General features: G+C 34.7%; 8 protein-coding genes across 18 annotated transcripts; 4 read left to right on the top strand and 4 right to left on the bottom strand.

Annotated features, from left to right (window-relative positions):
• Positions 1-12,158: 12,158 nt before the first annotated feature.
• LOC114927721 (2-oxoglutarate-dependent dioxygenase 19-like) lies at positions 12,159-17,888 on the top strand. The gene is made up of 4 exons (XM_029298643.2): positions 12,159-12,398; positions 14,450-14,673; positions 15,998-16,328; positions 17,443-17,888. The coding sequence occupies exons 1-4, from the start codon at positions 12,237-12,239 to the stop codon at positions 17,695-17,697; spliced, it is 972 nt and encodes a 323-aa protein (XP_029154476.1). The 5' UTR covers positions 12,159-12,236; the 3' UTR covers positions 17,698-17,888.
• Positions 17,889-51,181: 33,293 nt separating this feature from the next.
• On the top strand, positions 51,182-61,147 carry LOC112801090 (WAT1-related protein At3g28100). 6 transcript variants are annotated; one of them, XR_011881970.1, is made up of 9 exons: positions 51,182-51,604; positions 51,901-51,963; positions 52,125-52,238; positions 54,972-55,206; positions 57,867-58,025; positions 58,326-58,477; positions 59,501-59,597; positions 59,987-60,500; positions 60,634-61,147. XR_011881970.1 is itself a non-coding variant. In XM_072237024.1 (7 exons), exons 1-7 carry the CDS (start codon positions 51,426-51,428, stop codon positions 59,508-59,510), a joined length of 912 nt encoding a protein of 303 aa, XP_072093125.1. In that variant the 5' UTR covers positions 51,182-51,425; the 3' UTR covers positions 59,511-59,970. The 6 variants fall into 6 exon arrangements, 3 of the variants coding, with proteins under 3 accessions (XP_072093125.1, XP_025699414.1, XP_025699415.1); XR_011881971.1 differs by having other exon boundaries at positions 59,970-60,500; XR_011881969.1 differs by having other exon boundaries at positions 59,987-61,147.
• A 19,928-nt stretch (positions 61,148-81,075) lies between these two features.
• LOC112803377 (protein FAR1-RELATED SEQUENCE 5-like) lies at positions 81,076-85,244 on the bottom strand. The gene is made up of 2 exons (XM_025846878.1): positions 85,091-85,244; positions 81,076-82,241 (listed from the first exon to the last, which is right to left on the bottom strand). Exons 1-2 carry the CDS (start codon positions 85,242-85,244, stop codon positions 81,076-81,078), a joined length of 1,320 nt encoding a protein of 439 aa, XP_025702663.1.
• Positions 85,245-86,868: 1,624 nt separating this feature from the next.
• Positions 86,869-94,388, bottom strand: LOC112801088 (uncharacterized). 2 transcript variants are annotated; one of them, XM_025843626.3, is made up of 9 exons: positions 94,166-94,388; positions 93,773-93,830; positions 93,585-93,629; positions 92,516-92,682; positions 91,593-91,661; positions 91,457-91,508; positions 88,677-88,961; positions 88,484-88,591; positions 86,869-87,575 (listed from the first exon to the last, which is right to left on the bottom strand). In XM_025843626.3, the coding sequence occupies exons 4-9, from the start codon at positions 92,662-92,664 to the stop codon at positions 87,000-87,002; spliced, it is 1,239 nt and encodes a 412-aa protein (XP_025699411.1). In that variant the 5' UTR covers positions 92,665-92,682; positions 93,585-93,629; positions 93,773-93,830; positions 94,166-94,388; the 3' UTR covers positions 86,869-86,999. The 2 variants fall into 2 exon arrangements, with proteins under 2 accessions (XP_025699411.1, XP_025699412.1); XM_025843627.3 differs by having other exon boundaries at positions 92,516-92,640.
• LOC112801089 (putative serine carboxypeptidase-like 52) lies at positions 87,651-88,119 on the top strand. The gene is made up of 3 exons (XM_025843628.3): positions 87,651-87,765; positions 87,857-87,970; positions 88,056-88,119. Exons 1-3 carry the CDS (start codon positions 87,656-87,658, stop codon positions 88,117-88,119), a joined length of 288 nt encoding a protein of 95 aa, XP_025699413.1. The 5' UTR covers positions 87,651-87,655.
• A 1,665-nt stretch (positions 94,389-96,053) lies between the features above and the next one.
• On the bottom strand, positions 96,054-98,789 carry LOC112801087 (MLP-like protein 423). Its single transcript, XM_025843625.2, has 2 exons — positions 97,728-98,789; positions 96,054-96,599 (listed from the first exon to the last, which is right to left on the bottom strand). Exons 1-2 carry the CDS (start codon positions 97,912-97,914, stop codon positions 96,319-96,321), a joined length of 468 nt encoding a protein of 155 aa, XP_025699410.1. The 5' UTR covers positions 97,915-98,789; the 3' UTR covers positions 96,054-96,318.
• Positions 98,790-99,527: 738 nt separating this feature from the next.
• Positions 99,528-103,042, top strand: LOC112801084 (probable serine/threonine-protein kinase PBL28). 2 transcript variants are annotated; one of them, XM_025843621.3, is made up of 7 exons: positions 99,528-100,032; positions 100,137-100,324; positions 100,499-100,697; positions 100,777-100,940; positions 101,036-101,140; positions 102,081-102,203; positions 102,390-103,042. In XM_025843621.3, the coding sequence occupies exons 1-7, from the start codon at positions 99,963-99,965 to the stop codon at positions 102,624-102,626; spliced, it is 1,086 nt and encodes a 361-aa protein (XP_025699406.1). In that variant the 5' UTR covers positions 99,528-99,962; the 3' UTR covers positions 102,627-103,042. The 2 variants fall into 2 exon arrangements, with proteins under 2 accessions (XP_025699406.1, XP_025699407.1); XM_025843622.3 differs by having other exon boundaries at positions 99,815-100,077.
• Positions 100,346-106,558, bottom strand: LOC112801086 (GCN5-related N-acetyltransferase 5, chloroplastic). 4 transcript variants are annotated; one of them, XR_011881968.1, is made up of 5 exons: positions 105,289-106,558; positions 103,669-103,970; positions 103,419-103,531; positions 102,095-102,164; positions 100,346-100,678 (listed from the first exon to the last, which is right to left on the bottom strand). XR_011881968.1 is itself a non-coding variant. In XM_025843623.3 (3 exons), the coding sequence occupies exons 1-2, from the start codon at positions 105,963-105,965 to the stop codon at positions 103,712-103,714; spliced, it is 936 nt and encodes a 311-aa protein (XP_025699408.1). In that variant the 5' UTR covers positions 105,966-106,558; the 3' UTR covers positions 100,346-100,678; positions 103,669-103,711. The 4 variants fall into 4 exon arrangements, 1 of the variants encoding a protein (XP_025699408.1); XR_003201734.3 differs by lacking the exon at positions 102,095-102,164; XR_003201735.3 differs by lacking the exon at positions 102,095-102,164 and having other exon boundaries at positions 103,419-103,441.
• Positions 106,559-144,179: the final 37,621 nt, after the last annotated feature.

Here is a 144,179-nt window from a genome sequence, read left to right as displayed (position 1 = left end):
AACCTTGGCATCAGAGTATCCTTACAGGTGACTCCACTGACTAACCCACCGACAACTCTTGGCTCCGCAACTCATCTCAGCTCCCGTGCTCAGGTTCCGACCCTCACCTTCAATGACCCACACTCCACCGGTCCAACAAACAACCGAACAATGGTGCCGTCTGTGGGAACCTGACGTGAGTTGATGATGGAGGCTTTCCACCTAGAGGACAAGCCAGAAGAAGGGGGCGACTGCCAAAGGAGTCGCCTCATGAGTATGGTGAGTAGGGGAACCTCTTGGAGCCGCCAACAACCCCTTCTGACAATGGTAGCGCCCACGAGCAATCCCCCAAAAAGCATCCATTTAGGAGTACAGGCAATGACAACTCCCAGATCATGCAACAACTTAGGCACAAGGTTCAAAATCTCGAAAGAGCCACACGCAAAGCCACGGCCCAACCATTCTCGTACATGGTCCTTTGTAAGGAGATCCGGAGAAAGGCAGCAAGAAGAGGAGGACGACAAGCACGACCAAACAGATGGTCGAACTTAGCCCTTATACTCTCGAGAAAAGTCGAAAAGCCGAGAACGCAAGGAGGATAGAAGTGGAAATGCCAGGATCCTATGTTGATTAATACCACTCTGTTTCACTCTTCCATCCTCAAGGTCCGCCTACCCAAAAACTTTGATAAACCGACGGACATGTGGTACGATGGCACCAAAGACCCACAAGAGCACATCACAACTTGCAAGACTAGGATGAACATGGAAGGCATAGGAGATATGGTGAGATGCTGGGCATTCCCCGTAACCCTGGCTGGGCCAGCAATTCGTTGGTTCAATTTCCTCCCACAAGGCTCCATAACCACCTTATCGGATTTTCTCTAAAGTTTCTAGCCCATTTCACTACTCGCATCGCCAAGGCAAAGCACCCGATTAACTTTTTGGCGATAACATAATGGGTTGGTGAACCCACTAGAAAATACCTAGATTGTTTCAATGATGAATGCTTAGAGATTGACGGTTTCACAGACTTTGTGGCCAGCTTATGCCTTACTAACGGCCGAGTGAATGACGACTTCTAGAAACACTTGACCACCAAGCTTGTTTGGATAATGCAGAAAATACGGGATGTGGCAAGGAAGTACATAAACCATTAAGAGGTTATCCAGGTGGTAGCTGCCAACAAACGGCAACTAGCCATTCCACCTACCCGTCATGCCATTAACACAAAGAAGGAAAGAGAGAGAGCATTTTGAAGAGGATCGAAGTTGGACGATCAAGCTGAGGCAAGACCCTCCCGAGAATCCGGACACAACCCCAAAGTCAAGATCTGCAACAAAGAAAGATACCAAGGTACTTGCCGTGATGTCAGGAGACAACAAACTATATCCCAAGGAGGTTCTCGAAATATCGTTTGGCTTTGGAGACCATTGGTGTGACGACCTCCCGAAAGACCCACCTTTGGTGATTACAGGGAGAATCAGGATCGGTCTGGTCAAACGAATCTTTGTTGACACAGGGGCCGACTCAAACATCATGTTTTGAAAATTGTTTGATGCCCTAGGTTTCAAAGAAAGAAATCTCAAGGACCACCGTCATGGAGTCATACAACTATATCAAGCCCGAAAGTTCCATCGTCCTACTGATCTGTGTGGGTTCTGGGACGAGCAAGAAATCCGCAATGGCTGAGTTTGTGGTTTTGAGAGACTCAATGGTGTACAACGTCATCCTTGGAAGGATAATTATCAATGAACTGTTGGTGTTCATTTACACGAAGTTCCTAATAATGAAGTTCGTAGCGGATGACAGGTTGGTAGGGACGATCTGGGGTGACTTAGAAATGGCTGTCGCTTATGATAATGCTAGTTTGTTCCTCTAAAAAAGGTCCAAGGAGGCAGCCGGGGTGTTCTTAGCAAATTTGGACACCAAGATTAACGAGCACCCTAGTCCAAAAACCCAGGGGGACCTGGAAAAGTTCTAGGTTAGAGAAATGAACGACAAGTTCACATTCGTGAATCACAACTTCCCATGAGTTGAAAGGACCTCTGATTGAAGCCATCCGAGCTAATGGAGACTTCTTTTCCTGGATCCCAGTTGACATTCTAGGGATATATCCAGACTTTATGTCTCACCGGCTAACTGTGAGACCGGATGCGCATCCTGTCGCACAGAGGAGGAGGAAGATGTTGTCAGAAAGGACAAACGAAGTGGCCAAGCAAATGACTAGCCTGTTGGAAGCCAATTTTATCAGAGAACTTGACTTTTCCACATGGTTATCAAATGTGGTTCTTGTGAAGAAGGCAAATGGAAAACGAAAAATGTGCGTGGATTACTCGGATCTTAATAAGGCATGCCCAAAAAATGCATTCTCCCTTCTTAACATTGATGCCTTAGTGTAGGAATGGCAAAAATCCCTGGCGGGGCAGGTACCCACGGGGATTTACTCGCCGGAGGGCAGGTATGGGGGGTAATTTCTACCCGCGGGGATGGGGGACGGGGCCCCGTATAATAAACGGGGCGGGACCGGGGTAGAGGTCCCCGCCCCGTGGAGACCCGTTAAATGACCGTGTATATAAACAGATAAAAATGACCTTGGTATATATATAATATGTGATTCATTGTTGGAGAAACCTTAGCCGTCACATTATACTCACACATGCTTTACTGCTTCAGAGACATACTCCTTTCCTCTTCACTCCTTACTGTGAAACCATCAGTCTCATCTCCTCCCCTCTCCTTCTCGAACATCGCCGACCGCCGACCGCTGACCGCCGCGTCTCCTCTCCTCTCCTTCTCGAACATCGCCGACCACCGACCGCTGACCGTCTCTTCTCCTCTCCTTTTTGTCTCCTCTCCTCAGTGCTACCTCCCAACCCCTGAGTGGCTCGGTCATTCACTGCAAGTCTTGATCTCACTATCATGGCCACGTCGTCCTCTCCTCATCGCTGGTCTTCGGCTCTTCACTGGTTTGCCCCCTTTTCTCCGTCAAGTAAGTCAGTCTTGTGGCTTTGGAATTTATGTTTCTGAGTTCTGAATTTTCTGATTCTGATTTCTATTTAGGGTTGATTTGATTCTGAATTTCTGATTTAGGGTAATCAGGTTTAGAATTCTGAATTTTCTGATTATGATTTCTATTTAGGGTTGATTTGATTCTGAATTTTTGATTTAAGGTAATTAGGTTTAGAGTTCTAAATTTTCTGATTCTGATTTCTATTTAGGGTTGATTTGATTCTGAATTTTTGAATTAGGGTAATTTGGTTCTGAGTTTTGAATTTTCTGATTCTAATTTTTAATTAGGGTTGATTTGATTATGAATTTCTTATTTAGGTTAATTAGGTTCTGAGTTCTAAATTTTCTTATTCTGATTTCTATTTAGGGTTATTTGATTCTGAATTTCTGAATTTGGGTAATTTGGTTCTGAGTTCTGAATTTTTTTATTCTGATTTTTATTCGGGGTTATTTGATTCTGAATTTCTAAATTTGGGTAATTAGATTTTGAGTTCTGAATTTCTGATTCTAATTTCTATTTTGGTATTTTGACTTTTTTATAATTTTCTGGTGATCATTACCGGGTCAATGTGATTTTTGAATCTAAAAAGTTTGTAACATTCATCTTGGGTTTGATATCGACATGCAATATTTCTTGTTTAAAAAATATTTAGAAAATTTATGAATTCCAAAAATGTTGTTTACCACTGAAATGATCACAGACAAGATTTTATTAAGATAAAAAAAATTTGTTGTACATTATCTGACAACTTCAATTTTTCAATTAGCCATAAAATTGGTCCCTAATTATTACTTAATAATAACATATACATTTATTAATTTTCTAATTCCATTGATTTTCTTTGAGGCATGCTTAAAGAATATTCATCCATCTCTTCAGTTACATGAATAGCAATCATGTATCAATTTTGAATTTTAGCATTAGGCTTTTAATCTATGTGTCTTCAAAAACATTTATAATATAGGTAACGTAATTGACAATTTTAACTCACGATTTTATTTTATTTGATTTTGGATTAAAGTGATTTTGATTCATGATTTATAGAATATCTTCTTTGAATGCATTGAGTAATACTCTTGAGAAGAGTACTCCATTGGAAGAATTTATAGGCATTAGTATTCAAACTATACAAGAGGCTCCTCAATCTCAACCTCAAGAACCCCAATGGATACCGCAACTACTAATGAAGGAACGACAAACTCTACAAGTGGTGTTCGAAAGAGGACGTTAACCTCCGAAGTGTGGAATCACTTCAAGATTGTGGAAATCAAGGGAAAATTAAAGGCTGAATGCAATTATTCCAAATCGAAGCTACTTGGTGACCCAAAACAAGGCACTTCGCACTTACGTGATCACTTCAAAAGCTGCAAGCTCCGCACCACTAGAAATATAAGACAATGTATGATGAAGACAACTCCAACAACTAGTGGGGAAACAGTTGTGGTTGGTGCATATAACTTTGACCAAGAAAATGCAAGAAAAGAGTTATCAGTTATGGTTTGTCTTCATGAGTATCCGCTATCTATTGTGGATCACATTGAGTTTCGACGATTTTGCAATGCTTTGCAACCTCTCTTCAAGGTGATTACTCGCAACACTTTAAAGAGTGACATCTTGAAGTTCTAGAATGATGAGAGATCGAAAACAATGAATGTCCTTGAGCGTAATAAAAGTCGAGTTACAATTACGACTGATATGTGGATAGCAAGCAACCAAAACAAAGGTTATATGACTATCATGGCTCATTACATTGATGATTCTTGGAAATTGCAAAGCCGTTTTGTGAGGTAATAATATTATTATTATAGGTTCTTCCGAATGTTTATAAGATTGCAAAGCTGTCTTATTTATAATTGCAAAGCTGTATTGTTTATAATTGTACTAAATTATCATTACAGGTTTATATATGTGTCGGCTCCCAACACGGCTAAGATACTTTCAGAGGTTCTTGTGGATTATTTGATAGATTGGAATCTTGATAGGAAGGCATCCACTTTGACTGTAGATAATTGCAGTACTAATGACGTTATGATTGAGAATATTTTGACTAAAATGTCAAATAGAAACTTTATCTTGGGTGGTAAATTATTTCAGATGCGATGTTGTGCGCATATATTAAATTTGATTGTCAAAGATGGGTTACAACTTATTTCACATGCTATTGAAAGGGTGAGGGATAGTGTTCATTATTGGACTGCAACACCTAAAAGAGAAGAAAAATTTAAGGAAACATGTGCGCAACTTAAAATACCCTACACAAAAAATCTGTCTTGATTGTAAAACTAGGTAAAATTCAATATTTTTTATGCTTGTAGTTTCAATTATGTATAGAGATGTGTTTGAAAGATTGTCATTGCATGAGAGCCAATATAAATGTTTGTCTAGTGAGAAGGATTGGGATATGGCGGATGAGATTTTTCAAAGATTGAGGGTATTTTTTGATGTGACTGAATTATTTTCTGGAACAACTTATCCTACATCAAATCTTTATTTTCCTAAGGTTTGTGTGATTAAGTTGCTTTTGATGGAGTGGAAAAATTGTAGAAATGAGATAATTGAAATGATGGCTACTAGTATGATAACTAAGTTTGAAAAGTATTGGGGTGTGATTAATACAGTTATGGCTATTGGGACTCTTTTGGATCCTAGGTACAAGATGTATTTATTGAATTTCTTTTTTCATAAAATATATGGTGAGACGAAGGCATGTGTTGTAATTGGTCAAGTGAAAAGGGTAGTGCAGGATTTAGTTTTAGAATATGCAACAAAGGAAAGAGAGAGAGACCAAGCTGCTTAATTAGATATGCCGTCACCACCATCAATTCCTTCAAGTTCAAAGGGGAGGAAGTTCAGTCATGAAGATTGGCAAGCTGATTTTGCTGCACATGTAAGTTGAGGAATCCGCATTTATTAATACAAAGAGTAAGTTGGATTATTATCTTGAAGAGAGATCGGTACTATAAACTGAACATGATTTTGATATCTTAAATTGGTGGAAGTCAAATGGAGCGAAGTTTCCTACTTTGCAAGCTATTGCTAGGGATTTTTTGGCGATTCTTATCTCTATCATTGCCTCTAAATCTTCATTTAGTACGGGTGGTCGATTTGTTACGCCACATTGTAGTAGGTTGCGTCCGGACACATTAGAGGCTCTAATGTGTAATCAAGATTGGCTTTGGAATGAATTTGGCACCACAACTAACATAGGATTTGAGTGCCACACAATTCATAAAATTGAAGGAGATGTTGACGTAAGTAAACTATTAAATTACATATAACACACTATGTTTTTATATTATTGACTTATTGAGTTATTATATAATTTTAACTTTAAATTATTTTCTTGTCGATGTAGGATTCAAGTAAGTCGGAATCTACCATCACTACCATTACGGGATGAAAGGAAGATTGAGATGGTGGAATTATGTTTTTATGATGTCATGAACTTTATTTGGTTATTTATGAATATGGTTAGTTGTTTATGTAATATTTGGTTGTTTATGGATATGTTTGGATGTTTATGTTTGTTGTTATTGCTATTTAAGTCTTTAAATACTATGGATATTATGTTTGTAATGGCAATTGAGGATTATTTTTTATTTTCTCTAATTTTTTTCATTTTTTTTAATTTTTATTAATTTTTACAAAAATTCGTGGATATCCGCGGAGACCCAGGTCCCTGGCGGATACGGGCTTCCCGTTACCTGTCATGGGGACAGGGACAGTTATTGGGGGCGGGGGACGGGGGGCATATCCCCGCCCCATGGGGACCCGTTGCCATCCCTACCTTGGTGGATGCAGTGGCGAGATACAAGTTTTTATGTTTCATGGACGTTTACTCAAGATACAACCAGATCCCGATGCATCGACTTGATGAGGAAAAGATGGCGTTCATAACGCAGGAGAGATATATTGTTACAAAGTAATACCGTTCGATCTGAAGAATGCGAGAGAAATCTACCAAATGTTATTGAATATGGTCTTCAAGGACCACATAAGCAGGTCGGTAGAAGTCTACAGTGACGATATGCTAGTTAAAAAGGCTAAGCCGAGCAGCTTGGTAGTCGACTTGCAAGTGATGTTTGACTCTCTTTGGAAACACACATGAGACTGAATCCTTTGAAATGTGCTTTCGCTGTGGAAGCAGGAAAGTTCCTGGGATTCATGATCACCCAAAAGGGGGTAGAGGCAAACCTGGACAAATGTGAAGCCATGCTTCGCATGGCATGTCCCGAATACGTGAAGGATGTGCAAAGACTAGCAGGAAGATTGAAAAAGGGAATGGCTTTTGAGTGGACTCTGTCTTGCGACGAGGTTTTTAACCATTTCAAGAAGATTTTTTCAGAGCCACCCGTTCTCGGAAAGTCGAAAGAGAGAAAACCTTTGTACTTATACCTAGCAGTGACGGATAAGGCCTTGGCAGCCACTTTAGTTCAAGAGAAAGACAAGCAACAACAATCCATGTACTTCATAAGTAAGGTGCTCCAAGAGGCGAAGCTGAGATATACGAGGCTGGAAAAATGGCTTTTGCTTTGTTGGCCTCCTCCTAAAGGCTGAGGCAGTATTTCTAAGGGCACCCGATCTTGGTGAGAACCGACCAAGCGATCAAGCAGATCTTGTAGAAGCTTGACCTATCCGAGCAGATGATGGCCTGGGCAATAGACGTGTCTCAGTACGACATTCAATATAAACCCTGCCAATCCATTAAAGCCCTGGCAATGGTCAATTTCTTGGTCGAAGTGGCTAGCAAAACTTTCGAGTCCCCAAGCACACGGTAGAAGTTCCATGTTGACAGAGCATCCAACCAAGCATTCTATCGGGACAAAGATCATATTAGAAAGCTCAGAGGGAGTGACGTATGAGCAATCCATCAAGTTCCAGTTCTCGATCTCTAATAATCAGGCAGAGTATGAAGCCATGATTAAAGGTTTGATACTAGCAAAAGAGGTTGGTGTAACAAAGCTCGAAGTCAACAGTGATTCCCAGGTCATGACGGCCCAAGTAAAAGGGACGTACCAAGCTCGGGACCCACAACTACAAAAATACTTGGAAAAAATCAAACAATTATGCAATGGCTATGAGGAGGTGATCTTGAGAAAAATCAAACAATTATGTCGATGATCTTGCCATCTTGGATCATCTTAAAAGCACCAATAGCTGATGTGTCAAATCCAGGGACAAACAGCGAGGCTTGGGCTTTGATCGCCTCCTCAGTAGCAGCTATTGTGTCGCGAGCATCTTTGATAATATCTTTGTTCTTTTTCTTCATATTTGTGGCCTCGAGGTGAGCTGCATCTGCCAATCTCATAGCCTCCACCAGTTCCTTTTCCAGTTCCTTCACCTTACTCTCAGCTGCCTCAGCCCGACCTTGAGTGATGTTGAGCTGTTTTGAAATGGAAAGGTCCCGATCAACAAGGCGCGGGATCTCGTCGCCTGCCTCCTTTATTTTCTTCTTGACTTTGCTCAGTTTGGCCTCTGATGTCTCTCCTTTAGCTTTTAACTTTGCAATTTCATGCTGAGCGGCTCTACCTTCCTCTCAATGGCAGCATCTCAAAGAAGGCTCTGGTACGTCCACCTCGCATGGGTGGCCAGGTCCTCATCTAGGAAGAAATTCTCAGTGCCTGGAAACAGCTGAAAATCAATAAAGAAGCCCGCGTTGAAGTTTTTCTCCAACAATGAGAGCACCTGACCCGGGCTAGAGTTGGATTTCCTTTTCTTGGGGTTGGGGGATCACGATTACCTCGGGTTCTTTAACCTGAGCACCCAAAGACTGAGCAATCCACGCCGTTTGGCCATGATCGACCTCGCCACCAGCACTGAGCCCAGAAGGTGGCCCATGTGGAGGCTGAGATTGAACATTTGGCTCGTCGGTTTGAGGGACCTCGACTTGGGGAGTGTAAGGATCAAAGTTGTTATCATCCTTAGGGAAGAAGTTGGTCATCAAACAGCTAATCGAAGTATTCCCATCAATCATTTCAACTACAAAAGAAAAAAAACCAAGTTACAAAATCGGCAATAAAGCAGCAGTCTACGAATCGGAAAAACGGAGGAATAACAGTAGTAAGCATGAATTTACCTAACACATTCCTGATTGGCTTCCCGGTCACCCATTAGAAGGTGGGGTTAATGTTGCTAGAACCAAAGATTGCCAATAAGACGTCGGCAATTCGTTGGTTCTGCCGACCTATAACATCATAAGTGACCTTAATCATATAATTAGAGCCATCATCAAAGCTCCAGTAGGTTGGGATACACCTTTTTCCTTCAAGGGTGAGTCAGAATTGGTGACGATCTCAAGCCAGTCTCACCTTAAAGAAAGTTTCCTTAAAGTCATGGAAAGAGTCTTCGAAGAGACTGAAAATCCTCTAATTCTGCACGGCTCAGAAAGAGAGATATCCCTTCTTGTGTTTACTCTCCCGAGAAGGATTTGTAAGGAGGAAGAAATAGAGAAAAACCTCCAAAGTGGCCTAGAAGTCCAAGTAGTCACAAAATATCTCGAAAATAGTGGATGGCGGCCCAACTATTTGGGTGGAGCTGCGAAGGAGCGACCTCGCATATGTTCAAGAGCGCCATGATAAAGGGGAGAAGGGAAGCTAAACACCCAATGAAGTGAACATGGGTTTATACCCCCACATCCAGTCCAGGACATCAGGAGCCTCCAGGTTAAGCTGGCAAACGTGTTCCCAGTGGCTCGGTACTAAGACCTCGTAATTCGCCTCCTCGGCGCCACCGCCGCACAATGCTTCTGAATCACGAAGCTCTTATAACTCCTCCGCGGTCACTTTGGAGAACGTGCTTGTGACATCGGTAGTACACCAGGCATAACGATTCATGGAGGGTCGCTGCAGCATACCTACAGTGAGGGTACCACTTAAACCGTGAAGTTGGGAGAAGATCCTAAGCCAAAAACTAAGTTATCCTACACTTAAACTAATATCATTTTGCACTAAACCTTTCTAATCTAAACCGCAAGAAAAGAAACTTACGGCACCCCCTTAGAAACTATCTAACAAAGCCAGTTTTCAAACTCAAAAGCCAAAAGCAATTGATAAATCATGATTGCAATGGCAAAAAATGAAGTAAAATAACGTAAACAAGGTTACTTACCAGAAAAAATGAGTGGAAAAAGTTGCGGGAGAACATGTGATGGTACTACCGTGGCAGAGTGAATCCGGCAACAAAGAAGAAGGCAAGGAAGGAATGATAAAGTTAGTGAGCGAAATGAGGGAAGCTAAGGTGGTGGCAGTTACAAAGGAGAAAAGGGAATGGAGAAAATGAAAAGGTAACCGTAACTGAGGAAGAAGAAGTGCAAAAAGCCTAGGGGCAAAATGGACTTTTCTATGCCTTTCAAATCACCCATAAAGAGCATTGAATGCTCTTGGCACGAAAACCGAAGCGACTTCTCCAAATAACAGCTGGGGGCAACTCACGTGCACGGAGAAAGCGCGAGAAGCGTGAGTCCTGCCGACGAGGTTGCAATTAGAAGAAGACAACTACACACAAAGACACGAGTCAGGTTAATGCGCCAACCGCAATTCTTATGACTTGTCACACTGGGGGCACTGTTCCGACCCAGCCTAATAAGAGTCAGAGGTTCATCCAACGGCCTCACAGCCCGATGAATCCCCGATTTGCTTAAGTCAAGGTGTCTCTCGCATAACACAATTCCCTAGCAGAGGTTTGAACAATTGGCGGAAGTTTTCAAACAAATAGGCCTAAACAGACAATCCAAAAACCAAGAATAAAGAGAAGAATCCTACCATTTTCCAGATATATTATTTTTACCTTAATTAGCTATCTCTTCATACAGACAGTTACTTTGGCATCAAAATTTCCTTACAAATGACTCTATCTGCAGACCCACCAACAGTTCTTGGCTCCTCTCAACTCCCACGCTTAGGTTTCGCTACTCACCTTCAATGATTCACACTCCACCGATCCCACGAACAACCAAATATAATTCAATAATTGACATTAATTAGCTTACATTTTCAAAATTATATTTTACGTCAATATAAAATAGCGCGATGAATAGCAAATTGCTTCTAAGTTTTATGAAAGTTAACAATCTAATTAAAATATATTAGTTGAATGTCCTAATTCAACGGTTCGAAAGTTAAAAATCTATAACAAGTTATTATTATTATTATTATTATTATTATTATTATTAGTACGAACGGATATTTTTAGTGTTAATTGTATCGACGGAAGGTACACATAAAAAATATTTATTATTTAATATTTCTCATTTTACCATTTATACTAAAAAGACTTCAAATTGATAGACATTTTTTCTGGGTAATTTCATTCGAGTAGTTTCGGCTACCAAACTTGGTTTTGTCTTTTCTTATTTTTTATTGGTGTTTGTTATGATATCTAAAAAAGGTTGTTTAATTATTAAAATAGATTAAATAATTAATTTAAAATTTAAAATATAAAAATTAAAATATTTTAAATATTTTAAAATTATTATAAAAAATAATTTAAATAAAAATTAGATATCAAACAAAAATATTATAAAATTGGCTTTTTTTTTATTTCATGTTTTTTCGTTAGGTACTACTCTTCTCGTACGAACTTTTTTTAACTCGACGAAATGCAGCGTACATATGCATGTGCATATATATAACATCACATGCACGTGTGTTATTAAAGAGTTATATTATTTATGGTGAATGTTATGGTGCCTAAAATGTGGTGCCTTATTATTAAGAGGTTAACAGTTATTATTTAATTTAAAAGATATAAAAATAAATAATTTTAAAAAAATTAAAACTTACTACAAAAAGTAAGTTAGGCAAAATTTAGACAAAAATTTATAGACACCATAGAATTGGCCAATATACTAAAATTAGTCATAAATGTTAACTATCAGTATAAAATATATGCTAAAATATAAATACTTATTAAAAATAAATTAAACTACACATATATTTATATACAAATATATTAGTTGCTGATTTTAATAATTAATTTTAGTCTACAAATAACATTTTTTATTATGAAAATCCCAAAACGGTCCTAACAACCTGAATTTGAATTAAGCCACACCAAATAAATTTATTCCTTGAGAAGAAAAGAATATAAAATGCCAACTTGGCGTGTTGACCAGAAAATGAAGTAAAGCCACCATGCTTATAAATAGTTGGAAGGAGAATCACTCATTCATGCATCTCAAAATATAACTAATTAGTTCATAGTCATTGCTTTCTCTCATTTTCTTTTATCTCCATTAGGGCTAAAAAATGGCACCCTGTACTGAAACCCAGATATGGAACTCTTATTCAGCTTTTGATGATGAAATACCCACTGTTGATTACTCTCTCCTGTTTTCTCATGACCCTGCTCAACGATTCATGGCCCTCGAATTCCTTCGCCATGCCTGCGAAGAATTTGGCTTCTTTTATGTAAAATACTTTCTCTTGAAGTCTTCTTTTGTATCTACAAGCATTACACCATTTCTCATGCATTCTCTTTTTATCTTTTTCTAAATTTATTCTGATAACCGTTAACGCGTGCGGGTATATATATATATATTGACTTTAGTTTTGGTGACTAAGGCTAAATAATGAAACATAGTAAGAAAATTAAATCTAACACTAAAATAATTCTCTCTTTTTTTTATAATTTTTTATAATTATTTTTATCAAAATAATTTAAAAAAATAACACCAAAATAATTTTTTAATTATATTGATAATTATTATTTTTTTAAAAAAAAAATTCTCATAATTATTTTTATGATTATTTTTATTAAAATATTTTTTTATAATTATTTTTATTTTTTAATTATTTTTTATCATTATTATTTTTAATAATTTTTATAATTATTTTATAATTATTTTTACCAAAATGATTTTTTATAATTATTTTGTTTGCAATTTAAAAAAACTAACACCAAAATGATTCTCTCTTGTAATTTCTTATGATTTTTATCAAAATAATTTTTTATAATTATTTTTATAAAATAATTTAAAAAAACTAACACCAAGATGATCCTCTCTTTTATTATTTTTTATAATTATTTTAATCTAAATAATTTATTATGCTTTTTACTTGTCTAATATTAATGAAGGTTGTGATTTCATAAATTTGTCTAAATATTTTTAATTTTATATTCAAAATGACAAATTATGGAGATAAAATTGTGAAATCACAACTTTCATCAAGATTGGACAAGTGGGAAGTATAAAAAATTATTTTGATAAAAATAATTATAAAAAATTATGAGAGAGAGAATTATTTTGGTGTTAGTTTTTTGAAATTATTTTATAAAAATAATTATAAAAAAATTATTTTGATAAAAATAATCATAAGAAATTATAAGAGTGAAAAAATTTCATTTTAATGTTAGTTTTTCGAAATTATAAAAATATAAAAAATAATTTTGGTAAAAATAATTATAAGAAATTATTTTTTTAAAATAAAAATAATTAAAAAAATGTTGATTTTATTTTTTGAAATTATTAAAAATAATAATAATAAAAAATAAAATAATTATAAAAAATCATTTTAATAAAAATAATTACAAAAAAATTATTTTAAAAAAATAATAATTATAAATATAATTAAAAAATTATTTTGGTGTTATTTTTTAAAAATTATTTTGATAAAAATAGTTATAAAAAATTATAAGAAAAAAAGAGAATCATTTTAGTGTTAGATTTGATTTTCTTGCTATGTGTCAATATTTTACTTGTAAATTAAATCTAGCCAATTAATTGAAAAATAGATCTATTACAAAAAAAAAAACTTTTCACTATCCTAAGTTTTTGAATTTCATCAAAATCAAAATTAAAAAAGAATTAACTTAGTTGGTTTATAGTGTAGTTGGTTTTCTAAATTTTTTCATAATCGCTACAGAAAATTATATTTTAAAGTATAATATATTAGAAATATAATCATTCATATACTTATTTAAAATTTTTATAATCTAAAAATTTAGATTTTCATCCTTATTAATACAAAAAATAGTATAAGATAAATAAAAAAATAAAAAAATTTGCGCAATTTTACGTAAATTCAAAAAAAATCTATGTAAAAAAATATACCAGAAATATAATTACTAATATATCTTTACTCTTTCGTTTAAACTTAAAAAAAAAAGTAATTTCATATTTTATAAACTGTAGAATTAATTTTACACAACTAATTGGTGAGTTGAAATTAACGTGGGTGGACAATACTTTCTTTGTTATCAAATAATTGCCTATTTTTAAATTTTTTATTTTTTATTTTTTAACAAATTATTAATCGTTCATTTAAGAGTCTGAGTAACATCAATATTTTTCTATCGCCGTTATTTATTGTGCTTTTATTCTATTTTAAACAATTATATTATTGTAAATTACTTTTATAGATGTTTTACTATTTTAATATCTCAATCATTTTCCTTAATGTGGGAGGGAGTACTAATTAATGTAATTTCCTTTATATAAAAAATGACCATATGCATGCAGCTAGTAAATCATACAATCCCAGACGCGGTTTTCGACGGCATTTTGAAGGGAATATCTAATTACTTTGATCCAACAACTTTAAATGAAAGAAATATCTACAGAAAAAAGGGGCCATTAGATACAATCCGATGGGACCAAAACTCCTCTTCCGGTGAAAACAGGGAATATCTCAAGTTGTTTGCGCACCCCAAATTCCATGCTCCGGCCAAGGCATCAGGTTTTAGGTGTGTACATGAATCAAGTTAAACACATTTACTTACGATAAATATAGTTTCCATTTTGTTAAAACAGTTTTGATATGTTTACACTACAATATTTTTTAATTAGCCTTTTAAACACTGTGACTATAGATATAAAAAACTGTAACCTTTGATTTATAGTAATTTTTTTAGTAAAATCGATCACAGTTTTCCCTGTGATTAATACCTCTGGCTATAACTCAATGGTAACGGAATTTTAAAAAAAAGTCATGATCATTTCTTTAAAAACTAAAAAACATGATTATAGATCAAATATCACGTTTTACAACCGTAATTTTAGTATTTTTATAGCCACTATTTTAACTATTCTTTTAATTCTTCTATAATCTTCTATAATCATGTTCTTATATAGGGATATTCATGGATCGGATCTAATTCGCACATCTGCAATGTTTATCCGAATATATATGATTCGAAAATTGCGTATATAGATCCGATCCGTAATATTATCGGATCAGATCCGATCCGCACACTAATAATTATTATATATATTATATTATTTTATTTATTATTTAAAAAATATTTAATATTATTTTAAGAGTAATATATTTAAAAGAATAAAAAAATAAATTTTATTGAGATATTTTTTAATAATTTTTTTTAAAAGAAAAAAGTTCAACAGGTTGTAAAACATAAGAAGACAACAAATAGAATAACCTAAAATAAATAAAGAAAAACAATCAACGCAAAGAACAATAATAGATATTCCCTTATCATCTTAGACATTGTTATAAACAACAAAAATATCTACACTTAACCACTCCTTATAGTTCATAAAGGACAAATGGATAATCTCGTCAACCCCTTTTCCTCTATTTTGAAAAACTTTTCTATTCCTTTTTCTAACCAAATGTTCTAAATAATCGTACAAAAACATACTATTCATCTCTTGCGCTTCTCTTTACTAATTGATAAAATTGTTGTGGGTTAGTAATTTTTAGTATTTTATATTTTATAAACTGTAAATAAAAAAAAGTAATTTCATATTTTAAAAAAACAAATGTGCAAATCAGATCGAATCAGATCCAAGTTTAAAAACTGTGGATATTGGATCCAATCCAATCCGATGATTTTAGTACAGATCGGATCAAAATTTTGGTCATATCCAATCTAATTTGATCCGCGTTTACCCTTATTCGTATATGGATATCATCATGTTATTTGTATAGGACTAAATAAATCACAAGGTAAAAGTATTAACAATAAAATTAATCTACTCTTTCATTTTTTGATAAGTAATATTATACTTCATGTATATTTAATTTAATTTTTCTATTTTGTTTATCAGCAAAATTATAGAAGAATACTCCAAAGAAATGAGAAAATTAGTGGATGGATTAGCAAAGGCTATTTCTAAAACCTTAGGGTTTGAAGAACACTACATAGAAAAGGCATTCAACTTGAAATCAGGGTTTGATGTGATGGCCATGAATCTTTATCCACCAAATTCAACATCAAAGGGGCCTGTTGGTCTTCCTGAACACACTGACCCTGGATTTATGATCACACTCATCCAAGATGTAAATGGTGGTCTCCAAATCCTGTCACATAAAGGAAAATGGATTAACGCTTATATTCCACATCATGGTATCCTCATTCAGCTTGGTGATCATCTTGAGGTACGCTTTTAATCAATTCCATTTAATTTCTATCTAGATTATATGAGTGAGATCGATCTATCGAGTGTATAAATTTACACTGTCAAATAACCTTTTATACAGATCCAAATTAGTTTTTAAAAAATTCTAGATTGGATATTTTGGTTCGTAACAAATTTTTATTTTTTAAAAGAAATCAAAAATTAATTTTATTAATCATATTATTGATCTCTTCGAGGTTTTGATTGAGGAGTAATTTGTCTTAGAGTAATATGTTTTAGAATCTAATTATTTTATATATAATAAAATTTGTTTAGAATTTATTTGCTCAACACCCATATTAAAATTTCGATTAAAAAACGACTAAGGAATCAATTTATTGTTCGATGAAAATAATGTTTAAATTTTTTTTAAAAATAAAAATTTATTAAAAACCAAAATGTCCAACCTAAAATTTTTTAATTTAAAGATCAATTTGGACATTTACTAATTTATATATTGATAATTTCATCGATTGAATTGTTGAATCATGCATATTATAAGATCTTGATAATTATGTTCATCAAATTTTAAAAAATTTAAAAATAGATATATTATCCAATTTTAAATACATAATATATGTCATCAGTATAAAGTGGTGGCATTATAAAATATCAAATTGATTTCAAATTTTATGAAATTTTGGTTAATTATCAACGTTACTTTTCTTGAACTTCTTTATATTTTTCAAAAATTTTAAATGTGACTCAGTATTTTCTTCACAGTTAACAACGTCAATAATTAAGCAGAAGTGATGAGATATACAATAAATATTGTATTTAATAAACTCTTATAATATACACGTTGTGAAAAATTTTAAAAATTTTTAGTATCTTTTATTATTGTATAATCAACATAAATACTAAATTATTAACAAATAAATTTTATTAATTTATGTATATAAAATTTTTGTAAATATGAATATAAATTATTGTTAGTAATACTAACAAAAAATAATAATATTTACCAATCATATAACATTATTTAAATTTTATTATATATAAAATATCATTCAAATTTTACTCTCTAGTTATTTCAACAATTGTTTTCTACCTTATATTTAACTTTTTTTTTTCTTTTCAACCATAAATTGTAGATATTGACGAATGGGAAGTACAAGAGTCATATCCATCGAGTGATTGTTGACAACAACAAGGTTAAGAGGATCTCCGTGGTGAGCCTTCATGGACCATCCTTGGACAAAGTCATCAGCCCAGGGAGAGAGTTTGTTGATGATGAACACCCAAAGGAATACCATGGGACCACCTACAAGGCTTCATTGGAAGCCAATGGATGTGATCTCATAGATGTGCAATCATCACTTCAAGATCTGAGAATACTGAAACCCTAGACTATGTTATTTGCCATATTTGATATCAAATAAGCGAATGAAAAAAGATCATTCAAGTCTACGACTTTTGTAAAAAGCAAAAAGTCTCAAATTAGTGCATGAGTGAAAAGTACTTCTATTATCAACACTTCTTGCCAAGTATCTTATAATTCTCTTCATACAATTCCAAGAGTGTTAGAGAGTTTAACAAACCATGGTCTAGGAGATTGTCTAATCCCATACAATGATTGCAAATTTGTTTAGTGTCACCTTGATGAAATCCAGGAGCTTGCTTCATAAACACAGTTTCAGTTAAATCTCTATTTACAAGGGTGTTATTAAAATCAAATTGTCGAATCTGCCAACTAAAAGAAAGAGCAACAGTTAGCACAACTCTAATAGTTGTAGGATTAATGACTAGAACAAAGACTTGGTCAAAGTCCATGCATTTAACAACTAATCTTGTCTTATATTTGAGAATTTCACCATTGGGATGTCTTTTAATGGCAAAAACCCAATGATAGCCGATAATCTTAAGAGTTTGGTAGAGGAGTTATAATGGACCATGTGTTAGTTTTATGAAGAGCTTGAATCTCCTCAAGCATTTCCTTGTACCAATGAGGAGAGGCAATAGGTAAACTATGAGATGGTGTGGCTCTATGAGGTGAAATTAGGCCAGCAGTTGGGTTAGGAGATGCAGGCTCGTTATCTAGTCTGTACAGGCAAAGAAACTGAACTTTGATGTTTTGTAATCGTGTCAGTAGTAGAATAGGTGAACTAGAAGAGATATGTGAAGAATTATTATTGGGATTTATAGAATCACCTCAATGGATATGTAATAATAACAATGTGTGGAAATTGTGGTTACACATAAGCAGGAGTAGAAGAATCAAATAAATCATGATATAAAAAATTTGTCTCATTAAATAATACATGCTTAGTAATCAAAATTTTACCATCCTTATTTAAACATTTATATCCCTTATGATTGAGAACATAACCAAGAAAAACTGAAATTTGAGATTTATATGCAAATTTTTGTGAATTATAAAATGATTACAAGAAAAATATTGAGTACCGTTAGATTTATTATTGGATTTAGTGTTGCAGAATAGTGATAGATTTATGAGTGGTAACCACATCAAATTTGTAAGGTTAAGTAATTACTAGTGGATTCTGTTTTTCAACAGTATATCCACTGGTAATATTTGGAGGAAAAATAAATTAAATTGACACATCCTTTACCGTCGAAAAAATCCAACGGTAACTCAATTTAGTGAAACGATGCGTTTTGGTGATTCGCAATGATTTAGCGTAAAAATTTTTCGATGATGAATCCTCTTCCCCCTCATTCGAACCCTCACCACCATCTCTCTTTCTCGCGTTTTGGTTCATTCGTCACCGTCATTTGCTGCCGCCGCCGAAACCGATACCGTTGCCACTCCCTCTCCATTGCTGTCAACCCCCACCACCAACGCCTCTCTCTCTCTCTCTCTCTCTCTCTCTCTCTCTCTCTCTCTCTCTCTCTCTCTCTCTCTCTCTCTCTCTCTCTCAACTGCGGCCACCGCAACTTTGGTGACCAAGGATGCAATATCTATCTCTTCCCTTATTTCCTATTCTGTTCTTCATTATAGGTTCTTGAGCAATTCTTCTCCAATTTCTTTAGTTTTAATTTCATTTAGTTTAGGTTTGAGTAGAATTTCAATTTTAATTTTGAATCAGTTTTACATTTATCTTAGTTTAGTTTTCTAATCTTAGTGGATTTAGGTTGATTAATTTAGGTTAGATTTAATACATTAGGTTTTAGATGTTTTAGTGTTTGGAATTCTCTAATTTGTTATTTCCTGCATTGATGACTGTTTTGCTTAGAAATTATTATTGAGATTGTTTGATAATTGTTTAATTTTAGTTTAATTTACTTTAAGTTTGATTAGAAGTTCAATTTTAATTCGGAATCAGTTTCAAAGTTAGTTCAGTTTAGTTTTTCTAATCTCAGTGGATTTATATTGATTAAGTTAGGTTAGATTCAATACATTAGGTTTCGAATTGTTGAAGTGTTTGAAATTGTCTAACTGTATTTATTGTTGCATTGATGACTATTTTGCTAAAAAAATTATTGCTGAGATTGTTTGATATTATTTATTTTAGTTTAATTTAGTTTAACTTTGATTAGAATTTCAATTTTAATTTTAAATCAGTTCCAAAATTAGTTCAGTTTAGTTTTATAATCTTAGTGGATTTATGTTGATTAAGTTAGATTAGATTGAAATTATCTGATTGTGTTAATTGCTACGTTGATGACTGTTTAGTAGAGAAATTATTATTGAGATTGTTTGATAATTTTATATTTGTAGACATGTCGACAGGAAAAGGTATTGCGGATCAGGCTGCTTGTCATGGTCGTAGCCGTGGTCGAGGTAGAAGGAGAGTTTCTTCCAGTACCCCTGGGACTTCTGGATCCTCTCCCTCTACTCCGACCACTCTGGTGACTCCATAGGTTGTAGGTTTAGTGAACCAGCCGTTCATCATGGCCCTTAACCCAAACTACGTGCCTCTGTCTACGGTGACGATGACGTCTCCTACCGCTCAGCAACCCGCATCTATGTCGACGTCGCCTCCAAGGATGGATGCCGGGCCCCAAAGTCTAACCATGGAAGTGAGGCGCAGCTGATGCCCTTCCACCACCTCTCATCATACGGTTGAAGATTTGGCCTGATGGCGACACAGGGTAAGTTTCACATTGTGTTTTTAAGTTCCAACGGGTATGATTAATTTTATTATTGAAAGTTCTGATAATTAATTCCTATCTAATGGATTTAGGTTGATTTGGTTGTCTGTTTAGTGTTTCGTGTTTCAATGACTATGGTTGTTGTTGAAAGTTCCTAAAAATTGATTTCTGTTTAGTGAATTTAGGTTAATTTGGTTGGCTGACTTGTGTTTTTAAGTTTCAATGATTATGATTAACTTTATTACTGAAAGTTCTTGAAAATTGATTTCCATTTAGTGGATTTAGGTTGATCTGGTTGTCTAGTTAGTGCTTTTAAATTTCAATGATTATGGTTATTGCTGAAAGTTTTTGAAATTGATGTCTGTTTAGTAGATTTAGGTTGATTTGGTTTGGCTGACTTGTGTTTTTAAGTTTCAACGTTTATGATTAACTTTATTGCTGAAAGTTCTTGAAAATTGATTCCTATTCAATGGATTTAGGTTGATTTGGTTGCTTGGTTAGTGTTTCTAAGTTTCAATAATTATGATTAACTTTTTTGCTGAAAATTCTTGAAATTAATTCCTGTTTAGTGGATTTAGATTGATTCTTGTTTGTGGGTTGTTAGGTTTGTATCGAATAACAACACGTGTACTCAGGAAATAATCAATGTTATCAAGCTGATGTACGACCATCCCTAGTGTCACAGCCCAAAATGAGCCATGACTGGTGCTAGACGAAGAAAAAATGTCGGTAATAAAGATTTTTCACAAAAATTTTGCGTTGCAAGTATAGTTCTAAACTGACAATTAGACTTCAATAAATATTTAAATTGTTTGTCACAAATGCAAACCCAATAAAATTAACCGAAATATTTAAATCTCGAGTCGTCTCTCAAGGGATTGCAAGGAAGTGTTTATTATTGGTTATGATAAAGTATATTTTTGGGGTTTTGTGATAAAAGACAAGTAATGTAAATAACAAGGAAATAAAATAACAACTAAGAAAGGTCCTAGCAAGGATTGAGAATTGGAATTCCTATCCTTATTATCATCAACAATTGTGATGGTAATTACCGTTTGCTTTCACTTAGTTAACCTCTAACAATGAAGGAAAGTCAAGTGAGCAAAATCAACTTAAGTTCACAAGTCCTAATCAAATACTAGATTTAGTGAAGCCTAAGCCAACTAGCAATTTTCAATCACCAATCAACAAAAGAATTTTGGTAACTCAAGAGTCTCTAATTGATCAATCCAAGTTAAGAACATAAAAATCTAATTTAAAATCTAACCAAGCATTTTATCAAACACTTGGAAGGCATAACATAAAAACATAGAAAACTAACGAGACATGGCAAAATCTAAAACTAACCAAAGCAAAGAAATAACAATAACAAAGCAATTGAATAATAAGAAACGTGAAACATAAATTGTACTAATGAAAATTGAGAGTAACACGTGAACTCATAAACTAAATTAGCAAAATAAAGGAATCAACGAGAGAAGTAAATAACTAAAGTATTGGAAAAAAAAAGTAAGAGAAAACTAAATTAAAGGAAGATTGAACCTGAACCTAAGGAGAAACTGAAAGAAGAAACCCTAAACCTAGAGAGAGGCTCCTCTCTCTAGAAAACTACATCTAAACCTAAAATTGTGTGAATAAAAATTTGAATGAATGATTCCCTTTCCAGCTTCACTCTGCAGCCTCTAATCAGTATTTTTGGGTCTGAAACTGGGTTAAAAATAGCCCAGAAATTGCCCCTAGCGTTTTTTGTAAATTGCAGCACGTGATGCTCTGTCACGCATACGCGTGGTAGTTGAACAAATTCCTGGTCATGCGTACGCGTTGCCCACGCGTACGCGTCACTTACCTACTGCACTGGTCACGCGTACGCGTCGCCAAGCGTACGCGTTGCTGCCAGCTTCTCAAAACTTTAATTTCTTGTGTTCCTTCCACTTTTGCATGCTTCCTTTCCATCCTCTAAGCCATTCCTGCCCTAGAAACCCTGAAAATACTTAACAAACATATCACAGCATCGAATGATAATAAAGGAGGATTAAAATTAGTAAATTTAAGGCCAAAGAAGCATGTTTTCAATCATAACACAAAATTAGGAAGGAAAGTGTAAAACATGCGAATTATATGCATAAGTGTGAGAATAATGGATAAAATCCACTCAATTCAATAAAAAATAAACCATAAATAGTAGGTTATCAGTGCGCAGGGAAAATAATCCCCTAGCAAGCCTAACAAACTCATATATAAGCTGAATAAGAAGATTTCAAATATTTTACAAGTTCCAAAATAAATAGTTATAGTTTTAACAAAAATTAAAATAATTAAGAATGGTTAGATCCTGCCTGTGACAGATGGAGCAGATGACGTCTAAGAACTAAACAAAGAATAGGTACACATTGCAGATCATTACTCTTGAACAAAAAGGCTCACATGACCAAATATTTATTCCTGAAAAATATTTTTAGAAAAATTGGGTGAGTTTTGTAACTCAATGACTAGACAATACATCTATAATCGACATGAGACCATATAAACATCATTATTAAAGTAATTTTTAATTAGAAAATAATAGTTGATAATAATAAGTGAATCAATAAGGGACTTCTCATACAGAAATCAAATCAAAAGTCCACACTTGAGCGGCTCTACCCCAATGGGTAACCCTTTCCTCTCATGTGTCCTAACAAAATAATAGATCTAACGTGTGGCCTGCACGTTAGGCTAGTAACACCCCTGCTAGCTGGGGTCTGAGTTAAATGCATCTAAGTTAACGTTATAACCGCTGTTAACTACGGTTTTCTAATACGAGCCTCCCAAACCAATTCAAAACATATAATTTCAAATACAACAAATCTTTGATCGTTTAAATATATATGGTATTGAATCAAATTAAATCATATTATACTTTCTCATCAGAATCTTTTCCAATCATACTTTTTCAATCATAAGACATTTCAAACATATTTCACAATCTTTAAACTAAGTGAATGCCAACAAATACTTTAATGCTTCAAAAACAGATATTCAAGTAAAATCAAACATTTTAGAATAATACAAAATTCAATCAAAAATATATATGGTCTCAAAAACAGATTTTCAAGTAAGATAAAAAAATTTAAAATAATGCAAAACTTTATAAAAAATATATATGGTCTCATGTGTAGTTCCGAAAGTATAAACTTCATAAAAATAAATTATTCAATTTTAATAAATTAATTATTCTAGTCAATTTAAAACCGTTCAAGACAAATATATAGTGAGTATAATTCAAAAATCATAATAGATATATGTCAAAATAGTTATAGATGCACAATCAAACAATTATAAATGTAAAGCCTACTCACAACTTGGTCATAAAGGACCGAAGATACCAAACCCGAAGTGCCAGAATCCAAGGTGAGGAGGATTGAAGTAGAATGAAACGAATGAGCGCAGAATTTGGATTGGGGCAGCGACATGGTGGAGTTGGCGATAGTTTGGGTTAGTGACAGGAATGGTTCAGCTCCACCAGCGGCACCAACAGCTCCAGTAGCAACCAAGGTTCACCCGAACAGCGACGCAATAGCGGTGACGGAACAGCTCTCTATTCACGGCGGCTCCTCTCGCACATCCTATTTCTCTCTCTTCAAGCTCTCTCTTCTCTCTCAATAATGGCGACAACGACTTGGCATGGCGGTGGTTGAAGCACAATGGCGATGGAGACAAGGCGCAACGACACCAAGTGGCTCTTCCTTCCTCCACGCAACCCAGACGATGACAATCCAGGCTTCGGCGGCGGCACAAATGGTGAGAAATGGTGAAGTCGGTGGCTGGCTCCTACGACGGTGACAAGTCACGATGAGGACAATGGTGGCAACCCTTCAGCACACATGAACAGCTTCCCTCTCTCTCCTCGCGTTCACCTCTCTCTCTCTTGTCTATCGTTGGCGACGACGACGACAACACGACGCGACAGTGAGCTGAATGCGGCTGGGTGAGACGGGTGCGGTGGCGGCGCCACGGCAAGTTGGACGACGATGAGGCATAGCGCTGGTGCGGTAGCCCTCTCCATCCTCTTTTTCCTTCTCTCCTCCTCTCCCTCACTCTCGATCTCCATCTTTCTTTTCTTTCTTTCCTCAGCTCGTGGATGTGTGCTGTGAGGAAGAGGGTGTGAGGGGAGTGACGGTGTGTGCGGCAGTGAGAGGTGAGTGAGTGTGTTAGAAGAGGGTTAGAGTTTGGTTTGGAAAAAAGGAGAATAAGGGTATTGTAGGGATTTTACACCTGGCCCAGCTACTCGAAGATCCTCGCTGAGACTAGGAAGTGATGGTTTCATAAATGAGCGGTAATTAATATTTCTTTTTAATATTTTCTATCTTACGTAACTAGTTTTAAAGTTTCTTTGTTGCAGCTGCACTTTAGGTGCAATGCTGAGAACGACCTTACCATGAGGAAGATATTCAACCAAAGAATTGGTCGGCAGCTCCAGCAGATGCTGGATGATGTTCGTCAGGGGCCGGACTACTAGATGTAGTGGCTCCGACCGGACATAAAAAAGGCTCTGATTTTTCATTGGGAGTCTGATGAGGGGTTCCGGCATCGGCGTCTCACTAACAGGACTAACAAGGACTCGGCCATGTCATCTAAGTATACAGGAGGTTCACCGACCTTCATGAAGACTAAGGCCAGGCTGGTATGTGGTGGACGAAATTGTGATCCTTAAAGTTGTACTCCTTATACTTGTATGGAATTTAAAATTGGCACGTGTGATCACAACTCTGTTCAACTTAACCAGCAAGTGTACTGGGTCATCCAAGTAATACCTTACGTGAGTAAGGGTCGATCCCACAGAGATTGTTGGTATGAAGCAAGCTATGGTCACCTTGCAAATCTCAGTTAGGCAGATTAAATTGGTTTATGATGAGTTCGAAAACTAATAATAAAAAGAAAATAAAAGGGATAGAAATACTTATGTAAATTAATAGTGGGGATTTCAGATAAGTGTATGGAGATGCTGTGCTCCTCTCGTATCTCTATTTTCTTATTACATTCATCCAATCCTTCCTATTGCTTTCCATGGCAAGCTGTATGTAGGGCATCACCATTGTCAATGGCTACATCCCATCCTCTCAGTGAAAACGTTCCTATGCTCTGTCACAGCACGGCTAATCATCTGTCGGTTCTCAATCAAGTTGGAATAGAATCCCTTGATTCTTTTGCGCTTGTCATCACGCCCAGCCTTCAGGAGTTTGAAGCTCGTCACAGTCATTCAATCACAGAATCCTACTCGGAATACCATAGACAAGGTTTAGACTTTCCGGACCCTCATGAATGCCGCCATCTATCTAGCTTATACCACGAAGATTCTGTTGGGGAATCTAAGAGATATGCGCCCGGCCTAGAGTAGAACGGAAGTGGTTGTCAGTCACGCGCGTTCATAGGTGAGAATGATGATGAGTGTCACGGATCATCACATTCATCAAAGTTAAGTATAACGTATATCTTGGAATAAGGATAGAAGAGAATTGAATAGAAAGTAATAATAATTGTATTGAAATTTGAGGTACAGCAGAGCTCCACACCCTTAATCTATGGTGTGCAAAAACTCCACTGTTGAAAACACATAAGTAAAAAGTTCAGGCATGGCCGAATGGCCAGCCCTCTCCATGATCAAGAGATCGAATGATCAAAGACTACAAAGTCAAAAGATTAAACTGTCAAAAGATGTCTAATACAATAGTAACTTATCCTATTTATACTAGACTAGCTACTAGGGTTTACATGAGTAAGTAATTGATGCATAAATCCACTTCCAGGGCCCACTTGGTGTATGCTTGGGCTGAGCTTGATCTATCCACGAGCTGAGGCTTTTCTTGGAGTTGAACTCCAAGTTATAACGTGTTTTTGGCGTTCAACTCCGGATCATGACGTTTTTTTGGCGTTTAACTCCAGACAGCAACATGTACTTGGCGTTCAACGCCAAGTTACGTCATCAATTTCCGAATAAAGTATGGACTATTATATATTGCTGGAAATCTCTGGATGTCTAATTTCCAACGCCGTTGAGAACGCGCCATTTAGAGTTCTGTAGCTCCAGAAAATCCATTTCGAGTGCAGGGAGGTCAGATTCCAACAGCATCAGCAGTCCTTTTGTCAGCCTTTTTCAGAGTTTTGCTCAAGTCCCTCAATTTCAGCCAGAAATTACCTGAAATCACAGAAAAACACACAAACTCATAGTAAAGTCCAGAAATGTGAATTTAACATAAAAACTAATGAAAACATCCCTAAAAGTAGCTTGAACTTACTAAAAACTACCTAAAAACAATGCCAAAAAGCGTATAAATTATCCGCTCATCAGTATGTAAAGTGACTTTAATTTTGTTAATAACTTAGTTATATTCTTCTATATATCATTACTAGGCATCTTAATCATATTGTTTCAATGCAACATATATAGTCGAAGTCGTTGGATCGCAAGGCGACGTTGGCGGAGACGTTCAAGTACACCTACACGCTGAAGGAGAACAAAGAGACATTTGCTGATCAACGGTCTTCGGACCATTATCTGACTAAACATACATCTAATTATCTTCTACTATGAAATTATTAAATATTAACTATATATTTGTCATACTAATCACAGTAACTTGTGTTAATTACATAGGAGTCCTACACACAAAGACTAGAGGCCGTGACTCAGCAGTCTCAGCAAAGTGGAAAAGATGCCACTGATGGCTTTGCAGCTTCAGTCGTTGATCCCGATGCGGTTTGGCACGAGATTGCCACATCGACGTACAAGAACCGCGTATACGGGATGGGTCGTTCTTCACTAGCAGCCTCCTCACCTCCACATCGAGGCCATCATGAGGCTCCGCCACCAGTCGAGATCGAGGAAGGCATGAATTTGAGGTTGCAGGTGCAGGAGCTCCAACGCAGCCTTCAGCAGTAGGATCAAGAGCTTAACGATTATCAGGAGAAGTATCAGGAGATCCTCACCCGCGTGACATCTACAGATGAGCTTAGACTGGAGTGTAAGGAGTCGTTGGAGCGCATGCAGCTTATGGAGGCTCAGATGGAGGTGTACTAAGCCCAGATGCGTGTCGCTGGATCAACCTTGCTGGTGGCAGCACCGTTGCTGGTGCCAGCAGTCCTACTTCAGGTGGTAGCGGTTCTGCTGGTGGCATACGGATATTACCACCTTTTGCGCCGCCGACTCAAGGCCACGGGACCGATGACAACAACGACAATGAAGACTACTTGGATCTATAGTTATTAATTTTTGTTTTATTGTTTGATTCTATTTATTTGATGTACTTAACTTTTAATTTATTTGAATATTATATTATTTATTTTAAATAAATATTTTTTGTTATTTACGAATAGACCACTAATTCTGTAAAAAAAATAAATTTAAAATTAAAATTGACCATTTATTTTAAATTTTAAAAAATTGACATTACCGTTGGAGTAGTCCGACGATAATAGTGCGTGAAAAAATATTCTTTGGCACCAACAATACCGTCGGAAGAATTTGATTGTAACTAATTGGTTTCCTGAGTTGATAATCCGTCGTAAAATCTAATGGTAAGTAACGTTAGATGAAAAAATTCCGACAGTAAACATTTACCGATGAGGTTTATGCCATCTGATTGTTTCTGACGATAATTAAATTACCATCGGATTTTCTTCATTTTTTTAACGATGAATTCAACAATACTCGGTGTTTTTCTTGTAGTGAATGTTAAACAAGGATAACATGTACACCTAAAGATTTTCAAGAAAGAATAATCTGGTTTATGATTGTTAAAAAATTCATAGGGTGATAAATTGTGAGTGTTAGGAAAGGGTAATTTGTTTATCACATAAGTGGTTGAGAGGAATGCTTTATCCCAGTGAAGGAGAGGAAGTGAGACAGTGGCCAACATGGCTAAACCCATTTCAGCTATATGTCTATGCTTCCTTTCAGCCCTTCCATTTTGTTGATGGTATAGTTGCAAGAAAAATGGTGAATAATGCCATTAATAACCAAGAATTCAATGAATTTAGATGACAAATATTCATTTCATGATATGTTTGGAGAGCTTTTTTTAAACCTGTATGAGTTTCAATTGTAGCTTCAAATTGTACATGCAACAATGAATGAAATGTAATAACCAAAGTCACGGTAAGATGTAATACATGTAGGGCCTCAAATGTCTAAGTATATCATGTCTAAGGGGGCAGCAAAGTTATAGTCATTATGTTTGAAAAGTAAATTATGTATTTTAGCCTCACAATAGAATTGACAAAGAGATTTATTTATTACATTTTCTGAAAAAAAATTACATTGATTCATCACTGCATACACAATTTTAGGTGCAAAGTGACCTAATCTCCTATGCCATAGAGAGTAAGAATCTGAAATAGCATTACAAAGAAGAGGTGTAGTAATATGTGTAGAATCAGTAGGTATCAAAATAGAATTGAAAGTATTAACATTCTTAGGAACACTTTTAATAACAGTAACATTTTTAAATTGATACACCCCATTTTTAAGAATTCCTTGATTTCCTGATATTTGACACAACAAAAATTAGCATGAAATTCAAAGAAACATTGGTTATCTTTAGCAGATTTGTCCACACTAATAAGGTTGCGAGAAATATCAGGTGAGCGCATCAATTGATCTAACAAAAAATGCTTATGAGAGTGAAGATTAACAAGAAAGGATTTACCAAGATGAGAAATACAACTACGTAAGTCATCACCTAACATAATTTGATCTGGACCATGTATTCTGATGCTGAGTACGAGTATGATAAATTTGGTGTGACATAGTGACTAGCACCCATGTCTGATAACTACGAAGAACCAGATAATGTAAAAGGAGTAGCAAGATATGTACGAGGGGTATCAAATGTTGCTGGTGGTGACGGGACTGAGCTTGAAGATTGACTTGTTTGGGAAGAAAGGATGGAGGACTGAAAATTATTATCAATCGGTGGAAGCATGAAATAGCAATATGTCCCATTTTAGCAACACTTGACATTAAGGGCAAGAATCTCAATCGAGAAGCGGCCTCCTCTGCCAGTGCATGTACCACGTCCTTTCTTCCTCCAAAAATTTGATTTGAAGTTACCACAACCAAATTGAAAAGAGGTCTGAACATAATTTGCTTGAATTGCAGCTAATTTCGTCTTCTTGAATCTTTCAATCATTTCTTCATGTGCAAGTAAAAGAGCTTCAACCTCAATCAAGGATAAGGATTCAATTTTGCCCATGATAGTTGACATAATTCATTGATTACATGGAGAGTTAATTGCTGCCATGTCTTGAATGTATCCTCTATGAGTTTATCTAAGACTGGAGCATGAAACGTGGAATGAGATGATGATTGAAATAGAACTATGGATGCCATGGATACTCAATTAGTGGCTCGAGATACCATGAAGGAATGAGTATTGAGATGTTGAAAGAATGTAGGGAGAATAAAATATGAGAAGAGATTCTATTATTAAATGATCTTATGTATTACAACATGCATATGAAAGCTTATATAGAGAGCTAATACAATTTAGTCATAACAGATTTATAATAAAAATTAATTATTTGACAGTTAAGTCACATAATAACTGCACAATACATATAATACTAACTAATCTCTTCTTTCTTATTGATTATCACAAATTTTGAGCTACTGTCATTTTTTATTTATTGTTGGAAAGTCTTTGTATATGTTACATTGAATAATGCTAGAAATGATGAATATTCACTCTTAATTTTAAAGGTTTAAATTGAATTATTTTAAATCGACACATTAATTTATTTATATACGAATACAAGATTCAAAAGGTACATATATAAAAGGGTATATGGTTAAGGATTTAGATTTAGAATCTACAATTTAAGATAAATATAATTTTTAAAAATTGAATTAATATTAACTAAAAAGAATTAATTACCTAATATTATTCATTTAATAAAAAAAACTTTTGTACTCATTTAAACACATTCTTATGTTTTTCAAAGACGTCCTTATGTGATTCTTGAAATATTTATCTAAATTTATCTTTGCAGTCTAAAATTCATAGTAGTCCTTAAAACATTTTTCATCCATCGTTTGCTATCGAAAAAATGAATTGGACTGATCTTTGTTATGCTGTCACTATAACAGTTAGCTAATGTGATGAAGAAAATTTTACTTTTACAATTTACTTTCCTTTCTAAAATTATAATCCCCAACTTATCTTCGCTATCTCCAGACCTTCTCTAAATTCGGTCTCATGTACCATCACTAGACGGATTGGTAGTAGAGGTTGAGATTAGAAGCTAGACAAGAAGTGTCATGGTGTCAGTTGGTTGAAGAATGATGATGAAAAAAAAATTTATATAAATAAATCAAATATTTTATTTGCTAATATATATAATTTAGGAGGTATTACCAATTTTAAGTAACATTATCTATCTCGTTTACCATGTAAACGAGATAATTATAAGTGTATCTCGTTTACTGTGTAAACAAGATAAGTGACACTTTTATTTGGCTTTATCTCGTTTGTAAATGAGATATGTGAATTTTAGAAAATACACATATCTCGATCGTTTACAATGTAAATGAGATACATTCATAATTATCTCGTTTATATTGTAAACGAAATATGTATGTCATTATTGTTACAAAAATGAATAGCCAGTGATAGAACTTTATAGTAGTTGAGAATCTCAGTAAAAACACTAAGCAATTAGTTTTTGGTTAAAAACGCAATATGAGGAAGAGAGAGAATTATCTCGCAAAACAGAATTGATCACTTTATATAATTTTTCATACATTGAAGAGATATATATGTATACACACTCACTAGAGCAGAGGAACTAGTAAAGCTACTGAGGTGGACAAAACAAAATAATAGAATACCCATCTTTAGTGACTACTAACTAACGCTAGCTACAATTGGCTAACAAACTATATTCTATTTGTTTGGTTATCCTCAATACCCCCCCTCAAAATTAGTGAGGGATGAATTCCTATCCTAAGTTTGCTCTTAAATCTAGTGAAGAAGGTGATTGAGAGGGGTTTTGTTAACAAGTCTGCCACTTGGTTAAGAACAAGGATATGAACCACAAAGAATTGTTTACAATTAACCAGGTTTTTGATAAAATGTAAATCCATCTCCAAATGCTTGCATCTGCTGTGTAGTATAGGATTGGCAGCAAGTAAACATGTTCTATGATTGTCGCAATAAATTGTTGGAGATATTGGTTGTGGAACTCCCAATTCTTCCAATAGCTGTTGGATGCTCATGATCTCAATCCGAGATGAGGCTATTATTCTATATTCTGCTTTAGTTGTAGACCTGCTAATCTTGGACTGTTTGCCACTCTTCCAAGCTATTTAATTTGTATTAAGCTAGATACAATAGCTAGTATGTAGTTGACCTCCGATCATCTAAGTCCGAAGCCCAATCCGAATCTGCAAAAGATAGAATACGATATTCAGTGCATTTGAAAAAAATTAAACTTTCATGAAGTGTATCTTGTAGATATCTATGTATTCTCTTGACTGCCTTCTAATGTTGAATGGTTGGTGAGTGCATAAATTGATAAACTTTGTTCACAGGGAATGCTAAATCTGGTCTTGTAATTGTGAGATACTATAAGGCTCCTACAATGGATCTGTATTGCTTAGGTTCTTCATAAGGATCTCAGTCGCTTTTGCTCATCTTTAAAGATGTCATCATAGGTATAAGCATAGAATTTGAATTATGCATTCCTGCGCGATTTAGCAAGTCTTTTGCATATTTTGTTTGAGTGAGCAACAATTTCTGGTCAGATAAATAATAAGCTTCAAGGCCTAAAAAAAGTGAAATAAACCAAGATTCTTCAAAGGAAAAATACAGTTCAATTGCTTGATTAAGTTGTCTATTGCAATAGAGTTTGACCCTGTGAAAATGTTATCATCCACATATATCAGCATGTAAGTGACATCAAAATTTGTTTTTCTTATAAACAATGCCACATCAGATGTTTTATTTCGAAAGCCAAGATTTTTTAAGGTAGAAGCAAGAGTATTATACCAAGCCTTGGAGTTTGCTTGAGACCATAGATGGCCTTGTGCAGTTTGCAAACTTTCATTGGCTGCCCCTAATTGTATCCAACTGGCTATTGCATATAGACATTTTCTGATAATGCCTCATTTAAAAATGTATTATCAAAATCAAACTGTCTTAAACACCAATTATGGGTGAGTGCAATAGTGATTATGATTCGCACTAACATTGGCCTCACCACAGGGCTAAAAATTTTTTCAAAATCAATTTTCTCCACTTGGTGAAAATCTTTAGTAATTAATCGTGCTTTATACCTGAGGATTTTACCTTCTGCACTCTTTTTAATGGCATATACCCATTTGCAACCAACAATGGTTGTATTGGGTGGAGGATCAACTAGGGACCATGTCCCATATTTAGTTAGAGCCTCAACTTTATTTTTCATAGCCTACTTCCAATAAGGACAGGTGAGGGCCTGTTTAACATTTTTTGGTACTTGATTGACTAAATCAGGGGAGTTAGCAATAGCCACCAGGTTTTTTGGCTTTATAACACCAAATTTTAGTCTAGTAGTCATTGGATGAATATTGGAAAGAGATGGAGTTGTGGTAGCAGTAGCTATACTAAGAGTGAATTGAATATCTATCCTAGAGATTAGGATAGTATTGGTTGCTATAGTTAGATCAATGGTAAATGAACTACAAATATCATCATTCACTGATGTAATGTTGGTGGTGGTTGTGGGAGTGGGAGTTGAGATATTAGTGTGAGTTTAGAGGACTGACAGTAGGAGATAAGTGTGGATTAGATAAATGGAAGGGTTGTATGTTAGAAATAAAAGTAGAATCGGATTGAATAGATTGACTACACAAGGGGATGACTCCAGCAGCTGCATTATTAGGAGAGGGAGGTGAGTATAGTGCAGCAGAATGTGAAGGTTTCCATCTCTGAAAAGGAAAAATAAGTTCATCAAATAGTACATTTCTAGAGATAAAAATTGTGCCTTCCTGATTAATACATTTATAACCTTTATGGTTCGAATCGTAACCCAAAAACACACACATCTCAGATTTAAAATTGAACTTTCTTTTATTGTATGGTTGTAGCAAGGGACATCAAGCACATCTAAATATCCTTAGAGACATATAATCTGGTGGTTTGTGAAAAAGAGCTTTATAAGACTTTGAAAATTTAGTTTTGCTATAGGTAATCTGTTTATAAGAAAGCATGCAGTAGTAAAGGAAGCATCCCAATATTCTAAGGGCATGGATGCAGTAGCCAAAAGAGATAAATCAGTCTCAGTGATATGTCTATACTTTCTCTCTACACTCCCTTGTTGTTGGTGAGTGTAAGGACATGATAGACGATGAGAAATACCATGCTCTTGTAAGAATGATATGAAAGATTTTGATATAAACTCCATGCCATGATCACTTTTAATACTTTTTAGTTTCATGTTGGTTTGGTTTTCCATAAGTGTATTATAATTTTGAAGAGCAACAAGAGCCTGTGATTTGTTGACAAGAAGAAAAATACATGAAAATTTTGTACATACATCAAGAAAACACATATAGTATTTAAAACCAAATTTTGAAATAAAAGGAGCTGGCCCCCAAATGTCAATATAGACCAGTTCTAGAGGATTATTATAAATAGAATTAGAATATTTAAAAGGTAACTGATGCATTTTGGCCATAGTGCAAAATTCACAAACTTGGTATGATAAATCAGACTTGGAAAAAGGAATATTGCATTGGGACATGATTTTTTGGATAGTTCTTAGATTGCTATGGCCAAGTCTCTTGTGCCATAGTTCAGTAGGCAGGATAGGCCTATGTTGAGTATTTAAAGCAATAGAAATGTAGTTATAATGCAGATTTCTAGGGCCTTTTTTGTTTTGGTAGAACTATCATTAATATGATGAATTTTATCAGCAGAAACAACAGCACTATTCTTAACAGAAGATGCAGATATATGCAAATTGTCACACAATATAGGTATATGTAAACTCTCACACAATGCAGCATCAGAAGCAATAGTATTATAAAAAGTAAAAAAGGAATTATACTTGTCACACAAGCGATCAGAGTTAAGACTAGGAGATTGTATAAGATTGATAGAAGAATTAGTGTCATTTTTTATCTTAGTATCTTTATTGATAGCACTACAAATGTGATTATTATAAGTAATAGACTTTTTTAATTGAAAGAAGTAATAGATTTTTTTTAATTGTCTGAATTAGCTAAGCATTTGGAATTAACAGCAGTAGATGTAATCATTCCATTTTACAAATGTGATTATTACATGCAGCAACATAATTGAAAGAAGTAATATATTTTTTTGATTGTCTGAATTAGCTAAGCATTTAGAATTAACAGCAGTAGATATAATCATCTCATTTCTTGGAATAACTAATTTATCAAAACAATAGATTCCTCCTTTAGCTATTTCTTGAAGAAGATGATCCCGAGTAACTTGATAATGAATCACACAAACGTCAGGCCAGAATTCAAAAAAGACATTATTGTCTTTTGCAAATTGAAAAACACTTAATAAATTTTGAGAAGTATTAAGAACATGTAAAAGAGTATTTAATTTAAAACATATATTGTGATATTTACCATATAAAAGAGATGAGCTATGGTGCAAATTAGGAATCCCATGGCCATTACCAACAAAGACTTACTCTGGGCATGTTGAAGTGTCTGATGTATTGAGAAGATTAGCATGGTCAGCAGTAAGATGATGGCTAGTACCTGAATCAGGGTTGAAAGATAGGTTCTTGGTTGGTGAAATGATGAGGAGGATGGTGGTGGAAAAGAATTGCCATAAGGAACTTGTGTAGGAGGTTGTGTATTGGACAAGATAGAATTATTCAAATTCTGGTATTAAGGATTGGATGGTACAGAGTTATTTGAGTTCTGATATTGAGGATCATATCTGAAGAAGCAATTCTGCAGCATATGGCCAAGTTTGCCACATAATTGGCATTGTGGCCGCTAAGTACCAAACCTTCCACCACGTCCAAGCTTACCTCCACATCCTCTTCTTCCACCAGCCCTCTATTAAAATTGTACTAAGGAGTTGAAGAAGTTTGTGCTAAATTGACCAAAGCAATTTCCTGGTCAGGCCTTTTATATCTTTCAAGTAAATCTTCATAAGCAAGTAAAAATGACTCAGCTTCTTGAACCGTAAAATTTGACATGTGCGACACTATCTATGTAACATATCCATGATATTCTTCTGTGAGACCATCTAAAATAGCTTGAATATGATCATCCTCAGTGAGAGGATATTCAATGGCTAAAAGAGAATCCACAAGCTTTTGAATTATAGCCAAATATTCAGTTACACTTGAAGTTTTTTTTGACATATCAGAGTTGTGTCTTTAGACTTTGAATTCAGGTTTGTGAGGTTGTAATGAAATAAGAATGAATTCTATTCCATATCTCATAAAATTTTTTATAGTTTACCACTTTATGCTTGAATGTTACACTCATAGAAGCCAGAATCCATGTCATAAGAGCTTTATCATTCTGCCTCTATTCTTTAAATTTGCTTGATTCTTTCTTGATTGAAGGAGTAGTTGATGGTATTGTAGGGGTGGCTTATTTTGTTGAATCTGAATCTGAATCTGCCTTTTCTCGAGTAGGTTTTTGTGAATCAAATTGAGAAGGAATTTTTGAAGGATCCAAATGATCTTCAACTTTGAGGGTTTCAAGAGTAAGGAAAACAACTTGCTGCCATGTTAAAAAATTATTTTCTTCAAGATTATATTGAATTGGAACCAAGACATTGTTGATAGTAGGGGTTGAATTCGCAAAAAGAAGTGCCATGGATCTTTACAATTGAGATCTAGATACCATGTTACAAGAATGAATACCCGACGATAGAACTTCACAGTAGTTGAAAATCTCAGTGAAAACACTAAGTAATTAGTTTTTTTGTTACAAACGCAATATGAGGAAGAGAGAGTTATCTCACAGAACATAATTGATCACTTCATATTATTTTTCATACATTGAAGAAGTATATATATACACACTCACTAGAGAAGAAGAGCTAATAAAGTTGTTGAAATGAACAAAACAGAATAACAAAATACCCACCTTTAGTGACTACTAACTAACACTAGCTACAATTAACTAACAAACTATTTTCTATTTGTATGCCTACCTTAACAAATTATTTTCTATTTGTATGCTTATCCTTAACAATTATAAAAAAAATTACGATTTAAATGATATTAATTTAACTTTTATTTTTAAATTAATTTAATTTTTTAGCAATTACTAATAGCTTGAAATGGTTACACAATGTATTTAATACAATTTAATTTATACTTAAAAGAGTTCTACTCTTTGAATTAATATCTCAATTAATTTTATATAGAAAAAATATAAAATTTAACTTGGGAGGGATAGAAATTACTTGTGATTGGTATATAGAAAGAGTAGTTATTGATAACTTATTGGTAAGATAGAAACTATATTTGCAGTTATTTTTTCATGAATTACGTGACTTTTATCAAAACAACTACAATAATATCATTACCCATTAATTTTTTTAAATTAAATTATATATTTATTTTTAAATTTTAAATTTTATATCAATATATTTAAATTAAAAATAAAATTTTAAAATAAATATATTTGTTTTTTATATCAAATTTAAAATTTAAAAATAAATATATCATTTAGATTAAAAAAATTAATCGACAATGATATTGTTGTAGTTCATAATTTACGATAAAAGTCACGTAATTTCTGAAAAAATAACTACAAGTATAATTTTTATCTTATCAAGAAGTCATCAGTAACTACTTCTCCTATATACCATTCACAAGTGGTTCTATTCTTTTCAAGTTATACTATATTTTTCATATTTAAATAGTTAATTTTTTTAACAAAATTAAATAAACGATTATTTTTTCAAATTTTTTTTGTTTTTTATGACGTTCCAATGTAATAAATCGTCATATAACAAAGAAAATTTGAAGATATATAACAAAATTTTTAAATTTTAAATTTGTATATGTACTCTCTTGAAAATTAATTGAGATATTAATTCAAAAAACACGTAGTTTTAGATTATGTACTTTTTTTAGTATAAAATTAAATTGTATTAAATATGTAGTGTAACCGTTTCAATATATTAGATAATCGTATCAAAATACTAGTAATTGCTAAAAGATTAAATTATTTAAAAATAAAAATTAAATTAATATCATTTAAATCATAATTATTTTATAATGATACACATATCTTGTTTGCAGTGTAAACGAGATAATTATGAACTTCATTTACTGATATGTGTATTTTCTAAAACTCCATATATCTCGTTTGCAAAAAAGATAAAGCCAACAAAAACGTCACTTGTCTCATTTAACATCACTTAGCTTGTTTACTGTGTAAACGAGATACCTTCATAATCATCTCGTTCACGTTATAAACGAGATAAATAATGTTACGTAAATTAGTAAATACTTCTTAAATTACATATATTGGTAAATAAAATATTTATTTATATAAAAAAATCCTGATGATGATGTTGTTGTACTGATTATTGGATTTGGAAGAGTGAGAATAGAGAATGGAAAAGAAGAAAAAGAGAATTTGATGTACGAAAACTTGTCTCTCAATAAATTTTTTTCGGCAAGTATACCAAATTGTCGTCAAGTAAAAACTCACAATAGAGTGAGGTCGAATCCCACAGGGATTGATTGGTCAAGAAACTTTAGTTGGAAGAATGTGCTAGTTGAGCTGAACAGAAATTGAGTTGAGAATTGCAGAAAATTAAATGGCGGGAAAGTAAATTGCAGAATTTTAAATGGGGATTTGGAGAGATGAACATAAAAATAAATGGCAGAAAGTAAAGAGAATGGGTGAGATCAGAAATGGGGGATTCATTGGGTTTAGGAGATGTTGCATTCTTCGAATCAAATTCATTCTCATCTCTTTCTCAATCAATGCATTCATTGATCTCCTTGGAAATCTTAGGTGATTGGATCCCAATTCCTTGGCAACCCAATCTCTCTAAACTTGAACATTTGCCCAATTCCTTGATTTAATTGCTCATGGGAAGAGATGAAGTATGGTAACTGATTATACCATATGTATTTCCAAATCAAAGTATTGGGAGGATTACATGTCACTATATCTGTCCAAACCCCAATTTGGTCCAACATGAGAAAGCATTTCTAGCATAATCTCCTCATCCCTTTTCCAAGGCTCAGAGGAGATCCAATTATGGAGAGTTTATTTTTCAAGACAACAAACCAATTGATTTAAGATCGAAAGCTTTCTAGTAAATCAAGAGAAAAGAAAGAAGAAGAAGAAGAATGAAAACTATAATTGATCCATCAAATTACAACAGAGCTCCCTAACCAATGAAAGGAGTTTAGTTGTTCATAGCTTTGGAAATGAAAAATTATAGAGAAGAGTACATTCTAAAGCAAACTAGAAATTGCAGAAAAGTAAATATACAAAGTGTAGTTCTCCAAAATGCCAAGCTCCCTTCTAGTTCAAAACTACTCCTATATATACTACTCTTCTTGATCTTCTAGTTAGTTCTTCAAGTCTTGGATATGGGCCTTTTATCTTGAGTTGAAGCAGTTACAATCTTCAGTGGACTCAGCTTTGCTTGCAGAAAAAGTGTGAGTTACACATGGGTGGACGTTAGTTAGGACGTTAGTGGTGTTAAAGTTAAGTGAAAATGTGGGTTCGAGGGCGTTAGTGACGATCACCTTTTCACTAACGTTCCAAACCAAAATGATCTACGTTAACTTCAACGTTAGTGGCACTAACATGACCACTAACGTTGCCTCTTGGTCATTCGCAAACGTTATTGGCATTCACCTTTTCTAATAATGTTGCCTCTTGGTCCTTCGCAAACGTTATTGGCATTCACCTTTTCCAATAACGTTGCTCTTTGCCTCTTTTCTCCACGTTAGTGATCCATGTTAGTGTAACTAACATGGCCCTTAACGTGGGCATGTCTAAGCTTCGAGAGCGTTAGTGACACTTACCTTTGTCACTAACGCTCTAAACGCCCCTCCTTCCCACATTAGTGCCTCACGTTAATTGCATTAACGTGACCACTAACGTGGTGGTGATTGCCATCTCCAACGTTAGTGACAAAGGTGAGTGTCACTAATGTTGGTCTATCATGCTTAGCTCCACGTTACTCTTCATGTTAGTGGTCTTAACGTGACCACTAATGTGGGCACTATTGTCTTAGTCCAACGTTAGTGACAATGGCGAGTGTCACTAACTTTGGCGATTGCTTTCTCCTCCCACGTTAGAGTTCACGTTGATTGGATTAACGTGACTCTTAACGTGGCTAAATGTGCCTTTTTGGAACGTTAGTTGTATTCAATTTTACCACTAACGTTGGAGCTCTCCTTCTCCTCTACGTTAGCTACCATGTTAATGTAATTAACGTGGCAACTAACGTAGGCTATGATGGCTTCAAAGGCGTTATTGGCGATCACTTTTTCCATTAACATTACAAGCCTATTCCCATTCCACGTTAGTGGTCACATTAAGTAGACTAACGTGACTGCTAACGTGGCTCTTCCTTGCTTCCTTTGTCCTGAAATCAAGCAAATAAAGTACATCAAAACTCTGTTCCACGTCATGAGATCATGCATTATCCATTTTATCATTAAATTTTTGCATAATTCTCATGAAACCATGTAAAGTTCACAATGTTTGCTTGAATCAAGTTGTAAGTGTATTTTCATCTAAAACTTGCTTATTTACTAAGGAAATGCATGAAACTACCCTAAAACAATAAAGAAAAGGTCAGTGAAACTGGCCAAGATGCCCTGGCATCACAACACCAAACTTAAAGTTTGCTTGTCCCTAAGCAAGTACTGAAACATAGGAAAGATGAATGAAAGAACAAGATAAACAATTCATTATTATAGAAGTCAAATTCCTGGTTTATGGGGTTTCATGCATAGCAACTTAGGTTCATTCCTTTACTGGTTGTCAGGCCCTTATCATGCTCTTGAACACTCACTTGATTGCATCCTTTGAGACTTCTTATTTATTGATCCTCCCTTCTTTTCTAGGGTTTATTGCATTCTTTTTAGGCTAAGTGCTCTGTGAGAGGGCGACTCTTTAGGATAAGCTTTCAGCCAACACTCCCGAACCAGTTGGTTCAAGGTGCTAGGTGTTAAGACACCCCTAAGGGCTTACTCCCTCAAGTCTCTTTCCCCCATACATGCACACCACATGCACATGGTTTGTTATTTTCTTTCTTGAGACCTTGGTGTCCAGCACCTCTTTGGGTTACTAAGTGCTCTGTGACAAAGGTTGCTCTTGATAATGGACTTTCAGCTGATAATCCCGGGTTAGTTAACCCAAGTTACCAAGTGATAAGGCATCCCTGAGAGCTTATTCATCCAAGCATATCCCTTGCACAGAAACACCACAGACACATGCCTTAATATTCAAACCTTTGGTGCCCAGCCTTATTTCTTATTGTTTTTCTTTCCTTTTCAAACTCTTATTGTTCTTTCTCTTTTCTTATTAGGATCTTGTTGTTTGGTTAGTCTCATTCGGATGTGTTTCAAGCATGTGATTTAGAGCATATAGTTACCTATATACCTTGTTGGTGAACTAACTTAGCTAATCAATCACCATGCCACAAACATTCAGAATTTACTTCACAAGATACACCCCCACTCTTGTTTTTCATAACATTTTCTTTTATATTGGCTTGAAGGACAAGCATACATGTAAGCAGGATGAAAATGAAAGCTAGGGACTTAGACCAACACACTTAGACCTAAACAATGATATTTTAAAGGCAGAATTGAAAGTTTCTAAACTACTATGGAGGCATGTTCTATTTCATACATGATTTTTCTTATTTAAAACATGAAAAAGATAGAACAAAGAGGAAACTCCATCACCTTTTACTTATTGGAATGCTCATGCTCTCTCTCTTGTTTGTCTTCTTTGTGTCTACTTGCACTTCCCTGCATCCGTGCCATTCTGGCTCTCTTCTAATCTTCCAGTGCTTTCTTTACTAATTCATTACTCCTTTCAGCTCTCTCTCGCTCCTCTCGTGCTAATTCATCCTTTACGTCCTCATATCTTGTGATCCCAGGGTACAATACAGGCAGTTGTCCAACTAAGTATCCGAGCCTAGCTTGAATGTTTACATGATATCCGGTCTCACTCATATAGACTCCTTCCGAGAACGCACTGTATTCATCGAAAAGATCTACCTGTTCTATTTGTTTTCGATGCATCTCATGAATGTGTGCACCTTGATGTGCTTGGATGTTGATTAGCTTTTGGATGGCTTCTTGTTGTTGATCTTGCTTTTGGTTCAGCATGTGGAAGGATTCACTCCACTGTCTCCCTTGTTCCAGTTGCTGCTCCATCAATTGCTTTTTCCACTCTCCTTGTTGATTCATCTATCCAGAGAGTGATTATTCTTGGCGGTCCATCATTTGCAGTTGAAGCTCCTTCTGAGTCCCTTAATTCTCCATGTATTGCCTAGATAAGCCATCAATAGCTTCTTGTAATTGATGCATGTCTAAAGTGGCTGGGGCTTGCTCCTCCGGGTTTTGTCCTTCTTCAACTTGATGGGTTCGCGTGACAGAAGGGTTATAATTCAAATCCACATGATCGCGTGGAGCACGCGGTCGCGTGGTTGGGGTGAAATGGGGTTGACACGATCGCTTGGATCGCGCGATCACGTGGAACGGATAGAAGAGAGGGTGACGCGATCACATGAGGCATGCGATCGCGTCGCGTGAAATTGTGCTAAATGCACGATTCCAGCATCGTGTCAGCGCAACTCTCTGTCTCCTTTGGGGTGGTGTGTAATCCGCGCGACGCGATCGCGGCGCTCACGCTGTCGCGTGGGTTAGTGTATGTGCATGTGATGCGATCGCGTCCCGTGGGTCTTTTGTGCGAAAAGCACAATGGCCACACGATTCCAGCCCAACTTTCTGGGCGTTGGATCTTTACGCCGATTTTCAGGTCACGCGACCGCGTGATTGACGCAGACGCGTGGGGGGTGTTTCATCGCAACTGACGCGATCGCATGAGTGATGCGGTCGCGTCCCACGCCCTTTTTTTTTGGAATGCAAGATGCAACGCTAATATGAATGCAGATGCAATGAATGTTATGCAAAATTCCAGGTTCAATTGAAATTCAAAAACAAATAAAACAGATAAAAATGAAAACTGAAAACGGGACGATCATACCATGGTGGGTTGTCTCCCACCTAGCACTTTTGGTTAAAGTCCTTAAGTTGGACATTGGATGAGCTTCCTGTTATGGTGGCTTGTGCTTGAATTCGTCCAGGAATCTCCACCAGTGTTTGGAATGCCAGCATCCTTTGGGGTCCCAAACTAGGCATGTGAAGCTTTTGAGCAGCTTCAAACAGATTCTCAGACTCCTAGGGTGATGGATATCAGAGTACTTTCCAGGATCCCAAACTTTGGTTCCAAATTCGCCTTTGTTTGCATCTATACTTTTCCATCCGGGCGGTTTGGAAATTAGACTCTCACCAAGATGACCAAACGTTTTCTGAGATGCTATCAAGTGAACTTGACACCAACTTCTGCGCCTCAAATTGAAGTGCGAAACCTCATTGGATCTTGCATACCAGCGCTGAGTGCGAGTCATTTCCCTTTTTCTCTTAAAGCCACAAAGAGCTCTAAGCTGACCATCTGTTTCAAGCAAACCATATTCAAGTGGAAAAATAAAGATAAGAGTCAAGGATTTTACCCACTTGAAGTCTGTATTGTGTGGTAATGGCCTTGGGATCAGTGTTTCCAGGGGTTCTGTAAGATCTACTCCCTTGTGGTCTTCAATGGATTCCTCTACTTCCTTGCAAACCTTTTTCATTCCAGCCATATCCTGGTCAAAGTCTTCCATATCTTCCTCATCACTTGAGTCATAAACAGGAGATTGAGAAAAGTCGACCTCTGCATCATCTTCATATTCACTTGGGGAAGATTCTTCTATCTCAAAGGATTCACTTGCGGATGCAAGTTCATCACGGGGAGGACTTGACTAGTGACTATCATCATCAAGGAAACATGCGTCTTGAGTTACTCCGTCCAGTTCTTCATAAGATATCCGCATTGGAGGTTGTGCAACATCCTCTTTAGCATCAGTTGTAACATCCTTGACAGGTCTTCCATGACTCTGTATTCCCGTGGAGGTTCAGCATCTCCTAAATCTTCAACCAACTCTTCTTCTTCTATAATGACAGCGTCTTCTACTTATTCTAGTACGAAGTTGTGCTCTATGCTGTCCATTGGAGTTCCTTGTGTCTTCTTCACAATACATTCTTCATTAGATTCTCCACATGAAGCCATAGGAGTCTGTTGAGTGGATGAATGTCTGGAAGATAGTTGATTTATTGCTTGCTCCAGTTGCTGAAGGGTTGTATTGAATTGGTTTACTGATTCTTCGAAGTAAACCTGTGATTCTTGGCTTGATGGATATGAACATGGTTTGTAGGAGAGTGGTGGTTCTTGGGAGTGATTGAATTGGCGTTGGGGTGGATAGGGATCATGTGGTAGTGAATGGTAAAAAGAAGCTTGTGAGTATGGTGGATTGGGGCTGTGTTGGAAGGATGGTCTCTGAGCACAGGGTGGGGCTTGTTGGTAGCTACAAGGTGGTCCACCGAATCTATCAGTTGGACATGCATTGTAAAATGGTCTTTGTCCATGGTATCTAGGATGGTGTTGTTGCCTAAAGGGTTGATTGGATCCTTGTGGCTCCATCCATCTTTGATTGCTTAGACCTTGATGCATAGTCCTGTTATAACTTCCATTCATTGCAACAAAATTAGAACCAAACTCAAAGCGAGAGGGGTGAGAATTCATAATAGTTATCAGAAATAAGAGGGAAGAGAGAAAACAAATAAACAAGCAAAAGAAAATTTATTATATTTTTTTTTGAAAAATATTTACAATAACCAATAATAAGGCACACGTTTGCAATTCCCCGGCAACGGTGCCATTTTGATGAGAGAACTTTTGCGTGGTCTAGAATTCAGAATAAATTCCTGTTGCAAGTATAGCTTCTAAACCAACAAAAGTCCTTTCATACAAACGTTTTGGTTGTCACAAGTAACAAACCCCTTTGAAATTGATAACCGAGTATTCAAACCTCGGGTCATCTTCTCAAGGAATTGCAGCGAGGTATGTTCTTATTATTGGCTATGAAAAAGGTAAAATTGGGGGTTTTTGAATTAAGGAAGAAGTATGACAAGTAATTTAAATGACAATTAAAATAAATAAATACTGTAAAGCAAACTTTTGGCAAGGTATAAGAAATTGGAAGTCCAGACTTAGTTATCCTTATCAATAATAATGAAAGTTGAATCTTAATTCCACTTAGTTGACCTTTACTAAAGCAAAGGAAAGTCAAGCGACTAATTAGTTTGATCTTCGAATCCTATTTATTTCCTAAGAAAAGGTTGGGATTATTGAAGTTCAATTCAATTAGCATAGATAACAATTATCAATTATATTGAGTTGAGGTAACTCCTGAGTTACTGATTTCTTAACCAAAACCAAAAATGTAGAAAGCTAAATTAAAATCATCAATATCTGGAATACCTCAAATAACAATACATTCAAAGCAATAAAATCTAACATGGAAAAGTTCATAAGACAATTGGGCAACATAAATCAAATACAAATGAAAGCATTTAAGTATCTTAAAGTAGAAGGGAAGTCAAAATAAAGAAATATTGAACCTGATGTGAATATGAGATAAATTTCTAATTTCTAAAAATCCTAATCCTAAATTCTAAGAGAATTATTAGAGCATCCTTATGAATGGATGTATTCCCCCACTTTATAGCCTCTAATCTGTGTGTTCTGGGCCGAAAACTGGGTCAGAGACAGCCCAGAAGTCACTTCCAGCGCTTTCTGGTCCGTACAGGTCGCGGCCAAGTGACGCGGAGGCGTCGCCCACGCGGCCGCGCGGATTGAAGTTTGCAGATGCGACGCGTCCGGGTAGATCACGCGTTCGCGTCGCCTAGCGTCAGAGCAACTATGGCATATTACATATCAAATCGAAGCCCCGAACGTTAGCTTTTCAGCACAACTGGAATCGTGTCGTTTGGATCTTTGTAGCTAAAGTTATAGCCGTTTGAGTGCAAAGAGGTCAGGCTGGACAGCTTAACAACTTCTTCAACTTCTTGTATTCCTTCCACTTTTGCATGCTTCCTTTCCATCCTCCAAGTCATTCCTGCCCTATAATATCTGAAAACACTTAACACACATATCAAGGCATCTAATGGTAATAGAAATGATTAATAATAAGCAAATATAAGATCAAAGAAGCATGTTTTCAATCATAGCACAAAATCAGGAAGGAAAATGTAAAACATGCGAATTGTATGAATAAGTGAGTAAAGAGTTGATAAAAACCACTCAATTGAGCATAAGATAAACCATAAAATAGTGGTTTATCACCATATTAGTTTAAATTTTTCCAATTTTTTTTATCTTATTCTAAAATCAAATCCATCATGGTACACATGCCAAATGGATCCACCGCTATTGCTTCTTATGTTGGTGTAGTTAAATTTTTAAATTCTTTAACTCTCTCCAACGTTCTTTATTTGCCTCAATTTCATTTTAATCTAATTTCTGTATCTAAAATTACTTTTATGCTTCCCTATCAAAACACTTTTTCAAGATTTTCTTGTCTCTTTCAGGAATTGAATAGCTTGAAGATGATTAATTTTGGTAGCTTACGAGAAGGATTGTATGTTCTTACACAAACATCTTTTGTCAATAATTCGTTATAATCACATTCCATTGTCTCCACTCATACCACTTATCTCACGTCTTTCAAATTATGGTATTTTCGCTTAAGACATATTTATGGACACAAACTTGACATATTACATAGATAATTTTCCTTTATTCCATCACACAATGATGAAATTTGTGATGTATGTCATTTTTCCAAACAAAGAAAACTTTCTTTTCATATTAGTATAAATAAAACAACTGCTAATTTTAAATTATTGCATTTAGATATTTGGGAGCCCTTTCACCAAAACTCTATTCATAATCATAAATATTTTTTAACTATTGTGGACGATTTTAGTCGATTTACTTGGGCTATTTTACTAAAATCAAAGAGTGAGGTGTCACAACACATTAAGAATTTTATAGCTTTAGTAAAAACCCAATTTAATTCAATGTTTAAAATTATTCGTTCTGACAATGGGCCTGAATTTCTTTTACATGATTTTTATTCATCTCAAGGCATCATTCATCAACGAAGTTGCATTGAAACTCTCCAACAAAACAAAAGGGTTGAACGTAAATATCAACACATTTTGAATGTTGCACGCGCTCTTACGTTTCAATCAAATTTACCTCTTCATTTTTGGTGCTATGCCGTTTATCATGCTGTTTATTTGATTAATGGAGTTCCATCCTCTATTCTCAAGTTTAAAACTCCTTTTGAGGTTTTATTTGATAAACAACCAAACTTTAATGATTTAAGAATTTTTGGATGTTTATGTTTTGTTTTCACTAACACTAATCAACGTTCTAAATTTGATCCTGGAGCACCCAAGGCTATATTTATAGGCTTTCAAAATGATTTCAATGGTCATATTGTCTACATTTTGGATCATAAGAAAATGGTCGTGTCCAGAAATATTGTTTTTCATGAGTACATTTTTGCTTTGATAAAAAATCTTTCCCAACCCACTACCCATGGTCCAAACACTCCCTCACTTCCAAGTAGAACTAATACACTATTTCATGACCCAACACATATTCCCTCTCCCTTATCTAACACATCCTCACCTTCATCTTATCCAGACAGTATCCTTCCCCCTATCACTTTTCCATCGCCACTATCTCTCCCATCACCACCCTCATCTCATGTCTTTTTCTCTTTCTCGTTTTCTGACCAAACCACCTCCCCAGCTACTTGTGCCTCCCCACCAACTCTAATTCCTCATCTTCACTGGAGCCAACGCTAGTCCTAACCACCTTCTCATCTCTCTAATTTTATTTGCAATTCTTCTTTTAATGCTCAAACTCTTCGCTCCTTAAGTTCTAGGTATTCGATTTCATCGGTTTTCTCTCTTGATTCCCTTTCTCTTTTACGTAATAAATATGTTTCATCTTTGCATTTTGAGTATGAGTCTAGGAGTTTTCAAAAAGCACAAAAGGTCCCTCACTGGTAAAATGTCATGAATGAGAAAATTGCTGCCTTGGTATTGAACAAGACTTGGAAATTAGTGGACTGCCCTCCAAAAGTGTGACTCATTGGCTACAAATGGGTTTACAATATTAAATACCGACTGGATGGTTCTATTGAGAAATACAAGACACGACTCGTAGCAAAGAGTTTTACACAAACAGAGGGGGTTGATTTTCTCAAGACTTTCTCACTAGTGGTGAAACCTGCAATGATCAGAATTATTCTTGCCTTAGCATCAATGAGGAGATAGTCTATTCAGCAATTAGATGTCAATAATTCATTTTTACACGGCGATTTGAAACAAACAGTTTATATGGCACTTCCTCCTGGCATTACTCCATCCGGTCCCAATCAATATTGCAAGCTCCTTAAGTCTCTCTATGGGTTACGATAGTCAAGCAGAATGTGATATAAGAAACTTTCTTCTCTTCTCTTTTCTTGTCGTTGTCAACAGACAACTTTTGATTATAGTTTGTTTGTCAAAATTTTAGGCAATGATATATGCATTCTATTAGTTTATGTCGATGACATCATCGTTGCTGGGAATTCTGCTGCTGAAATTGCTTCTATTAAGAAGATTTTAGACTGCAATTTTAAGATTAAGGATATTGGTACACTAAAGTATTTTCTAAGCATTAAGGTTGCTCACTCTTCAAAGGGTATTTCTCTTTCTCAGCATAAATACTGCCTTGATTTATTAGATGATTTTGGATTAATTAGTGCTAAACCTGTTGCTATCCCTATGGATAGTACTGTTAAACTTTACTAAGATGATGGTCCTCTTCTTTTAGATCCCTCTGTTTATCGCCATCTTATTGGCCGGTTAATTTATTTGATCACTACTTGACCGGATATTATGTATGCCACCTAGCAGCTTAGCCAGTTCATAGCCTCTCCTTCTCAGGCTCATTATAAAGCTGCAATGCGGGTTCTTTGCTATCTCAAGAATAGTCCAGGCAAAGGGTTTATTTTTCTAGAGACTCTACTCTTCAGATTTGTGGATTTAGTGATTCCGATTGGGCCGGATGCTCCGATACCTGCGGTTTCTCAACTGGCTACGGCTTCTTTTTGGAGATTGTTTAGTGTCTGAAAAAATTAAGAAGCAGACCACTGTTGCTCATTCCTCTACAGAAATTGAGTATCGTGCTTTGTCTAATACAACTTGTGAGCTTTTATGGATATTAAACCTGTTGTAATTCCTTCGCATTATTTGTGAAAGACCTCCGGTTCTGTTTTGCAATAACCAGAGTGCATTACATATCGCTGTCAACCCGATTTTCTATGAGAAGACTAAACATATAGAGATTGATTACACTTTTGAGTTGGGATCATGAAATTACTTTCCGTTCCTTCCTCACGGCGGCAGGTATTTTTATCAAACCTTTGGCTACTCAATCGTTTCATGCTAATTTTTTTTAAGATGGGTATACCATCCTCCAACTTGTGCATATTGAATCAACCGCTTTCAGAAGTCTACGAAGAAGTTTAAAATTCAAAACTCTATTAGTTTGTTAGTATAGTTTAAAATTTAAAATTCTGTTAGTTTATTTTGCATTTGTGTATATATATAATTAATTATTCTTTTCTGTTTTCAATTAAATGAAAAATACACAAGTTCTCTTCATGTACTTTATCAATTTTATTATTTATTCTCTCAATTTTATTATTTATGCATAAATGATAATTTTAAACCACAAATTTATACAGAAAAACAAACACGCATATATTCATTTTTATTTTATAGTAATCTCGTAATATTGTATTTAGTTTATTTTATTTGTGTAAAATATTCTTAGAAATAATGTTCTGTAAAATATCTTCTTTAATTATCCTATTGCCTTGTTCCTTTCAATTCATGAACCACCATGATGCACTCCCCGTATTGGTTCTAGCGGTCAGGGGACCACACAAGTGGTTAATATTTCTAGTCAATGAAATATCTCCCCTGCTCATTAAAATATACCACTTTTCGGCATTATTACGGTGAATTCTATACGTCTATAATTTGCTATTTATTTTTTATTTAATTTATTTTTTATAATAAATTTTAAATATTTAAAAATTATTTATTTTTATATTTTTTAAATTAAATAATTTTTAATTTTTTAATAAATTAAATAGCATTTTTTAGATATCATAAAAAGTATTTATTATTAATAAATTAAAAAAATATTTTATATCAATGTTGATAGTTAAATTTTATTTTATTGCAATTTATTTATTTTAATTAGTCAATGTTAATTAAATTTTTTATTTTATTGTTTTCTTATTTTTCTTTTTGCTCTTACGATACTTTTTTAAATACAAATATAATTATTTATATATTGTTAAATTAGTTTAACTTCTTATAATTTAAAAATCTAAATTTTAATATATTTTTTGTTGATTTCAAAAGAAAAAAAAATTAATATAAGATAAATAAAAAAAAATCACGTAATTGCGCCTTCTCGTCATCATCATGCATCACCCCTCCACTATAAGTCTATAACTATTGCTGCCATTCCCACACAAACCGCAACAATCTCCAGAAAGCTTATGCAAATGAAGATTTGTTTTATATAATATGTTATTCCAATTTAAACTAGATTCTGCATTTTAACGAAGAATAACATTTAGACTAATTACATAATCATTTTGTATTACAAATTATTACAATTTTGGCTAATGAATTTTAAAAGATATAAATGACAACATAAGGATCAGTTTGAATTGACTTTTAAAAAAAATATTTATTTTTTAATTTTTTAAAAAGATCTTTTTAATAGATAAAAATTATTTTATATTTGAATAACTTTTTAAAAAAAGTTTTCAAGTATTAAAAGCGCCTTTTATTTTTGTTTTTTTTTTAAAATATTGTTAGCTTTTAGAAAAAATAAATAATTTATTTTTTAATAAAAGTACTTTTTTTTTAAGATTTATCCAAATAGATTTTAAATTGAATAAAAGTATTTTATTCTAAAAAGTATTTTTTTTACTCAAAAAAACCAATCCAAACTAACACTAAATTGTGTTTGATAAAATAAATCAAACATATATAAGTATACAAGTAACTTAGTTAAATATTTGATTCAAATTTTCGAATAGAATATATCTTTAAAGGTCATTTTGTAATTTATATTTTCAGGATTATTTTGTCAATCATAATTTTCCAGGGATTAAAATGATTATTGACTTCATTGTTATAACTTACATAATTAACTAAACTTCAATTTTATTATTAAAAAATACAAATTCTGTCTTATTTTATTAGTATATATATGTATGACTAATAAGATAATTTTATTATTATTAATACAACTAGTCATTAGGGACGACAATGATTCTTAAACTCTATAAGTATAAACACCAAAATTTTAATAATAATCACTTATCTTGTAGATGATGAATTATATTAATAATAACCACTCTTTTTTAGTGTTTCAATTTTAAGTGAAAAAAATATTAGTCCCCGTCCTAATATTTGTGTTTAAAAAAAATTATGGTAGAAAAAAAAAAAGTAAAAAGTAAAAAGTTTGTCATAGTCTTTATAATTGTATCACGAGAAAAAGGTAGTATAACAAATGAATACTAAATAAATTGAAATTTTCTGAGATATGTGACTCTTGATTTAATAAAACGGCTAATTAATCATACTAAAATAGATAAGACTTTGTTGTTGCCTATATGGGCACGTGCTTCATAGCTAAGAACCTTGCCATGTTGTTATTATTATGTGACTCTAGAAAAATAAAAAAGAAACCAAAAAAAGCAACATAGTTTGAGACTTGTGAGAGTGGGATAGAAGCAGAAAGTAAGGTATGGGGAATAAGATAATAGCGCCATTTGTGGGAATGGTAATGGCTATGGTGTTGCAAAGTGGTAGCATGGTTGTTATCAAAGCAGCCATGAATGATGACTTCAACAAATATGTCTTGATTGTCTATTCTTTGGCACTCTCCACCCTACTTCTTCTCCCCTTTCTCTTCCTTCTACCCAGGTAAGTTTCTCTTCTTTCGATTTTGCTTTTCAAACAAAAATATATAATAACAAATTAAAGAAAAAGATGATGATTATATTTTCTGTTCACAAGAGTAAGAATTTTAAGAATATTTTTCAAAAATATAATGCTCTACAATTGGTCGTTAGATCTATGTAGCTGATTTTGCACAAAACAAGTAAGTTTTCTGTTGATATTGTTGCTACTACAATTCAGCGAAGAAAACATAACAACTAACACAATTTTTTGCCTCTTTTTTTTGGGCTTCTTATATTTAATTTTTTTTTCTTTAACAGGTCAGAGCGTCCTACTCTGAGTTTCTCAACACTTTGCAACCTATTTTTGCTTTCTCTGTGTGGGTTGGTATACTATTACTACATTAAAAATTTTGCTTATTAATCTAAGCTTGCAACTAATAAAAGTACCATATTCAAGTATAATGTATGCATATTTTGTGAAATCATAATCATATATGCCAAGGCCTGTACTGAAATTCATAAATATTGAACATATATTGCAGAAGTTCAGGACAAATATTTGCATATGTGGGCATAGATCTCAGCTCACCAACTCTTGCCTCTGCCATGCTCAACCTCATTCCAGCTTTAACTTTTGTACTTGCACTTTTATTCAGGTTCTTCTTTATTTCATCATATTCTCACTTTTAAAATTGATGGTTATTTTTTTGTGAAAATTTTTAAATTATTTTATATTTTTCATGATAATAGAATTTTTTTTGTTATATATAATAAAAGGTAACACATCAATTAGAGAAATAACATTATTTTTTTTCGAATTTATAGTTCTTTTTCTCTAATTTATGCTATAAATGACAATAATATCAGGACAAATTAAGTATATAAAATGTTTGCAAACTAAATTTATCATATTACAACATTTTAATATTGCATAAATTTTTACAACTTTTTTTATATTTATAAAAATCACTACAGAGCGTAAGAGTGTAGTAGTTTTAGAATTGAACGTAAACCGTTACAGGTTGTAACGATTTATTTGGATTTAGGTGCTAGAAAGAAACTACAACTAAGAAAATCGTAATTGGCTATAGTGGTTTCTGAAGACTTGTAGACTTGCACTTTTGCAGCATGATGATGAATTTCATTTGAGGTTCTAGCCAAATGAAGATTTCTTCTCTGCGCAGAAATTTGAGGATTACTTCAATTCAACTAGAATGGACATGGTTTTTGAAGTTCTCACTCGAAAGCTCTTTTATGAGATTTTTTCATTCATAAAAATAGCATTTGTTCTGACAAAATCAAGCTATTATTGAGGCGATGGAAGATGAAAAAATGATTCATATAGTTGATCTTAATGCTACTGAATCTGCTCAGTGGATTACACTCCTCCAAGTTATGAGTGCACGTCCTAAAAGTCCACCTCATTTGAGATTTGCTTGTGTTCGAGATTTTAGACCAAATAGTTCATAGATTAATTCAAGAAGCAGAGAAGTTAGATATTCCATTCCACTTTAACCCTGTATTCAGCAAATTAGAGAGCTAGATTTTGAAAAAATTCGTGTGAAAACTGGAAAGACACTAACTATAACTTCCATGTTCCAATTGCATTTGCTTTTTAGCATGAGACGATGAATCTGCGCAGAGAAAAAATTCTCATTTTGTTAGAGCTTCAAATGCAATTCACCATCATACTGCAAGAGTGCAATGCGCCACAAGTTTTCAGAAATCGCCACAAATCTTCAAATGCAGTCTCTTTAGATTGCAGTTCCTTTAAAAACCGCTACACCCTATAGTAATTTCTACACAGCACGTAAATCACTATATCTTATAACACTTTATATAAGTTACAAAAACATCTGTAATATTAAAAAATTGTAATGTGATAAATTTAGTTTTTAAACATTTTATATACGTAACTTACCCATAATATCACTTTAATCATACAACATGGAATGAAGCTAAGTATGTATCATTTCAGATTTTCAGTAATAAAGAGAAAATGTCAATTCAATTCACTACATCAACTTTATTTTGGGGTACGTTTTGTAATCTAAACTTTCAAAATCTGATATTTGACATTTTAAATTAAAATGATCAAATGGTTCAAGACAACTTATAACATTTCTTTCAAAATTATATTACGAGGTAATTTTGTCGATATAACAAAATCTTATAAGTTGGTTTATTTTAAGAAAATACAAAAAACAAAAATAAACTTTTCTTTTTCATTGTTCGAAAATTTTTAGATGTAAAATTGTACTGCACTAAAATATTAGAATGTAAAGTACACATAAACCTCTAAGTTTAGGGGGTTAATTAATTGCATGTTCCCCATGATAAAGTCATAGACCAACAATTTGCATCCACTTCTTTTGTTTAAAAGTGATCTCAATGACATACAACCCAGAAAGTTAGCTAAACATTTATTTGCTTGTTATTGTTGTTTCGTTTAAAGAGTATTGAACAATGAAAGTCTCCCACTCTGCCAATTTCAAATGCATTTATTAAAAAGAAATTAAAAATTTTTACTAATAGTAATTTTAACATGTTACATATTAACTGAGCCTTTTTATCGATCACTAATCCTAATACTAAAAATAGAAAATATATAAAAAAATTATATAAATAACGTATATAGTATTTTTGTGATTTGATAACTTTGTCAAATCTTGTAAACAGGGACAGATTCAGAAATATTATTGTGGGATGCCAATAGCATATATAATATTAAAAAATTATACAAAAAATAATATAATATAAGATGTATTATAAAAATATAGCAATAGAAAATATATTTTAAAATATAAAAAATATGTGTGTACTTTTTACTAACGAAGTAGTCGATTCTTTGTATCATAAAATTCATCGATAATAGAATCTGTGTTAAATTTTTCACTAATTTTCTTTTTAATATAATTAAAAGATAATTAGCCAAAAATTCTATTTTTATTTTCTTTTTGAGTTATTCTTCACAATATTTATAGCTAAAAAGGATTTCTCAATCGTAGCAATTGAAATATAGAGAATTAATATCAAATAAATCAAGAAGGATAATCACAAAAAAAATCCACTTTATGAATTTAAACAATTTTATTTAATTAAAAAATATTAATAATAATATTTTTTAAAATTTTTAATATTATTATTTACTTTTTAGATATTAAAAATTATTAATATTTAAATTAGATTAAATTTTTATTTATACTAAACTAAATATTAAATAAATTTTTTAAAAAATTAAACCTTACTTAATAACTTAGTATTATTAATTTTTTTATTTAATAACTTACTACCATTAATTTTTTTTTTAAAGTTGGGCGAGGTCCCCAATATATCCCTTGTAAATGTAGTAGATAAGGTAGCATTGTCTCAATTGAATGACTTACTAGGATGGAAAAAGTTGAATGGGGACATTTCAGCATCCAAGCTAAAGTCTTGGGAACAGTGGTATCAATTGGTGGAGCATTTGTTGTGATATTATATAAGGGCCCACCAATCTTCAAGGCACCCATCTCCTCACTCTCTTCAATCCCATTATCATTTTCACCTCATTTTAACTGGATCTTGGGAGGCTTTTTCTGTGTTGCTGATTCTTTCGTAGCTTCAATCTGGTATATATATCAGGTTAGCCACTCCTTTCGATCTATCTGCCCCCTTATTTATTTAAGAGAAATATTTGACTAATGTCTTATTTTTAAAATATTAGAATTTAAGAGATAAAATTTAAGATTTAAAATTTAAAATTTAATATTTAAAATTTTAATTAAATATTAATAAAAAATAATAAATTTTACTAATTATATAATATTATTCTTTTTTAATATTTTATCCTTTAAATTATACTAATTTCTCTAGAAGTAAAACAATATTTTGTTGAAAATTTTATAATTTGTAAATTGTGATACTAATTTCTTTTAAAATTATACAATATTTCAATTGATTCTCCTACATTTTTAAATATTTAAGTATTAACTAATTATTCTATGAAAAAAATATGTCAATTAGGTCCTTCATAATAATAAATTGTAAATAATTATATCCTTCTATTAATATAACAATTTTTGGAGCAAAAATTTACTTACTTTTTTAGGTTTTTTTTCCTAATAAATAGAGACCTATTGATAATGATATATATAAAAACTCAAAAAATAACAAGAGTAAAAGATAAATAGGTCCCTAACTTTTTTAAACGTAGACATTTTTGTCCTTCGTGATTTAAAAATATATTTAAATCCCTCACCTTATAAAACGCGTGACAATTAGACCCTTCCGTCGAGTTGGGGTTCAAAATGACAACAAAACATACTGACCTAGAAGGATAGAGTGTTAGGTGTCCGTTTTGGTTGTTGACGTGGATGGAGAACAAATTTTTAATGGACAAATTAATCCTTGATGCCTATTGCCTAACATCTTGCCTCTGAGTTTCTGCTCAAAGACCTTCCTACTCTCCTCATTCTGATTATTCTGAAACTTGTTCATAACTTGCTTCAATTGATTTAAAACCTCCATTTCACTATACAAATTCTTAGTGTTACTAACATACCTATCCATCTTCCTCACAATACCTTTCATATGCTTAACCAAGAACCCTATTTCAATGACATCTATGACCCCACTCACAATGTCACCATACACATGTTCAAATCCCTGCAATGCAGGAACAGAACACTTCTTCTCTAACTTGGAAACGACGCCGGCGACGCGGTTCAACTCGTCGAGCTTCTCGGCGAGAGCAAGGTCGAGGAGATAGGAATGGTTGGAGGAAACGAGGCTCCTAACAGCTTCAGAGGTCAAGATCTCATTCCTAAGCCTCGAGATCTCAAAATCCGAAAGGAATTTGTGAAGGTGAACCGTTTTGGACATGACATTAGCTACTTTAAAAGAAAGAATGTCAATGGTTACCTTATCGTTGTTCTTGATGGTGCTGCTTTGTTGCTGCTGCTTCCTCTTTCTAAAGAAGTTTCTAGAAGAAGGGCGTGCTTGAGGTTGGAACTGACTTGGTTACCCATCTTTACAAACCAGGCCTCTGCAATCATGCTTCCTCCTCTAAAATTGGTCTTCACTGAATTAATATTTACCAAGTGTTTTTTGCTTTTTCTTCATTGCCATGGTTCTCATCATTGACAATGAATTGTGGTCTTAGAGACATTGAAATTAGGGAAAATTAATCAGTGTGGGAGACTAGCATCAACTGCAACTTGAGGCAACAGAGGTTTAGACTGAAGGACACTTGATTTCATGCTGAAACAAGGTGAGAAATTTGAGCGAGCTTTAGTGTTGGTCAAGGGTATGCTTGGAACGTTCTCCTTCCTCCTGTGCTTACTTGATGGAACTTTTGATTTGATTGCTTTCCACTGAGTTAGGTTCTCTACATGGCTCAGAACAGAATGCATGTTTGTGCTTCTGTCTCTTCCACTCGCATCAATTGGCATCTGATTCCTTGTCCTGTCTTCGGCCGCAGAAGAGTTGGATGGATCGGCGGATGTAAAGAGGGATGTAAGGTTGGCAGCTAAGGTTTCTGAACGGCGGATGAAATCGGCGTAGGAGAGGTGGCAGTCGGTGGCAGAGTCGATGAGAGCGGTGACGGAGTCGGACCAAGGAGTGTTGCGACAGAGAGAGAGAATGTATGATGGTCGCAAGGACTAATTTGTCCATTAAAATTTGTTCTCCATCCACATCAGCAACCAAAACAGACACATGACACTCTACCCTTTCAGGTCAGCATGTTCTGTTACCGTTTTGAACCCCAACTCGACGGAGGGGTCTAATTATCACGCGTTTTATAAGGTGAGGAATTTAAATGTATTTTTAAATCTTGAGGGATGAAAATGTCTACGTTTAAAAAGATCAAGGATCTATTTGTCTTTTACTCAAATAACAATATTTTGTCGTCTAAAATGATATCATTCCTATGTTTATGTGGCACTGGCGAGATATATCATTGTAGATAAAGGAATACAGGGGCAACTCTTTTTTGTTTTACATTATTTATAAATGAAAGAACATAAACGTGTTCATCGTTTATTATCATAAAAGATTTAATTGATTTTTTTTTTAAATTAATTAGTATGAAATCGAAATTCTTGTAGACTTTATTGTCACTCTACTTTAAATCTTTTAAAAGGTAAAATTGTCTTTTTGAAAACTTTAAATGATATTAAGGCTCAGGCTTAATATTATCTAACCTCTTATTCATAAAGTATCCTTGTTTAGTAATTTTCCTTAAAATATTCAAAGATCGGGTCTAATACTTGATTTTATAATTGGCTGATACATGTTTTCAGGCGTCAGTAATAAGGAATTACCCTGCTGTAATGGTGACAGTGTTCTTCCAACTCTTATTTTCAACCATTCAGTGCTCAATATTTGCATTAATTGCAGTTAGAGATCAAAGTGCATGGCAACTGAAGCTAGACACAGGGTTGATTGCAATCTTTTACCAGGTTTTCATCATATTTTATTTAGAATCCCAATCTTGCCTTTGCACTTTGCAGTACATCAATACTTTGGTATATTTATTATTTGAATATGCACAAAATAATCAGCTACCAAATCAGTTAATATAAGATAGATATTAAAATATAAAGTATATGTTGATAATAAATTAAACATGTATTTATACATAAGTATATAATAATTAATTTGATGACTATTTTTTTATACATTCAGATAGTATTTTTTATTCACCATCTATCTAGATATCTTATTCTAATGTTTATTATTATTTATTGCACAATAAAAAGGCAATAGCTGCAACAACATTACGGTACCTGTTATGCACTTGGAGCGTCCAAAAAGCTGGACCATTTTTTTGCTCTATGTTCAAACCTATTTTAATCATCTTCACTGTTATCATGGGTGCTCTGTTCCTTGGAGATGACTTTTACCTTGGAAGGTAATTATAATTCAAAAATTTAAAACTAATTCGTTCCCTCTTTAAACACATTTAACTGCCTAGCTAGTAAGACACAAATTTGCCTATATGTTTGAATTATGCTTTGAATTTAATTATGGAGTAACATTTTATTAAAAATACGAATAATAGATCATTTATGTGAATGTTGTGCAGCTTGATTGGTGCAGTTATAATCGTGGTAGGTTTTTATGGTGTAATGTGGGGAAAGGCCAAAGAAGAGAAATGCATGATAATTGATGAAGAGAGGTTGCAATCAACGTGCCAAAATGCTCCTCTCTTACATGACAAACACCTTACAGTATAATAATTAATAATTAATAGGGTGACATCATATCATTCATTTATGGATATGGATACAAGCCAGACCACACAAAATTAGACGTGAAATTGGATCACCCAATCTCTCAAGAAGAAAAATAATAATGGACTTAAAGACAAGCAAGGTTAAATAAAAATGTTATTTATACACTAAAATTAGTTATTAATGTATTTGTGTATAAATATATATGAGATTTAATTTATTTTTAATGTATATTTATATTTTAATATGTATTTTATATTAGTAGCTAATTTTGATTGCTGATTTTAATATACACGTAACATAGTTAATAATTAAGATACGTTACTGCCAAGAAGATATTGCTAAAGACAACGCATTGCTAACTAAATATAAGCAAATATAATAACAATAATGTTCTACATCTATGCAAAAAACTTAACCAAGTCATCCAAACATTTTTTCTAAAACGCGCCTCCCCCAAGTTATGTGAAATACAAACGTTCCCCCCTCCCCTTACTATTAACGTAACAGAATTACATAAAGCTTCTTCTTCAACATAAACATTCTTCAACGTTAACGATCTGTATTGGAATTTTTGGATTTGTTCTCGTCGTTCTTCTCTGTTGTGTTCGTTGTTCTTCTTCTTTTTCTTTTCTGCTCGTTGCTCGTCGTTCTTCTTCCTATTCTTCTTCGATCTATGGATTTATCTTCTTCATTTTCAGATTTCAATAGGCTATCAAAACAATGAATGATTCAACTTCAACTCAGTTGAATGAGAGCAATTTGGATTATTCTTCTGAATCCTATCAAGCGGACGAGGTTTGGATTATTCAATTTTGAATCGAATTGAATGGAATGCAATTATTAAATTGAATTGAATTGAATTGATAATCTCTAAATTGTAGACACATATGTTTTGAATTTGGTTTTATATATACAATGTTCGGTTCATTTAGCAATGTACATTATTTTGGCTTTGATTTATATTTTTGGTTCATTATGCAGGCAGTTATTTGAATTTGAATTTATATAATGGACAATGTTTCGTTCATTTAGTACTATACAATGGTTTTGCTTTGATAATATGCTCGGTTCATTATGCAGACAGTTGTTCGAATTTGAATTTATATAATGGACAATGTTCCGTTCATTTAGTACTATATAATGGTTTTGCTTTAATAATATGTTCAGTTCATTATGCATTCCAGGTGTGTTGTAGATAAACAATTTGTCCGAAATGTTGGGATGACTTTCAAGACACCAGAGGAAGCTAGAAAGTTCTACAAAAATTATTCCAAACTTGCCAGTTTTTCTACCAAAATAAGAAACACGACTCGAAAGGGAGACAAGATTAAGAACTAATCGTATGCAGTAGAGAGGGGAGGTGGAAATCCAAGATTTCTCCAACTCTAAAGACAAACCCCTCAGCCGGCACAAATTGTCCAGCCAGAATTTTTGTACCCATATTGAAGAACGTCGATCTTTGAACAATTTCCAAACTTGTTTTGAATCATTCACACCTCTGCTATCCAGACCAAGTAGAGATGCTCAAACAACATAGGGAGGTATTTTGATAAAAAAGAATCAAAATTTCTCTTTCGAGCTCAACCTCGAAGGTGATCACTCCATCAAAAACGCATTCTGGACAGATGCAAGATGCAGGGCTGCATGCGAGTATTTTGAAGACGTTTTTTCATTCGACACTACTTACAACACAAACAGGTATTCGGTTCACAAAATTAAGTCTTAGGTTCACACAGGCAACACATTTCGGTTCATAACTGTTCCCAATGTCCATTTTTACAAGTATAATCTGGTTTTTGGTTCTTTTGTGGGCATGAATCACCACGATCAGCCAACACTTCTCGGATGCGCTCTAATGAAAAATGAAGACATCCAATCATTCAAATAGATTTTCGAGTGTTGGTTCCATTGCATGGGAGGGAAGGAACCAAAAGGCATTCTCACCGACTAATGGGCATCGATGCAAAGGGCCATCGAAATGTGCATGCCAACAACAATTCACCGGTGGTGCATCTGGTATATCATGAAGACGATCCCAAACAAACTAAACGGCTACAAGCAACACGAAGAAATCGAACAAGAGATGATCCACGTCATTTGGAACTCGTTCACAAAAGACGCAATCGACAGAAACTGGAACGATTTTGTCATAAAGTTCGGCGTCAGAAGCAATAAGTGGCTCTCAGTTAACCGACGTTTTTAATTCAAATTATTTTGATGCTGTTACTTTTTTTTTTTGTTAAAACGTGCATAGCTTTCGGTTTATCCGAGCTCATGTTTTTCGTTCATTCTGTAAAGCTATACGAAGATTGTCATTTATGGATTCCAGTTTACTTAGATCACCACTTTTGGGCCGGGATGATAAGCACACAAAGGAGCGAGAGCATGCATGCATGTTTCAACAAGTTCATCACACGGAACATCTCCTTGATTCAATTTGTGAAGTAATATGATAATTGCCTAGCAAGCAGAGAGCAAAGAGAAAGAGAATTTGATGCTGAAGATTTTCACACAGTGATACCATGTGCAACAAAATCAGTAGTAGAGGCTCAATTTCAGCACGTGTATACTCACAAGAAGTTCAGGGAAGTTCAAACACAATTCAGAGAAAATGTGAACTGCATCACAAGATCAATGCATTCCACCCTAGGTTTTACGACGTATGAAGTCGTCGAGTAGGTTTCTAACTCTACATTCAACAAGTTTTTTGTCACCTACGACGTGGTATTACGAGAAGTAAAGTGTCAGTGCCTGCTGTTCGAGTCAAGGGGCATACTTTTGCTATCATTCTCTGAACGTCTTAAATTTCGAGCGAGTAGATAAAGTGGCACCGAAATACATACTCGAACGCTAAGGAAGCACAAACACATCAAGAGCAGACAAGACGGATCTCTACTGGAGTTGAGAAGTAAGAGATTTGACGATTTAGTATTTCGGTCCACAACATTTACGAATTTGTGTCAAAGTCTGAAGAGTTGATCGAAATTCTACTTCAAACTTTTGACAATGTTATAACCGAAATGCAAGAATATCAAATAAGAAACAAAAAAAGTTCATTATCTCAAGATACAAGGAACATTACACTTTTTATTTCTTTCAGAACACATTAACGTTTATCGATTTATAGTACTCTTTTCTTAAGAATAGTAATTTGCACTTTTTTTTAGTTATATTAAATAGTGAATGTATCTAAATAAAATCTAATTATATTAATAAAGTATTTCTCCAATGTAGGTAAATGTAAATATTTTCTACTACGTTTTAGTGTGTTTATTAGATTAACGACATTTTTTTATGATGTTGTGCAGCTTGATTGGTGCAGTTATAATCGTGGTAGGTTTTTATGGGGTAATGTGGGAAAAGGCCACAGAAGAGAAATGCATGATAATTGATGAAGAGAGGTTGCAATCAACGTGCCAAAATGCTCCTCTCTTACATGACAAACACGTTACAATATAATAATTAATAATTAATAGGGTGACATCATATCATTCATTTATGGATATGGATGCATAAACATTCAAGCCAGACCACACAAAATTAGACGTGAAATTGGATCACCCAATCTCCCCGGAAGAAAAATAATAATGGACTTAAAGACAAGTATGGTTAAATAAAAATATTATTTTTATACTAAAATTAGTTATTAATATATTTATATATAAATATATATAAAATTTAATTTACTTTTAATATATATTTATATTTTAATATAAATTTTATATTAATAACTAATTTTAGTTATTAATTTTAATATACACATAACATATGATCAATAATTAAGATACGTTACTATCAAAAAGATATTGCTAAATGCTAACTAAATGTAAGTAAATATAATAAGTTGGTATGTAATATATGTTATATTGGGATCTATAAATTTGTAACTTCAGTCAAACTTACTTAAAAAATCAAATATTAATCTAATGAGTCTTGACTTTGTTTATGAAATTAGAAATTAAATATCTTAATTAATTTGGAGACTCCTAATTATATTTTGTCTAAATCTTTTAAATATAAATAAGTTGGTTGTTTTGAAAGAAATATGGGGATATAGACAATATTAACTATTATCATTTGATTCTATAAAAAAGAGAATTCCACACATATACAAACAAAAAAGGTATATTAGCTAAAATAAATATCTTCTACATTGTGAAATTAACTGCGATTTGTGATTTTATTTTTCATTTCAATATGATCAATATATAAGTAATTTTTGCTTCGGAAACATAAAATGATAATAGATGCCATGCAATTACTCCAAAAATTTTATGATTTATAAGTGTCATAGTTTATGCGTAAATAAAAACGAGTAAGTATAGTGATCCTTTTTTTCTGCTTGAATTGGGTTGATGTTAGTTTGGGCTTGATTGGATTGAATTATTTTTCAGCTAGAAATACTTAATGGAATTCAATAGCTGACGAATAATAATAATGTTTTCTGAATTATTTCAAATTTTCAGTTCTACAGCATCTATAGTCCCTGTCCAAAAAACATTATGGAAAAAACTATAGTCAAATTCATGAAGTTACAGGAAATTTAGGAGCTTTTTTAGGCGGAGAAAATATCTTGAGAACTTCTAAGATCTATGTTTTACTTTTTTTTATTAAGAAAAAGTCGAAGGATCAATTTTTTTTCCCCATTGTTTTTGTTGATGATTTTCTAACTCCTTGCTGAATGATCTGTTATCAATTTTTCACTATAGATAAATATCATACGTTAGCTATTAATTTAGTACCTAAAAGATTTGATAGTTGACAAAAAAAATTTTAAAAATGTTATTAATAAAATAATTATTCAATTATTTAAAAATACGATAAAAACAATAAATAAATATGGATAAAATATATCGTTAAACCAAATCATCTATAAATTGTGAATGTCCCAAAACAAAAATTATTACATCAAAATTCTATACACATTTATATAAATCGAATTAATCTAATTCGAATTAGCTTTTTTAGTAGTAAATCGAATTGACCTAATTTAATTTACTTGAAACATAGTGGATACTAATAAATCGAATTGACCCAATTCCATTTATAAGGAAACTGAGTAAATGCTACTGAACAGTTTATATATAGTAAATTGAATCAACTTAATTCGATTTAGTACTGGTACAAATTATTGATAATTACTACTTTTAAGTTAATTATTTATGTATTCTATATTAACTTTAAAACATGAAGTCAATAAGGAAATACCTTTTATTTGGATTCAAATAAAATATAAAAAAATAAAAACGAATAATAATAGATGGAAAAGTATGGGAAGTCAATGTAATTAGTATACAATAGGAATATTTTTGTAACTAAAATCAAATGATAATTAAATTAGTTAATTATTATTTATTTCCAATTTTAAATTCAACTCAAATAAGGATGCCATATCATGAACAATGCAAAACTGAAAACTACTAACTCTCTCTTCCATTTGCATGGATTTGCTTCTCGGACATTCTCATCTTCTCTCAACAGCGCCGCCCCGCAACAGCCGCCATCGCGCATAGCCTCAGGAGACGCCGTCGTGCGCACCGCGAAAGACTGAGCAACACCGTCGCGCAACATAACTGCCTTCCTTTCCTTGGTGTGTATGGAATTGCTTTTCTCCTAGTCTCATCCTCTCTCACCGTGTTGTGCTGCCACCCACAGCAGCCCCTATCGCCCATAGTTTCGGGAGATATATTTGTGTGACACCTAGGGTTCAGATGTTCTTTGATCTCAGCACTGCAAGAAGGGGTTTTGCAGCAAGAATTTTTAGCTCTTCTGCTAAGCCTAGATCAATCAGGCTTAAGCTTTTTCTAGTTTTTCTTCTATTGCTTATTCATGCATTTAATTTGAAATTTTACTAACACGATTAATTTTGTTTAAGTTGGTCATTTTCTTAAAATTTAAACTAATAAATTATAAAATATGTCACTATTAGATCAAGTGTCCAATAAATGAAAAAATTAATTGATGTGTCTAATAGCAAGAATTCTTATTGTAATTGATTAATACAATAAGAATTCTTGCTGTTTATGTTGCTCTTATTCATTGAATTTTTTTCGCATCAATGATTGAGATAAATCATGTACTATACTTTAAGCCATTTAAATTAAGGCGGATGTTCATTTTAGTATGATTGCGGATGGTTTTTTCAATTCTAAAGTGGATGTTTACTTTGGGTATACCATTTGTAGTATAATTTATGACTCTATTGTGTTGATGTAAACAAAAAATTAAAAGAGAAACTAAAATAGACCGGATGTTCATTTTATTAAGTAGAACGATTATTATTTTCATTATAATTTGGATGTTCTATTTATTATTGTGTTTCTTTCAGAGGAAAAAATAAATTAATAAAGAAGTTGTAACTGTATTTACAAACACGTGATTAAAGACAAATTAGGATTAGTGGTCATTGAACATAGCCGTTGCTTCCTATTTGAGATTCTAAAAGAAAATTGACTCTGCTTTCTAATATCTCTAGCATTTTTATTTTTGGTCCATAGCCACCTATCCACACATTGAAGAAAATAGCAGTATCCTTATACATCCAACCACATTACATTAGAAAGTGTAGCTCCGTGTCTCTAACCAGTTTGACGTATATTAATTGTTGGCAAAACTAAGTTGGACATTGGCTTCGATCTCACTATGATTAGTAGTTTAGTACTGTTTTATTTCAACTTTTGGCCACAACAGACATAGTCCAATCTAATGCTCTTTTTTATTTGTCTTCTTTCTTTAAGCTTTTCAAACATTCAATTCTTTGTGCTTTTGCCAACCCCTTGTACACAAATAAGAATACGTTTTTCCTTATTGTAAATCACATCTTTATAGGTTCTTGAGTTCATATATATAACATAAAGATTAACAAAGTCAGAAAATTTATAGTATGTTGTCATTTAAATTATTCATTATTACAGAATAAAAAAAATTCATGGAGCAAGCAATATCTTCTCAATATGTTAGCTGCTTTCTATGATGCAGTGTGCCCCACTACCTTAGAGAGAGGAAAGTATTTGTGCACGACAGACTTTACCTTTCTTTCTGTAATTGTTGGCCAAACATTCTTCTCCCCTTCACTAACAATCACAGCTTTATTTTCAATGCTTCTATTTTGCAAGTCATCCCTTACATTTAATCGAACAAAATTCTGGTTATGGGTTGTCATCAAAACCCCATAAGGCAGCACCATTGATCACATTAACCCTCTTTCACACCCATTGAATAGATTTTTTTCTTCACTCATCGCCTTTTGCTCCCATTCATTTTTTAATTTAAATTCCTTCTCTCCTTTGAAGCTAATGTCGATGTTTATGAACCCTGCTTCATGTTATTAGCCTTATTTCTTAAGAACCTCAACCCCCAACATGTTTCCTTCTTTCCATTAAGCCATTCAACAACATTCTTATTATCAACAATCATACTTAGCTCTTCTTCGCTAATTTTTCGCTTCCTCTAGTATAAAATGTAGTGATAATTGTAATCCTACAAGTGCTTTACCACCCTTTGTTTTTTCTATAATTATATCACCCATATTAAACTTCACTGCACCATGTAAATTTGTTATATATATTCGGGCCAAAAAAGCATTAGTGACTGGGTTATATACAACACAATTTCATATTATGGTACTAATAATCCATATTATGGTACTAACTAAACTAATATTTAAAATTCTAAAGGCTATAATACAAAAAGGAAAGAAACCAGTCACATCCATAATCTGTTAACATAAGTTCAATATTTAGAAATCTAACCATTGTGTACACAAGCATAGCAATCAAGTAACTCAACCAAATTCATTGCATGAACATCTAGTTATTAGCTAAACCCTTAGTCATCAAGATAAAAATTTCTAATCACCAATCTAAACAATTTAAAAAAATAATCAGTAATCTGTGCGTAACTAAATATGTTCTCAAGTGTTCAACAAACTAACAATTCATATAGCATATGATGCAAAAAAAAATCAATTACTTAGCACAAAAAACATAGGAATCGCTAGAATGAAAACCAACCATCCAGATACGTAGTAAAGTAATCATCCATGTTGAATCATTATTGTACTAACTAGGCCAAAATTTGACAAAATTTTGAATGATAAAATAGAAAAACCAAGTAAACCAGCAACAACAACAATCTGTTCAATAGAGTCCAAATTTTCACAATCCAACTTTGATGTACAGAAGTAGAATAATCAAGTAACGCATCAAAATTCATTAAATAAACATCTAGTTATCAACTAAACCTGTAGTCACCACCTAACCCAGGGCCGAGCGAAGTAGCTGCTACCAGACAAGGACAACGCGTGCGAAGGAGGATGAGCGCTGCAGTTCGCGTCGGCGCTGATGGAGGCTTCAGGTCACGCGGCGACGCAGCGATTGGATGTTCAGCAGCGACGGTGCGAAGCAGTTGCTGCCAGCGAAGGAAGACGCGTGCGAAGGAGGTTGGGCGCTACAGTTCTGATCGGCGCTGATGCAGGTTCCAAGTCACGCAGCGGCGCGGCATGTGGGATGTTCAGTGGCGACCATGAAGGGTTTTGGGGGTAGGGTTACCGTCGATGCAAAAAGGGAGAATGGAAAAAACTTTGAATTAGGAATTATGTGGTGGTGGTTAACACATAAATGAACAATACTTTTGTAATTAGGGTAAATGTGGGTAATTTTCATTTTTAACTCATATTGGACCAAATAAACAACCCATTGTACACATTGTACAAATACCTCATTGGCTCCCTAGCGGGATTCATAATAGATATCCAATTTTTGTGTTTTCGTTCAAATTCCAAAAAATATACATTTTTATAAACTTATGAATTTAAAACAGAACAATAAATGATTTCTAAAAATTCATTGAAAATCATTCTTTGACTTATTAGCATGTAAAAAATTATTATCGGGGCTTTTGATGTTGAACAAATTAATATAAGGTACAACTCTGATAAACCGCTATTTTACGGTTTATTTCGTACTGAATTGAGTGGATTTTATCCATTATTCTCACACGTATTTATAGAATTCACATGTTTTACATTTTCCTTCCTAATTTTGTGCTATGATTGAAAACATGCTTCTTTGGCCTTAAATTTGCTAATTTTAATCCTCTCTTATTACCATTTGATTCCGTGGTATGTTTGTTAAGTGATTTCAGGGTTTATAGGGCAGGAATGACTTAGAGAATGGAAAGGAAGCATGCAAAAGTGGAAGGAACACAAGAAATTGAAGTTTTGAGAAGCTGGTAGCAACGCGCACGCGTGACTGATGCAGCAGATATACGACGCGCACGCGTGGGTGATGCCTACGCGTGGCTAGTGCCGAGTTCAATCAACACGTACGCGTGGTCGACGTGTACACATGACAGAGTGTCATGTGTTGCAATTACAGAAAATGCTAGGGGCAATTTCTGGGCTGCTTTTGACCCAATTTTAGGCCCAAAAATACTGGTTAGACGCTACAGAGTGAAGCTGGAAGGGGAGAATCATTCAAACTTTCATTCACATAATTTTAGGTTTAGATGTAGTTTTCTAGAGAGGAAGGCTCTCTCCTCTCTCTAGGTTCAGGGTTTCTTCTTTCAATTTCTCCTTAGGTTTAGGTTCAATCTTACTTTAATTTATTTTTCTCTTATTTTTATTTGTTCAAGCACTTTAGTTCATCTTCTCTTGTTAATTTCCCTTTTGCCATTTTTATGTTTATGAGCTCTTGTTACGTTTGATATCTTTTAATGCAATTTATGTTTTCTATGTTTATTGTTACTCTCTTTAATTGTTAGTCATTGATTCTTGCAATTGGTTGTTTAGATTTTATTATCTCTTATTAATTCTTTATGCTTTTATTTTGTACTTTCCAAGTGTTTGATAAAATGCTTGGGTGGATTTTAAATTAGATTTTTATGTTCTTAACTTGGATTGATTAATTAGAGACTCTTGAGTTATCAAAACTTTTTGGTTGATTGATAATTGAAGATTGCCGGTTAGCTTGAACTTCACCAAAGCTAGTCTCTCATTATGAGTTGACTAGGACTTGTGAACTCATGTTGATTGTATGCACTTGACCTTTCTCCATTGGTTAGAGGTTAACTAAGTGAAGGCAATCCACATTTACCATCACAATTGACAATGATAATAAGGATAGGACTTCTAATTCTCTTTCCTTGCTAAGAGCTTTCGTAGTTATTACTAAATTTTTTTGCCATTTTTACTTTCTTGTCTCTTATTTCAAAAACCCTTTCCATAACCAATAGTAAGTACATTTCCCTGCAATTCCTTGAGAGACGACTCGAGGTTTAAATACTTCGGTTAATTTTATTGGGTTTGTATTTGTGACAATCAATTTAAATATTGATTGAGGTTCAATTGTCGGTTTAGAACTATACTTGCAACGCGATATTTTTTGTGAAAATCTTTACTGACATTTTTCCTCCGTCAAATTTTTGGCGCCGTTGTCGGAGGATTGCAAATGTGTGCCTTATTATTGGTTATGGTGAATATTGTGAATATGTTTTTCTTTTCGTTTCTTTGTTAGTTGTTTCTAGTTTAGGAGTTTATTTTCATTATTTCTTATTAGTTTTGTTTTTATTTTCTTTTGTTACTATGAATTCTCACCCCTTTGGTTATAAGTTTGGTTCAAATTATATTGTAGAGAATAGAAGCTACAATGAGAACATGCATCAAGGATGGAATAATCAAAGGTGGGAGGAGCCTCAAGCTTATGGACAACCATCTTGGCAATGACCTCCTCCGAGGCACTATGAGCAACAACCACCCTTTGATGCATACCCATCTAATGGCTATGGTGGACCTCCTTGTGACTACCAACAACCACCACCATATGCCTATGAACCCCCTTTTCAACATAGTTTTGAACCACCATACTCACAAGCCCCACACCACCAAATACTTCCATATGATCCTAACCCATATCCACCATACTAACCACCTTATGAGCCATATGAACCATACATGGAGCCACCTCAATTCGAACCCAATTACTCTCAAGAACCACCACCTCAATATAGACCACCTCCAATGTATGCGAACTTTCAACCACAATATGATCCTAATTTTGTTAGCCAAGCAGAACAAGAGCCACGAGATCATTTTAAGGAAACAATGGATTGACTTCAAGAAACCATCCATCAAATGGAGTGAGAGAAAAGCCGAAAAGCACACGAGACTCTCATGGCTAACAAATCTCAACTTGAGAACATGGGACTAGAGTGTGTTGTACAACAAGTGGAAAAGATGGAGAGTGTTGAATCGCCACATCCTTATCAAGATGAACCACCTTCCTATCATGAACCTTTCCTCCCAAACAATGAACCCTCATATCCACTCCAATCTCCAATGGATGACACTCTTGGTGTTCTTCTTCAAGAGCAAAGAGAGATGCAAAGGACGACACTAGAGTTCATAGCTACCTTGACCGAGGTAGTAGGTAATCTAGCTTAACTGCGCTTCAACACTCAAAGTACCCCTATGACCGCATGTGGAAAATCAAATGAAGAACGTAGCATGAAGGAGAGATTAGGAACTCCGGTGGAAAGGGAGGAATGTGGCTTTGTATTGGAACAATTGGAGGAAGCTATAATGGTTGAAGAGGAAGAAGTGGTTGAAAACTTAGGAGATGCTGAACCTCCATGAAAATCTAGAGTTGTAGAGTATTCCTCCAAGAAGCTTGAAATCGATGTTGAGGAGGCTAGTGCACAACCTCCAAGGCATGTTCCCTATGAGGAATTGGATAGAATAGATCAAGAAGGAAGTTCCGTTGATAATGATGATCATGAATCAATTCTTCCTAGTAATGAATTTGTATCCACAAGGGAACCCCTTGAGTTAGAAGAGCATTCTCTCGATGACTTTGAAAGTAACGTTAAGGTAGATTCCTCTCAACCTCATATTTATGATTTGAGTGATGGAGAAAAGTTGGATGAATTTGGTGAGGAAAAGCTTGAAAGTGGAGAACCTTTTCAAAAGGTGGAAGTCCTTCTAAAAGGATGGACGAGAGTTGAATATGCTTTGTCAAGATCGTTGAAAACTTCTCTACCTAGGTTGCCATCTACTCCTTCATTTGAGTCGGTAAAACTTATCTCTATTAGCTTTACTGTCCCACTTGAGTATGGTATTCTTGAAACGGACGACCAACTTACGAGGCTTCGTGGAATGAAACATAAGAGAAGGATGTTTAGTGGTTGGAGTTGCAAATCAAGACTCATTAAGGTTGAGATTTTACGAGCTAGATGCAAGGGTTGGACTATTGATCAATTGGTTGGATCTAAGAGAAGAGTTTGGTACTTCATTGAGAATTCGGATTGCTTGCTACCTGGTTAGAACAATGATGATCCACTTAAAGATGGGTGTAGAAACAAGAATTGGGATCCTGGCATACAAGAGGATCAACTTTGGGAGCTCAAAACTTGTGAAGAACTTCATCAAGGCTTAGTAAATTCACTTAGAAATGTTGGAGCTTGTTGGAAGTCCAAGCGTTGGAAAGTTTCCAGATGAGTTCAAGCACAAGCCACCATGACAAGGAGCTCACCAAATGTCGAACTTAAGGACTTTAACTAAAAGTGCTAGGCGAGAGACACCCCACTATGGTAAATTCTTCCTATTTTCTCTTTTATTTATATTGGTCATAAGTTGAAATTTCAATTTTAGTTAGGATTATTTAGTCTATGTTATGGTTTCACTTGTTTAATACTGTTTGGTATTACTTTGGTAGCTTGTTAGTTTATGGGGTAAGTATGTTTTGGTCCCTAACGTTGAGGCTCAGAATCGAAACCGTCTCCGATGTAATTTTTGATTTAGAATAATCCTTAACGTTTTTTTTTTCGTATTAAAATTGTCCTTTTTAACAAAAATTTTAATGTTATTCCTAAACTACCCCTATTCCTATTTAATAATAAAAGTTATACAATTTAAAACAAATAAAAGAAAATGCGTGGGGGGGGGGAGGGGAAGAAAAGGGTATATGAAGGGGGAGGGGAGGGGAGGGGAGGGAAAAGGGAAAGGGTAAGGGTAAGGGAAGAGGGGGAGGGGGAAGGGGAAGGGGGACGGCACCGGCGCCGGCGAAGCTTGGAGCTGCTGTCGCCATCGTTGAAAGAAAGGAGAGAGGGGCTGCGACGGGAGAGAAGAGAAGAGGGAAATGAGACTACGTCGCTAGGGCTCGCTGCCGCCGCCACTGTCCTGTCGTCCTCGGGAGACTACGCTGCTGCTCCGGTACGGTGGTTCTGCTTCTTCTTCTGAAACTGCTTCCTTCTTCTTCTTAGAGCTGCTGGCGCCGGCAAAACTTGGAGCTGTCATCGCCATCGCGAGCCAGGGAGAGAGCCTCGGCTTCCGCTCCGCTGCTCCTCACCGCCGCATTCTCGCCACTGCTTCACGCTGCCTCGCCGCATCTGCTTCTTGCTTTGATCTCTGTTTCTGCTTCGTCTTCTGCTTCTTTTGCTTCTACATCTTCTGGGTTTGCTTCTGCATCTTTTGGGTCTGCTCTACTTCTGCATCTTCTGTTTCGTCTTCTACTTTCTGCTTCTGCTTGAGTACTTTCTGCATCTATTTCTGCTTGAGTTCTTGTTTTGATTTCTGAATTTGATTTGTTTTGGATTGTTGTTGCTTTTTTCATTTTCTATTTTTTAATATGAATTTATTGTTGTTGTTGTTGTTGTTGTTGTTGGATTTGAAGAATAATTTTTGCTTTTGTTTTATTCTGATGTTGTTTCTGGAGTGCTTCTGGATGCTGTTGTTTTTTTTATTCTTTTTGTTTTTTTTAATTCTGAATATGTGGTTGTTGTGGTTGGATTTGAAGAATTTGATGTTGTTTATCGCAATTTCTAATTTTGTAAGGATTTGTGATTGTTGTTGTTGTTGTTAATTGTATTTAATGATTTGTAGTTTTAAATTTTGTAAATGGAAGAAAAAGGATCTGTAGTTTTGAATTTTGTTAATGGAGAAGAAAAGTGACCTGGTGGAGAAGAAAAAGACTGAACTGGGAAAAAAGGGGTATTTTTGTCATTTAGAAAAAAATTATTAAAAATGATGATTTTAATACGAAAAAATATTAAGAATGATTCTAAATAAAAAATTATATTGGGACGGTTTCGATTTTGAACCTCAACGTTAGGACCAAAACCATACTTACCCCCTAGTTTATTTTAAAAAAAAAAAAGAACTTATATTTGGAACTTACATAGTCTTTTTCTTACTTTATATTTTATTTTCACAAAAGTCATAGATTATATTTCATATAGGAACAACGCTTTTTAAAAATAAAAATAATAAAAATATATCCCATTTCGATGCGAGACGTGGCGGGGTATGAATCTATAAGGTATTCATAGGTCGGTATGAGCCGTATGAGTTTAATTGAGACTATAAATAGTTAATGTTGGAGACCGGTATGGGTATTGAATTATCCACTTCATCCTTTATCATTTCAAATTTATTTTTGAGGTTCAATCATTAGCCTACTCAATTCTAGCACAAGTAAGCCACCTGCTAACATCACACAAAATAAGACAAGAGGTAGTTAACACCATTCATATCTTTGGCATTGCCATCGACATAAATGAAAATTAAGTTCGGCTAATAACAGTGAAATATCACCTATTGCTCGCACTACGTTATGCTTTTGGAATTTCTTTTCTTTGCAATGTCTTTCCACCTCTCCCAAAACTCTTCTGTTGATGCCACCTGCAGTCTCGGAGAACCGGTTTTGAGTAGTAAATTCTTCGTCGTGTTTCTTTGGAAGTTGTTTCCAAAATGTATGTGTGTTTCTTTCGAAGTTGTTTCCAAAATGTATGTGTTTGCCTTGTCAGTTGCTCAGCTAACAATTGTCACTTGTCTTGATCACCAACTCTCCCAAATTTCTATTGGCTTCTTCCAGTACAAATTGAACCACCATCTCAATCCCCATCACAGCATTATTAAATCCTGCATGTGCAAATTTACAAAGAAAAGCCAACAATTTGTTATTTCATGGATAAACTCTCACTACCACAAAAAGCGGAATTTAATTACGGAAAAAATTATTGTTAAACTCAAAAACAACTGTAACGATGATAGTTTTATGGTTAAAGTATCGGTTGTAAAGACTTTTTGTTAGCCATAAATTTTGTACATTTATGTACATTCTATTCCGTGACAAAACAAAATAATGCACAGCAAAATTTTGACTTCTGCCACAGCCACCAATATCAAAATTTGATAGATTAAGTGTATGTTTAGGTGCCATTATTTTGTTAAAAAAGATCTTTTTTCAATGAAAAAATATCTTATTTTATTTTTTAACGGCAAATTTCTAGTAGTAAAAGTAAAAGCACTAGTAAAATAAAAAAAAAAGATCTTTTTGAGAAGCTGTAATTTACATTTTTTTTAAAAGATTTTTTTTCCTTAAAAAAAAGATGTTTTTTCATGTAATAAATAAACAAAAAACTACTTTTATATTGTTATACGGCTCAGGATTCGGTGGTCCCAGAACGTTTGGACCACTTAATGGTCCCATTAGAAAACATGTTTTTAGAGTTTTTTTAACAATTGCTACATAGTTCTTGAACTAATTTTAATTACAAATTAACCCCATATATTTTATTTAATTATAAAAATTGTTTTTTATTTTGTAAATTATTATTTTATCATAAATCTATCATATTTATTAACAATCAAGAACAAAGACAATAACAAATTAGATCTTCTATTGATCCTAATAAATTTTCTTGCTTTTCCAATCGACTAAAAGATTAAATTTAATTCTTCACATTCTCCAGGAATTGTAAAATCGTGTTTCCTTGAAAACCAATCGATTGAATTATATCGCAATCGATTGGATTACAGTTTACCACTAAACAATCGATTGAAAATTGCCAAAAGCATGGTTTTCATATAAATCAATCGATTGGTCATACGAACCAATCGATTGAACAATGAATAAAAATTGGATTTTTGTAATTCAATCGATTGTTTAGAATTTCCAATCGATTGAAAATTGCCAAAAGCATGGTTTTCGCATAAATCAATCGATTGGTCATATTAACCAATCGATTGAATGATGAATCAAATGTGGATTTTATGTAATTCAATTGATTGTTTAGAATTTTCAATTGATTGAATTCTTCAAAACAATCGATTGGTCTCACTATTCAATCGATTGGCTTTGCACGTGACTTCTAATTCAATCGATTGGTTTAAAAATTCAATCGATTGGGAGGTGATCTAAATGTGTTTTTTTCGACTTTCAATCGATTGATATTGTAATCCAATCGATTGAAATTTAAAATTCACAATATATTAAATCCAAACCAGAGGTATTCATTCTTCTGTAACATTTTAAAACCTTCTTCTCTCATCGAACCCAGAACCCCCATTGCTCTCTTCTATCATCGAACCCAGAACCCCTATTTTTGCACAGCTCTCTTCTCTCATCGAACCCAGAAAGCTTCTTCTTCTTCTCTCTTCTTCTTCTCCAATCTCACCAACATCCACTCTGTCTTACATACTTATTATTAATCCTCATCCAATTCCTTACAAAACCCACCAAATCAATATCCCCAAAATGGCCAGAACTAAGAACACCAAAAGAGCCATGGTTGAGGGAGAAAGCTCTGCTTCCGCCGGATTGGTTGCTTCATCACATTACATGGCAAGGTGGCTGCCGTCTCGAAGGGCACTGAAAAACTATGTGGCGAAGTTCGAGTCAAGGCCAATTGTTCCTCCCATGTACATAACAGCCGAGTTCATTCATGGTAGACAATATAACTTGGTCTGGAATGCTTTGCAAACACAGCACTTAACTGAATTTGTACAAACTAGGCTTGATTATTACCCAAACTTGGTTAGGGCTGTTTATAGTACTTTAAATTATGTTGTTCCTGAACCTGATGAAGGGGGTGAGGAGGTAATGCCGCTGATTGAGTTTGATTTAGGGTCACAGCATTATAGAGTTACTTTGCAAGAACTAGCTGAACAATGGAATTTAGTTTATCGTGGGGCAAAATTTACTGGAGGTATTGGGCCAGATGAGGAATGGGGTGAATATAATAGGTTGGTTGGTTTGCATAGTCTACAGTATGAGAATCCACAAATGGATGCTAGAGGTAATATAAGTTGTAGTGGGTTGGGTAATGAGCAGCGTATATTGATGTATTTGTTTTCATGCATGTTGATTCCAAGAAAACATAATCATGGAATCTTGTTTAACGAAGATATTCTAGTGCTTTGGGCTATGGTGAAAGGAAAAGAGATAAATTGGCCTTATTTTATGGTTCATCATATGCTTGAAATGAAGAAAGGAAAATCAAGTGTTGGTTTAGGATATGCCTGCCACTGGACCAAGATTTTCACCTGGCTTGGAATTGACTTGAGTGAAGAGAAAAGTGTCGTCTTGAGTAATGTAGCCAAGATTGATGACAGCACTTTAAGACAGATGGGAAGAGATCCGAATGTCCAAAAGCCTCAGGTCCAAGGACAACCACAAGACCCTGAGGTGCAAGCATAATCACAGGAACCTCCCCAACCACCCCCTCCTTCGCCAACAATGCGAGATTTGATGGATGAATTGCAAAGCATGAGAGTATATATGGAGGAGCAATTTGCTGATATGAGGCAGTGTCAAGACAGGCAAACTGAAACTATCAATCGTCAAGGAGAAGCAATTGATCTTCTATACACAAATCTAGGCATCACAAACCCAAGGGGCATCATCCCAAGGCCTGGACCATGAAAAAATTGTTATGTAGAACTTCACATGATCCTATGATCCCCATTGATGATTGGATGAGAGTTAATGTTTCTGATTTAGAAAAAAATCTAGGACAAAATCTAGGTGTTATTTTCATTGTATCATGAATTGTGTCATTTCACTTTTGAGAGTCCTAAGTATTATTGTTCACTGGGTAGTTTGACAACTTTAAATGATTTCATCCCTCTAAATCATATTATGAATTTTACTTTGGAATTGATTGTAACTTTGTCATTGGTTCATGAAATCCAACAAATACATAAGTTATATACTATTTGTTAGTAGTATGCAAATTTGTAGAGATGAGAAAGGTGGCAAATAATATTTTGATTGTAGTATGCACAGCTTCAAAGCTAATATTGTTCACATGAAATAGAAATTGATTTGTGTTTTCCTTTTTTTCTTCCATATAATGAATGAACTGTCAATACCATATAAGTCTATCTATATTCAATCGATTATTTTCTTAGTGCAAACGATTGTAGTACACTAAAACACTGTTCCAATCGATTATTTTGTTACTGTAATTGATTGGATTACACTTAGTTACTGCTTCAATCGATTGGAACTTAATGCAATCGATTGAATAATGGGTGCAATCAGGTGTTTGTATGGATTCAATCGATTGTTTTCTCAGTGCAATCGATTGAAGTACACTTAATCACTGTTCCAATCGATTGTTTTCTTAGTGCAATCGATTGGAGTACACTTAATTATGGTATCAATCGATTGGTTTTTCATGCAATCGATTGAATTATCATCAATTTCATTTTTAATCGATTGTATTGTTATTGTAATCAATTGTAGTAAAAACTAATTTGTGGTTCAATCAATTGTTTTCTAAGTGCAATAGATTGTTTTCTAAGTGCAATCGATTGAAGTATCCACAATTATTACTTTAATCGATTGGTGGGGGCTTGATTTCGCACAGTCTATCAACCAATTTTGAAACTTTTTTATTTTTTTAGTGACTTTGATTTTTTTGGTGACTGAAACTTTTTTATTTTAATCATTAATATGATTTGCCTAAGATTATTATTATTATTATTTTATTATTTATCTACTTAAAGATAATTATGGATAAGATATAATAATATCAATAAAATAAATTGATTTTCTTAAATTGTAAATAAAATTCAAGATATAATTTGATTTGTATTTGATTTTAACCAAAAGATAAGATATCTTAAACAGTTATAAGATGATTCACTTGATTTAAAAATTTTAAAAAAGATAGAGTTAAAATTTGGTTATTTTTCTTGGGTCTATATATATGTGCTCAATCCGACTTATTTTCTATACGTTCACAAATTATTTTAAGTATTTTCTCTTCAACCAAATATACTCATTTAGTCTTCTTCAATTGATAATAATCATGAATATTCCTCCTAATGAAGATTTAGTCCTCAATGATGCATGTAATACACAGAATAGGTCACTGGCAACAGACTGTGATTTCACAATTGATCTTGGTGATCAAATTGGAACTACAATTCCTAGTGCTAAGGTAAGACGTAATCGGTTTTAAAATTTTAGTAGAATGTATTATGAGTAATTTAATCTTTTATATAATCTTTCTACAGGATGACCTAGTTTTCAATGAGGAAAGTATTCAAAGCAAGGATCTAAATAAAACTGAAGAATTGTCTAGTAAAGTGGAAGAGCTCTTCCGTAGCATGGACGTAATTTAATTTGAGAACTAGTCATGCAAGTTATATTATGTCATACAAGCTATATAGTATAAATATTTTGTCAAACTCTTTTTGTATTTTTACATTTATATGACATTATTTTACCTAAAATGTTTGCATTCAATGAGAGTTGTAAACATGGCTCGGGACGAAAAGATTGATAAAATAATGGAATCTGTAAGCCGCATTGAGACAATGATATCACAACTCAGTCTAAAGAATGATTTCGAGACTCCGACCAAGCTTTCTGTACATAAGACACGTCCATTCTCAAATAGATTGAAGGATAAGAGTTCGCCTATTGATATTGATACTGCTATATCAGACGATGAGGATGATCTTATCGAACTGGACAAGAGGTCTTTTCTTCACGTGACCCGTTCAAAATTGATATCAATATGGACAACCCAGTATCCCCAACTATAAGAGCCACAACAAAAAAGAAAAATATATCAAAGGTAATGCATGTTCATTAATGGACAACAACTCATATTTTTTACTATTATATTCTTAATATGATAATAAGAATGACTCTATTTTTTTTAGGGTAAGACCACTATAGGGACACAGAAAAAATTACCCTTCATATCTCCAGGCGGCATTAGAAAGCCAAAGATTGAGTCCAAATCATCCAATAAATCCAAGGCATCTTATGCACTGAGTCAATCCACAAGTGGTTATAGAAGACCTGTTTATTTCTTTTCTATTACGGAGGTAATTCCATTTAGACACCAATCTTTAATTATCAATTCTCTTATGAGTACTGCTAATTAACCATATAGTTGTGTATTGCTAATATTTTGCTGTCAAACATTCGTAGTCAATGCAGTGTAAATTTATGCCAACTCCAACTGTGCGTCTTTTGGAAGATCAGATAAAGGCCCGTGCATATGCATTTTCAGCCTCGCTAGATCCATCGTAAGTTAATATGATATTATATTTGTTGTTGATGAATGAGGACCAATCTAATTTGTTTTTGGTTTTTAACTGTTATAGGAAAGAACTTGTGGTAACAGATACAATCAGAGCAACTAGATTAGACTTTGAACATTTCATACCTGACAGACCCATTACTGATAAGGTACACAAATAATCTATTCATTAAACAACATCTGATTGTATCTCACAAACGAGTACTATATTTGGATTATGGTTCAGATTCTTGAATTAGCATCATTGAGATGCACTGATGACCAATCTGATGTAAGTTTCAAGACAACGTGGCAACTTCCACCGAGATTTGTGGTATGCAATATAACCTTTAACAAGATAATTTTACTTATTATAAGTTATAAATGTAATGCCGAACCGCAAAAAATAGTTCAGGTTTATCTGATTTTGAATGAGAAAAGAAGGGGGAGGGAGTTAGGGGAAGGGGGGTTGACGCGTTACGCGTTCGGTGTTGTTTTTAATCAGACCGGCATCCTTTTGTTGAACTGGTCGGATAGCACGGTCCGGTCAAACCGACCAGTTCAACAATTTTCAACAATTTTTAATCTGACGGTTTTAAATACTGGACCAGACCGTTTACATTGCTGGTTTGAGTGATTTTTTACCCTTTTCCCCAAACCAATATTCAGTTGACAATTATTTCATCTAAAAAGCATATGCAAGACTATTGGAAGAATATATATATAATTTCATTAATATAGTGCAAAAAAATAAATAAACACAAATATGGAACTGATTCATTCCGCAAAAATATTAAGTATATGGAGGTGGCTAATTATCACTATCTAACTCAGCCGTCAGTTCTGGATATGCGTCGCCATCATCCGAACAATTAGCTTCATCTTCAATAACATTGTTGTCAATGTCCTTTTGCCAGGGACATGTTGTCTTCTTATGTCCTTCCATTTGACAAACACTACAACATTGCCGCTTCTTCCTAGATGGTTGTCCTAAGCCTACTCCGCTTTGATGCACATACGGATTGCTACTTTTAGCTACACCTAACTAAAGTTGATTAGTGCCTTCATCTGCAGCCTTGTAAGATGAGTACAATCCCATAATTAGGTCACGTGTCTCTTCATATCTCTCTGGTACTTTAGCAGCAACAACAGCCAATTATTTAGAAAATTCCACCAAGGCACTTTGACGACTAATAACAACAGCATCCCTGGTGAACCCACTTGGATCATTGAGTGCTGATTTAACCTTTTTTGTCCATCTATCCAATACCAATGACCAGAGAATCTCACAGATGTCTCTGTCAACCAGAACTTTCACAATATGTTCGCAGGGAATTCCAAATGACTCCATTCTTAAACAGGTACGCATGAAGATCATTTCTTCTTGACGAAAATCAACGGTCCACATAAAATCGGGCCTCCCATGCTTACACACAGTGTACTTTATGCAATCATCGGTATTATCTATGTTTAGCACCCGCATTGATCCAGCTCTAGAGAGAAATGGCCGAAAGAAAAGAAATATCTCATGCGTGTATAACTCAGCAGCATATCTCTCTAGCAGCTCTATACAAGTTTGCATGACGGGCACCCCATGTGTAGATTCATAATCAGCATTAAATTCTTTAAAGTACAAGTGTGCAACACACCTTTGAAAATGCTCTACAAAACTTGTTAAATCATACCGCAACCCCACATACCTTCCCACAACTGAGTGTAAACCTTCACATCTTGATGTAGTTCTAAAGCCAGCAAAGAATTTTCCTCTTAGATATGCAGTAGCCCACATATGCTTCTCTTCGTACATGTTGATCACCCACGGCTTATCCTCAATGCCAAATTCTTCAATAAGCTGAACCCACTTACGCTTAAACACGGGAATCTCGTAGTCTCCCAACATGATTTTTCTGAACTTAGATGTAAACGATGGATTTCCAACATTGCTAGTTGCATTTCAAATAAGGTGCCAAGCGCATAATCTATGTCTGACTTCGGGAAATACATCTCTCACTGCATTCCTAATCGCCATGGCCCCATCAGTTATGATTGAGGTTGGGGTCTTGCCCCTCATTGCAAACATGAGCTGACGCAGGAGCCAAATATATGTATCAGTAGTTTCATCCGCAATTAACGCAGCAGCAAAAATAATTGTTTGGTTGTGGTGGTTAACCCCACTAAATATGACTAATGGACAACTATACTTGTTCTTCTTGTACGTAGCATCAAAAGCAATAACATCCCCGAAGAGTCGGTAGTCTAGTTGGCTAATCCCATCAGACCAGAACAAATTACGTAACAAACCTCTTGAATCATGACATGCCTTGAAATATAATTGTGGATCCTTCAACCGCATATCCTCCAACTTCTTTAACACTCGTGCTGCATCACCAGGAATTTGACGCCTTTGTCGAGCAATCTCATTGTACATATCTCTGGGACCATAGCCAACAAATTCGTACCCGCCTGCTTGACTAGCTAGAAGACCAAATATCTGTGAGGTGCTAATCCCTGACTTTAGCATGTTCATCATTTGCATAATATCTGCCTCTGACATTTTTCTGTAGGCAGACAACATAGCACTGAATTGTGTATCCAATAGATCATGGTTGTGTTCGTCAGAGAAATAAAAGATATGCCACCTTCCACTTTCTGGTACAAATTTAACATCCATTCGGGCTTCACATCCAGTTCTTGTTTCCAATCTAGGCTCCTTCTTCCTTTTTTCCATCGTGTAATATTTCTCCATCCTGAATCCTTGCCTATGACATACAAACTTTTGTTTGTAAATCTCGCCAGTACTATTCTTGAAGGTCTTACTCTTCCTTGCACTAAAGCCCTTCGACTTTGAGTACTTCATAAAAAAATCAAATGAAAGCTGCAAAGTATAAAAGTGGTATTTGCCAATTTCCTCCGCAAAATTCTCACTAAATTTCAAAGTTGTAATGTCTTGCACGGAGTCAACCGCATAAGCGGCTTCAAGAATATCTTCTGACTGATTAGATTCAGAAGAAAATGCTCCCTCAGTAAATTCATCTCTGAAATCTTGTTCGAATTCATTCTGTTCATCCATCATATCTTGGTTACTTACTAGCTCTTCTTGTTGGTTAAAGTCATGTCCTCCTGGTATTACTCATTCATCTCAGTATCCGTAAATATACCTGATATCTTAAAAATGTCCAATGAAAAAAATTATTTAATACACACAAAGTCATATATTTTTATTTGTGGTAAAAGTTAAAAATTAAAAGTAAATAATATTTAAACTTTTTTGTTTAACAAAATTAAAATAAAGCACACAAATAAGAATAAATTTGTATAGGAGTACATTCATTATGTTATAATTTTAATAAGTAATGTAAGTTTTAAAAAATTGAATAAATTTATATTTATTTTGATTACATTCAAAAGTGAATTATATGTATTCTTATAATCAAGAAATATACTTAAATTTTTTTATAATAAGTAAGTTTTTCAATAATTTAATTTATTAAAAAATCTCATCTTTTTATTTATCCTACAAAATAAAAATTCATATTAATAGTTTTGAATGAGACAATTAAAATAAAATATAAAAATAAAGCTTGAATAAAAAAAATACAAAGTTTTCAATCTAAAAATATAAAATAGTTAAAAAATAAAAAATTATTTAAATATGATTTTTCAAGACGCTCTATAACTTAGATGAATAAATATTATTTTTAAAATGAATCATGATATATTGATACAAAACTTATTGTGTGTAAATTTTTTTAAAAATTAATAAATCTCTCTCGTTAATAACAATATTGGAACTTAAATTTGAACGCTAATTGATATTCTATATTGTGTAGGTACTTAGAATATATTAAAAAAGTACGTTAATAATTTGAAGAGAAAAATTATTAGTGTAAATTTATTTTTTAAAAAAATTAATCCTTATTGAACTATTCTACTTTTATTCTTTCAAAACATATCTTAATAAAAATATTTGTAATAATAATTTACATCCAATAAGAATATCTTAACGAGCAGTTACATCATTCTGTCATGGGTTAATGCAAAATTTACAGAACGTGAGTACGTGATTGAGTTTGTTGTTTTAGATTATAAACATAGGGGTAAAATAGGAAAAAAATAATCGAAACGAATAATTGCAAAATTAGAAATTCTATTCACTAACCTCGATTTTGTAATCAAAACGATGGTTTATTTTTTGAACACTACAATAAAAAACTTGATTGGACCTTTGCTGATTACTGCAATGGTGATTAACGATGAAGAAACAGTGGATATTAAATAGACGGATAAAAAATAAAAAAAATTGAATATTGAGTAGATGGATGTTCCAAAGAAAAACAATTAAATTTTTTATAATAAAAGAAAATGATACACAATTTCAATGGTGGATTGAATAATTAATGATGGATTATTCACCAATTTATAATGTTAATATTAAGGAAAAGATAAGATTAGTTTATCTACATCAAAATAAAACAGCAAAAATTGAATATAGAATTTTAAAGATAAGATAGATGAATAATAAGATAATTTTTAAAAAGATAACAAGATTGAAATAGGCGTAGGACACATTTCAATCGATTGGGTAGCATTACCAATCGATTGAAGTTGGCAAAAAATTCAACTTCATCACCTTCCAATCGATTGGATTACATTACCAATCGATTGAATTTGGCTAAAACTTCAATGTCATCACTTTCCAATCGATTGTATTTGGCAAATCCATGTTGTTTTCGTAAATTCAATCGATTGAGTAAAAAAACAATCGATTGTTTTTGGGCATTCATTCGATTGGAAAGTATAAACAATCGATTGGTTTAAGCGAAAAGCATTCTACCTTACACCTTTCAATCGATTGTTTTGTGGTACATTGTAATTCAATCGATTGAGTTACAATTCAATCGATTGTTTTGATAAACCAATCGATTGAACTTCAAGGAAACACGATTCGGAAGCCATGGACGAACGTCACGAGATCAAATTTAATATTTTAATCAATTGGAATGGCCAAATGCTTTATTAGGATCAACGGAGGATATAATTGGTTGTTGTTTTTGTATTTGATTGTTAATAAATATATTTGATAATTGATAAAATAATAATTTATAAAATAAAAAACAGTTTTTATAATTAAATAAAATATATGGGGTTAATTTGTAATTAAAATTAGTTTAAGGACTATGTAGCAATTGTTAAAAAACTCTAAAAACATGTTTTCTAATGGGACCATTAAGTAGTCCAAACATTCTGGGACCACCGAATCTTGACCCTTGTTATACCCAAACATATAATTGATAGATAAAAAGACCTTTTTACATGAGATATCCAAACATAAAATTACTTTTACTTTTCTATAAGATCTTTTAAAAAAAGATAATTCGAAAAAAGATATTTTCTTAAAAACTCATCCAAACAAACTCTAAATTTCTTAGCCACAATTTTTTTCCTAGCCAATGTTAACAGGTTATTTAATATCAGTTTTTTTATGATAAAATAAAAACATGTACACAAAACATTTGGTTTTTTCACGCTTTATCAGTAGTTAGGTCTGATTTTTTTTTTCACATAATTTTTTGCTAATATTAGTGGATTATTTAATAACGTATAAATCTATGGTTAAAATAAATATTTTTTTCTTAAATAATCTCTAGGCCATAATTACTAATTGAATAGGTTTTTTTTTTTCAAATTGTTGCTTCTGTTCATTTCTTTATATATATACACTAACATTTTAAAAGTAGAAATAGCAGTAGTATCCGATCCTGCGGTTACCCGACCTGCTTTTACTGTTAGGGCAAGTTTAAACCCGACCTGGAACGAGGGGCGAAATCAGATCGGAGCGGGACGGGATTGGTGTCTGGATAAACCCATCCCTACCCGCCCTCGAGTACCTATATATATATACATTTTTTAAGATTTTAAGGTTCCTCAATCCTCACCGCCAATGCCTTCATAGTCTCATTAACTCATACCTTCGGCCCCCAACCCTAGCAGAAAAGAGAGAACGAAAGTCACTTCTTCTTCTCCGCAGTGAAGCTCAAATCTGGTCACCTTCATTGCGCCGTAGAGCCTTCCGCCGAGCTTGTCACCGTTGCTGCACTGCCGTCCTACTGAATCCCTCGCCATGTTGTCGCGTTGCCAAACCTACTTGTCGTCGCTGTGCTGCCGATTCCGTGGCCCCTTCATCGCTGTGCTGCGGTGTCCTCTTTGTCGCTGTCTTCCTTTTCTGGTAACTGGTAAGTTCCCTGTCTCTGTCTCACATTATGAATGTGTAAAAAAATCTGCACTAAATGTTTGAATCTAAATGTCCCCCTTTCTCTGACATTATGCTCTCTATTTTTTGTTGGAAGTTCTTGATCGGTTTATTCTTCAATTCACATGTATATCGATCTTTAGTTATTTTTTATTTATTTTTAAATTCAAGTTTGATTATTTGTTTTTGCTTGATCAGGTAGCTTCAATTATATGGTTTCCATTTTTTTTTATCATGATCATGATAGTTGTTGTTAGAGTTTGACTGGAGATTGTTCATTTATCATATTTTTTTACATTAAATTTCGTTTTGTATTTTTTTTATTATTTTCTCTTGTTGTGATTGAAATTTTGTGTTTGGTCAGGTAATTTCTTTGATTCATGTCATGAAAATTCGACTTGATTGTCGAAGATCTAACATAACCCTCCTCCTTTATCCAAGCTTTGGACCGGCTATGTACACAAGTGTAATATAGGATCCAAGTAGGTTGGTTAAAATGACGGAGTGCATCTGGTTGTAGTAGCACCTATGGTAAAAAAATGGTAAAATCGCGTCTCACGTGGATTGGACATGTGAGAAGAAAACCGACAGAACACCCAGTTAATAGGATGGATGAGATAGAAGATGGATAACGGATGAAAAATAAAAGACCATCTATCAGGTGGTCAAACGATATCTACATATTGGTGGGACAAGTCTTTGTTATTATTGTTATTGGTAAGGTTATTTCTGTTTTGTTTTAGATCTTTTTGAGAGAAGATAAGAAAATAAAAGGTGGTTTTGATTTATCTAAAACTAATGTTGCTGTCATTCTGTTTTTTTTTCTTCCGATGAATGCATACATGTAGAAAAAATTGTGTTGTGTTGGGTTGATTTTTTATTGAAATCTAATTAACTGATTATTTATTTTAGTGGATCATATTTTTTCTTAAGTTTGTCACTACTAGAAAATGGCTTAATAAAGACAGATTTACAGACAGATTTGGTTTATATTACAGACGGATTTTTAGTTACCGACGGAATTACTGACGGATTTTGTCCCTTTGTAAAAGCCTCGTCGGAAATTAGTTACCGACGGATTTTTTTCTGTCGGAAAATTACCGACGGATTTTTACTAGTTACCGACGGATTTTCCCTCTGTAAATTTTCCCTCCATTTCCTGAAGAAGACGATCTTTCCGACGGATTTTCAGACGGATTTTCCGTCTGTAATTACAGAGAGATTTTTCGACAGATTTTCCGTCGGTAATTACAGACAAATTTTCCGACGAATTTTTCCTCGGTAATCATAGACGGATTTTTCGACAGATTTTCTGTCTGTAATTTTTTTTTAGATTACAGACAGAAAATCTGTCTGTAAATCTGTCAGTAAGATAAAATGAAATTTTTTTTAGATTTTTCATTGTAAAACAAACCTGTTTTATACAAAATAATATAAATTTAATAATTACAATTTTTTATCTAATTAGTATTCAAATATTTATAATATTACAAAAAATAAACAAATTCATCATATTATAAAGCTAAAAGAAAAGTATTATAAACAAGCAAGTCAATATAATTCAAAACATAAACAAAGTGTATTATCAACTATAATCCTCAGTATATTGTTCAACCATACTAAATTTATCAACTATAGTCCTCAGTGTCATCTTCATCCCCATCATCATCATAGTCTTCATCCGAAGAGATTGAAGGTGGCGGCGGTGGCGGTGGCGGTGGAGCAGTAGTGGAACTACTTGACGCTCTAACCTTCTTGTAATAGCTAACATAAGCCTCATTCCATCTCTTCTGTTTCAGCTTTTCCTTCTTGGCCTTTCCAATTGCCCGTTCTAACTTTTCTAACTTCTTTTGAGTCTTTTCCAAAGGAGCCAAGCGTGTATCTAACAACTTACTAATACGCTCATCTGTCTGTTGAGTAACACGTTGAAAAAGCTCTTCATTGAGATTATGAATCTGTTCTCGCAAATCAGGAACAAAATTTTGATTTGTAGATGCTCTTCCAGATACAGAGTTGGCAGAAGTGGTTCTAGACTTAATAGAGCTAGAAAAGAATGCTCCTTTTCCGTAAACTCGATTCTTCTTTTGCCCACCACACACTTCCTCCCAAATCAAGTCTTCATCAATTGGTGGTAGCTCCATTCCTTGTGCTTGAGCCTCAACATGTTGGGCCTGAACTTCTGCTAACTTTTTTATAAACTTCTCCTGTTGCAGAATGATTATTAGCAATGCTATTTAATTTGCATACTATATCAAGTTATGAAAATATTTATTAGGGAATCAAGATGGAATGGAACAGATGCAATCGGAGTTTATCTTACACCTATGATGTCACAAGCACTGTACCATATCACAAGTATCTTATTAACAAAGACTATAAAGTTTTGATTTACAGGTAAAATATATATTTACACAGTTATACATCGTACACATTGTTTATAGCTCTAATTAATTATTAAATTCACATCACCATGTGGAGTATACAGTGGAGATCATGATGCAGTTATTCCATATTTGGGTACAATGACATGGATAAAATCTCTGAATTTGTCGCTCAAACGAGACTGGTTACCGTGGTATGTAGGTGGACAAGTAGGAGGGTAAGTACACTTGATTATATTTACATCCTCTGCTAATTAACAAGTATATAAAAACATAAACATAAACTAACATGTATTTCTGTAGATATACATTGCAGTATACACAGGGGAATTATAACCTAGTGTATGCAACTGTGAAGGCAAGATAAAGCATTTAATTATATTTGACACACTGATTTAATTTCTTATGGAGAAATTAAAATAAATAATGTATTATAATATTATTAAACATACAGAAGATTTTCACAGTTCAAATCATCAAATGCATGGCAGAACAAAAATCAATTATAACAAATAATGTTTCTTTGCTCAGATCTGGAAGAAATTAGAGTTTCATTTTGCTTGAAATGTTAAAAAACAAAGGTACTATAACTCTGGTTTTTGGATGTAATTCTGTTATAAAAACAAAATTAAAAAACACAACTACTACTACTAATAATAATAAGTAACAGAGAAGAAACTAAATAGTAGTAGTGAAAAATCTATCTACTTAATATTTATACTATATCTCACATGAGTGTCTTGAGAGCGTTTGTCCACCCATTTAGACTTGTCACTTTTAAGTGTGTGGGTTTCCTTGAAGACTTCCTCATGAGTTGGTGTACGGTCTAACTGCTTCTTCTATTTCACATAAACACAGAATAAAAAATTTTTATATAAATAAATGTCTATTAAATAAGATCTAAAGCCACTTAAATTATGTTACCATCCTCTCTATAGTTGAGCTCAGTGGAATAGAACCACCGCAATGGACAGAACCACCTAAGAGTGACGCTCGATTCTCCCTCGCTTTTTTCCTTATATTTTTCCATTTCTCATCCGTTTCCCAGTACTTTTCCAACAACTTTTTGTAAGCAGGAATTAGCCATTCGTGGGTTGTATCCACACCCTCACGGATATCCGACATCATTTGGCTAAATCGCTTACTTGCCCTATATTTGAAAGCCTTCCAAAAAAACTCCTCATCATCGTCATCAATAAGAAAATGGCTCTGCACATAAAAAAGATACTATAATATAAGATAAGACAAGAAAATAACACAGTATTAAGCTCTTTTTGGATACAAGAAAATAACTCCAGTTCATGATTCATTGTTACCTCTTTTTGGATCCTGTATGTTCCTATTTTAATTATGTAAGGAATTTATTCGAAAAATAAATAGAGAGTATATAACTATATATCATGAATTATGGTATATCAACATGATTATTCAGAACTGATTGAAACAGGTAAACAAAACTTAGTAATTTATATACAGGACATTTATAAAGCTAAGTGAAACACGATAGTTGAGAGTGCACACAACCTTCCCACAAAGGCTTTTGAGCTGCCTCAAGAAGATCAAAAAAGTTTTTAGCCTCTACATGAGGATCCTCTGGACCAGCAGAATCGAAAACCATTTCATGATACCTTCTGGAGTTGTCTTCCCAGCTAATGTCATACATATCACATTCTTCCACATTTGCACCACTTCCTGAACCACCTTCCCCACAATTATTGAATCCCATCTGATTAATCCCTATGTCATCAATCTCTCCATGTTCTGTCCAAATTCAATAATTTGGCATAAACCCCTTTTCCCACAAATGCATCTTAATAATGTTCAGCTCTTTATAGTTTGTGCATCTACACTTAACGCATGGGCATCTACACTTTCCTTCCGACTTCACAACATCTAACTTACTAATCGTTTCTATAAAATCCTCAACCTTGTCATAAAACTCAGGTTTAATACCCCCTCTTGTTGGATTCAACCTATCATACATCCACACTCGATGGTGCCAAGACATATCTTACGAATTCGATGTTTTTAGTACCTATAAATTATCCAACACAAGTAACATTTCATCTCTCATAAGCAATAACCTAGAAATATTTAACCATATCAATGTTTTCAATGCAATACAAGCAACAACACAACATAAGCAATATTTCTTTTATCATACAATATCCTAGAAATCAATGAAGTTTACAATACAAAAATTGCACTAACCTGAAATTCAAGCAAAAAGTTGAAGAGATTGGACCAAAAATTTCTGAGCGAACACACAAATTAATCTTCTAACAATTAACTACTGTGCAATAAGAGAGAGAGAGAGAGAGTTAGGAAATTGCTATGGGAACATGAACAGTTCATCAGCTAACATGATTTTAATAATTAAAGAAGTGATTGTAACGTTTATTATTTGTTAGACATGTAATGAACCGTATCCAAACTCCTAGGTAGGTTAACATGTTCAATAATAAGCTCAACAACATGAAGCTAGTGATATATGGTTTCCTTAGTATGAGAGTTAAAAAATTAACCAACTATATATATCACCAGAAAATTCCAAATGATTAAGCAATTTGCGGAATTAATTTTTTTTTTATTTCTTCATTGGTATGATAATCTTTTTTTTTTATTCCAGAATATAACTGGAATAGCACTACTACACTAGCAAGAAGATTTTTATGTTTAGGACTTATTATTAAGAAGTATTATTTTTTGGTTTCCCTAACATGAATTTAATTTTTATACCCTCACAGCAGAGTAAAAACTTGAAAGAATTTTACACGAATAATCAATCGTCTATTGACACATCAGCAAAAATAATTAATTTTAAAATTTATTATTTAAAAGTTTATTTAAACATGAGTTTGCTTAAATTATAATATAACAAATTTTATACTATTAAATATATTAAACTTAAAATCTTAAATATATTTAAAACTTATATTTTTAAAATTTTATTCATGACTTACCTTATTTATAATCAGATTAAAACTCTTATATTTTTATGAATAAATATTTTTTTATTTTTAATAATTTATTTAAAATACAAATTATCTTTCTATAATTCAAAAATTTCTAATCATTCCTTATTCATTCAAGTAATTAGTTTAAGTAGTCTCTATTAGTAGTCTCAAAAATCCCTATAAATAATGACATGCTAACGTGTTAGAAACCAACTAGATCAATAACAAAAATCAATTAGATTAATTACTTAAATAATTAAAAATTTTTAAATTATGAAAAGACGCTATATTCTTTAAAAAAATGTCAAGAATTGAAAAGAAAAGTTACTCTTTTAATTTATTTTAATATATTATATTTGATGGTCACAGGACAAAGCTGAAACAAACAGAATCAGATTGTGAGTTCCTGAAGAAGTGCTACGAAAGTCTAACAGAAGAGAATAAGAGGCTCCAAAACGAGCTTCAAGAACTCAAATCAATGCAAACAACAACACCCTTTTCCATGCAAATTCCACCAACAACTCTTACTATATGCCCTTCTTGTGAGACAATTTCTTATTGCTGTCCCAAATTTTGTGAGACAATCCATAAGAGTCATGAACATAATAATACTATATGACTACCATTTAGCTGCAATCACATTCCGAAACCATTTAAAAGGTATAATTAAAATGAGACCACAAGCTAGGTGTTTAATTTCCAAAATTTTCAACCATGGAACTGGAGACATAGGGAGTAGGAACATACTGCTTTATTATATGCAATCGATGCTTCTTCAGTTGCCTCAACAAGATATTTCCTGAGATAAAAAAATGGATAAAAGATAGTTGATTAATACTATATCAAGAACTGCTTATGAACTTACAGAGGTCATCAGTTGTACCTTATCTTATGAAGTGCGGGTATAGAGTCCTTTGTATAAGTTTCAAGCAGGAGAATATGTTCCAGAACCCTGATATGCAATGGCAAATATATCTTTTATTAAACAAACAACTTTCTACCAATAATAAAAATAATAAAGTCAAATTTACTCTGGAAAACCTCTCCAGTTTCACTTAATTTTCACTAAGACCGGTATCAATTAAACATTTCTAATCAAGCTCGTATACTGTACAAATGTTTTTCATCAAGTACTTTTAGATTAAAAATAGTGGTGTGAAAACTCTGGTTCTAGTGCAGAGTTTTAATACAAGATGGTGTGAAGCCAACTACAATAACTTCAAAACAGAATGAGTGCAAACTTACAACAATGAATTTTTCAGTATTTTCTGGCTTCTTTGCAATCCCAATTGCAGTAGCTAATAATTTTCCAACAATGTTTTGTTATAGTTTATAAGAATTCTGAGATGGTAAATAATCAAGTTAAATAAGAAATCAAGTATATCTATGTGCAGATTTATTTTAACTATCAAGCTAAATATATATATGCTAACATGTGAAGAACAAAAGGCATCTTAAGATTCGAATTTTGTGGGAAACTACCAACAATATATATATGCTAATCATGATAATACAACCTACCAAACCATGAGATAATAGCGCCATGATTGAGTGGGATAAATAAGCAGTTAGCTGAGGCTAAAAACATGTTATTTTGCATTTACTTTCAAGAAGTCATTCTCTTAAATCAAAGCCAACATAGGTTGTTAAGGTCATAATTTGGTTTACTAAATGGGTTCTATAAAGGAATTGATTTCATTTTTGAAAAGAAGTTTGTATTTCAGAATCCTAAGAGTAGACTAAATTAATGAAAATCCCCAACACATGCTCACAAATTCCCTAAGACAAAGAGATTATAAATATTACCAGATTTTGGTGAAGATGGTGGAGATGCTAAAAGTGCAGTTGAAGATCCAGCACGAACAGCAGAATACAAGACGGATAACACCGTTGTTAGCATGCCAAGAACAAGGGTGCCTGTGCTGACAGCTCTGGACTTGTTGAGACCATTGCATTCATAGTCATGAGGTTCACTAGAAAGACCAGTGTAGCACACATAGGCACAGTAAAGGGAAATCACAGATTTATTTTAATGTAGCAAACTAAATATTAAGCTTGTGAATAATCTATCAGGATTTGATTTTCATTATCTAGAATGACATTTTCATTTCATTTCAAAATTTGAGTGTAAATATGTATATACATTTTTGTTAAGAAAAAAAAAAGAACAAAGCTACCATCCAGTATCTTAGTAACATGGAGATAGCAGTGCAAATGAATCCAAGGATAAATGAGACTGACTAGGGGAGGAGGACTAAGTGATGAAGCACAATAGCACATATAACATCATCCCATCATAAGATTAACGGCACACATTTAATAAACTTGCTACAAACATCACATATCGACCATGAATATTTCCATTATGCATTGCCATTTATATTTTTTATCTGATCCAGAAGTTTATAGACACATTCACACACACACAAAGTGATAGAGTGTACGTGGTATCAATCAACAATTGACTATATTGTAAAACAGAAATTACACCATTCAATAACTTTTGGTAGAAATTGGTTTTGATTAAACCCAACTACTGTGTCAATTGTTGATGAGAAATTGCAAATTTTTGAAAATTAAACAGTCAGTATGAAATTAGCATTTTAGTGGAATATCACAAATGTCAAATTTTATCAGCAGTATACATGCCTTAATTTATTCAATAAAGATGATTGGCTTTACAAGAGTGTAGAGTATTTTCACACCAGTAATAAGAAAGGTTGATTTACACTTTTTGAACCCGTTAGAACTCTTCATCCTATACTCTTATTCAAATGAGGTAGTTGATATGAACTTGCAACATGAATTTTAGATATAGGCAGATGATGAAGCGTCAGCAATTTCCAATTTTGCAAGAAACAATAACTTAACTTACCATTAATAAAAACGGCATGAGGTGGATGCTCCATCAAACTGCTACCTAAAGGATTGAACTAATTTCAGTACCATACCAAAACAAACACTATCTTCGATATGAGGTCACTACTAAACTTTTGATCAAGATTTTTAAAGTTTAATTTCCGTAATATATAGGATGTGACAAGAACGAATTTAATCACGTACCTTGGATTCAGCTCCAACCCAGCTCAGAAAAACTCCAGGTTCTGTTTGTTCAATGGACCTTCACAGAAAACCACTGTGTAGTTAGGAGAGCAAGTATGTTTTCTTATGAGAAAGCACATAACAAGATAGAAAAATATTTCAGAGGCTTTTCATCAAACAGCTTACATGCATCATTCGAAATGCTTTGATTAAATAAAAAATTCATCACAGCAACCAAATAAATCACAAAATTAAAAGCAAACCCTAGCTTAATCCCAAATCGTAAATGAAATCAAGCATCAATTAAACTAACTGGAAGAAAATACAGTCACCATCGATGTTGGGTTTGAAGAGAAGAAAAAGTCACTGAAGGAGGATTAAAATTTATACTCATAAAAGTAGAGTTAGGTTTACCGAGAGTGATGATTGACAACGACGACGAGAGTGATGGAAGTCCCAAAGGTGTTGATGATGGAAGAATGCGGTCGATGATTGTGGTTATGGAACAGCGGTGATGGAAGAATGTGGCACTGAGGAGGTGAAGCTGCTTGTGAAACTGTGGAGTGTGAATGGAGTCTGAAGCTGCTTGCGTAACTGTGGAGCTCGAAGGTATAGAAGCAACGTTTAGGTTTAAGTCAGTATTACCGACGGAAGTTTTTAAATTACAGACGGATTTTTCCGTCTGTAATAATTTAACAAAACGCACCGTTTTGTCTATTTAATTACAGACGGAAAATCCGTCTGTAACCATTTCCCACGAAAAAAATTAATTTTTCTGATAGAATTATCGACGGATTTTTTTTTCTGTCTGTAATTTATGCTAATTCAATTTTTTATTTTCCGACAAAAAAATCCTTCTGAAATTCCGTCTGTATTTCCGTAGGATAAAATCCGTCGGAAATATCCGTCTGTAATAACTAGTTTTCTAGTAATGTGTATTTAGTGGACCATATTATTAAAATCTGAGTAACAGATTATTCATTTTAATGATACAGCAAATCTGATTAACTGATTATACAAGATTGAAAAATTGAGAAGCATGGCTTTTATGGCTTTTATTACATGACTGAAATTACTGCATTTCTCTTGTTATGCTTCAATTAGTAGCTTTCTTAAGTAATACAAGAATTTGTAATTGTCATTGAGTACATATATATATATATATATATATATATATATATATATATATATATATATATATATATATATATATATATAAAATAAGTTTTAGTTTAATTTATAAAAAAAAGAACCATTATATTTTAATATATATAATGAGTTTTGTGTTAATTTTTTTACATAATAGTAATTAATTTATTAATTGTTATTTTTTTATTTTTAGATTTGAATCTTGAAACCTTTAATGATGATAAAGATGTGAAAAGTAATTAAGAATAAGAATTAAAGATTTTTTTATATTTCAATGACTCTGTATCTAAAATGAATAACGCATACGCAAATAGATAAATATGTTACAAATTATATATTTTTGTAAATATTATATTTAAATCATTCAAATAAAAAAATCCAAGACAAATGAATAATTATCGACTTTTATCAAAAGAAAAATAAAGTGTATTTATAATTATTTTGATGGTAATTTATTTTATTCCTACATAAAAGTGGGAGTGTAGAATCCTTTAAACGTGTACATTGGATCCACCGGTTAAATTAAATAAGAGTTGTCCTAATTTAGACTTAGACTTAAATATTTATCAGGTTTATTTTTAGAGTCGAACCTAACTTTAGCTGAATAAAATTTTATTACATTTGGGTCATAACTATATCAAATCCAAATAGAATGAAAATCAGGTCTAAAGTAATTATAATTTGTAAAGAAGATAAAAGCTTATTAGTTAGTTGTTATTAAGATTTTGGTACTTGAATCTCTCTATGAATTCTAATTTTATGTATCTTGTATCCTCTTTTTAATTTTATAATTTTTATTGAAAATAAGTAAATCAATTTATAATTATATTACCTAATTTTGGTTAAAAAACACAATTTCAAGAAAAAATATACCTTTTTAAATGCTAGCATTTGAGAACTTCTAAATCTCCAACCATAATTATTTATGATGTGATAAAATTTACTTAGAATAAAAAATAAAAAAAGTTTAGGAGGCCAGCAGTTTTGTTGAATTTTGACCAGCATGTAACCAGCAGAGAAAAGTGAGTCATTAGATGAAATCTCATACCAATTTCACACCATTAAATCATTATTGATGACTATTTATTGGTTACCAATCACAAAAATTACTGGCCTAGCATTGCTAAAAAATAAAATAAAAGTGGCTCAAGTGTGACTATTGAAATGCTAGTCTTATGTAATAATAATACGATGGAATCCATATTCCATACACATACACAAATTATTAAGCCATGAGTAGGAAGCAAATACAAGTCTTCTCCTCATGCACCACATTTTATATATTATAACATCAAATAGATCGATCTGAAACGATACCATAAAGAACAACAACACCATCATTAATTTATTATTAATTGTTGATTAATAATAATTCGATCCATGCACACACAATGGAATAATGGCATTATTGAAGCAGGTTAAGAAGCTGCTTGTTGAATAATGTATTGATCGACCTCGAGGAAGTTCTTGACGGCAAAGTCCTTGACGGCGGATGGATCGGGAATCTCATGGCAGGTCTTTTCATACTCAGCCGTCCATTTAACCTCGCAGCCGTTGTCGGCGGTTGTGACGGCAATGTGTCCCTTGAACTTCTTGTAGTACTCTAAGAGGTCACCTTCGATCACCGCATAGCTCACTGTCTTCTTCTCATCATCCGCAGCTTCTATCCTCTCTTTTGATGATTTCACCAATGATGACCCTGCACCACCATCATATATACTAAGAGTGTGTTTGGAAAGCTTGTGATTCTTTTCTAGATTTTGATGGTAAAAAATTATGCAAATTTCTAATTCTATTTTCATGAATTGTGATATCATCAAAATTATCCTCGTTGAAAATTTAAAATACCAAAATTAATCCACTAATTATCTTCTTCATTCAACACAACAACACCATTATTACGTACCCTCATCATTATTTCCAGCACCACTCTCATTATCATCAATCATGGTTAGTTGTAGGAAGTTTTGCCTTATATAGATTTGTATTGACAAATAATACAACTAACACAGCGAAGATGGCAATCGTAGTTTTTGAAAAGGAAAAGACTGAATGGTGGTGGTTGAAGGTAGTGTTAGTGGGTAGGAAAATCACCTTTGAAGGCTAGGGATTGAGGGTAGTTTTTAAGGAAAATCACCATGTGGGCAATTTTGACTTAAAATCTCCTTTATGGTGGGATCTAATATAAAACAAAAAAACAAATAGGCACTAATGGTCAATTTTGTCACTTTATTTTATTCAATTTTTTAAGTTTATGTGAATTATTATAGTAACTCAAAAAATTAATTATAGGGTACTATATAATATTCTTATGACGCATGTGATTGAGAAATTGTCACATACCCTTTTATAACAATGAATCTTAAATTATTGATTATATTAAAAGTACCAATAATTTTAATTATGTCTTTATATTTTTTTAATTGAGTCTCTGCACTAATTTTTTTTTAATTAAGTCCCTCTTAATAGTAATTGACATAATTTTATAGGAATCCAACTAAAAAAAATTAGTACAGGGATCCAAATAAAAAAAAATATACGGATCCAATTGAAAAAAAATTTAGTGTAAAGACTCAATTAAGGAACCTAATTAAAAATTTTGCGAAACTATAGGGACCAAAAGAGTAATTAAACTTATTATAAATTATACATACTAGTTGTGAGGGGGTAAAAACTATTCAAGATAAATTTAGCTCAAGTATATTTGATTTATTTTTTTTTAATGGAAGACAAAAAATAAAGGAGAAGAAAATAATCCCTATATATTTTCCCTTAGTTTTAATTGGTGGTAGAAAATAATCCCTTAGTTTTGTTAAATAATTATTACCTTCACCATAAGTGATATGGCGGACAGAACCAGCAGCCTTGCCATCACCCTCAAGAACCTCAATGCTTTTGTAATCATGTGGAAAAGCCTTAGGGAATATTTCTGTGGACTCCCTAATTGTTTTCCAGAACTTATCTGCACTTGACTTCAGTTCAATGTCTACCTCAAGCTTTCCACGAGTAGCCATAGTAAAATATTATGTAGTTAGCTAGAAGATATGTTATGAGATCATAGGTATATGCATGTATATTATATAGTGGAACAACAGTATATGATTATGTTTTTTTTACAATGGCTTTAAATTCATTAGGAAATGTAGCTCAACGACCACCTTATCTTATCACATCAAGTTAATGGCATTCACGTGCTAGCTAGCTCGCTATTAGAGAAACTTGGGACCCAATCACTAAATTTTCTGAATTCAGACATTTATGAAAGCATGTCATTTCCATTTATGGGGGATTCAGAACTAGTGGACTGATTAGTGTGGTTTGTTAAACATGATCAATATCATTGATGCGGTTGTCCAACCCAAGAAAGAATCTGCTGTTTTTTTTTCTCATACATACACTGACTCACTCACACACTCAATATATGGTTCTTCAATCACCCCCAACTTGGGATCGAACAAAATAAATAAGAGAGTATACTTTTTTGGATATACGACTCACACACACACGTACGCACAGACACCCTAACATATTTTACTAAAAGTTCTTCACCACTGTTTCCACTGATATTTGAATCCGGATATGTAGTTTATGAGTATCCAAAAAATACTCTTCTGGTCATCAGTATCCAAAACTATCTAGAAAGCCCAATATTCTTGATGTATGTAAGCCCAAATCCCTAGGCCTAAATGTTTTCAGCTTATGTTTCTAACGAATGTTTAAGGAGCATCTGCAGCCTCCAACCACACCTGAGTTCAAGTCCTATGGGAAAAAAAATAAATTCAAAAATAAACCATTGTAGTGTATGTGAGTGTGTTATGTGGGTGTGTGGTGCATGAATAATGTCTAAGATTAGAGGCGGTCTAATCTACTTGACTAAAAAAAAAAAAAACATCTGCAGCTGAGGCTTGGGACGGGTGGAGGATTTGTATGCCTCTCATCAAGCAGCACCCAGGATCAATTTCCAGCAATAGCTGGATATAGTATGTGAGTGTGCATGTCCGAAAAAAAAAGGCTCATCTGCAAATGGCCTAGAACAACCTTAAATTTATGGATTGTGTAAGTATGAAGTATCAATATGGGAAAAAAAACATGGATTGCAATATTTAGTTATTTAGATATTTTGATTTAAAAAAATAAAATTTGGGTTATAATAATGAGTTTATTAGTCTATTTAAATAAGTGTTGAAAATTTGAATCTCATTATGCATGCAGCAACCAATTAACTAATGACAAATTTTTAAATAAAATTTCGATTCGCAAATGACTAATCTTTGACCTATTAAACTTGGGGTATACAGGAATATTGTGAAAAAAAAAAGGATATTCTTAACAAAATATACTTCATGGTAAATAAATAAAAGGATGTTGATTCTTGGGACCCCATAGTTGATGTCATGGATTATAATTAATCCTGAAGAAATTCTTCGTCAAAAGTTGATGATGATAGACTTTTAATACCAACATTGACGGTTGCACCATACAAGACAAAGATTAAGAAATAAGTATAAAGAGAGTTTTTGCAATAAATATAACAAATGAAAATGTCACCCCAACCGCTACCTATTTTAAATTAGTAAAACGGAAAAAAAACGGAAACAAAATGATGTTTGATGTAACATGGAGAATTGGAGGTGTAGTTTGAATTTCACCATCAAACTAAGCACCTCCCAATGCCATGACCCCCACCATTTCCCCAACCATAGGTGAGCAAGCCCTACCTACTTTTCTTCCTTTTCTTTTTTTCTTTTACCCAGCTTTCTCTTTACTTTAAAGCACATGCCATCTCATCTCTCTATCTTTCTCATTATGTTGTTGGAAGATATCTTGTTGAGTGTTCCTCTAATCTAACTTCACTTGCTCCGCAAGTACTCCATGGATTCTCATGCTACGGAAATAACTTTTATATGGGAATAACAGCTCTGTCACACACTACAACTATTCCAAAGTGATTTTTTACTTTAAGCTCTATTCAACAAACTCACCACTACTTTGAGGGTGTCAGGGTTAGTCAGATTTCAAATTTTCAATCCTCAAATAGAGAACAAAATAGATAGACCCAACCATGCCATTTGGTCTGGTTTCAGCCTGGAACAAGCGCCGTCGAAGCAAGTCCGAAGATCATACTGACCCTTGTATTTTTCTCTTCCTTTTTTCTTCTTCTCATGCTTTAATGGCTTGTATTGGGTGATGTTTGATTGTGGAACCAACTTGTAACATTTAGACAAAATCTATTCAGGGGTTTATAGACCTGCGGAGTGCTGGCAACTCGAAGAACAAGTGACACGGCCTGCGAAAAGACTGCATGGATCAGCTGTGTTCACTCTCAAGGAGATGGAAGAGGCAACATGTTCATTCAGTGATGACAATCTGCTAGGGAAAGGAGGATTCGGCAAAGTGTACCGCGGCATTTTACGGTCGGGAGAGGTAACAAGCTCTGGATATAAGTTTATTCTCCACAAGAATTCATCATGATTCTCAAAATTTTATAACATCAGTTGTATCTACCAGGAAGGAAAACACATGCTTATTTCAAAATAGCTCAAAATTTGAAATTTAGATACAAATATATACATACTAATACAACATCTTCCTTCAAAGGTCGTCGCAATCAAGAAGATGGCGCTGCCAGCAATTAAAGAAGCCGAGGGGGAACGTGAGTTCCGAGTTGAAGTGGACATCTTGAGCAGACTCGACCACCCAAATCTTGTTTCTTTGATAGGCTACTGTGCTGATGGAAAACATAGATTCCTAGTATATGAATACATGCATAATGGAAACCTGCAAGATCATTTGAATGGTATGTCATGCACCCCCAAATCCATACTCCTACCAAAATTTCTTTAATCAGGATTCAATTAATGCACGCCTAATTTTAGGAATTGGAGAACGAAAAATGGATTGGCCCCTAAGACTCAAAGTGGCACTAGGAGCTGCAAAAGGCCTTGCTTATCTCCACTCAAGTTCTGATGTTGGAATTCCCATTGTTCACAGAGATTTCAAATCAACCAATATTCTCTTAGATGCTAACTTTGATGCAAAGGTATAATACCAAATAAACTCCCATCATTGACTTGTAAGATTCCCTTTCTTATGCTAATATGTATAGAAAATAAAAATTCTACAACCTATTTGTAGATATCTGACTTTGGGCTTGCCAAGTTAATGCCAGAAGGTCAAGAGACACATGTCACGGCCAGAGTTCTTGGCACCTTTGGCTATTTTGATCCTGAGTATACATCGGTAAGCATTCATGCCAACAGAAAAGAAAAAGAAAGATTTTTCACTAGTTTCAACACCTTCAGATACTGTTTCTTTCAAATATTATGTCATTCAGTCTTGAAGTCAGATTTTACTATACTCTAATTCAACAAATCATTTGCAAGTATGCCTATATCATGCTATCAACTTCTCATTCAAACATCAAGATGCCAAAAATGCTGCAGAGCAGGATCATAACCCATTGTATTTGTTATAGCCACCATATTAAGAATCACTAACACAAACTGCCAGCAAATTCAACACTTGCTGATGCAGCAAAAATAAGCCTAACTTTAAAATTCTAGTCTGGACAGGATCAGTGCCTTAGTGGCTTTAGATGGATGCTTAACATTTATTAGGTTGTTAGTAAACAATCCAATGAATTTTATGTTATAATATGAGATAATGAAGAAGTAATTTGATTTTAACAACCATCAGCCATAGAAACAATTCTAGGGCATGCAGCATCATCTATATCTTACTTTGTTAGGTGAAGCAGTCAAGATATGAGAACCTGAAACACAGTAACATATAGTTCTCAAGCCTAGCCACCCACGGTCTAGTAATTCCAAGGAAATTTATATATTCAATAATAAAAAAAAGGCGTAGACACCAATAGATGCAAACTGCTGAAAAAACAACGCAGGTCGCCTGAAGGTGACATTTACAGAAACACAAGTGTTGATGTTTGAGAAAGGTCTCATGAAATGGCAAATCCTATGCCATTTCCCTCTCCTCCCCCTCTCACTAAAGAAAATTTATATTCATGTGGTTGCAACCTAGACGGGTACCCCTGAGTATACTTACCTCTCCTCAAAATGCTAGCTTGCAATTTTTAACCTTATTTCTTCCTGCATCTATTATCTTTAGACTGTTCACAAGTGGTTCTCAAACTAACATCCTTAATTTCTTTCAACATCAGACTGGGAAACTTACTCTGCAAAGTGATGTTTATGCTTTTGGTGTTGTTCTTCTGGAACTTTTGACTGGACGCCGAGCAGTTGATCTAAACCAAGGTCCCAATGATCAGAACCTTGTACTACAGGTAGGAAGTAGGAAATAAACACACATGGGACTATAATCATTAGAAATATCAAAGCAACACAACCCTGAATATCACCATTATGACATGTTTCTAGTTTGATTGTTTAAACCCTCTCTCTTTTACCATGAGAGATTATAGTTAACAAGTTCCAGAACTTTAGACTTACAATGAGACATTCATATGCAGGTGAGGCATATTCTGAATGATCGAAAGAAGCTGCGTAAGGTCATAGATCCAGAGATGGCCCGAAATTCTTACACTATTCAGTCTATAGTCATGTTTGCCAATCTGGCATCAAGATGCGTCCGAACTGATAGTAATGAGAGACCTTCAATGGCGGAATGTGTACAGGAACTCCTAATGATTATCTATACAAATTCAAAAGGTTTGGGAATGGTTATGCATAGTTTGAGATTGATCTAGAAAAAAAACGGTAAGACATGGAACTACGATGATTTCTTCTTGATAACAAATAAGAGCTCTCTATAAGAAGCTGTCCATCCACACGTAAAAACAAGGCAGAGCAACATGATTACATGACCAGGAGGCTTTGCACATTCTTGTACAGCATATAACTAATTTGGATGATCTGATAGGAGATAAGGAACTCAATTGGTTAATCCATGGTGGACGAAGCTGATGGAAGATTTTCATTTTTTCTTCTTTCTTTTCCGAAGTCATGAGTACCTAATGTTATTGTTTTGTTTTGGCACAGCTGGGATGGTTCAAGAAATTCCATATGCCATATTGTTCTAATGTTGAGATTGATTTATAGTTATAAACCCAAGACACATACCAGTGGTTTGATTATACTCATGAAAAATCCAGAGTTCCGATAATTTGTATTTTGTGTGCACCTAGTGTTCCTACATTATCTTATTTTTATCTAACCTGATATTTTATGTCAAACTGTTAGCTTAACAATTTTTTAATCAATTTTCTGTCAAACCATACAATAACCAATACTTTAGAGAACACTGATTAATATTTTTTTGAACCGGTAATGAAGTTTTAACATATTTTTCTCTAACTTTTCATAGTGGATAATTGGATATGCTCACATTTGCAGCTTGGAGCATTGACCTGTCAAAGGTCATCAATACTCTTTCTATATGATATTATATTGGAAATTTTACACAGCATTGAACTACAAACAATGCGACAATGCCATGAAAATATTTTTTATGAACAAGTCGATTTACTGTTGTACATTACCTTTGACACAAGCAACCTCTTTCCTACAGATAAGAGAAACAAACAAGGATGCCTGAATCACTCATTAATCTCCAATCTCCAGTTAAATTCACAAAATTATGTTGTTATCATTTCTGAAAGAAAAAATAATCACAAACATAAATATGAGACATAACCATCGCACATATTTGAGCATCCGATCATGTGGAAGCTAGACTTAAACATATGAGCTTTTAAACTATTAAAAAAAATGCCAAGTTGGAAACCTTACCTCAACAGTATTTTGCAGCATGTGTATACATCTGTCTAATATTTTACTCATCTGAACCAGAGAGATCTGTTTCTGAAGGCATATTCGACAGAGGAAGTTTCTTGCACATCAGGTGCTTTCGTCTCTGCAACATCAGCAGGACTAAAATACTATCTGTTTTTACAACTTTGTAATTTGCTTTTTCATACATGCTAAATGGAGCTTCGTCAATCATTCTGCAGTGCAAGTAAACCTCTCTTGAAGAACTCATCTGAGAAATTAGTTCCTCACTTGCCTTCAGCAGATGCCACCCAAGGCCCCTCCTGGAGAAGAAAAAAGGAGGGTTGGGGGGGGGGGGGGGGGGGGGGAGGAGGAAAAGGAAACAGACAGTTATATTCATGAAAATGAAGTTGCACAGACAATTCCTCATCTTGTGTTTATTAATTAAGAAGTGTGATGTCAAAGGAACCACAGCATAGCAAGTATATACTCGTGACAATGGTTAAGGTAAAAATAAATAAATAAACGTAAAAGAGAACATGACACTTCACGCAAGCAAAATATACTGGGAAAGGGGAGGATAAAATGAACTCAACTGTTATCACAAAGATCTTTTCATTAACCCAGTGCAGCTTACGGATTTGGTAAAATAGTTCATTGCAAAACATAACTTGAAAATAAACGGCAGATTGACAAACCCTTCTCCCGGACAAATTAAGTCTATTTAAATACTATTTCTAGACCCATGCCTTCCACAAAATGACCTGAATCAAATTTCTGCCTTGTTAAATATTAAGGTCTATTTCAATGAATTTCAACTTAACACTCATTTACTGAGTCGGCAAGCACTATGCAATGTACAATAAAACCAGTATGACAGTTATCAAATATATGGTCCACCCTATATCTGTCAAAACAACTGAAACCTTGCTATTCACTAGTCACTACACAGTTTTGAGCTTAACAAATAACGATAATGGTTCCTACCCAAAAATGTCCCAATATCGACACCATATTAACCACAAAGGCTCCAGTGGGAACAAAAATCTAATGCACTTTGAAATTACAGCAATCACTTCATGAAAAACACAACACTAACAACGCATATCAGGTGGACTGCATAACAGTAAGTACCCAGGTTGCTAGATAAAATTCAAAAACACTTGATAAATGTGGGCGTTGAAGATTATCAGCTACTTGTGTGATTTTGGAATTGCACTGACTATTAATGTAAAACAAAATCTGGAATTCCAAACTTCAAACCCTGACATGCTGCAAATAAGATTTTCTGCTACTTTTAGTCAACCAACCAGATATTGTTTTTTCTCAGTTAACAAAATCCATAGAACGTAGAAATTGATCTTAAGCCATAACAATGCATCATTGCATCATATGAAAAGTCAACTAGGTAATCCAGAACCTATAAATCAAATCTCAACCATCATGATACATGAAGCAAAGGTCAATTTACTTATTACTGATTAAGAAAGGCATTAACCAATCAAGTATCCAAGATAAGAATCTTAAACCCTTCACTTCACTACTCAATACCTCATTTCATTGCCTAATCGCCAAAAATTCAAGAGTATAAATTTTACAGCATCGACAATGCATTAAAATTGAACTCATGTTAATATATACCTCCGAAGCGACTTGTGAACCGCCATGTTACAGATATAAGGCGAGTTCCTCGGAGGAAGCGGCGAAGGCATGGAAGTATTGGCACCCCTCTGGTCAAAGCAAACCTCCACAGTTCCCGCGAATTTCACTTGTTGTTCTTGTTGTTCTCCCTGATTAGGAGCGTTTTCTCTGTAGAATCCAAGGAGTGTGGCCATGTGAGGCATGAGGGTTCTCCTCTCCAGAAGGTACTTCTTGATGAGGAACCTGAGCAGCCCAGCGTACCCCGGCGGCAGCATCATTGACTCGGCGAAGGATTCGGCGAGGAGAGCGACGGTGGTGTCAGTCTCGTCGGGGCGCATCACACGGACCCACATGGAGCCGGATTTGAGGTCCTCCGAGTAGACGAAGGATTCCAGGAAGCGGAGGCGGTCGAGCTCGTCGTTGGTGAGGAAGCGACCTGTGCGGAAGGGGTCGTCCAGGTACAGAGAGGAGATTGGCGGCGGTGGTGGTGGTGATGTTGTTGAGGAGTGAGAATGGGAAGGGGTGGAAGATGAGATTTTGAAGGATTGTGAAGGGTAAATGTGGAAATTTGGGAGTGAATATGCGAAATGACGCGTGTGGTGGTTGGGGAAGAAGAATCGGTGGTGGTGGTGGGTTTGGGGGTCTAAAGAGAGGGAGAGGGAGAGTGTTGCGGCCATGGTGGATGGTGGCGCTGTTATTGGTAATTGTGTGTGGGAAGTAAGTTAGCAGGTAGGTTGTGTGGAAGAGGAACAGAAGAGAAGCATGGCATTGAAGAGGGGTTGTGTGGGACCTGGAAGAAGAGAGAAAGGAGTAATTACTAATAACGATAGAGGATCGATTTCAATGGTCGTGGTCCCCAGCAATAAGAAGAAGAAGAAGAGAAAGAAGAAGATGCAAATATGGATAAGTAGCAGTTGCAGGAATGAAATGGGTGCCACTAATAATAGTTTAAGGTCCTCCTCACTCCTCACTTTGCCTCATTCATCACACCCTCTCCCACTCCCACGCAGCTTTTCAATTTTTTTTAATAGAAGAAAGGATTTTAATTCATAGAAATAGTCCAATGGTATCAAGATAAAAAGTCACTCAAACAAGATGAGAGAGAGAGCGCGTGGATGGAAACACAGGCAGGAGTAGAGTTAGAGAACATGATAAAGATCCAAAAATCTAGAACTGAGAAGAGTATTAACATTTGGAGCATCAGTCTTTGTCTACTTTTGTGGATAACCTGTCTAAAAACATATCGAAGAAAAAAATGTTTTTGTTGTTCAATTGGACGGCATACATAAATGACATATATTAGTCAGGTGCGGCTGACATGAATATGTCTCCAAATAGAGAAAATAATTATAACAACATAACTCATCAGCCACAATGCGAAGAAGTTTGTATTGACGCACGTCTAAATACAATAGTGGTCAGAAAAGAGTAGAAAAACTAATATCTACATAAAAATGGGTGGACAAAAAAAAATAGAAGTTCCTGTGGCAAAAGAGAATTTGAACTGACTACAGAGGAATTTAGTGAGAAGAACGACAAAACTTATTGATTTTAATTCTCTGAAGGATACGGTTGCAGAAAACTTGCCTCAAGTTATTCAAGGACGAGAACTGGGTGCGTACAAAGCTCCACTGACTTTTGATTGTGTGTTAAGTGCTGAAGAGACTTACATCTTTAAAATGAATAGTATTCTACAATTCTTTCACATCGTATGGAAATAGGAGGAGGCGGAGCGAAGTGAAACAAGAAGAGTATGGCTAAAGTGCTTTGGAGTTCCATTGCACGTATGGTCAGTAGACACTTTCAAGATGATAGGAGGTCAATGGGGTGAAGTAGTTGGGTGTGATAAAATGACAAAATCTTGCAATTCATTCAGTGTTGGGCGCATGCAAATCGATACATGTGCTATGGACGTGATCAATGAGTGGATACATATTACAATAGGCCTCAGTGGTTTTGATGTGCTGGTAAAAGAAGTGGGAGGAGAGACATATGGTGTAGGGTGTAAGTTCGAAAATTATACTGCTGGCGACGCTAGCAGCGAACAATGAAATAGCAGTGCAATAAGTAAATGTACAGAAACACTTGTAAAGTCGGCAAGGCAAACAGTCCTGCTGGAATACCGGGACAAGCAGTGGCGGAACCAGAAATTTCATAAGAGGGGGGCCAATTAAATATAAAATATAACAAAAAATTAACAAAATATGATTTGTAGCATATATATCAAAAAAGTAATTATATTATATTATATAAAAGTCAATGTTCAACTACATACTTTAAGATTTTTATATTTTTAAACTTGCTCGACGATGCTTCATGGAACTAAAATCATCAATTATCATCTCTGAAGTGAATTTTGAAGCAATTTCCTTTTCAATATATACAATCATACAATCTGCTAAAAATTCATCTTCCATCTTGTTTCGAAGCCTTGTTTTAATAATCTTCATAGCTGAAAAGGCCCGTTCAGTTGTTGCTGTTGTCACAGGAAGAGTCAAAACAAGACGAATTAATCTATCAATTAAAGGATATATATTTGATTTTCCTGTCTCTGTCAATTTTTGACACAATTCAGCAAGAGTAGACAAATTCTGAAAATCTGGAGCTTTAACCACATCAAGTTCATAATGTTGTAACTCATAATCCAATTGAATCTTTTCTTGCTCAGAAAAATCTAAAGAATAGAAATTCTTTACAAGATTGCATATGTTGCAAACACTGAATAACTTGAAAACATCTTTAGGATCTAGAGATGTACTCAGTATGAGGAGCTCGGTTGCTTGCTCACTAAATGAGTGAATTGTTTTCATCTTTGACATTTTTAACTTAACTTGAACTATCTAACAAAAAAAACAAAAATAATTGCATATATATTATTTTCTTAAAAAAATATTAAACCTATTGAGCAATAACAAATAATTTTAGAAACACAAATATATAATAACCAAAAATAAAGTTATTGATTTACCTGATTATTTTTTGTTCCAAGTCTCACAGAAAAATAATTCTATTGAGTTTTGTCCTCACTTCAATCTTTGAACACTGTCCATTATAAAAAAAAATAAATTAATTATTTTAAATAAATAATGTAAATAATACTTGACATTGTCATTAACTTAAAAAAAATTGAAATATACCTCTTTGAATCTTTGTTGTGCATTCAATGGTTAATATTTTGTTGTTCACTTCTCTTCAATGGTTTTTCTTCATATGTCTTGTTTTGGTATGGAAAGAAAATTAGAATGAGAAGAGTAGAAGACCAAAAGTTTGGGAATCACTTAAAGAGAGAGAAAAGTGGCGCTATGCCTATGATAGTTTGAAACAAATATTTGAAAAATGTATTAGGGTTACTTTAATTAATAGTATGGGCTTGGGCTAGTATAATAGAACCATTTTTATTAATTATTAGAATGGGCTATTTGTTAACAAGAGCAACAATAATTCAAATATCTAATACATAATGCAGTTTTTAGTTTTTTTAATTTATAAAATTTTGTAATTTATATTTTTTTAATATTATATATAAAAAAATTTAATATTATTAATTATTACTATTTACTATTTTTTTTAAAAAAATTTGGGGGGGACCATGGCCACCTTAGGTCCCCCCGTGGATCCGCCACTGTTTATCTCTATCCGCTGAGTGGCAAACTCAGAGAAAATAAATCCAGCATGTTTGTGTTGGTAAGTCTCAATACTCTTCAGTGTAAACAACTCATTCAACCGATAATATATTACTTGGACAAATGCCAAAATAAAAATATTTCGAACACCCTTTAACATCGAATTAAATATTATAACTAAAACGATAAACACTTAATCAGAATATTTTTGAACAGCACACTTTTATATTTTTTTATTAATAATATATATAGTGTGAGAAATCATTTGTCCGTTGAAATTCATGTATTATTTCATGTTTTAGTCTCGAAGAATGCTTTTAAATGTATAATGCTTTTTTTTATTTGAGACAGTTGCGTCCGATTGTGAATATAATAAAAAAATAAATATTTTAAATAGTTTGTTGAGTATACTCATAAATATTTTATTGTAACATATTATATTAAAATTTGTTTACTTTCATATAATTCCTATAATCGTAGGATTATAATCATTGTATATCGCATAGAAAAAAACATTAGTTTTACTTTGAGAATCGTCTAAAAATTCAATTTTTATCCACATAAGGTAAATTAGTTTAATTTTATTTTACGACCATTTTACAATTTTGACCTTCCAGTTAAATGTATACATCGTATTTTTGTTATATATCTAACAAATACTAAATTTATCCTGTGGTAATTGTTCTATCCCAGATGAGTTAGCTGAGATATAGTTCCTTTTCTCGATTCCAAGTCTATCTTCTGATTGAGCTATACGTCGACTTCTATAGAATATAGAGAAAGGATACTTGCAAAAGCCACTCCAATGCTCAAGTCAATATTTCAAATATAAAAAAAGGATAACAATATTAAAGAATGTGACTTTTGTTTATTTTTTTACCTATCTCTTCCCTGTTGGCCTGTTTTCTTTATATAAAGAGTAAAGACATATTTTACCTGATAGAGTTCGACTTTTCGATTTATTCGACATCATTTGCTCTAGATATTTTGCCACTTACTGTTTTGCGTATGTATTTTTGTTAAGTTATATCCTAGTTTTGAATGAGTCTGCTTCTAATCTATTTGCGCGTTAGCTGAGAATAATATAGTTGACAACTCCGTGGCTGAGCTTTAAGGGAGAGTGGCCAGGCTTCAAGGAGAGTGGTCGAGCTTTAAGGGAGAGTGGTCGAGGTGTAACAACCATATCATAGCCTCCAAATTTGATATGCCAATGTGCTAAAGATGCAGGTTGAGTTTTTGCATGTGTGTTTACCTCAGCTATTCATGCAATATGTGTTAAGGGTATGAGCCCCCAAGCTCATAATTTGTATCCATGTTCCGGATGCAAATTTATTGATGTGACACGTAGCACAGATTTCGAAAAATCCCTAACTATTAGATTAAATAATTCTTTTTATGGTATTAATCCACAGTCCATATTTGATCGCAGTGGATGTGAGAAGACATAACTATTTTATTGACACTTTAGTGTCTTAAAACATGGTTTCTCTTTCCAATTCAGTTTTGATTGCGTTAGTGCTAAGTAGTGGAGAGAAAGAAAAATAGTTTTGAACTTATACTTCATGCGTTGAATAAAAAATGTTAGTTACTTTCATATTTTTTACTCCTATTCTTTTTCTCTTTGATTTCCTATGTTGGGTAATAGTGTAGGGATGGAAAAAGATAAGGTTGAGGTTAACAAAAATTACCCATATAACTGGGTGGATGATGATGTAAAGAGTAGGGTTTCATGGTTTAGTGATGTGGAGTCTATGAATGCACTAGGGTAAGATGTACCGGTGAGGGAAGGAGAACATGTAAAGATAGAATTTCATCTATGTGAGGAAGGGGACCGTGTGTGAGAGGCGAGGTGACTGGTCTTATTTCTACTTGTATAGCTGTTTATTTATTGAACTTGGTATTAGATTCTCGTTTACGGACTTTCAATGTGGTATTTTGTACTAGCTTAACTGTGCTCCAACACAGTTACATCCTAACTCTTGGGGCTTTGTTAGGACATTTGAGAACTTGATGGAACTCTTAGACTATTCTTCCTCACTAGGACTGTTTTCTCAATGTTTCAAGTTAAAGGAGTTAGGAGGGGCTTATGGATAAACTTAAGTAGCTATCTAGGTAGGTCCATTTTTGGACTATATAAGTCCTCTTTCAAAAATTTTAAGGTAATGCTTGTAAGTGTTCAAAGTGTAGTAGATGAATTTTCATTTGATATCAATGAGCTTTTGGAGAAAGAGTTTTCTCTTTTCGGATCACTTGAACCCAATCAAATCCTGGATGTTGATGATAGATGTATAGATAATGATTTGGTAATGGAATATCTTGTTTTTAAGTGTCTACTGGTGAGTTATTATCAATTATTGAGTTGGTGATGTTGAAAAAAGATAGACAGATATTATTGGATCATATAGGCAATTATAGGTTTTTGTGATGCCTTGATAGTATAATGGGATGAAAAATATAATTATTTAATGGTGATGTAGGTGAAAAAGTTCCAACCATCACAATGCTTAGACTAAAGGCATTTCTGAATAGCAAGTAAACGAATAAAAAGGAAGGACAACTACAAATATGAAGAAATCTGGAGCAAAAGCTGTGCAATCAGAGTTGAAGCCAAGGTACAAAAGAAAAAGGAGAAGTGGCTCCTTCTAGGGAGAAATCTACAGATTTTATTGATATTAAGGACAGCAACAAAGTGAATATAAAAGGGATTAAGGCGACCTATGATGTGCATAAAAGGCTACATGGTTATTTCGAGGAGGAAAATTTGAGATCATTGTGGTCTGAGTTTTTCCCTTTTATGGCACTTGCTAATCAATTTGGCCAATTTTCTTATGATACGAAATTAATCAATGAAGTTAGATTTGTTGGGGTTAGTCACTATTTATAGGTTATGGGTGCTCGCCTTGTGTCAATAGATCGGACACAAAAACTTGCTTTGGAAAAGGAAAAGAAAGATGCTATATATGTGGAACTGCTGGCTAGGTCATTAAAGGAAAAAGAGAAAGAAGTTATCTTGTTAAATTCCTATGTGAAGTCTAAGGAGACTGAGTTGACAAATTACAAGGGTCATCGACAAAATTTAGAGGATAATATTAAAGATCTAAACTCAGAGAAAGAGAAACTTGTAGCTCAAATTTAGGAATTAGAGATCGAGGTGTGTGAAGCATTTACACAAGGATTCAATCGAGTTGTAACCCAGATCGAGGCATTTTTTCCAGAGACAGATGTCGAGAAGTTGGATGTGGCCAAGGTTGTTTTGAATGGAGAGCTCGTGGATGATGATGCTATGGGTGAATGAGAGGGTGAAAGCTCGGGCGTTGCCAAGAAGAAGGAATGATGGCATGTTTATGTAATAGTTAGGGTTAAGTACGATTTTGATCCCTAAGGTATATGGGATAAAAAAATTTTTCATCTCCAATCTTTTTTTTGCTTACAAATTCGTCCCTAAAGTTTAACTTGATTTTAAAATCGTCCTTCAAACTAAAATACCCTTCTCCTTTACAACATCATCTCTTTTTCTTTTTTTTTCTTTCTTGATCAAAGCATTAGCAGCAACAACAATAAAGCAATGCAATAAACATAAAAAAACAACTAGAAGCAGAAGCAAAAACAACCACAAGCATCAACAAATCTGTATAATCTTATCCTCCCAAATTCCTTACCTCTCACCACTGCTGCCCACCCTCCCAAACCCTCAATTTATCAATGCAATCTTATCCCATTCTTATGCCATCTCCAACCTCCGCCACCACAACTCTATTACCACCATCACATTTTTAATTCCAACAACAACAACATGATTCATTTTTTTTTTCAAAATAAATAGAAGTTTTAGGGAAGAAAGACATCAAGATTCAAAAGAATGAAAGCATGGAGCAACAGATCCAGAGAGACAGAGGTGGAGAGAGAAGGGTATGAAGTTAGGGTCGTAGAGTTTGATATGAGGTTGTGAGAGTTGTAGTTGTAGTGATGGAGGTGAGGAATGACAATGGAAGAGTGTCAGTGGGGATGACGATGACAACGGCGATATTGTTCTTCTGAAGCATCATTCGCTTGTTTTCTTTCGCACGGAGCTATTGCTATTGTTGCTGGAGGAAATGGTGGAGTGGTGCGGCAGAAGACGGTGGTAGTGCACTGCTGGAGACGGTGGTGGTGATGGGAGGCTAAGGGTGAGGATGGTGCAGAAGGAGTGGTGGCAGTGGCGATAAAGACAGAGAAGATGAAGGAGGACGATGATGGTGGTGGAAGTAGAGGTGGCTTGTGATGGAGATCTAGTGGCGACGATGCGAACAACGAGGAGAAACACCGAGCAGCGAGGAACAGCGATAGTGGATTCTCTTCCCTTTCCCACCTTCTCTTCCCCCTTTTCTTCCTTGAAACACCCCCCAATGTGATTCCCTTCCCCCTTTTCTTTTAACCCCTTTTTTTGGTATTATTTTATATTTTTTTAGTTAGGGGTAATTTGGTAATAAAAATTAAAATTTTGATAAAAAAGATGATTTTAAAACTAAGTTAAACCTTAGGGATATAAGCAAAAAAAAGTTGGGAACAAAAAAATTTCAGCCTCTACCTTAGAGACCAAAATCATACTTAACCCTATTAGTTATTATGTAGAACTTTGAAATTTAAATTTTGAATGTTTGTTATGTCGTCAATTTATATTATCGGTTTGTTTTTATCATATGAACAGAGTCCCGAGTATGAAACTTCTGCAAGTATGATTTGCTATTTTATAATAGTTTAACGTATAATGGCTAGTTGATAAATTGTTCCAACTTTGTTTTGATGTTGGTTTGTAGTGATAAATAGATTGTGAAAGTGTGACATAAAGAGAACAATAGTATCTGATGTATATCATGTTAAATATAAAAAAAATAAAGAAAAATATGTGGGCGTCTAGCTTCATTAAAACCTCTTTGAGCAAAATCCAATGTGGGGAAAAACCTCATGAGTAGAAAAAAGAGTACCTTCATTCACCATTCATACAATTTTAACTTTGATATAATTTTAATGACGAAATATTCCAAGTACCCAGGACATTTTTGCCTTTAATGTTTGAAGTATGTAAGCCTCATTTCTAAGAACTTTGGCAATGCGATATGGGCCTTCCTAGCACGACAACAAATTGAATATATAGCTACACTTATTTTACGACACTTAAAATAAGTGTATCTATTTAGTAATACTGTGACACTTTTGCATCAAATTTTTTATCCGTCACTAGCCACTATATTGAGTCTATATCCCTCATTATTTCTCATTTACTTCCTATTTCTTCTATCCTATTCATGCCTCATTTGACATGAGAAAGTATCACCACAGCGTAGCCTTCACCACACTGCAGTTTGCGTTTGTTGTTCTTTGTTCTCTATTCACCGTTCGCCATTCGCCGTTCGACGTTCGACGTTTGCCGTTCGCCGTTTGCCGTTCGCCATCCCCCTCGTCGTCCTTGTCTTCCTCTCTTTTATGGGTATGAACCCTAATCTATTCTATTCTTTTCACATTCTGCGGTCAAATCGCGATCTGATCATTCTAATTTAGAGCTATCATGATAGAGCAACAAAAACTTTCATGGATTTCGAATCAATCACTCAGGCCATGGATGGTATATCTTTGTTCTTTCTTTTTCAATTTTTTTTATATCTATGATACACGTAATCTCTATGGAGGAAATTTACAAATTTAGGTTTCAAGAGGTTCAAATTTTTATTTAATCATGATTGAAATTTGAAAATAGGGGATACTATGACTTTGTTATGCCTTATACGGATTTGTTAGCATTGAAGTTTCATGACTTTTATATATAATTGAAGATGTCTCCTTGTATTTTATTCTTGCCTAATGTTTTATATCAATAGAGTATGAGAGTTCCAAAGAAGGTGCTGTAGTTCGCTGGTATTGAGGATGTGTTTATTTCATCAAGAGGGTCCACTAAGACACTTGAAAATTTTGACAAGGTTTCAAATTCTGTTCAGATTAATTTTTTTCTTCTAGATTGTTTAATTTTATAATCTCCCATTGATGTATTTATTCTGAGTATTGAAAAAGCAAGAATAGCATTATGCTGAAGCTATATATATATATATATATATATATATATATATATATATATATATATATATATATATATATATAGCTGAGGGAGCTCATAACAGTAGTAAGGTTATGTGTTTAGTTTCCTCCAAATTGATTGTCTTTAGTTTTATTATCTACTTAAAGTGTTTGACTGAAGATGATGAGAGTATTGGTACTTCCTGGTAACTTTAGTTATTCAAGTTATTATATAATATTATGTTGATCCTCAAAGTAAGTTTATATTTGATGTGGCAGGGAAAGAGAGTTTAAGGTGGTAATCATGTTTGCTGCTTGTGTTAGCATGCATCAATTATGTGAGCTTCTCAGTGGGAAACAAGTGGACACACCACAATAAGCACTTACTGTTATTGACATTGTTCTGAGGGAGCTTGCAGCACAGAGGTGAAAATCTTGAATTTTTGTTTCTTCTTGTTCTTTCTTTCATAACATGTTCTTATGTTTCTCATGCTATCATTGTTCTTCATATTTAGTTACGTGTCCATTGGGAGGTTTCTGTATTCTCCTGATTTTAGAAAAACATAGCAGCTTGGTGGTGGCTTAGAATCATGGCGTGGATTCTACCAAAGTATAAGGCCTACCCAGATGAGTTTATCACTTAATATTGGTCAGTTTCATTCTAACTTCGTTTTTATTTATGATTCTTGAATAACTGTCACTTTTAATTCCTTGTATATTCTTATGTACTTTTAGACATGTCATTAATGGCATTTATTGAGCCACTCCCTGTGATTGACTTTGTTGCTCAAATTTTGGGAAAAGATGTGCACTCAAAGCCATTGTCAGATGCAGATCGTGTCAAGATAACTAAGTTGCTGATTGTTACTATTATATTTCAATAATCAATTTGGAGGAAGCTAAACACAATCAATTTGTTAGCTAAGGGGGCTCATAACTTTTAAATGATTGTGTTTAGTTTCCTCTAATCTACAAGAAGAAGTCTAGAAGGAATTAAGGAATTAAGTGATTGTGTTTAGTTCCTCCAATCACCAAATCCGCTAACTCTCCTTTACTGTTGAACAAGATGTGAAACTTATACCATGTGATACTCGTATCCCGTCCCATTAAAAATGACTTGACTCAATTTTCAAAGAGAAATGAATACAAACAACAAATTCTTATTTGTCTCACTATTCTAAACTCTGGTTACCAGTGACCACATGGTGCACTACTGTCTTACCTTGAGTCACATCAATGGTTAGAAATTTAGAAATAATTTAGTATTTTGGAAAATATTGTATATTTTCAATGGAGTTTTGTTCAATATAAAGCAATATGTACTTTCTGTTATAGTTGTAGCTGTTCATTTTTCGTTTATTGTAGATGTCTGTCTTGATCAAACTCTTCCAAAGAGGAGAATGAATGATTTCATGTATAATCATCATTTCAACCATGCATGCTAACATCTATTAGGCATTTATATTGTTTATTTTAGCTTCCAAAGGTGTTGGGTGTCAATGCTGTTGACAGAGTATTATTGGATGCTCCTTGCAGTAGAACTGGGGTAAGAAGCTTGGGATTTATTTAAGTGATTTCTTCATGTGCTTGTCTTTTTTCCTTTATTGTTAAATTTTTTTTTGGCTGAAAGTGCTATGAATCTCTCATCAACTCCCTTCTCTTTTTTCTCTCGGTCATTATGTGATCAAGTGTCTCTGAGGAGCTTCTAACCTTCTTTGCTTGATTTTCTAATGGCACTTCAATGTGTAGGACTATGTACAATTATACTATCTAAAATGGAAACTACCACTTATGCAATATCCTATTTTTTAAAGCAAATATTTATTTTAGTTAATGTAAGATTAAAAGTTGGATATTTGTTTGAGATTGGAGAATATAATTTTTGTTTATGGTGGATTCTCTTAAAAGAGTAAACATAAAGGATGTTATAATTGATTAGGCATTATAACATTGTGTTTGTTCTATTCAAAACATGAAAGTTTTTATTGCATGAAGTTTTGTAGTAAGTCTAGTGGCTTGTAGATGTTTAAAGAAATTAAATAGAGTTAAAATTCACATACATAAAAGATATCACAGAGTTTTAATGTGTTGTTATCTAAGAAAATTATTCACATATTTTCCTTGTTAATACCACAATATCGATGAACAAGAAGATGAAACAATTAATGGGTAAGATAGATAAAATTATTTGCTTTAAAATTTGGAAATGATCTGTTGTACTTTTTGGTACTTAGTGTTTATGAATTCTCTTTCTTGGTGCTTTTAAAAGGTAATAATTTTTGCAAAAGAAGAGCTAGATCGGACCATGCCACCTGCAGTTGAGGATTTGTTAAGGATTCATAAACAAGTAATCAATCTTGACCATGACTTAGCAGACACATCAGGTGCTGGGCCCTCAATTATCACCAGGCTTCTAGTTGCAGATACTCAAGCAGGAAGTCTGATTGGGAAGTAGGGTTCCACCATAAAATCCATTCAAGATGGCTCTGGTTGCATTATACGTGTTCTTGGATCAGGTTTGTTCCTAGCTATTTTCGATTATATTAGGATACCTTGCTAGGTTTGTTCCCATTTATTTTCTATTATATTAGGATACCTGGCTTATATTTGGAAATCAGTACACTTAACTTTTTTAGAATTATTTATCAAGTGGTCTTTTAGTTGATCTTATATGGCATATTCTCCCAATTTACATTCAGTCCCCCCTCTCTTTTTTTCCCTTTCTTGCTGCATTAGTGATCAGACTGTTGTAATATAATTATGGAGAGTGATATTCATTTGATGATGCATCGTATCTTGATTTTATGTAATTTTGTTTCTACTGCATAGGTTACGTAGCACATGCAAATTCCTCTATCATATGCAGATGCTATTATTGGAGTATCAGGTGCAAATATCAGTTATATTCATCGTGCTAATGGAGCAAGTGTTAACGGTTCAAGAGACAAGGGGCGTGCCAGGGGAGAGGACTGTTGAAATAAGTGGGACTACATCAGAGATACAGGCAGCCTAACATTGTTATTTTTGTAAAACTTGTGGGATTGAATTTGGCTTCGTTGACATACAATGTCATTTTTGGAGAATTCAACTTTTGATAATAGAAATTTTTATGTTGGAGAGATTATAACAGTTTAAAATAGTCACTAAATACAGAAAAAACTGTCACAGGAATAAGTAATTTAGTAACGGTTTTAAATCGAAAAACTGTCACTAAAAATATTGTGACGGTTTAAATAGTCACTAAATATGCCTAAAACTGTCATAAAAAATAGTAACTTAGTAACGGTTTCAAATCATCGCTAAATATTGTGACGGTTTAAAATAGTCATGAAATATAAGAAAAAACTGTCACAAGATTTAATAATTTAACAACTGTTTCTAAACATCGCGAAATACAGTATAAAAAACACCATTACAAGTGTTATAAATTAATGACGGTTTTATATTTTAAAAATCGTTACAAACAATTTAGCGACACTCTTTACCAACGGTGGTACAAAACTGTCACTATGTCAGCTGGCGACCCTCAAATCTATGACGCTTTTTTTAACGGTTGTAAAACCATTTAGTGACAGTTAAAACCGTCACCAAGCATTAAAAAAACCGTCGCCAAAATGCTATTTTGTTGTAGTGTAGGTGACTGCTAGTTTTCCATGCCCTGGTAGTTTTTCCACCTCTTTTATTCGTCTGAGAATGAAGTCGCCTTGTTGAAAGGCTCTAGGAATAACTCTCTTATTATACTTTCGCTACATCAGTTGTTGCATTGCTTTTAGACTTAAGATGACCATTTCTCTGTCCTCTTTAATAAATCAAGCTTGATTTATCGAACTTTCGTATTTGTTGTGTCGTCGTACAGCTCAATTCTTTATGAAGAATGTGCAATCTCTACTGGGATCATTGCCTTGGCTCCGTACACCAATTGGAAGGGGGTTTCACAAGTGGTTAAATGTACATTATATTGTAGCTCCTAGTACTTTCACTAGTTTATTCTCAACAACTCCAAGAAGAAATTCAATTGAAAGATCAGCAAGTTGAAGAGATCTTCTAGTAGGTTTTACCTTATCAATTTGGAGCTTTCTCGTCAAAGAAAGTGGCATGAGATTGATACTTGCTCCAAAATCACATAATGCACTCTAAGTAGTAATATCTCCAATGGTGCAAAGAATTAAAAAGCTTCATGGATCTTGCATCTTCTCAAGGAGATCCTGCTAGATAATTGCACTGCATTTCTTGGTGAGCACCATGGTTTTGCTCTCTTTCTAATTCTTCTTGTTGGTTAACAATTACTTCATAAATTTAGCATAGAGAGGCATTTGCTCTAAAATCTCTGCAAAAGGAATGTTGATCTGCAACTTCCTGAAGACTTCTAGAAATCTTAAAAATTGCCTATCTTTAAATGCCTTCTGAAGCCTCTGAGGATATAGGATTTTTGGCTTGTACTCAGGCACTGGAGACTTCACTTTGTATTTCTCAACATCAATTAGAAAGGGTTTGTTCAGGTGCCTCTCAGGGGCGAGCTCCACCATGTCCTGAGCCTCTTCTGGAGCTTCTTTTTCAACCTGCTCCTTACTAACTTGTACTTCTGAACCTACTACCTTACCACTTTTCAGATGTATGGCATTAAACTCTTCTTTTGGGTTAGGTACTGTATCTCTGGGGAAGGTGTAAGGAGGCCTCTCAACTACTTGCTTGCTTAACTGACCGATTTGAACCTCCAAGTTTCTTTTTAAAACTCTGGTTTCCTGGTGCGCGAAATAAGAACTCGCACAACTGAACTAACAAGTGCACTGGGTCGTCTAAGTAATACCTGAGGTGAGTCAGGGCCGATTCCATGGAGATTGTTGTTTTGAAGCAAGCTATAGACACCTTGTAGATCTTAGTCAGACGATTAGAAAAGATAGTTTGTTGAGATAAACGCATAAAATAGGAATAAGGATTAAATTACTTAATTTGAGTGAAAACAGTGATAAGAGAACGGTAGAGATTTCGGAGTTGCTTCATTCTTCTAGATCAACCTTTCCTACTGTCTTTCTCCAACTGTGAGTGATTCCTTCCATGGCAGGCTGTAACTGATCAACGCCGGTTTAATGGCCGCCAATCTTCCTCCCTCAGTCCGAGCACCAGGTTTAGTGTGCGCCCAATCTGAATGAGGGTGAAGCTCCTGCAATTCATCCCGTTAATGATCCTACTCAAAATGCCACAGACAAGGTTGAATCCTCCGAATCAGAGAATGCTACGCCTTTGGTTCTAGCCTCTACCACAAAGACCCTAATCTCCCCAAACCTTGGCTGAACTGGTATCTCGAGAAGTCCCTAACGAAGTCGTGGATTAGCCGTCTAAAAGATGTATAATCAAGCTGGTGGTTCAGTGATCTCTGGTTAAGGACTCACACTGAACCCATGTAGAATGAAGATGAGTGTCATGGATCATACCATTCAAAAGGTTGAAGAACGAAGATACATCTTAGAATAAAATCACACACGAATTGAATAGAACAATAGTACTTTTATTAATCCATGAAAATCAGCAAAGCTCCCAACTTTAACCTAGGAGGTTTAGTGACTCATGCTGATAAAAAAATACAATGGTAAACATGAAAGTGGGCAAGAGCCCTTAACAAGGGTGAACTCTTGTCTATATACACTAATCTAATGACTAAGGATTACAAAAATAAGATAAACTGAGTTGATACTGCGAAAATCCACTTCTAGGGCCCACTTGGTGAGTGTTTGGGCTGAGCAAAGAGTGTTTTCACGTGCTAAGACTCCCTAGGGGCGTTGAACGCTGGCTAGGGGTCCCTTTTTGGGTGTTGGACACTAGGAATGGGGCTGGTGGCTGGCGTTGATCACCAGTTTTGGACTTTCATTATTCCGAAACAAAGTATGAACTATTATATATTTCTGGAAAGCCCTGGATGTTAGATTTCCATAGCCATTGAGAGTGCACTACTTGGACTTCTGTAGCTCTAAAAAAGCTCTTTCGAGTGCATGAAGGTTAGATCCTGACAGCATCTGTAGTGCTTTCTCTGTTTCTGAATCAGACTTCTGCTCAAGCTCCTCAATTTTTCAGCCTGAAAATACCTGAAATCACCATAAAACATACAAACTCAAAGTAGAATCCAAAAATATGAAATTTTCACTAAAACATATGAAAATATAATAAAACTTAAACAAAATATACTATAAACTATATGAAAACAATGCCAAAAAGCGTTTAAAATATCTGCTCATCAGAAAACCAAATTTAAATTGTTACTTGTCCCCAAGCAACCAAAAACAAAGTAGTATAAAAAGAAGTAGAAGAATACAATAAATCTCAGAGTTCTCAATGAAGCTTAATTTCAATTAGATGAGCGGGACTAGTAGATTTTTGCTTCTGAATAGTTTTGGTATCTCACTATCCATTGAAGCTCAGAATGATTGGCATCTTTGGGAACTTAGAATCCAGATGATATTATTTATTCTCCTAGTTAAGTTCTTTTTTATTCTTGAACACAGCTTTTAGAGTCTTGGTCGTGACCCTAAGCAATTTGTTTTCTAGTATTACCACCGGATACATAATGCCACAGCACTTTAACTAGGTGAACCCCTTAAGATTGTGACTCAGCTTTGCTAGAATCCCCAGTCAGTGGTGTCCAGAGTTCTTAAGCACACTCTTTTCTTTGGACCACGACTCTAACTGCTTAGTTTCAAGTTTTTCACTTGACACCTTCACACCACAAGCATATAGTTAGGGAAGTGGCTCATTTGAACTGCCTAGGCTAAGATTTCTCTTTTAGGCCCTCCTAACCATTAATGCTCAAAGTCTTAGATCCTTGCTCTTGTCTTTTGGTTTTAAGAGCTATTAGCTTTTTGCTCTTGCATTTTGGTTTAAAGAGCTATTGGCTTTTTCTGCTTTTTTTTTCATATAATTTTTTTCTTTAATTATTTTTTTTGCTGTTTTTTCTTGCTTCAAGAATCAATTTTTAAATTTTTTAGATTACCAATAATACTTCACTTTTATCCTCATTCTTTCAAGAGCCAACATTCTTAACTTCAACATCAAACATGCACTGTTTATTCATACATTTAGAAAACAAAAACAATGCCACCACATCATATAATTGAACTACACTTAATATTAAATTCAAAATTTATGTATCATTACTACTTCTAAAAAAATCAAAGTTTTATTAAGTTCAATGAGATGATAAGAGGAACGTTTCATTGCTAATTGAAAAGCAAAAGCTTAAATTCTAATAATACTCATGCACTTCTTAAATTAAAAGACAGAAATTTAAATAAACATAAAAATTTAAAGACTACTAGTAATCATGTAAATCTAAATATAAGAAACAGGAATTAGAAAAATAGGGAGGTGGTACTCAACCACCTTAATCATGGGAGGCATTAGGTTCTTCAGGGGATAATTTCTGACGCTTCAGTTCTTCTAGCTCACGTCTCTGCTTCTCTTGTTCCTTGACTAGTTTGCAAAGCATGCTAGTATGATCTTTTTGCTCCTCTCTTAAATGATCTAAGGTGGTTTGTAATTGTGTAATAGATGCTTCTAGCTGTGTCCAATATTCAATTGGAGGGATCTCTTGAGGCTCATGCGCCTTCCTTTTGGGTGGATCAACTGGCACTTGGGCACTTTCCATCACCTGTTTGGTGATTGAGCTTTCTACTGGGATGAAAGAATCTTTGTTAATCATGACTCCAGCTTCTTTACACAAGCGAAAGATAATGTTTGGATAGACCAATCTGGTTTGAGTTGACATCCTATTTGCCACCTTGCATAGCTCAAAAAGAATTATTTGGTGGACTTCCACCTCATTCCCCATCATAATGCAGTGGATCATCACAGCCCTTCTGATGATAACTTCAGAGAGGTTGCTAGTGGGGAGTATGGAATGCCCAATGAAGTCCAACCAGCCCCTAGCAACTGGTTTGAGATCTACTTTTCTCAGTTGGTTTGGGTTACCTATTGTGTTATTGATCCACTTAGTTCCAGGTAGACATATGTCTTCTAAAATCTTATCCAACTTTGGATTAGCCACCACGCTCCTGTTAAAGGACTCTGGATCATCCTTTTGGGGAGGTAGCTTGAAGATCTCTCTCACCTTGTCAAGATGGAAATAGAGAGTCTTTCCTCACACCATGGTGCAAAAAGTATGGAATCCTTGTCCATATATATTTTTCTTATCTGTCATCCACAAATTTGCATAGAATTCTTAGATTAGTGTTATTCTAACATTAAACGCAAGATTAGCTAGAATCTCCCAGCCTCTCTTTCAAATTTGCTCCTGAATCTCCAGGAACTCATCTTCTTTCAATTCAAATTTGGCATCCGGGATCACTAACCTCTTGCTCATTATTTTGTAAAAAAATTTTTCATGCTGCTTTGTGTAGAATCTGAAAGGTTTGAAAAGAACTACTTGGTTGTCTTCTTTCTTGTTTCTTGAAGTGGGATTTCTACTTTTTGGAGCCATGGAATTCGAACGGGGTGAGAAGGAAGGGCTCTCTCCACACCAAACTTAAAAGGTTTGCTCGTCCTCAAGCAAAAGAAAGGAAAGAAGATAAAGAAAAGAAGAAGAAGGATTCGAATGGAAGGAGCAAGAGGGATGCCGAATGGTATAATAGGGGTGGGTGGGTGGGATTTCAAATTTTAAAGAGATAAAAGATAATTAAGATATGATTCACACTTTGTTAAAAGATAGAAAAAGATAAATTTTTAAAATCAAAAGATATGAAAAGATAAGAAGATAGGATAGAAGATATGAAAAAGATTTTAAAGATAAATAAAAAGATTAGAGAAGTAATGCCAAAGATATGAAATTTTGAAAAATATTTAAAAAAAGAATTGAAAAAGATATGAGGTTTTGAAAAAGATTTGAAAATATTTTAAATTTGAAAGGAATTTGAAGTTCAAAAATGATAGTTTGAAGAATCCTGTTTAAAAGATATGGTTAAAAAGATACGATATAGAAAAGATGTAGTTTGAAAAAGTCAACATCCTCCTTACCTTGTTATGGGCATTGAACGCCCAGAATGGCATCCATTCTGGCATTCAACGCCAGGCTGCTCCTCCCTTATGGGCATTGAATGTTCAGAACGGCATCCATTCTGATGTTCAACACTAGACTGCTCATCCTCTCTGGGCATTGAATGCCCAATTAGTGCTCACTGAACGCCAGCCTTGCCTCTTGATGAGCGGATAATTTATATGCTTTTTGCCATTGTTTTTAGGTAGTTTTTAGTACGATTTAGTTAGTTTTTAGTAAATAATTATTAGTTTTTAAGAAAAATTCACATTTATAGACTTTACTATGAGTTTGTGTGTTTTTCTGTGATTTCAGGTATTTTCTGGCTGAAATTGAGGGACTTGAGCAAAAATCTGATTCAGAGGCTGAAAAAGGACTGCAGATGTTGTTGGATTCTGACCTCTCTGCACTCGAAATGAATTTTCTGGAGCTACAGAAGCCCAATTGGCGCGCTCTTAATTGCGTTGGAAAGTAGACATCCTGGGCTTTCCAGCAATATATAATAGTCCATACTTTGTCTGAGTTTTGATGACGCAAACTGGCATTCAAACGCCAACTCCCTGTCCTATTCTGGCATTAAACGCCAGAAACAGGATAAAAGCTGGAGTTAAACGCCCAAACTGGCATAAAAGCTAGCGTTTAACTCCAAGTAAAGTCTCTACACATGAAAGCTTCAATGCTCAGCCCAAGCACACACCAAGTGGGCCCAGAAGTGGATTTCTGCATCATTGACTTATTTCTGTAAACCCTAGTAACTAGTCTAGTATAAATAGGACCTTTTACTATTGTACTCACATCTTTGGATCTTTGACATCTTTGGATTATCCTTAAATCATCTTTGGAACATTTTTCCTCAGACTTGGAGGCTGGCCATTCGGCCATGCCTGGACCTTCATCACTTATGTATTTTCAACGGTGAAGTTTCTACACACCATAGATTAAGGTGTGGAGCTCTGCTGTTCCTCGAGTATTAATGCAAAATACTATTGTTATTTTATTCAATTCAAGCTTATTCTTATTCTAAGATGTTCACTCGCACTTCAACATGATGAATGTGATGATCCGTGACACTCATCACCATTCTCAATTTATGAACGCGTGCCTGACAACCACTTCCGTTCTACCTGCGAAAGCTAGAGTGTGTACCTCTTGGGTTTCTAATCAACGATTCACATCATTTTCCCTTTGACAATGGGGCATCTGAATCTGAGATTAAAACCTTCGTGGTATAGACTAGAAACATTTGGCAGCATTCCTGAGATCTGGAAAGTCTAAACCTTGTCTGTGGTATTCCGAGTAGGATCTGGGAAGGGATGACTATGACGAGCTTCAAAATCGCGACTGTGGGGCGTAGTGACAGACGCAAAAGGATCATTGGATCTTATTCCGACACGATCGAGAATCGACATCTGATTAGCCATGCGGTAGCTGTGCCTGGTGTTTTTCATCCGAGACGAGAAATTCAACAGTTGATTAGCCGTACAGAAACCGTAGAGGACCATTTTCACTGAGAGGACAGGAAGTAGCCATTGACAACGATGATCCCCAACATACAACTTGCCATGGAATAGAATATGAATGATTGAATGAAGACAGTAGGAAAGCAGAGATTCAGAAGGAATAACGCATCTCCATACGCTTATCTGAAATTCCCACCAATGAACTACATAAGTATCTCTATCTTTATTTTATGTTTATTTATCTTTTAATTATCAAACTCCCGTAACCATTTGAATCCGCCTGACTGAGATTTACAAGATGACCATAGCTTGCTTCAAGCCGACAATCTCCGTGGGATCGACCCTTACTCACGTAAGGTATTACTTGGACGACCCATTGCACTTGCTGGTCAGCTGTGCGAAGTTGTGAAGAGACGTGTAAACCATGGTATCGTGCACCAAGTTTTTGGAGCCATGCCAAGGGATAATAATTTCGTGCACCACCTCTCCCTTCAGGGCGTTGAACGCCCAGTCAGTGCCCCTTGGCTGGCATTCAATGCCAGGATTATTGCACTTTGGTGGTGTTCAACGCCTAGCCAGTACCTCCTGGTTGGTGTTGAACGCCAGTCCTGCTACCTCCTGGGGGCATTCAATGCCCTTCTTACCCTCTTGCCTGGCATTCAACGCCAGTAAGGGACCTTCCCCAGGGTGCTCTATTTTCTGCTCTAACTATTTCTGTTTCTGTTCTGACTATTGCACATGATCACAAACTTAAACAAATATGAAAATTAAATTGAAATAACTTAAAATAGACGTAAAAAAAATAAGAAAACATTAATTATTGCTGGGTTGCCTCCCATCAAGCGTTTCTTTAACGTCATTAGCTTGACGGTACTGTACTCATTCTAGTAGCAGTATTGAGCCACTTTTCTCAATAAATCCTTCAAGGTAATGCTTGACTCTCTGTCTATTAACAGTAAACTTCATGTTCGAGTCTTTACCTTGCAGTTCTATGTGCCCATAGGGTGATACACTTGTAACCACATATGGTCCCTTCCATTAGGATTTGAGTTTCTCAAGAAATAATCTGAGTCTAGAGTTAAAGAGCAGAACTTTCTGCCCTGGTTCAAAGACTTTGGAAGAAATCTTTTTGTCATGCCACTTTTTGGCCCTTTCTTTATAAATCTTTGCATTCTCAAATACAGCAAGTCAGAATTCATCCAATTCATTTAGCTGGAGCAACCATTTATCTCCTACTGCCTTTGCATCAAAGTTCAGGAGTTTGGCCCAGTAGGCCTTGTGTTCCAGCTCTACTGGTAGGTGGCATGCCTTCCCATACACCAATTGATATGGTGATGTTCCTATAGGGGTCATGAAAGCTGTTCTGTATGCCCAGAGAGCATCATCAAGCTTTCTTGCCCAATCCTTTCTAGATGTATTCACCATTTTTTCCAGGATTCTCTTTAGTTCTTTATTTGAGACTTCAACTTTCCCATTTGTTTGTGGATGATATGGGGTGGTGATGAGCGGATAATTTATACGCTTTTTGGCATTGTTTTTAGATTATTTTTAGTATGTTTTAGTTAGTTTTTATTATATTTTTATTAGTTTTTATTTAAAATTCACTTTTCTGGACTTTACTATGAGTTTGTGTGTTTTTCTGTGATTTCAGGTATTTTCTGGCTGAAATTGAGGGACCTGAGCAAAAATCTGATTCAGAGGCTAAAAAGGACTGCAGATGCTGTTGGATTCTGACCTCTCTGCACTCGAAGTGGATTTTCTGGAGCTACAGAAGCTCAATTGGCGCGCTCTCAATTGCGTTGGAAGGTAGACATCCTGGGATTTCCAGCAATATATAATAGTCCATACTTTGCCTGAGATTTGATGGCCCAAACCGGCGTTCCAAATCAGCTCAAGACTGCCCGGCGTTAAACGCCGGAACTGGCACAAAAGTGGGAGTTAAACGCCCAAACTGGCACAAAAGCTGGCGTTTAACTCCAAGAAAAGTCTCTACATATAGAAGCTTCAATGCTCAGCCCAAACACACACCAAGTGGGCCCGGAAGTGGATTTTTATGTCATTTACTCATCTTTGTAAACCCTAAGCTACTGGTTCTCTACAAATAGGACCTTTTGCTATTGTATTAGACATCTTTGGATCAATTTAGATCTTAGGATCATCTTTGAACGTCTAGTTCTTAGATCATGGGAGCTGGCCTCACGGCCATGCCTAGACCTTGTTCTTATATATTTTCAACGTTGGCGTTTCTACACACCATAGATTAAGGTGTGGAGCTCTGCTGTACCTCGAGTATTAATGCAATTACTATTGTTCTTCTATTCAATTCAGCTTATTCTTGTTCTAAGATATCACTTGTTCCTCAACTTGATGAATGTGATGATCCGTGACACTCATCATCATTCTCACCTATGAACGTGTGCCTGACAACCACCTCCGTTCTACCTTAGATTGAGTGGATATCTCTTGGATTCCTTAATCAGAATCTTCGTGGTATAAGCTAGAATCATTTGGTGGCCATTCTTGAGAATCCGGAAGGTCTAAACCTTGTCTGTGGTATTCTGAGTAGGATTCATGGATTGAGTGACTGTGACGAGCTTCAAACTCGCGATTGTGGGGTGTTAGTGACAGACGCAAAAGAATCACTGGATTCTATTCCGACATGATCGAGAACCGACAGATGAATAGCCGTGCTGTGACAGAGCGCGTTGAACAGTTTCACTGAGAGGACGGGACTGTAGCCATTGACAACGGTGATACCCAACATACCGCTTGCCATGGAAAGGAGTAAGAAGGATTGGATGAAGACAGTAGAAAAGCAGAGAGACGGAAGGGACAAAGCATCTCCATACGCTTATCTGAAATTCTCACCAAGGAATTACATAAGTATCTCTATCTTTATTTTATGTTTTATTTATCTTTTAATCATTAATCCTCTATAACCATTTGAATCTGCCTGACTGAGATTTACAAGATGACCATAGCTTGCTTCATACCAACAATCTCCGTGGGATCAACCCTTACTCGCGTAAGGTTTATTACTTGGACGACCCAGTGCACTTGCTGGTTAGTTGTGCGAAGTTGTGATAAAGAGTTGAGATTGCAATTGAGCGTACCATGTTGATGGCGCCATTGATGATCACAATTTTGTGCACCAAGTTTTTGGCACCGTTGCCGGGGATTGTTTGAGTTTGGACAACTGACGGTTCATCTTGTTGCTTAGATTAGGTATTTTTCTTCCGAATTTTTAAGAATGAATTCTAGAGTTTCAAGGTGATGTACTTATCATCACCAAAGCTGATTGGTTCTCATCAATTTAGCTCTTGAATGCAATGTCCTGCTGAAGCTTGGCTAGCCATGTCTAATCTTTTTAGACTACAGCTTTAGACTAACATGGCATGATTCCTGGAATTCTTATTAAAAGTTTTGATCTCTTTATTTTCTTTTCCATATAATTTTTGAAAAATCCAAAAAAAATTACAAAGTCATAAAAATAAAAAATATTTTATGTTTCTTGTTTGAGTCTAGTGTCTCATTTTAAGTTTGGTGTCAATTGTATGTTTATGTTCTTCTTGCATTTTTCGAATTCATTCATGTGTCTTCATTGATCTTCAAGTTGTTCTTGATGATTTACTTGCTCTGATCTTTCAATTCTCTTGTTTTGTGTGTTTTGTTGTTTCTCATATGCATTCTCAATTTGTTAGCGTCAATAGTATACAAACTTCTAAGTTTGGTGTCTTGCATGCATTGTTTATTTGATTTTAGTTGCATTTTGATCATTAAAAATTCAAAAAAATTTTAATTTGTGTCTTTTCAAGCCAATAATACAGAGAATTGAAGATTCAGAACATACAGTAGAGGAATTACACAGAAAAAGCTGGGCATTCAAAACGCCCAGTGAAGAAGAAAAACTGGCATTTAAACGCCAGCCAGGGTACCTGGCTGGGCGTTTAACGCCCAAAAGGGTAGCATTTTGGGCGTTAAACGCCAGAATGGATACCATTCTGGGCGTTTAACGCCAGGATGGCACAAGAGGGAAGATTTTGTTTTTAATTCAAATTTTTTTCAAGTTTTCATAATTTTTCAAAATCAAATCTTTTTCAAATCATATTTTTTCAATCATATATTTTCAAAATCAATTTCTTTCCAGTTTCAAAAATAATTGCTAACAATTAATGATTTGATTCAACATTTCAAGTATGTTGCCTTTTCTGTTGAGAAAGGTTTAATGTCTGAGTCATATCTTTTAAATTTCTTGTTAGCCAAGTCATTAATTTTAAAAATCAAATCTTTTTAAATTGTTTTTCAATCATATCTTTTCAATCATATCTTTTTAAAACCATAACTTTTCAATCATATCTTCTTAGTCACATCTTTTTCAAAATAGTTTTCAAATCATATCTTTTTGATTTCTAATTTCAAAATATTTTTCAAAAATCACTTTATTTCTTTCTCAATCTTAGTTTTCGAAAATCATCAATCAAATTTTCAAAATTTCTTTTAATTATTTTAAAATCTTTTACTTTAATTTCAAAAATTCTTCCCCTCTTCTCACATCCTTCTATTTATGCACTAACACTCCTCCACTATCAACAATTCGAACTCCATCTCTCTTGATAAGTTCGAATTCTTCTTCTACCTCCTCCTTCTATTCTTCTTTTCCTCTGACATCTCAATGAATCTCTATACTGTGACATAGAGGATTCCATATTTTCTTGTTCTCTTCTCTTTCATATGAGCAGGAGCAAAGACAAAGGTATTCTTGTTGAAGTTGACCCTGAACCTGAAAGGACCTTGAAGCGAAAGCTAAGAGAAGCTAAAACACAATTCTCTGTAGAGGACTTAACAGAAATCTTCAAAGAAGAAGACATGGCAGCCGAAAACAACAATAATGCAAACAATACAAGGAAGATGCTGGGTGACTTTACTGCACCTACTATCGACTTCTATGGGAGAAGCATCTCTATCCTTGCCATTGGAGCAAACAACTTTGAGCTTAAGCCTCAATTAGTTTCTCTAATGCAACAGAATTGCAAGTTCCATGGACTTCCATTGGAAGATCCTCATCATTTTTTAGCTGAGTTCTTGCAAATCTGTGACACTGTCAAGACCAATGGGGTTGACCCTGAGGTCTATAGACTTATGCTGTTCCCTTTTGCTGTAAGAGACAGAGCTAGGATATGGTTGGACTCACAACCTAAAGAAAGCCTGAACTCTTGGGAAAAGCTAGTCAATGCCTTCTTGGCAAAGTTCTTTCCACCTCAAAAATTGAGTAAGCTTAGAGTGGAAGCCAAACCTTCAGACAGAAGGAAGGTGAATCCCTCTATGAAGCTTGGGAAAGATACAAACAATTGATTAGAAAGTGTCCTTCTGACATGCTTTCTGAATGGAGCATCATAGGTATCTTCTATGATGGTCTGTTTGAATTGTCCAAGATGTCATTGGACAGCTCTGCTGGAGGATCTCTTCATCTGAAGAAGACGCCTGTAGAAGCTCAAGAACTCATTGAAATGGTTGTAAATAACCAATTCATATATACTTCTGAAAGGAATCCTGTGAACAATGGGACGAATCAGAAGAAAGGAGTTCTTGAGATTGATACTCTGAATGCCATATTGGCTCAGAACAAAATATTGACTCAGCAAGTCAATATGATTTCTCAAAGTCAGTTTGGAATGCAAGCTGCATCAGGCAGTACTAAGGACGCTTCATCTGAAGAAGAAGCTTATGATCTTGAGAACCCATCAATGGAAGAGGTGAATTACATGGGAGAACCCTATGGAAACACCTATAATCCTTCATGGAAAAATCATCCAAATCTCTCATGGAAGGATCAACAGAGACCTCAACAAGGTTTCAACAACAATAATGGTGGAAGAAACATATTTAGCAATGGCAAGCCTTTTCCATCATCTTCTCAGCAACAGACAGAGAATTCTAAGCAGAGCCACTCTGACTTAGCAACCATGGTCTCTGATCTAATCAAAACCACTCAAAGTTTCATGACTGAAACAAGGTCCTCCATTAGAAACTTGGAGGCATAAGTGGGTCAGCTGAGTAAGAAAGTTACTGAACTCCCTCCTAGTACTCTTCCAAGCAATACAGAAGAGAATCCAAAAGGAGAGTGTAAGGCCATCAACATGGCCGAATTTGGAGAGGAGAAAGAGGCAGTGAGCACCACTAAGGAAGACTTCGATGGACGTCCACTGGCCTCCAATGAGTTTCCTAATGAGGAACCATGGGAATTTGAGGCTCACACTGAGACCATAGAGATTCCATTGGATTTACTTCTGCCATTCATGAGCTCTAATGAGTATTCTTCCTCTGAAGAGGATGAAGATATCACTGAAGAGCAAGTTGCTAGGTATCTTGGAGCAATCATGAAGCTAAATGACAAGTTATTTGGTAATGAGACTTGGAAGGACGAACCCCTTTGCTCACCAAAGAACTGGATGACTTGACTAGGCAGAGATTACCTCAAAAGAGACAGGACCCTGGGAAGTTCTCAATACCTTGTACAGTAGGCACAATGACCTTCAAGAAGGCTCTGTGTGACCTAGGGTCAAGCATAAACCTCATGCCTCTCTCTGTAATGGAGAAGCTAGGGATCTTTGAGGTACAAGCTGCAAGAATCTCACTAGAGATGGCAGACAATTCAAGAAAACAAGCTTATGGGCTTGTAGAGGATGTTCTGGTAAAGATTGAAGACCATTACATCCCTGCTGATTTCATAGTCCTAGAGACTGGGAAGTGCATGGATGAATCCATCATCCTTGGCAGACCCTTCCTAGCCACAGCAAGGGCTGTGATTGATGTTGACAGAAGAGAATTGGTCATTCAAGTGAATGAAGAATCCTTTGTGTTTAAGGCTCAAGGATATCCCTCTGTAACCATGAAGAGGAAGCATGAAGAGTTTCTCTCAAAGCAGAGTCAAACAGAGCCCCCACAGTCAAACTCTAAGTTTGGTGTTGGGAGGCCACAACCAAATTCTAAATTTGGTGTTGAACCCCCACATTCAAACTCTAAGTTTGGTGTTGGGAGGTTCCAACATTGCTCTGAACATCTGTGAGGCTCCATGAGAGCCCACTGTCAAGTTACTGACATTAAAGAAGCGCTTGTTGGGAGGCAACCCAATGTTATATTTATCTATTTTCCTTTGTTATTTTATGTTATCTGTAGGTTGATGATCATGTGAAGTCACAAAATCAATTCAAAAAGCAAAAACAGAATGAAAAACAGAAAGAAAAATAGCACACCCTGGAGGAAAACTTGCTGGCGTTTAAACGCCAGTGAAGACAGCATAATGGGCGTTTAACGCCTAGTCTGGCACCATTCTGGGCGTTTAACGCCAGAAAGGGGCACCAAACTGGCGTTTAACGCTAGGAATGGGCAAGCAGCTGGCGTTAAACGCTAGAAAAGGGCAGCAGCCCGGCGTTTAACGCCAGGATTGGCAGAAAGGGCATTTTTGCATGCCACTTGGTGCAGGGATGAGCTATCCTTGACACCTCAAGATCTGTGGACCCCACAGGATCCCCACCTACCCCACCTACCTCACCATCCAAATTCAAACCACTTTCCCTCCCAAACCCACCCATAATGGCCGAACCCTACACCCCTCTCCACCCCTATATATACCCTTCTTCACTCCTTCATTTTCACACAACCTAAACACTACTTCTCCCCCTTGGCCGAACCACAAAGCCCCCTCCATCTCCTCTTTTCCTTCTTCTTCTACTCTCTTCTTTCTTCTTTTGCTCGAGGACGAGCAAACCTTCTAAGTTTGGTGTGGTAAAAGCGTTGCTTTTCGTTTTTCCATAACCATTTATGGCATCTAAGGCCGGAGAAACCTCTAGAAAGAAGAAAGGGAAGGCAAAAGCTTCCACCTCCGAGTCATGGGAGATGGAGAGATTCATCTCAAGGGTGCATCAAGACCACTTCTATGAAGTTGTGGCCATGAAGAAGGTGATCCTCGAGATCCCATTTCAAACTCAAAAAAGGTCAACTTTAATCAAAGGTTGGACCAAGTCCTCATGGATATCTGTGTGGAAGGAGCTCAATGCAAACAGGAGATCCCACTCATAGACATGAGCATGACGAAATTCCTTATCATGAAATCCCTGAGATGCCTCAAGGGATGCATTTTCCTCCATAAAACTATTGGGAGAAAATCAATACCTCCCTAGGAGAATTGAGTTCCAACATGGGACAACTAAGGGTGGAGCACCAAGAACATTCTATCCTCCTCCATGAAATTAGAGAAGATCAAAGAATCATGAGAGAGGAACAACAAAGGCAAGGAAGAGACATTGAGGAGCTCAAGCACTCCATAAGATCTTCAAGAGGAAGAACAAGCCGCCATCACTAAGGTGGACCCGTTCTTTAATCTCCTTGTTCTTTAATTTTCTATTTTTCGAATTTTTATGCTTATGTTTATCTATGTTTGTGTCTTATGATCATTAGTGTCTTAGTGTCTATGCCTTAAAGTTATGAATGTCCTATGAATCCATCACTTAAATGAATTCTTAATTGAAAAAGAGAAGAATTGCATGAATTTTGAATTTTATAATAGATTAATTATTTTGATGTGGTGGCAATACTTTTGATTTCTGAATGTATGCTTGAACAGTGCATATGTCTTTTGAATTTTTTGTTCATTGTTGGCTCTTGAAAGAATGATGGAAAAGGAGAAATGTTACTGAGGATCTGAAAAATCATCAAATTGATTATTGAAGCAAGAAAAAGCAGTGAAAAGCTTGCAGAAAAAAAGAGAGAGTATATGCGAAAAAAATAATAATAATGATAAAAAGAATCCAAGGATTTTGAGCATCAGTGGATAGGAGGGCCTACAAGAATAACATCCTGGCCTAAGTGGCTAAACCAAGCTGTCCCTAACCATGTGCTTGTGGCGTGAAGGTGTCAAGTGAAAACTTGAGACTGAGCGGTTAAAGTCGTGATCCAAAGCAAAAAGAGTGTGCTTAAGAACCCTGGACACCTCTAATTGGGGACTCTAGCAAAGCTGAGTCACAATCTGAAAAGGTTCACCCAGTTATGTGTCTGTGGCATGTATGTATCCGGTGGTAATACTGGAAGACAGAGTGCTTTGGGCCACGGCCAAGACTCATAAAGTAGCTGTGTTCAAGAATCATCATACTTAACTAGGAGAATCAATAACACTATCTGGATTCTGAGTTCCTATAGAAGCCAATCATTCTGAATTTCAAAGGATAGAGTGAGATGCCAAAACTGTTCAGAGGCAAAAGCTAAAAGCCCCGCTTATCTAATTAATACTGATCTTCATAAATGTTTTTGGAATTCATTATATATTCTCTTCTTTTTATCTTATTTGATTTTCAGTTGCTTGGGGACAAGCAACAATTTAAGTTTGGTGTTGTGATGAGCGGATAATTTATACGCTTTTTGGCATTGTTTTTAGTATGTTTTAGTTAGCTTTTATTATATTTTTATTAGTTTTTATTTAAAATTCACTTTTCTGGACTTTACTATGAGTTTGTGTATTTTTCTGTGATTTCAGGTATTTTCTGGCTGAAATTGAGGGACCTGAGCAAAAATCTGATTCAGAGGCTAAAAAGGACTGCAGATGCTGTTGGATTCTGACCTCCCTGCACTCGAAGTGGATTTTTTAGAGCTACAAAAACCCAATTGGCCCGCTCTTAATTGCGTTGGAAAATAGACATCCTGGGCTTTCCAGAAATATATAATAGTCCATACTTTGTCCGAGATTTGATGGCCCAAACCGGCGTTCCAAATCAGCTCAAGACTGCCCGGTGTTAAACGCGGAACTGGCACAAAAGTGGGAGTTAAACGCCCAAACTGGCACAAAGCTGGCGTTTAACTCCAAGAAAAATCTCTACACATATAAGCTTCAATGCTCAGCCCAAACACACACCAAGTGGGCCCGGAAGTGGATTTTTATGTCATTTACTCATCTTTGTAAACCCTAAGCTACTATTAGACATCTTTGGATCAATTTAGATCTTAGAATCATCTTTGAACGTCTAGTTCTTAGATCATAGGGGCTGACCTCATGGCCATGCCTAGACCTTGTTCTTATGTATTTTCAACGGTGGAGTTTCTACACACCATAGATTAAGGTGTGGAGCTCTGCTGTACCTCGAGTATTAATGCAATTACTATTGTTCTTCTATTCAATTCAGCTTATTCTTGTTCTAAGATATCACTTGTTCCTCAACTTGATGAATGTGATGATCCGTGACACTCATCATCATTCTCACCTATGAACGTGTGCCTGACAACCACCTCCGTTCTACCTTAGATTGAGTGGATATCTCTTGGATTCCTTAATCAGAATCTTCGTGGTATAAGCTAGAATCATTTGGCGGCCATTCTTGGGAATCCGGAAGGTCTAAACCTTGTCTGTGGTATTCTGAGTAGGATTCAGGGATTGAGTGACTGTGACGAGCTTCAAACTCGCGATTGTGGGGCGTTAGTGACAGACGCAAAAGAATCACTGGATTCTATTCCGACATGATCGAGAACCGACAGATGAATAGCCGTGCTGTGACAGAGCGCGTTGAACAGTTTCACTGAGAGGACGGGATTGTAGCCATTGACATTGGTGATACCCAACATACAGCTTGCCATGGAAAGGAGTAAGAAGATTGGATGAAGACAGTAGGAAAGCAGAGAGACGGAAGGGACAAAGCATCTCCATACGCTTATCTGAAATTCTCACCAATAAATTACATAAGTATCTCTATCTTTATTTTATGTTTTATTTATCTTTTAATCATTAATCCTCTATAACCATTTGAATCCACCTGACTGAGATTTACAAGATGACCATAGCCTGCTTCATACCAACAATCTCCGTGGGCTTAGAATCCTGCTTGGTGAGCAGATATTTGAGAGCAGCATGGTCAGTGTAGAAAATGACCTTAGGCCCTATTAGATAGGATCCAAACTTGTCAATGGCATAAACCACTGCAAGCAATTCTTTTTCAGTGGTAGTGTAATTTTTCTACGCGTCATTTAGAACACGGCTGGCATAATAAATGACATGCAGAAGTTTGTCATGCCTCTACCCTAGGACTGCGCCAATGGCATGTTCACTGGCATCACACATCAACTCGAATGGTAAGTCCCAGCTGGGTGCAGAGATTACAAATGCAGTGATAAGCTTAGCTTTCAGAGTCTCAAAGGCATGCAGACACTCTTGGTCAAAGACAAATGGAGTGTTGGAAGTCAGTAAGTTGCATAGGGGTTTAGCAATTTTAGAAAAATCCTTAATAAACCTCCTGCAGAATCTTGCATGTCCAAGGAAACTTCTGATTCCTTTGACATTAGTGGGTGGTGGTAATCGCTCAATTACCTCCACCTTAGCTTGATCCACTTCTATTCCCTTGTTCAAAATCCGATGCCCAAGGACAATTCCTTCAGTCACCATGAAGTGACATTTTTCCTAGTTTAAAACTAGGTTTGTCTCTTGGCATCGCTTTAGAACTAGGGCTAAATGGTCAAGGCAAGAGTCAAATGAGTCTCCAAAGACAGAAAAGTCATCCACGAATACCTCAAGAAACTTCTCCACCATGTCAGGGAAGATGGAGAGCATACATCTCTGAAAGGTGGCAGGTGCATTGCATAGGCCAAATGGCATCTGCCTATAAGCAAACACACCATATGGGCATGTAAATGCTGTCTTTTCTTAATCTTGTGGATCTACTGCAATTTTATTACAACCGGAATAACCATCCAGGAAAAATAAAATGCATGCCCTGCTAGTCTCTCTAGCATTTGATCTATGAATGGTAAAGAAAAATGATCCTTTTTGGTGGCGTTATTGAGCCTTCTATAGTCAATGCACATACGCCACCCTATAACTGTCCTTGTAGGAATCAGTTCATTCTTTTCATTGTGAACCACTGTCATGCCTCCCTTATTAGGAACAACTTAGACAGGGCTCACCCAGGGACTGTCAGATATGGGATAAATAATCCCAGCCTCCCATAATTTGGAGAGTTCCTTCTGCACTACTTCCTTCATAGCTGGATTCAGTCACCTTTGTGGTTGTATGATGGATCCATATTTTACGATATACTTTGGTTTGATTTGAGTGGATTTCATCACATAAACCCACATTTATTCACCTAAATATCATGCTTTTGAGATTTCTTCCTAAATTGTACTTGAAAGTGAAAACATGCTCTTTTGTGCTTAATTTAGTCAATTTTATTCACTTTAATTCCATTTGGTGCCTTGATGTATTTGTTAAATGATTTCAGGTTTTCAAGGCAAGTATGGGTTGAAGAAGTGAGGAAAAGAGCATGCAAAAAGGAAGAATTCAAGAAATGAAGGATTTGGAAAGCTGCCAACCCTGACCTCTCTGTACTAAATTGGTCATAACTTGAGCTACAGAGGTCCAAATGAGGCGATTCTAGCGGCATTGAAAAGGTAACGTTCGGGGCTTCAAAATGATATGCAATTTGCTATAGTGGACATAAGTCTTAATGTGCGTACGCATAGGTACTTGTGCATACGAACAAGTCAGGATTCGGCATGTGTGCGGACGCACACGTCTGTGCGCCCGCACAGGTCCCTGCACGTGACCTCATTAATGGCAACTCGCTGGTAGCGATTTCTGGGCCCCCAAAATCCAATCCAACTCATTTTTTGAAGCTATTTAAGGCCAAATTGAAGAAGGATAAAGGGGGGAGTACTTAGATTTAGGTTTTTACATGTTTTAGCTTAGTTTTTCTAGAGAGAGAAGCTCCCCCTTCTCTCTAGAATTAGGGTTTCTTAGTTTAATTTCTTGTAATTTCTACTTTTAATTCTTGTTTTCATTTACTTTTCCTTGTCATTTATTGTTATTGCATCTTTGTTCTTCTTCATTTCTCTTGTTATTTCCTTTATTTTGTCATTTTTATGTTTATGCACACTCTTGTTATTTTAATTTCCAATTAATGCAATTTTATGTTTTCATGTCATTTATTACTTTCTCTAGTTGTTATTGTAATTTTCTTGCTTTGGTAGTTTTAGAATTTATTTTATTGCAATTTAATATTATTTTATTCTCATGCACACCAAGTGTTTGATAAAATGCTTGGTTTAGTTTTTACTTAGTTTTTTCCTCCACTCTTGGCTTGGAATTGTTGACTTTGGTGTCCTTTGAGTCATTGATGTCCATTCTTGTTTGATATATTAGAGTAGTTAGTTAATTTGGTTTATCTTGACTCTATGTGACTCCTAGTGTTGACATAAGACTCAGGGATTGAAACTAACTATGCCTATTTGACTTATCTTCGATGTAAGGTTGACTAAGTAGGATTAACTCTTCATAATCATCATATGTTTGTGGTTAATGACTAGGATAGGTAGCCTTAGTTCTCAATTACTTGCCAAGAGGTTTCTTGCTATTTATATTCCCTTGCTCTCTTGCTTTCATTCCCAATTCCCTATGCTCTCTTCCATAGCCAATGATGAACACTTAATTGCAACTCCTAAGGAGAACGACCCGAGGTTGAACTACTCTCGATCTCGGTTAATTAGAATTTGTAAACATTTGATTAAGAGAATTCATTGTTGGTTTGGACTATGCTAACAACGAATTGATTCTTGTTTTGATTTATTCCAAACTATACAATAGTTTTCTCATCATTGTACCACTGGTTTGGTGTCATCCTCCAGCAGGATCTTGTGCATGCATCGGGTTGGGCTAATGCCCTTTAAGTCGCTTATTGTCCACCCAAAAGTTGTCTTGTGTGTCTTTAGCACTTGGAGTAGTGCTTTTTCTTCATGTGGCTCTAAGCCAGAGCTTATAATCATAGTATAAGTATCTCCACCTCCGAGAAATGCATATTTTAAGGAGGATAGTAGTGGTTTAAGCTCGAGTTTAGGAGGCTTGTCCTCCTCCTTAAGAGTTTTTAGAGGCTCCTTTATCTCTTCTAACTCATCTAACTCAGGCTGAGCATCATACAAGCTGTCATTCAGCTCTTCTTCCCTCAGCCATATTCACTTCTATCACCAGGGAATCAATGATAACAATACTCATACACTCCTCTGTAGTGTCTGGATGCTGCATGGCTTTGACAGCATTTAGCACGAACTCATCCTCATGAACTCTTAGGGTTACTTCCCCTTTCTGAACGTCAATGAGGTTCCGTCTTGTAGCTTGGAAGGGGAATGAGGGTTGTACTCTTATGCTCTTCTATTTTCAACACCACAAAGTCTATGGGAAAGGCAAAGGGTCCAACCCTAATAATCATGTCCTCAATCACGCCTGATGGAATCTTAACAGAGCCATCAACAAGTTGAAGACAAATGCGGGTAGGTTTAACTTCGTGAGTTAAACAGAGTCTCTTTATTAGTGATGCAGGTATTAAGTTAATACTTGCTCCAAAGTCATATAGGGCTGTCTTTGTACAGGCATCCTCTAAGGTGCAGGGTATCACAAAGCTTCTAGGATCCTTGAATTTCTTTGGTAAACTCTTTTGGATCACTGCACTGCACTCTTCAGTGAGAAAGACTGTTTCTGCCTCTTTCCAGTCCTTCTTATGACTTAAGATATCCTTCATGAACTTGGCATAAGAAGGTATCTGTTCAAGAGCCTCTACAAAAGGGATCTTGATCTCAAGTGTCTTGAGATAATTCACAAAGCGGGCAAACTTTTTATCCTTTTTCGCTTGGCGGAGCTTCTGAGGATATGGCATCTTAGCTCTATACTCATCAACCTTGGTTGATGTAGATTGGATGCCTACAGAATTGGAAGGGGGTTAGTAGCTTGCTTAGGAAGGGTCTTATCAGCACTTGCATGTGTCTGAGCATTCCTAGTTGGGTATTCAACACCCTTGCTGCCCCTTTCCTGGCGTTTAACACCAGGAACACTGTTCTCTTGTGGGCATTTGATGCGTGAGCATCGTCTCTGTCTTTTCCTAGTGAATTTGCACTTGAATTGCTAAGTTTAATCAAAATTTAATATATTTTAGCCGCTATGAATGCTATTTTGAGTCGTGTGAAATTCTATTTATTTCAGGTAACATTTTGGACAAAGTTCGCAGAGTTTAAGTCTAGGCCAGAGAGTGCTGAAAGTGAAGAAGTGCCTCTGCCTCCTCCACGTTGAACTTGGGCCAAGTTCAGCATGGGCTTGAAGAACCAAAGAGAGAAAGCATGCATCATCCATGCTGAACTTGAATTAAAAACTTGATGCAGAATTTATAACCACAAACTAACCGGCAAGTGCACCGGATCGTACCAAGTAATACCTCAGGTGAGTGAGGGTCGATCCCACGAGGATTGATGGATTAAGCAACAATGGTTAAGTGATTTACTTAGTTAGACAAATAGAAAAGGGTGTTTGAAGGTTCAAAAGCATTAACAGTAATTCAGAATATCAGAAAGCTAGCAGTAAATTGATGTGAATAATATATGAGAGAAATAGTTAAGGCTTCAGAGATATCTATCTTCCAGATTGACTTTTTTTACTAACTATTTTAATCATGCGAGATTTAATTCATGGCAAAATATAAGTGACTAAACCCTAATTCCTTAGACCTTTTTAGTCTCCTCTAAAATTCATCAACTGCTAATTCCTTGGTCAATTAATTCCAATTAGAGGGTGAAGTTCATTTCTAGTTTATATGCCACAAAAACCCTAATTACCCAAATATAAGAGGATTATATGTCATATATCCCGTTAATTCTAGATAATTAGAAATTTAGGAGAAATTGTTTTCAAGCTGTTGTTCAAGTAAAGAGCTTTTCCAAGTTATACAAGAACTCAATTAGAAGAAGGGTCATACTTCCGTTCTACCCAAATTCATAAGATAAAGAACGAAAACAATTCTTGAAATATAAATCAATACATGAATTAAAATAGAAAAATAATAGCATCAATCCATACAATAGACAGAGCTCCTAACCTTAAAGAGGAGGTTTAGTTGCTCATGGTTCAGAGAGAAAACTAGGATTGGTAAAAACTGTAAATTGCAAAATGAGGTAGAAGAGAAGAGAAGAGCCCAAAGGGCTGATTCTTTTCCCTTTTATATCTAATCCTAATTAATGTAAATTATATTTTCTAAAACTAAAATAATATTGACGTACGGAAAAATCACCGACCAAGAGTTTATAGAGAAAACAACGTTGCAAGTATAGCTCTTAACCAATGTTGATTCCGTGTATCAATTTAGAAGGGGTTGTCACGAAATTTTAGAAATAAAATACCGGGAGTATGAATCCCAGGTTGTCTCCCAACGAGTTACCAAGAGAGTGCTATTTTATCAATCAAAGGTTTTCCAAGAGATTTTTGAGTTTTGAGAAACAGAGAAATAAAGGATTGAGAATTTATGTAATTCAATTAAAAGCCTTGACCGGGAGAAGATTAAATGAAAGTTCTATCCCTATTGAACTTTTTCCAAGTGTAATAATAAAAGGGTTGTTGTCCTACTTAGTTATCCCTTATATGATAAGGGAAAGTCAAGTACTCTCAAACTAATCTTATCGCTTGCGTCCTAATCCTTTCCTAAGAAAGGATTAGAGTTGAAGACAAGAGAATTAGCCAAAAACTTCCAATTAATATTAACACTTGAGTATTCCAACTCAAGGTTTTCCTTTTAATCAACTCCCCATCAAGTTAGGAAACTACTCCATTATCATGAATATAACTTTCACAGAATTAAGAGAGGAATAAAAGGAAGACATGATAATTAATAACTAAAATTCAATTAGAAGTAAAAATGGTTCTTTGCATTAATAAATCCCAAAATCATGAACATACTTATCTAAACAGAGTCAATGAGCAATAAAAGAGTAAAGAGTAGAGAGACAAACTAGAATGAAGAAGCTCCAACGGAGGTAATAAATCTTCTCAATATCCAAAGCAAAGCACTAAAACTCTACAACTATGAATGTGAAGAAAACCTAGAAGAAGAAGTAGAATTCTCTCTAGATTCCCAAAACTAAACTAAAACTATGTTGATGAGAATGTGTCTTGAGTCTCTGCATGTTACCTTGCTTTAGCCTTTGTTTCTGGGCCGAAAACTGGGTCAAAACACGGCCCGAAATCGCCCCCAGCATTTTTTGTTAATTCTGCATTGCGCATGCCATGCGTACGCGTCAGTCACGCGTTCGCGTCGCTGGTCATTTTGGCGTGTCACGCGTTTGTGTCAAGCACGCGCTCGCGTCATATTGCAGAACTCCAATCCACACGTACGTGTCAGGCACGCGTACGTGTCACTGTAATTTTCTCCATGTCACGCCCACGCGTGAGCCATGCGTGTGCGTCACTGCTCGCTGGTTATCTCCTTAGTTTTTTGTGTTCCTTCCCTTTTTTGCAAGCTTCCTCTCCATCCTCTAAGCCATTCCTGCCCTATAAACTCTGAAATCACTTAACATACATATCAAGGCATCAAATGGTAATAAGAGAGGATTAAACATAGCAAATTTAAGGCCCAAAGAAACATGTTTTCAATCATAGCATAAAATTAGGAAGGAATTGTAAAATCATGCAAATCATATGAATAAGTGAGTAAAGAGTTGATAAAAACCACTCGAATTAGCACAAGATAAACCATGAAATAGTGGTTTATCAAACTCTCCACACTTAACATTAGCATGTCCTCATGCTTAGCTTAAGGAGATAAAATAAATGAGTAAGGAAAAGTAAGACTCATGCAATGCAATGCAACCTATGTATATGAATGCAACTATATGCTAAGATGATTCTGTCTACTTGGTTAAAAGTAAATAAGTTCTTCAAGACAAACATAAATCATATATCACTAATTCAAATCCTACAGTAAAGACAAGTAAACTTGTAAGAAGGTGGCTCATGAAAGCAGAGAACATAAAATCAAGCATTGAACCCTCACTGATAGTGTATATGCACTCTAGTCACTCAAGTGTATAGGGTAATCACTCTACTCTTCTCTAGTCATGCTTTCTAAACTTTGTTCTTCACCTAACCAATCAACAAGTATTTAATGTATCAATGCAAACATCATGAGGTCTTTTCAAGGTTGTGATGGGGCTAAGATAAAGGTGAGGGTATATATATGGCTAAGTGAGCTATAAATTGAATCCTTGACTAACCTAAGCTCTCACCTATACACACACACACACACACTCTATATAACTTCTAAATTCATGCTTAGCTACCCAAAATTTCCCACTTTTTCATCCCATACTCATGCATCAACCTTCTTTTTAAATTGTATCACATGTACACCGATTTTTTACTAACTTAATATTGGGGTAATTTTGTCCCCATATTTATTTACTTATTTATTGAATATTTTTGGATTTTTATTTTTTTATTATTTATTTATTTTTTTTTAGGAAAATGAACATAACTTATCAATGCACATGGATTTTTAATTTTTCTAGTCTCACATGAGTAGGTACCCAAATTCCCAATATTTTATCAAAGTAAAAACATAACACATTCCTTTACTAACCTATGTTCCCACTTTTTCCCACACTTAGTTGATACACAATCTCTATCTTAAGCTAACCAAAGATTCGATTGGGGTATTTAATTGTTTTTCTGCTTAAGGCTAGTGATGTGGTAAAATATAGAACAAATGGGGATTAATAGGCTCAAAGTGGCTAACAAAGGTAAATATAAGGGTAGGCTATTTGGGATAAGTGAGCTAATAATCAAATAATGGTCTCAATCATATGCATGCATATAAATACATTAAACATTGGACATCTAGGATGGAACAAAATATAGATTATAATCATAGAGAAGTAAACACACAAGAATAAATTTTT

This window comes from Arachis hypogaea, chromosome 5, assembly GCF_003086295.3.
Source record: "Arachis hypogaea cultivar Tifrunner chromosome 5, arahy.Tifrunner.gnm2.J5K5, whole genome shotgun sequence".
Taxonomy (NCBI): domain Eukaryota; kingdom Viridiplantae; phylum Streptophyta; class Magnoliopsida; order Fabales; family Fabaceae; genus Arachis; species Arachis hypogaea.
This window is presented reverse-complemented; position numbering and strand designations above follow the sequence as displayed.

What these genes read in the sequence shown, in the direction of transcription:
- LOC114927721 (XM_029298643.2), top strand. Translation starts at nt 12,237, where the DNA reads ATGGCACCCTGTACTGAAACCCAGATATGGAACTCTTATTCAGCTTTT. An exon ending in AAGAATTTGGCTTCTTTTAT is followed by an intron (nt 12,399 to 14,449) that starts GTAAAATACTTT and finishes ATATGCATGCAG; the next exon opens with CTAGTAAATCATACAATCCC. An exon ending in AGCTTGGTGATCATCTTGAG is followed by an intron (nt 16,329 to 17,442) that starts GTACGCTTTTAA and finishes CATAAATTGTAG; the next exon opens with ATATTGACGAATGGGAAGTA.
- LOC112801090 (XM_025843629.3), top strand. Translation starts at nt 51,426, where the DNA reads ATGGGGAATAAGATAATAGCGCCATTTGTGGGAATGGTAATGGCTATG. An exon ending in CAATCTGGTATATATATCAG is followed by an intron (nt 55,207 to 57,866) that starts GTTAGCCACTCC and finishes ACATGTTTTCAG; the next exon opens with GCGTCAGTAATAAGGAATTA. An exon ending in GATGACTTTTACCTTGGAAG is followed by an intron (nt 58,478 to 58,651) that starts GTAATTATAATT and finishes AATGTTGTGCAG; the next exon opens with CTTGATTGGTGCAGTTATAA.
- LOC112803377 (XM_025846878.1), bottom strand. Translation starts at nt 85,244, where the DNA reads ATGGCGAGGGATTCAGTAGGACGGCAGTGCAGCAACGGTGACAAGCTC. An exon ending in GCTAGGGTTGGGGGCCGAAG is followed by an intron (nt 82,242 to 85,090) that starts GTATGAGTTAAT and finishes GAGTAATACCAG; the next exon opens with GAGGACATGACTTTAACCAA.
- LOC112801089 (XM_025843628.3), top strand. Translation starts at nt 87,656, where the DNA reads ATGGAATGGAACAGATGCAATCGGAGTTTATCTTACACCTATGATGTC. An exon ending in TATAAAGTTTTGATTTACAG is followed by an intron (nt 87,766 to 87,856) that starts GTAAAATATATA and finishes TGGAGTATACAG; the next exon opens with TGGAGATCATGATGCAGTTA. An exon ending in GTAGGTGGACAAGTAGGAGG is followed by an intron (nt 87,971 to 88,055) that starts GTAAGTACACTT and finishes GTATTTCTGTAG; the next exon opens with ATATACATTGCAGTATACAC.
- LOC112801088 (XM_025843626.3), bottom strand. Translation starts at nt 92,664, where the DNA reads ATGCAATGGTCTCAACAAGTCCAGAGCTGTCAGCACAGGCACCCTTGT. An exon ending in ACCATCTTCACCAAAATCTG is followed by an intron (nt 91,662 to 92,515) that starts GTAATATTTATA and finishes ATTGCATATCAG; the next exon opens with GGTTCTGGAACATATTCTCC. An exon ending in CGATTGCATATAATAAAGCA is followed by an intron (nt 88,962 to 91,456) that starts GTATGTTCCTAC and finishes TTTTATGTGCAG; the next exon opens with AGCCATTTTCTTATTGATGA.
- LOC112801087 (XM_025843625.2), bottom strand. Translation starts at nt 97,914, where the DNA reads ATGGCTACTCGTGGAAAGCTTGAGGTAGACATTGAACTGAAGTCAAGT. An exon ending in CCATATCACTTATGGTGAAG is followed by an intron (nt 96,600 to 97,727) that starts GTAATAATTATT and finishes ATGGTGGTGCAG; the next exon opens with GGTCATCATTGGTGAAATCA.
- LOC112801084 (XM_025843622.3), top strand. Translation starts at nt 99,963, where the DNA reads ATGCCATTTGGTCTGGTTTCAGCCTGGAACAAGCGCCGTCGAAGCAAG. An exon ending in CCTGCAAGATCATTTGAATG is followed by an intron (nt 100,698 to 100,776) that starts GTATGTCATGCA and finishes GCCTAATTTTAG; the next exon opens with GAATTGGAGAACGAAAAATG. An exon ending in ATCAGAACCTTGTACTACAG is followed by an intron (nt 102,204 to 102,389) that starts GTAGGAAGTAGG and finishes ATTCATATGCAG; the next exon opens with GTGAGGCATATTCTGAATGA.
- LOC112801086 (XM_025843623.3), bottom strand. Translation starts at nt 105,965, where the DNA reads ATGGCCGCAACACTCTCCCTCTCCCTCTCTTTAGACCCCCAAACCCAC. An exon ending in GTTCACAAGTCGCTTCGGAG is followed by an intron (nt 103,971 to 105,288) that starts GTATATATTAAC and finishes TTTCTTCTCCAG; the next exon opens with GAGGGGCCTTGGGTGGCATC.